Source organism: Malaya genurostris, chromosome 2, assembly GCF_030247185.1.
Source record: "Malaya genurostris strain Urasoe2022 chromosome 2, Malgen_1.1, whole genome shotgun sequence".
Lineage (NCBI taxonomy): Eukaryota > Metazoa > Arthropoda > Insecta > Diptera > Culicidae > Malaya > Malaya genurostris.
In genome coordinates this window covers 267,947,988-268,092,166 of record NC_080571.1, presented here as the reverse complement: position 1 = coordinate 268,092,166, position 144,179 = coordinate 267,947,988, and the positions used below count along the sequence as shown (strand labels likewise).

Sequence of the window (144,179 nt, the reverse complement as noted above, 5' to 3'; positions counted from 1 at the left end):
AAAAACAGTAAAAAGTTTTCTAAATCGACCTCAAATCTTCTCCAATTGATAGTTTTTATCGGTAGACGGTCAAACAAACCAATTGCGGTTATTCTTTTAGGAATCGAAGAAAATTATTTTGAAGAATACCACAGTATTATATATGATAGTATGATTGATATGAGAAAGGCTTCATTTCACCACTAGGTGGATTAAAACAGGTTTTTCCTTTCAATTTGTTTTTAAACCTTTTTTTTTGCTGCTTTTCATGTACCTACTATTTTTTACTTGTAGTCTCAGAATTATTGGTGTGATCATTTGAAGAAAAAAGTTGAAGAAAGTTTAAAACAATTATTATTTATTTTTTTCTTTTACTAAGCTTTTATTAAATATTTTATATCGTTCATTTATTGTCGCTGTTGTTGTTTCTTTTACTGTTAACGAGAGTATCGACATTGTGAAAGATTTTCGGATTTATTTTCGTTTCTTATCATAGTACTACCCGTCTTGCGATACATTGGGTGTTAGTTTAGCATAGGAGAAAAGTTGTTTTTACATTATTAGCACACATAAACAGACACTATGAGTAACATGTTCTAAAAATAAGTTTTCGTGGGCACTAGCTCTACACATTTTGAACGTCCCACGACCAAAGAGTCTAACTGCTGTTGAAGGCATTTGACAGTTATAAAATGGACATAAATTGAAATAAAAGTAGTTTAAAAAATTTCCTTGGAAATTAGTTTGAAAGGTTTTTTTTCTTAAAAGCAAACAAAAATGTAGCGTGAGTTGAAATAACGGCTTCATCTTATCTATATATCAAATATAAACCTTATCATAAGTTCATTCTGTTCAAACCAATTTTTCGAATGGATTGCCAAGAAATTGACAGGAACGCACTAGTAAAATATTTGTTATGTTGATCAAAATATTGATTGAAACAAACTAATCCTTGGAGCAAAATTAATAATCTTGTTTTGAAACTTTTCTTTTGACACTATTTCTCTAAACAAAATCGTTGTGTGAAACCCAAATTTGATTGGTAATTTGAAATTAAAGGAGAATTTTTTTCCTTTACCCCTAGATTTATGCTAGGTTCACATACCTATTTTGACTAATTTTACTTGTCTTTGACTCATCAGTGCATAGCAGTTTATGTTGATCTGCTACCGCGAACTGACGACTCGATTTTTTCCTTATCCTCCAAATTATCACAATCTGTAGGGCTAGCAAGTCAAAATTTGTTTCGTCCGAGACATCCGTTTAGACATTATGCAAGTGTTTTGCAAATAGCATTAACTTTACGTCTGACTAGCGGTTTATGTTGAGCGGTCAGGTTGTCGTAGAAGTTCAACATAAACTGCTACGCACTGATGAGTCAAACACGAAACGTTAAGTGGGCCAAATTTGGTTATTTTTACAATTTTTTTCTCTACCTAAAGGGTGCCAATGGGATGTATGAATTAAACCGAAACAGTAAACCGAGTTTTACTCTATTGTATCATTCGAAATTTGATACGAAAATAATTACAATGCCTAAATGGATTCCGATTCAGGTACAATAACCGGTTCCTAGTCATAGTCATATTCAGTTTTTGCAACTAGATTGGAATTCAGTTAGAAATCGTATGAGTTCCGTTTCAAATTTCGAACGATTTAGTTGACTACAATTACGTTTCGAATCTGGTTGATTAAAAACTGCCCGTAAAATTAAGTTATAACTCGTTTATGGCTACTATTGGGTATTATTTCAGTTCGAAAACTGGCACTTTCGATTTAGAAAACAAAATAGATGCTTGCACTGATTTCGGGAATTCAATCCAGTAGAAATTTATCCGTATCTGACTTACAGCTCCGAGAATACATGATGAAGAGTGTTGAAAATTTTAAACCGCTATTTGTAGTGGCGAAGCAAAAGTCGTACGAATTCTTCAAAACTCGGTTCTAAACTATTTTAAATTGTATGTCTTTTTACCTGAGTTCCAAATAATTTCTAACATTCATTTCACGACTCTAACATAGGTATAGAATTTTGAGGAATTCTACATATATGGATTTAAAGATGTATATTTGAATATTCCATTAGTGACGTTTCACTAAATATTAAAAAATAAAATTGCTATCGCCATTTACAAGCCAGTTGTCAACATTAGCCAAATCGAAAACAACAATATCGATAAACTATTTGAGAACCTTTGACAAACACTAGAAAAACAAGAAAACATCAGAAGCATTGCGCTGTGACCGACAGATCAATGTTCAGTGTTATCAAGCGTAACCTATCATTTCCATCGTAGACGTTGGAAAGATTAATATCACACGCACACACAAAGCAAAGAGTCAACAAACAAGAATGTGAAAGATAACAGTAACACCTATTCGAGATGATAAGCAAGTGCAAGTAAGTTGTTCACGTCATTGTAAACCACGTATGATTGCTTCGGAATTGACGATAAAATATTAAAGTGAGTTTAAAACAGGTTTACCATGTGTTGAAGCAGAAAAGTTTGTCAAGCTTCCCATAAAAAAACATTATTCTGCAAGTGATTTGCACATATGGCTTGAAAGACACAATTTTAGAGAAACCCGGTATCTATTTTCTAAAGAGGAAAAATGCAGGACGCTTGCGCAAGATAATTCACCGGCGCGAAAATTAAAAACATATGGGCACTTAAGGGTTCGTTGGGCAAGATTTGTTCGACTGCTTGTTTTGAAAAACACTCGTTTCATGCATTTTTGGTAAGGTGCTGTTTGCTCATTACGAGAAAATGGATCAGGAATGATTTAACTCCAACAAGATCCTAGTCGTACTCCAGCACAAAACCAGCTACGAAGCTAATAATCAAAAGATAAAAAATGACTGTCCCGGAATGTATTTACGCACCTAGCTTTCAGAGAAAGTAATACAAAAGTGTTGGATAATTAGCTTTTATTCTACTTAATATTGTATTTAATGTTAATATTACACTAGTACAAACAGATTATCATTATTAACATTTGCTATCCAACAATTGTAGACTAGCTGGTGCACGTTTCGACCATTTTTAATTATTTTTTCAAACTTTCAGAGAAGATGTTTGGATATATGGTACCGGTCATGAGACGGCTAGGATGTAGACCATGCTCGATGTACGCTTTACCATGCCTAGTCGCGTGTTAGAGCTGTGTCTATCACAAGACTTAGGATGGCGAAATGGTAGCACGTATGCACGGAATGCATAAGAACGCAGGTTCGAGTCCTGTATCTGAGCGTATCGTTTTCCAAAAAATCATCTTTTCTGTAAGTTTTTCATTCATTTGGCTTCTCCAATATATGTTTCCACTCAGTCAAATTTACGTCGCGAATTTACGTCAAATCAACTAAAAATTAATATATCGATGACCATACCGCAAATTGGCGATTAGAAGTATTACTTGATCGTTGTGAGACGTCTGCGAGAAGCAATTCGTCGAAAAAGACCAGATTTGTGGGCAAACATTTCGTGGATCTTGCACCACGACAACGCACCTTCACACAATGCCATCGTTATCCGTGAACATTTGGCTAAAAACGAAACGAATACCATTCAGTAACCACCGAGTTCACCTGATTTGGCTCCCTGTGACTTTTTCCTATTTGGTTGACTCAAAAAACCGCTCCGGGGAACGCGTTTCAGCACCCGAGATGAGATTATGGCAAAAATCGCAGATGGCTCTGATGGCCATACCGTAAACTGAGTATAAAAAAATGTTTCGAGGATTGGATCAAGCGCTGGCATAAATGTGTTGCAGTTGATGGGGAGTACTTGTATTTCTAATTTTCTGAATAAATTCCGGGAACTTTTTGATCAAGGTAGTATTGTGACCACGATAAGTATTCGTAATCGAGTTTCACGTAGGTTTCGTCGTCCTTGATTATACAATTCGAATTTCCAGAAATCGTACCATTTTTTAACCATGGGCCTGGTCGCTATGCTTCTTGTTTCGAAACGCTACTTTTTATAGGTTAGAAGATTCAATCGTTCTATAGCACTAACACTTGACTTGTTTGGTCACATCCCGCACTGGAAGAAATGAGACTGAGTGCTGCTTTCAAATCTAGGAAATCCTTAGCTTTTATAATTCTAAATCCAACAAATTTTATTGTTGAATTATGGTTGAAATAAATTTTATTCATCTCTTTGCTCATGCTTTATCACCTAAATCAAATCTGTATGTGAACCAGGATCAGTGAAAGACGTATTGGGAGTGTGGAGCTTTTCACACTCGGAAGATTCCGCATGTTAAAATCGACCACCCGATATTCGGGAGAGTAATTGGGACATATTGAGGTTTGTGATTGTTCCTTCTGTAATAATTGTACCTGTTAAAAATTAAAAAAAGAGTCTTACTTGATCTTACTCTTGTTCTTCACTCACTACTACTTTACTCTTCCTCACCGTCTATTTTCACTCACCACTCGGACGAAATCTGTTCAACCGGAAAACTAGAAAGGTACACACTAAGAAAATTTCGCAGAATTCGGTAATTTTTTAGCGAATTTTCAACAGCTGAACGTTCGTTAATTAAATTGATTACCGATCGTTCGGTAATTGCTGAACTGTCAAACAACTACTGAAAACTGTAAACCAAATGGATCTAACTGATTGTTCGGTAATTTTTTGTTTCTTTGTTTGTTTTCCTTTGGTTAAAATTCTGGATTTTTCATTCCACGAAAAAGGGGTAAAATGTTTTCCGGCTAACCGAAATTATGAGCGCCTTCCAAAAACTGCACAATCCGTCGAGTTCACCAGAAATTACCCTCGAACGATTTGTATAGGCAACAAGTGAAAAAGTGATTCATTATTTTCTGCCTATAAGTAAACAAAAAGTTTTTAGTGGTTCTAATGTTTTAAAAACTTTAGCACCTGTACCTCAATTCATTCGATGTACTCTTCAAGAATTTTTTTGTTTGGTTAATAAAAAGACACTTACTGAAAATTTTAATAACTGTTTGACAGTTAGTTTAACGACAATCAGTTTTGACAGAAGTTCGGTTATTGGAAGATAATTTTACCATGCGGACAGTATGGTTTTTACCGTACTCGGCGGCTATTCAGATTTACCGTATGAATTGTATATCTATTTACAAAATTCTGTAACGAAAATTTACGTCAAACTGATCGTCCGGTGAAAAATTGCATAATTATTGTAAAATTTAACTCATGTACCGAAATATTGGTAATTTCTATAGATTACCGAAATTTCTAGTCAAAAATATTACCGAACAAAGGAATTAATTCTTAGTGTGTACACACTTAAACTTTTTTACTTAATCTTGGCAAGAAAACGCCGAAATTTGCACAGCCGAATGCTCGGCAATCGTCTCGGTAAATGTATAATTACTAAGAAAACAATCCTAAATTTTTTAACTGTCAATTATTGCCGAACTTGTCAGCAGTAATTTTCAGTAAGCTCGGCAAAGGCGATCAGGATTGAATCAACAATTGCCGAATCATCAGTAATTGAACATACAAAGGATTTTTCTTTATTATAGTATGAAATGAATATCACAATAGCTAAAGTTGGAGAAAGCGTGTGTTTTATTGATGTTCATTTAAATTCAGCATACAAAACACATTGGCTAAAAGCAATTATTTCTAGTGCTTCTAAACACCTCACTATACCTGGAAATAAGCAGATATTTGTATCTTCCAAATCTACTCATTGGTTGTCAGAAATCGCTGTTCTGTGACGACACAAGTCTGTTAGCCACAGGTAGAAATCTAAGAGTGATCTGCAGTCGCCTACAAAGAAGTTTGAATATTTTCAGTGATTATCTGTCAAAATGGAAAATTAAACCAAATGCAGCAAAAACGCAATTAATTATTTTTCCTCATAAGCCAAGAGCTTCTTTTCTTAAACCAAACAATAATCACATTCTCAAATTGAATGGCTCGGAATTGACATGGTCTGATCAAGCTAAATACTTAGGTTTAACGTATGACAAAAAACTCACTTTCAAGGATCACATTGAAGGAATCCAGGCAAAGTGTAATAAATATATTAAATGTTTATATCCTCTTATAAACAGAACTTCTAAACTTTGTTAATTTATAAACAAATTTTCAGACCAGCCATGCTTTATGCAGTATGCAAATGATTTTGAAGCGTCCTGCCTGGTTTAGTACAAATGAGTTACACAGACTCACAAATATAGAACCATTAGATGTAATGTCATTTAATATTATAAGCAAATTTCCACAAAAATCGATGAAATCTTCAATTGAATCGATTCGCTCTCTGTATTAGTTAGTAAGTTAGTATATAAGTTCCTTTTCCCCATTACACAATACAGGTAGGTTTAGAATTTTCACTACACAAAAATCTCAGAATTGCGGAAGCAAATAATGTCCTCATGGTAATAACCAAATCATATATATATATATATATATATATATATATATATATATATATATATATATATATATATATATATATATATATATATATGTATATATATATATATATATATATATATATATATATATATATATATATATATATATATATATATATATATATATATATATATATATATATATATATATATATATATATATATATATACATATATATATATATATATATATATATATATATATATATATATATATATATATATATATATATATATATATATACATATATATATATATATATATATATATATATATATATATATATATATATATATATATATATATATATATATATATATAATAGGGTTGAAAAGTCACCACTTGTGGTCGAACACCCAATTTAAATCTTAACAATTTAATTTTAACTCATATTCCATTAAAATTTATTATTAAAAAAAAGCAGATATTTGTGAGTATATATGAAAAGAGATTTATTTTACTTATTTTTGCATGAAATAAAGAAATCTTTTTCCTTGATCCAATTTATATGTTCTCCACCTCCAAACTCGGCGACGTGGTGCTTTGCGAAACCGACAAGAGACATTAGATGACAAGTGTTTTACCGAGTTTCATTAAGAGCTAACACTTTGTTCGAAATCTCGGCAAACGGATGTGCTGATCTCGGTATATTTGTTGTTTGCTGACAAGTTCAGCATAATATTAAGCCAAATTTCGGAAAATTGCATGTAGAATAATGAAGAATCGGTAAAATGTCGTGTTGCCGATGCAATTCGGTATTTCAATATACCGAGCTCGAGAATCTGTTTTACACACTTAAATTTTATTGCTGAATCTTGGCAAAAAATTCTGCTATTGGCACAGTGCCTAGTGCTCGGCAATCGTTTCGGCGAAATGTGTAATTACTGAGAATCTCGGAAATCTTAAATTCATCGACTGTCAAGTATTGCCGAACTTGTCAGTAGAAATTTTGCGTTTTGTTCGAGAAAAGCGACCAGGATTGAATCATGAATTGCCGAGTCATCAGTAATCGAACATAGAAATAATATTTCTTTATTATTATATGAAGAAAATGCCAGAAAAGCTAAGATCGGAGAAAGAGGGTACTTTATTATGCTCATTTTAATCTAGCACACAAAAAAGAAATCATCACGACTAAAGCCAACTTTTTCTAGTGCTCCTCAACACCTCTACTTGGAAATAAACAGATATTAATAAGTAGATTTGCAGAGCAGATAGTTTTTGATTTCACTTATCTTATCTTATGCTTTGCACAATCGAAAAGAGTCATTAGATGACAAGTGCTGCACCGATTTTCAGCAAAAGCTAACTCACTGTTCGAAATCTCGGCAAACGGATTTGCTGATTTCGGTATATATTTGTTGTTTACAGACCAGTTCAGCATAATATTATTCCAAACTCCGGCGCGCTTTACCGAGATATCACTATTTTACTGAACAATCTGTAAAATGTCGTGTTGTCGATCTCATTCGGCATTTCATTATGCCGAGCTCGAGAATCAGTTTTAAAAGTGTAAGTGTGTAATAGAAATGTTGGAGAAACCAACTTTTAATCGAGATTCCGGAGAAATTATCAGCCCTAACTTATGGCATAAATTGCCCTTATGAAAAAAGTGTTATGAGATTGTTTGAAAGACAAGAGAGAGGTATCATACCACTAGGTTGATTAAAGGACTATTCACACATATCCGGTCCGGTTCAGTGCCGGCACGACACCGTGAACGGATACTGATATTATTTCATTTGTTTTCTATCCGCACATTCACACCTATCCGGCATCGTGCCGTTTTAGCGCAGCTCGCCGTCAGTGTCGCTTCCGTCCGGCAAACTCAAATTCGTCGTCGCCAATATTTTTTTATTTCCACTGAAATCGGTATGTCCCTGCATTTGCCATGCCGGAACGGAAGCGGCACGGATAGAAAACGCGCAAAGAAAACGAATGAAATAATATAAGCATCCGTACACGGAGTCGTGTCGGCACTGAACCGGACCGGATATGTGTGAATAGTCCTGTATTCGTTCAAACTGAAGGAAATGGGAAAATCGTTCAAAAATTTACCAAATACATGTGATATGTCAGAAGAATCATCATCGCGTTACCTCGTGGTGACCACGCTGATTGAAGTCTTCAATAAGAAATTTGCCGGAATCACTTTGAAATAAAGGACTATTCACACATTTCAGTTCCGTGACGGTTCAGTGAAAGTGCTTTCAGTGCGCCGTCAGTGTTCTTTTTTTATCGGAACCCTTCCGTTCCGTTTCCGTGCTGTTTCCGTTTCGGCACAGCCAATGGAATGACATACCGACTTCAGTGAAAATAAAAAAATATCGGTGACGACGAATTTGAGTTTGCCGGACGGACGCTACACTGACAGCGAGCTGCACTGAAACGGCACGGTGCCGGATAGGTGTGAATGCGCGCATAGAAAACGAATGAAATAATATCAGTATCCGTGCACGGTGTCGTGCCGGCACTGAACCGGACCGGATATATGTGAATAGTCCTTAAAGTTGTAACATTTCAAATTTTACAGACCATGTCAGCAGATGTTTCGTAATGTTTTATTGGATTTGCAGGAATACACTAGTTTGTTGACAGACGACTATAAAGTGGTTAAATTTTACAGATTGTTCAGAGAAAATAATCACCCCGATTCTGCAATCCGACGGATTTGTGATACGAACGAATCTACACTTTCGTTTGAGTTCGAATTTTGCATTCTTTATTCCGTTCGACTTGTATGATTCGATCGACTCTCGTTCGGAACACTTGAAATTTCGAACACTAACCATCAAAGCTGTCAACACTACTTACACGTTCTATATTATTTATAATATTCATTTCTTAGTAAACGAAACCGTCACACTTGTATAAACAAATTAGAACGATTCTAAACCGAACAGAAGTAATACGTACGCAAGTCGATCGAGTAATGTTCAAAAATTTAACAACTCGGACGAATGATATTCGAGTTCATACCCAACTCGAACGGAATGCAGAATGGAAATTGCACATTCGTTCGGAATATTTCGAATCGATCGACGTACAGAATAGGAGTAAATATTTTACAGATTGTAACCGTAAAAATTATTACTGAACACCAAAAAGCTAAATTTAGTGTGATGTAAATATTTGATAACAAATGCATTGATGTGGGGTGATAACAAACGCATCGATGAGATAAATGAAGGAACTAAGACGCACTTGTGATATATGTGAATTCGATTGATCGATTGATTAGCCTTACTGTATGGCATCTCGTCATCGTATTGAGAAATTTTCGATCCAATATATTAAATTGAGAAGAGATAGACGAATCGATTATTATATCAACAATGGTTCGTTTTTTCTTGAAGTGTGCTAACGGGAGTTTGTCCCAAGAGAAAAAAAAATAGCAAGATAATTTTCATCAGAAATTTAATTTCTCATCGTTGGAAGCCTATCATTCGAGTAACCTTTCTCACGGATAATAAACAGCTAGTTGTCCTTCGATCCAAGAGCTGAGAAAATGCGCCTTCTTCCCTTTCTTCCGCATGCACCACATCGAAGATGTCTGGCAGGTGCGCCTGCGCATTGTCCGGCGTTAACCACGTGCAATTCACGGATGTGCCTATTCGAGCACAGCAGCAGCACCAGCAGCCTCACCCACCGTCATGTCGCATGAGGAAGAAGGATGTTTGATCGTTTGCCACGGTCCTTGCGCAGACTGGTGATAGCCAGGCTGAGATAGAGCGGCAGTAACAGAGATGTGCGAGGGGTAGGTCTTACTTCGGAGTAACTTCTACCGACCCAAACCCGTTATCTATTGAGGCAGAAACAGAAGCTAATAGAAAGTGGGAAGTGGGTGAGAGTGTGTTTATGCTTCCGCGTCGTGCCTCAAGGATTTTTGTCTGTGGCGTCGGCAGCGCACAACGGGCGGTGCCTGTACCGGGAGACGGCTTTGATGAAATGTTTTGACCTCGCTCGTTCGGTGTTTCGCTCCTCGAATAATAAGAGAATGATGCTTTTGCTGGGAGCGGAACCTTTTTCAGGATGGTAACGTTCAGTGGAGCGAGTGAAGATGATGGCAAAGTTTTGCTCATATCAGTTGAATGTTATAATTTATCAAAAGCATGAAGCATGTTTATCGTTCAAATAATTAACGTTAAGCTAGAATTCTCATTTTTATTGCGATGAGATACTTGTCTTAATCATATCAAGTACAATTGCTTTGCTTTTATTTTGATAACAGAATGTAGTCAAAACCATGAATAAAACTAATCGATTATATAGTTCAAAATAAAAACTTTTTCGACAAATTATGTTCAAATACTATATAGGTGCTGTATAGCTAAAATTACCCTGAAAGTAGTTGGAATACCAAGAATAATAAAATCAGTTAAGTGGTACGCAAGCACTAAAAAACAAGCGTCACAAGTCTCTCGAATACAATTCATAAATTAGCTATCAGGAAGAACATTATGATGTATCTTCGCTTTTAAGCGTACACATTTGAACCGCGTCAACAAGTTCACTATTCTGCTGAAGAATTTTCTTGATTTCACGCTGATAGTTGAACAAAGTCTGCAATGAACATAAACAGCAATAAGTTAGCATTCGCAGTCATTTCGAATCAGGATCTTACCCTCAAATAACTCTGCATTTCCTTGGACTTTTTCATGCACTCCAGGTTCTGCTCGTTAACCGTAGTTTCGTTGGCAATCTTGGAAACCTCTCCGTCGTTTTTGATGTCCTCTTTTAGATCTTCTTTGATCTGAACCAGACGGTCCCGAATGTCATACAGCATTTCCTCGTGGGTAACGACGTCCTTGTGAAGGAACTGTGTCTGCAGAAATATCGTCTGGGCCTTTTTATACCAGTCGGCCAGGCATTCTGCTTCCAACTCGACCGCTGGTCTTACGTCCTCATTCAATAGTGACTTAATCCGCTTACCAGTTTCAGTAATCTTGATCTTTTCCAGTGCGTGAAACTGTTCATCGTTGTATGTTAACGAGCGGGTCGCACGGTCCCGCAACAGATGCTGCCAGGAATCACGTAAGCGATCCACTAAATACTTGGCCTTCTCGTTGACCCGATGCTTGTTGGGACTGCGAAGATCTCGATAGGCCAAATTCCAATCTCGACTGAGTGATTCCTCTACGACGAAGCGATTGTGGAGTTGCTGAACCGGGTCAGCGACACGCTGAAACGCTGCCTTCAGTTCGTTCAGTTTTGTGCTGATCGTAGTTGCTTTGTCTTGATAAGCGTCGTTCTAAAAAAAAGTGCTAACACATGATTTTACTGAACAATATAACCAAACATCTGACACCTACATTCAGCACGGCAATTTCCGCCAAATCGGCTATTTCCCAAACAGAATTGCCAATATCTTCCAGGTGTTGAACCCGTCTGTAATAAGAATAATAATTATGAATCTTTTTCAATTCCATGACTAACAGAAACCTTTCAGAGCATGACTTACTCGTGCAGTTTCACAAGAAGATTTTTCAGTAAACCGGCAAATTGCTCCACGGCTTTGCTCATCAACGAGTCCAAACTGGAAAAGGTTTCCACCCGTCTTTTGCACTCGTGGCCAACGCTGCAGGCACCTTTCGCTTGACTGGCGTCGTTTTCAACCGACACGCCGCTAGGAAATGACGGAAATTTAGGCAAATCCAGCTCGGTGGGAAGCGTTACATTGTTGTTTTCGATATTAAACAGCATCAGAGGTCGATCGGCCTCGGTAGCTGCATAGCCGCGTGCTATTGGCAAAAAGATTAAAATTTTATAGAAAGAATCAAAACTATTCAGCTTACCACTGCTATTGGTACCAACTTTCAGTTCAAACAGTTCCGAATCCATAAGTAACAGTTGCGAATTGTGCGGAACATCCGTTTGCACAAAAATATGCTCCTTCAAGTTGAAGCAAGTCTCCTCTGGATCCATGTAAACCTCGATAGCGGTTGCTCGGTTGGTGTAAAAGATGTGCAACCTCTTCTTGTTCAGAATATGCTGCACTTCGTAGAAGAACCTATCGAAAGACCACATTCGTTTTTGATTTTCCTCTAACAGACCGGCAAGCAGGGGTGTAACGAGATACTTGAGTCCCTCCTTGAGCTGACATTGTGCAGGCAAATGATTGCTCCAATCAATTGGACCATTTTCACTAGTCTGCGTGCCGGAAATTACACCCGGGGCCTTCTTTGTGGTGATATGATGCATGGTTTCCTTGTTTTTACGTCCACCGTAAGGACGGAATGGTAGATTTCCAGTGGCGACATGATACAGTGTTACACCGATTGACCACAGATCAACGTTTGCCGTAAAGCTCCTGTTGATAGATTTCCTCAGAACAGCTCTTTCATACATATCCGGATGAAGGTACTCTTCTGTACCGTAGAGTGAAACAAATTGCTGATTCTCTTCCAGCTCACGGGCCGCACCGAAATCAGTCAGCTTGTAAATTGTCTGGCCATCTTCGGAAATGTACTTCATTATGTTTCCTGGCTTCAAATCTCTGTGCACCAGATTATTATCTCGCAAGTGTTTCATTCCGGCCGACAGGTGCTCCAACACCAGCAAGAACTCTCTCTGTGGTAACCCGTACGTATTCTCCGGATCGTCCAGAATGTTGAAAAGACTTCCTCCAGTACACAGCTCCATAACGATGACTTTTCCACGGCCCTCCTGATCATCTTCGATGTCGAGCAGTTTCACGATATTGTTATGTTTCACCTTACGAAGCACTTCGAACTCTCGCATTTGGACATCGGGAGGTCTCATATGGCTTAACTGGTTGAATGTTTTGACGGCCACGGCTTCTCCGTTATGTTTATTGACTCCCTGAAACACAGCACCAGTGGCACCTTTTCCCAGGACACTGGTGGTGCACCAAACATAGTTACTGGAACCACGGAGAAAGGAGTTCATTATTGTTTTGTATCACGGAAATACAACTTTTTCACAAAAATAATCACAAACTGGGGAACTGTTTTATTATATTATATTTTGACACGTGACACTTAGAAAAACATAATTTTCAATCGACTGTGACGAAATTCCAATAAAATTGGCCGAATTCACAGGAAATTTGTTTTATCAGCTATCTTTCACATACCACCAGAGTCTCTGACATATAAGAGTCGCACAAAAGGAAAATTTATATCCAACTGGTGCTCCGGCTACAACACGATATTTTTGTTATTTGCTCTAGCATCCAAGATACTTTTGTGCACTTCAAATGGCTTTTTTATTGTTGTCATTTTATTGCGTTATCAGTGGATTCAAAGTGATGTATAGCCAACATTTGGCAGATGCTCAAGACTTCGGAATGTCATCCGAGTTGAAGCTTACTACCAGAATTGCCATTTTAAAATCTGTGTTTCAATTCGAAAAAACTGTAAAGAACTTTTTTTTGCATATATTTGATCATAATCTGTGAAAAACATTTTGAATATACACCATTTTTATGAAATATCATAAAAATCTGTATAAATTTGTGAATTTTGGTAAAATCTGTGTTCTGTCAATCTGTGTGAAAAATATCTGTGGTTTTACAGAATAATCTGTGAATATGGAAAGTCTGCTTACTACCATGAGATCGCTCCATGCATTATAATTATAAAAAACTATAAATATTGCTTGTAATAGATTAGATCAACATTCCACAAATCATACGGTTAATTAAATTCCTTTCCAATTTACACTTTTTATATCTTTGATGACAATACTCCTCATAAATTTCCAGAAAAAAATAATGTTTGGTTTGGTTCGTTTGTTGCCCCTATGACGGTTTGATTGGTACAATTTTATTTCACTCTTCGCGCAACTCTTATTGTAACAAAGACTCTGCTTGACACCATCCAAATAACAATGACCTAAGCAACGTTGCCAGGTATACCGATTGCTCGGTATTTATACAGATATTTCTCGGTTGATTTTCCAGAAGGCCGTAACAGCAAGTGACAGTTTCTCTTTGTTTACTTACTTATTTTTCAGGGGTAAAATATGAATGTGGCGTATACCGTTGATATTAGGAGTTGATGATGAAAGTTGCGTATACCCATATAATATTTTAAAATCTAAAGTTTTATTCCTTTAGTTTTAAATTTTTTTCATTAATTCGAGTCATGTTTATCAATGATGATTTGTATGGATCGAAGAGTAACGTTGAAAAAAATTACCTGCGCACAAACAAATAAAAAAATCACTTGTTGGATTAATTTAGCGCCGATTTTTATTTTTCAATGGAAATCAATGTCACAGTCAATTCTTTGGGATAAATTTGCTAGCTTTAAAATGACACAAATTGTTAGATCTTCTTGATGTTTCACAACGGATGGCATTCCTCTCGAATGAGAAAGATCCGTTAAATAATTTCTTGTATAGTTTTCCTTCACTTTACGATTATGGCATTTCACAGAGCTTTCAAATGCTACCTCCATTTTGGAAATTTTACCCACCGGTACTACGAATATCCACTATGATTAGCAGCAACTAATTATCCAAAAATATTGCCTTATTTAGTTCAACTCACAAGAAGAAAATTAAGAACGCAGTTTAATCTTTTTTACTCGTTCAGTTGAACGAGACTGATATGTCGCTTACTAAGTCACGGCCATCTAATTCTACTGAAAATGTTAGCATAGATTTTTTTATGTTACGTTATGTGCAACAGGAGATGTCTACATTCATAAACTTATCACTTTTCCAGAAAGCAATTTATCTTTGACTTTACGAATACCCCAATGATATTCCTTCAAATAATAATTATAACATAAATGAATTGATTTAATTGATAAATACTACCGTTCATTCTATGAATTCTTTAAACTATATAAACTAAGTTACTTATCATTTTGGTATTTAATTCTGACACAATATCAGTACGAATTTTATTAAAAAATTATCCTCTACGACCAATATTGGTAGGTTGTTTATATCAGTGGCTTGAAATTCACCTAACGGACAATATTTTATAAAGCCACTTCTCAAAAAATCAAATCACTACTGAAAGTGATAACTAAATTGCTATCACCTCCATTTTGACATGAAGGTGATTAAATCGCGGTGACTATCACCTTACGTAATGCCAATGTTTGATAGTGATGTTAGCCTCTCAGCAGTGGTGACAGAACTTGGTGATTATCACCTTACATGATTCCAAATTTTCAAAAGTGATAATCACTTGGTGATAATCACCTTACATGATTCCACCCCTGTATTCCTGTATCGAGTCCAAAAATCGGTATAAATACCGAGAAATCGGTATAGTCGGCAGCGCTGCTCCATACCGCAATACAGATATGTACTCCCAAAATACCGATAATTCACGGATCGTACAGATAAATACCGATTTTCGGTTTTAGCTTGGATAGACATGAGAAAAGGTTGCTGTGGGACCTTTTTTTTGCTCGCCAAAATGCGCTTCGGTGTCATTTTCCTGGTACTGATGTTACGAGATTTTGATACCGATATGGTACAGATAGATTTTTGCGCCAAATACAGATTTTTGGAAAAATGACCTGGCAACGCTGGACCTAAGACAAGACCTGACAACTGGCTTCTTATTCTTCCTTCTGAATCATCCTTCTCGTCATTTTCGCGCTGTGGAATAAATACCAACGTATCGGCTACAGTGTTTTTTTTAATAACGTTTTGCTAAGAAAAAAATATTTATTTAATTTAGATTTTTAGGCTCGATTTTTGATTTAAAACAAACATGAAATTTTTTTAATGCATTTTTTTATTATATATTAAAGCTTAAAAGCAATTAATTGAGCTTTTATGACAAAATACGAAATATCTTATGTTGAACGCAAAATCGAATCCATTGTTCACGTATTACCAGATCTTTTGGAAACAGGAAAAAATCAATTTCGGATAGAAATGCTTAGTGCGACCACAGTGTGGAACACAACAGTTCATTCTTATTGTAAAACTAAACACACTTTCGAGTTTACTATCACTATATACATTTATTACAAATGAGATTGAAAAAAGTTAAACATTCTTTGAAAATTTTCATTTTCATTGGTGAGCTAAAATTATACATTTTAATAAACTTGTTTTCTGATTTTCTTTATACTTGGCATCATTGCTCGCGTACCCTGCAAAAGGTTTTTCTTTTCACAATTAGGCTCTCTGACAGCTCACTTACAACCACAAATGCAAGTGTGATTGGTTTGTTTTCATCAGGAAACGCATGCATTAAACACGATTCAGACGATCAATCAATTTCCGTCGACGTCCTGATTATTTTTATTAATTTTTTTATCCGAATATTGCTCACGTATCCGACGTTAAAATTTTCCGTGAACTTGACGTAGTGTCCTTTCATATGAACTGCTTACAATTAATGTTGTTGTTTCGTAATCGTTCCATGCAGGCGATAGTCGCTTGATGCTGCGTGTGAATCGCTTTTACATATTGTTTTGTTTTCATCAGGAAACGTGTTGGCCACCCATTTTTCAGTAGGGCCGCCGTTCATTTTTCACCGGGTATAGAAACCTCAATTAGGCTCTCTGACAGCTCACTTACAACCACAAATGCAAATGAGATTGGTTTGTTTTCATCAGGAAACGAATGCATTAAACACAGTTCAGACGATCAATCAACTTCGGTCGACGTCCATATTGGTTTATTAATTTTATTTAGCCGAATATTGCTCACGTATCCGACGTTAAAAAGTTCCGTGAACTTGACGTAGTGTCCTTTCATATGAATTGCTTACAATTAATGTTGTTATTCCGTAATCGTTCCATTCAGGTGATAGCCGCTTTATGCTACGTGTGAATCGCTTTTACATATTGTTTTGTTTTCATCAGGAAACGTGTTGGCCACCCATTTTTCAGTAGGGCCACCGTTCATTTTTCACCGGGCATAGAAACCTCAATGTGCGGGTAGCAACATCAAACTCAGCCAATCAGAAACTGGTCCATTATGGAACAAAAACAGCCCCCCAGTTGTGAGGTCTTGTCTTAAACAATGACTACCAATTTAGCTGTTTTCGAAGGAAGGGCGAATCTTGCATTGACAGCAAATCTAATAAAACATCGATTAACACGGAAAATAAAACTACTTATTATTTGACTTCTTTTTACTAAATTTTGAGTTCTTTTGAATCTTCTCTTTCATTCACTCCTTCCCTTGTTGTCAAAATACAAATAACAAAACCACCCAACAGCGAGAGTTTCGTTCAATAAGCCAGAATTAAATAAACTGTATCAACCTGATATTGAATTAATACGGCTCAACCGACGACACGACCAGGCACTCCGAAGAAAACTCGAAATAAAAAGTGTCTGTGAGTGATTTTCCGTCAGTTACCACAAATATAGCGGCCCCTTGATAATGATAAAATTATTCTTTTTAGGCAACACTGTTCTGGTTGCTATGCGTTATTTGTCAAGGAACCGCAATTATAGGAATAAACAAACAAACTGGAAAACGTTCCATTGCCACGAAAATGCAAGAAAAAAAAGGATTAATTTCGGAATACAGGGAGCTATTCTCTTGTGTGCAGCCACATATTTCCAAATCTGTTGCAATAAAATGGACACAAGACGAAACTGAATTTATTATAATAATAATCAAGTAAAATTACTGTTTCTAAAACTCGAAAAAAAACGTGGAGCAGGATGTTTATTTCGTTTATTATGCATTCAATTAAGACCAAAAACATTATTTCGTAACACTAGAAGAACCCTTACAGAAGTTGAAATCAATGGGAAAAGAACGATAATGAAATTGCTGCGTTCTGTGATGTCGATTTGAAACACCAGTATTAAATTTAAGCTATTTTCAAAGATCCTTCATGCATTGAGTCAGCAACAATAAAATGCATTTATTTATGTTATTTCTCTGCTAAATCATGCTAAAAAGCTTTATTGTTTTCCATGAAGATCTTTATTGGAGATGCGTTTCAAGTCTTTTCAAGAGAATTTTCCAAGAATTATCCAGATGTCATACTAAAACTATTCTACGGTTACCAGAACTCATAAAACAAAAGTTTGTCTCAATGGCGCGAAAAAATAGTAATGCTGATGATACGATCTTAGAAGAAATTCTAAGTCGCACAATTTGAAGATTTTATGAAAACTATGCTATAGTTTCAATTCATGTTTGATTTTTTCTAATGGTGTGAGATGCTGATGTAGTTGATTGGTAACTGCTTTGGTATCAAATTTCCGGTGCATACAATTACTGGTGGTGCAAATAAAATAATATAACATATCGGTATCGCAAAAACATAGCGCTTCACTTAACTTTTAAGGGCCGATTCTTTTTTTAGGCACAGTAGTAAAATGCGCGACTGGTATATAATGATTCGGAGTTAGTTTTGTTTATCTACATAAACATGTTTTTGAATAACAGTATCCAAGGTATCTGTTATTCGAAATCAATAATTTATCAAATCGAGTTGCCAGTTTTAACAAATTTTCAAGTAATTTCGTTCTGACATTTCGAGTTACTGAAGGGTAGTCAGATTTGCGATACAGTTTTAATAGACGAGTGGCAGGTCGTGTCGTCGGCTCAACTGTACAGTAAATATAACCTAGAGCCACTTTACATAAAATTAGGTTGTTTTGCGGTTCCGTGAATGTTTCGACTTTGGTTTCAACTCTTATTTAGAAGTTATCGTATATTCTCAGATCAATTTTAGAATAATAGATAAACTGTTGGTTTATTTTCAAAAGATATGCAATGGAATGGCAGCTTCGTCCTATATAGTTCTTTGTATTACTAAGATTGTGATTTTCGCAGAATCCGTATTTTAATGAAAAATTGTAGGATTTTAAAGCATTTATTAGTAGGAGAGAGCAACTCGATTTGTTTACTTTTGTAAGATTCGCCCTTCTTTGAAAAACAGCTGAATTATCCACCGAAGGGCCAGCCAAATACAAATTATAATACGGAGTACTCCGACAAATTTTCAAGGACACATTTTGCATCGTGCGGTACATTGTCATGATACACTATCAGAGTGACAATGTACTTTAATGAATTTTCCATACAACTAGCAACGCTGAAGGGTAGAAATCAATTCGTCATAGTTACTGTTTATTATGATGAAAAATACGGAATCAGATTTAGTTTCGAAGCGAATCGATAATTTGATGCGCCAAAAAGTGGAACATTTCACTAAGTTGTACCCTGCAGGGAGTGCGATACAACAGTGTGACGGGCCACATTCTCAACGGTTCAATCTTAGCTCGTCATTTCGGATTAATAAAATCTCGTGATGTATCTATGGTGAGTATTTCTGAAATACAAGAGCATTTAACTTCGCTTATAATTTATTGGAAACTTTTTGTATGCAGTTTCAGTCACCTAGAAGGCTCTAATTAATTTAACGCAAGAATTGCGATCGTGCAAAGCGTGATTTGATGGAATCGTCTCTACCGGCGTCCGCAATGAAGGAGACTCGCACACTTCAGCCACTGGAGTCGTTTCCCGTTGAGATCATCTGCCAGCGTCAGCCAAATGCGGACCGCGTACCCAATATTATAATTTCTATTAGTGATAATACGAAGTGACTTACCAGGGCTGTTTTGTGTACTCTAAGCTCATCAATTTTGACGACCTAAGTGATATACTTCTTTTTAAATGCTACTTTTAAGACGAAATCAAAATATACGTTTTTTATAAAAACATGAAAATGGATTTATTTGCAATTGGGGTCGCCTTCGACGGGCAACAATCTTGAACTTTATCAGTGAATGGATTTCAGCCGGACCATTCTAGTTCTCGCGACCCATGCTGGTCAAGATAACGGTAAGATTCGAATTTTCTTCGGCCCTAGCTCACAAGCTAAGCTTTTAGTCATCGCATCCATTATTTGTATTTGCTTATAGTATGTTCACATTAACGCTGATATCAAGTGATATACCGATATACTTGATATCCGATGATATCATCACAGACTAACAGACATGACAGTATGAGTAAATGCTTATAAAAATATTTTTTCGTGATGCACTAGTTCCACCTATATTGTACTGCGCGAACTATTTACTATCGGTATACCACTTGTGTTATGTAAAAGTTTTTTCACTAGTTGCTTCCCCCTCGTTTGTCAACACCGATCAGCTGCTTGCAGGGATGCCTGATTTCATCATAATATTTGAAAATGAATCGTCACAATAAATTGTTGGATTACGTTGATAATACATTTAACTCTTTTAGCGATGCTGGAAGGAAACCATTTATTTTTCTCAACGTTGTTCATCTAGACTAGTTTAGATTGTGTTGGTAATTTTCACCCGAAATTAAGTGACGGCAGACCAGAAGTAAGTAAATATTGTAACAAAACGGGTTCGATATTGTATTGCGTTGAAGGATGAGAAGTAGGCACAATTCTGTATACAGTTTTGGCAATATGTATTAAATCTGTATCCTGCATGAAATTCGCATGGACGTATGCAAATCAATACATTACAGGTAATTCTGTATGAATGGAAACTCTGTTGGTAAATGAAAAAGGCGGGTGGGTAATGTCAGAGACATAACTGGATGTCGTGAATACGAAAACAACTGACATGCTCCTTAACACTTCCGAATATCAATTGTATGAATTATGCACGCATTCCCCTTTTTCACATTTTTCGCAAAAACAAAGAAAGCTTCACTTGATCTCGATTACTGTGAATTTCACACAGCGAAAAGTGCACAAATCTAAGCAAACTATTCTTGATTTGCAGTAAACTGAGGATATTTCCCTACGATTTGCAAACAACAAATCCTAATAGTTCTTTAGAAAACTTTTAGAGCCATTAGAACGGCTGATATTGTGCAATGCTCTCCACCGATGTTTTTTTCCCAATGCTAATGACTGGCAGCTGTGACGTAATCGCTCTTGTCGAAAGCGTGCAGACGACACAAAACACCTCTGCTCGCAGTGGCGATTGAATCCAAACTGATTGAATTTTTGTTAAGAGATTTCCTTTTATGTGATTTCGTTTGTAGCTTTTTCACTAATGGGTGGTCCTAACGGCTATAAAATTAGCCGCATACAGAATTTTATTGTCGATTATTTCATTTCGGATTTGCATAATTTATTGAAAGAAACTATCAATATGCTGTAGGGATTCGTTTCCAGCATACAGAAGAGTCAAATTGCGTAATTCTCTACGACATTAAACTCTGGAACATTTTTCGCAAAAAAAGGCTTCACTTGATCTCGATTACTGTGAATTTCACACAGCGAAAAGTGCACAAATCTAAGCAAACTGTTCTTGATTTGCAGTAAACTGAGGATATTTCCCTACGATTTGCGAACAACAAATCCTAATAGTTCTTTAGAAAACTTTTAGAGCCATTAGAACGGCTGATATTGTGCAATGCTCTCCACCGTTGTTTTTTTTCCCAATGCTAATGACTGGCAGCTGTGACGTAATCGCTCTTGTCGAAAGCGTGCAGACGACACAAAACACCTCTGCTCGCAGTGGCGATTGAATCCAAACTGATTGAATTTTTGTTAAGAGATTTCCTTTTATGTGATTTCGTTTGTAGCTTTTTCACTAATGGGTGGTCCTAACGGCTATAAAATTAGCCGCATACAGAATTTTATTGTCGATTATTTCATTTCGGATTTGCATAATTTATTGAAAGAAACTATCAATATGCTGTAGGGATTCGTTTCCAGCATACAGAAGAGTCAAATTGCGTAATTCTCTACGACATTAAACTCTGGAACATTTTTCGCAAAAAAAGGCTTCACTTGATCTCGATTACTATGAATTTCACACAGCGGAAAGTGCACAAATCTAAGCAAAATGTTCTTGATTTGCAGTAAACTGAGGATATTTCCCTACGATTTGCGAACAACAAATCCTAATAGTTCTTTAGAAAACTTTTAGAGCCATTAGAACGGCTGATATTGTGCAATGCTCTCCACCGTTGTTTTTTTTCCCAATGCTAATGACTGGCAGCTGTGACGTAATCGCTCTTGTCGAAAGCGTGCAGACGACACAAAACACCTCTGCTCGCAGTGGCGATTGAATCCAAACTGATTGAATTTTTGTTAAGAGATTTCCTTTTATGTGATTTCGTTTGTAGCTTTTTCACTAATGGGCGGTCCTAACGGCTATAAAATTAGCCGCATACAGAATTTTATTGTCGATTATTTCATTTCGGATTTGCATAATTTATTGAAAGAAACTATCAATATGCTGTAGGGATTCGTTTCCAGCATTCAGAAGAGTCAAATTGCGTAATTCTCTACGACATTAAACTCTAAAACATTTTTTGCAAAAAAAGGCTTCACTTGATCTCGATTACTGTGAATTTCACACAGCGAAAAGTGCACAAATCTAAGCAAACTGTTCTTGATTTGCAGTAAACTGAGGATATTTCCCTACGATTTGCGAACAACAAATCCTAATAGTTCTTTAGAAAACTTTTAGAGCCATTAGAACGGCTGATATTGTGCAATGCTCTCCACCGTTGTTTTTTTTCCCAATGCTAATGACTGGCAGCTGTGACGTAATCGCTCTTGTCGAAAGCGTGCAGACGACACAAAACACCTCTGCTCGCAGTGGCGATTGAATCCAAACTGATTGAATTTTTGTTAAGAGATTTCCTTTTATGTGATTTCGTTTGTAGCTTTTTCACTAATGGGCGGTCCTAACGGCTATAAAAATAGCCGCATACAGAATTTTAATGTCGATTATTTCATTTCGGATTTGCATATTTTATTGAAAGAAACTATCAATATGCTGTAGGGATTCGTTTCCAGCATTCAGAAGAGTCAAATTGCGTAATTCTCTACGACATTAAACTCTGGAACATTTTTCGCAAAAAAAGGCTTCACTTGATCTCGATTACTATGAATTTCACACAGCGGAAAGTGCACAAATCTAAGCAAAATGTTCTTGATTTGCAGTAAACTGAGGATATTTCCCTACGATTTGCGAACAACAAATCCTAATAGTTCTTTAGAAAACTTTTAGAGCCATTAGAACGGCTGATATTGTGCAATGCTCTCCACCGTTGTTTTTTTCCCACTGCTAATGACTGGCAACTGTGACGTAATCGCTGTTGTCGAAAGCGTGCAGACGACACAAAACACATCTGCTCGCAGTGGTGATTGAATCCAAACTGATTGAATTTTTGTTAAGAGATTTCCTTTTATGTGATTTCGTTTGTAGCTTTTTCACTAATGGGCGGTCCTAACGGCTATAAAAATAGCCACATACAGAATTTTATTGTCGATTATTTCATTTCGGATTTGCATATTTTATTGAAAGAAACTATCAATATGCTGTAGGGATTCGTTTCCAGCATTCAGAAGAGTCAAATTGCGTAATTCTCTACGACATTAAACTCTGGAACATTTTTCGCAAAAAAAGGCTTCACTTGATCTCGATTACTATGAATTTCACACAGCGGAAAGTGCACAAATCTAAGCAAAATGTTCTTGATTTGCAGTAAACTGAGGATATTTCCCTACGATTTGCGAACAACAAATCCTAATAGTTCTTTAGAAAACTTTTAGAGCCATTAGAACGGCTGATATTGTGCAATGCTCTCCACCGTTGTTTTTTTCCCAATGCTAATGACTGGCAGCTGTGACGTAATCGCTCTTGTCGAAAGCGTGCAGACGACACAAAACACCTCTGCTCGCAGTGGCGATTGAATCCAAACTGATTGAATTTTTGTTAAGAGATTTCCTTTTATGTGATTTCGTTTGTAGCTTTTTCACTAATGGGCGGTCCTAACGGCTATAAAAATAGCCACATACAGAATTTTATTGTCGATTATTTCATTTCGGATTTGCATATTTTATTGAAAGAAACTATCAATATGCTGTAGGGATTCGTTTCCAGCATTCAGAAGAGTCAAATTGCGTAATTCTCTACGACATTAAACTCTGGAACATTTTTCGCAAAAAAAGGCTTCACTTGATCTCGATTACTATGAATTTCACACAGCGGAAAGTGCACAAATCTAAGCAAAATGTTCTTGATTTGCAGTAAACTGAGGATATTTCCCTACGATTTGCGAACAACAAATCCTAATAGTTCTTTAGAAAACTTTTAGAGCCATTAGAACGGCTGATATTGTGCAATGCTCTCCACCGTTGTTTTTTTCCCAATGCTAATGACTGGCAGCTGTGACGTAATCGCTCTTGTCGAAAGCGTGCAGACGACACAAAACACCTCTGCTCGCAGTGGCGATTGAATCCAAACTGATTGAATTTTTGTTAAGAGATTTCCTTTTATGTGATTTCGTTTGTAGCTTTTTCACTAATGGGCGGTCCTAACGGCTATAAAAATAGCCGCATACAGAATTTTAATGTCGATTATTTCATTTCGGATTTGCATATTTTATTGAAAGAAACTATCAATATGCTGTAGGGATTCGTTTCCAGCATTCAGAAGAGTCAAATTGCGTAATTCTCTACGACATTAAACTCTGGAACATTTTTCGCAAAAAAAGGCTTCACTTGATCTCGATTACTATGAATTTCACACAGCGGAAAGTGCACAAATCTAAGCAAAATGTTCTTGATTTGCAGTAAACTGAGGATATTTCCCTACGATTTGCGAACAACAAATCCTAATAGTTCTTTAGAAAACTTTTAGAGCCATTAGAACGGCTGATATTGTGCAATGCTCTCCACCGTTGTTTTTTTCCCACTGCTAATGACTGGCAACTGTGACGTAATCGCTGTTGTCGAAAGCGTGCAGACGACACAAAACACATCTGCTCGCAGTGGCGATTGAATCCAAACTGATTGAATTTTTGTTAAGAGATTTCCTTTTATGTGATTTCGTTTGTAGCTTTTTCACTAATGGGCGGTCCTAACGGCTATAAAAATAGCCGCATACAGAATTTTAATGTCGATTATTTCATTTCGGATTTGCATATTTTATTGAAAGAAACTATCAATATGCTGTAGGGATTCGTTTCCAGCATTCAGAAGAGTCAAATTGCGTAATTCTCTACGACATTAAACTCTGGAACATTTTTCGCAAAAAAAGGCTTCACTTGATCTCGATTACTATGAATTTCACACAGCGGAAAGTGCACAAATCTAAGCAAAATGTTCTTGATTTGCAGTAAACTGAGGATATTTCCCTACGATTTGCGAACAACAAATCCTAATAGTTCTTTAGAAAACTTTTAGAGCCATTAGAACGGCTGATATTGTGCAATGCTCTCCACCGTTGTTTTTTTCCCAATGCTAATGACTGGCAGCTGTGACGTAATCGCTCTTGTCGAAAGCGTGCAGACGACACAAAACACCTCTGCTCGCAGTGGCGATTGAATCCAAACTGATTGAATTTTTGTTAAGAGATTTCCTTTTATGTGATTTCGTTTGTAGCTTTTTCACTAATGGGCGGTCCTAACGGCTATAAAATTAGCCGCATACAGAATTTTATTGTCGATTATTTCATTTCGGATTTGCATAATTTATTGAAAGAAACTATCAATATGCTGTAGGGATTCGTTTCCAGCATTCAGAAGAGTCAAATTGCGTAATTCTCTACGACATTAAACTCTAAAACATTTTTTTGCAAAAAAAGGCTTCACATGATCTCGATTACTGTGAATTTCACACAGCGAAAGCGCACAAATCTAAGCAAACTATTCTTGATTTGCAGTAAACTGAGGATATTTCCCTACGATTTGCGAACAACAAATCCTAATAGTTCTTTAGAAAACTTTTAGAGCCATTAGAACGGCTGATATTGTGCAATGCTCTCCACCGTTGTTTTTTTCCCACTGCTAATGACTGGCAACTGTGACGTAATCGCTGTTGTCGAAAGCGTGCAGACGACACAAAACACATCTGCTCGCAGTGGTGATTGAATCCAAACTGATTGAATTTTTGTTAAGAGATTTCCTTTTATGTGATTTCGTTTGTAGCTTTTTCACTAATGGGCGGTCCTAACGGCTATAAAAATAGCCACATACAGAATTTTATTGTCGATTATTTCATTTCGGATTTGCATAATTTATTGAAAGAAATTATCAATATGCTGTAGGGATTCTGTTCTAGCATTCACAAGGACCAAATTGAGGAACTCAATTTGGTCCGTCGCTGCTGGTTGATGATTCCACTCCCACGACGTCTGCTTCCATCGAACGCACGAAAAGAAATGATCGATTTTTGACCACGGTTCCCCTTTTATACGCATTCAGTTGAAGATATGTGCCTGACTACCTCAAAATCGTCGTCCTTGCGCGAAAAACCCAAGCGAAAGTAAGGTGTTTTCCGCGTTGTTTTCAAATTTTAAGAAAACTTAATTTTTGAGTTGTTTGTGGTTATCGCACACTGATCAAAATATTATCCTGAATTCCTGATCATATTTTTGATGAAATGGTGAAAGAATTATGTTGCTACCATTAATACAAGTCGAGATATTCACGATTAAGTTCTGCCCATTCTTCCATATGGCTAATTTCGAAAAGGCGCCCCATAGTAAAGTAAGTCGTATTCACGACAAAAATAAACACAGTCTAGATAACAGTCAGGATGTTTTTGATAGGGTAACGTGGCGCCATCATGCCATATGCGAGTACTGTCCAAACTAAAGGAATATTCGAAATGACCGTTAAAATGATTGAAGAATCTAATTTGAGTGTCCTGTCTGTTAGTCTGTGATATCATGTGCGATATCACTTGATATGCCATACAATTGTAAACGCAATAATAGAGTATAATAGAGCAACGATAAACAAACAAGTTTGTTTTGCACCGTAGTAACTAGCATAAAGCGTTGCCAGAAACGATCTCCTTTCACATTTTCACACTATCGCAACGAAAGGGAGATATTTGCTAGGCTTACTTGTTCATGGTGTGAACAAAGATAAATAATAAAGACATGTATGTGCTTATAAATATTTTTGAAAAATGTGGTTCGTTCCCGGTACCTTCTGAAATGACCGCACTCACCGCTTGGCGGAGCGCGAGATTAATTGCATTGTTATCGTTTCAACCAAAGTGTGCCATAAAATCTCAAATGAGCTACCGAATCGAAAGGGTTCTCACGGTTTGACATTTGCATTATGAATGTATGATGGGAACTCAGCAGTGCAACCAATTTATCACCATTGGTGCCAGTTTCACGGAGGACCGTAGATGTGCGCCAAAAAAAGATCGTGACTGTCATGTCTGGAAATTCGTTTGTGGTGTGAACCAAACATTGGCGATTCGTTTATATGGGACTTAGGGGTATTATTATTTGTATTTGGGCCAGCTATGCCAGTCGCACAGATAAATCATAGAGTGACTGTAACCAGAGTGACGACAACTGTTCGTTTGGAATGACAGCTATGTTCCAAGTTGGCAGTTTCTCTTTGTTTATTTTCTCTTTTAATAATTACCAAGAGGTTTCCATGTTTATCACACAACTTGTTGCATAAAATGATAACCGAAGCTTTCGACTTTCAAACAGAACTGTGAAATCCAAGATAATCACATCACAATAATCGAAAAAGAAAGTAAACAAAGAGAAACTATCACTTGCTCTTACGGCCTTCTGAAAAATCAACCGAGATTTGTGAGAATTTAAAGCTGATATTTTTGCACGAACATAATACTCTCATATACTTGTGAGTTGATCACAAGATCGAAATGATAGTTCATATTCGATGTTTCATATTTAGTATATTCAAAAAATCCTTCAATCAAAAATTTAAATAATGAACAAAGATCTCTTCACGTAAATATCTATTAATATTTTCCATTTTCACTTGTAGTTATGCTTGCTAAAACGTGCAGAAACATTTCCGACGTTGGTTTTGTACCTTTTTTGTTTTCCTGTTCACAATGGTCGTATGGAATTTTTCCATAGACTTTTTCCACCGACTCATTTCTGCAAACAAAGGTTTTTGAAAAATTGACTTGTTTGTTCTGTTGGCAGTCAGTTGAAAAAGACCACGGGCAATTTCTATACATTCAATTAGTTCTGTAGAATGTGGTGGAATGGTAGAATTGCTGAACCATTTTGAATGAAGCATCGAGCCTGGACTTGTTTTAAGGAAGAGTGAGAAGGTCTCAAGGGATGCTTCATTCTTATTTTTCTTTTTTTATATACATCGTTTATTTATACCCGACTTTAACCTAATTTTGTCTTATTTTTCTATATATTAGGGTACATACCTGCTGGCTGAATGTTCTTCGGATTGAATAAAATCGATATAATTTCTTTTCATTTTTAGACAACACACAGTTTTCACTTTAAATTTTCAGAAAAAAAACAATAACAAACCGTTTCAACAAATTGGAAAATTAGGAAATGTATTGTATTGTATTATTATAACAAAAAAAGCTTTCAACAGATTCCGGTGATGTTGCAGGAACCGCTTAAAAATGCAACACTTTGGTTTTATATATCATCGTTAATGTTCATGTTCATGTTCAGTCGTATCCGCCCAAGTTATTGGATTTTGTTTTCAAATATGTATAGGTATATTTTTTCGTTGGCAAACGCTCCAGAGTAAACAATTTCCTGATAGGTATTTTTTTCCGTTCTTTCGGTCTGAAATGGTGAATTTCTATACATTCAAGGGTAAACAAATCATTGATAGCTGTCAATGATGGGCTTACATCAAATACAAAGAATTTGTATTTGCTTATATCATCAGCAGGTAATTTGTATTTTCATCGTGTAAAACCCTAGGACAGGACTATATGTTTATTAATCAGCTTTGCAAACTAAATTTAAACTAGATATTTTTTAATAAATATGATTATTTTATTATTCAAAATACATTAGTTTGTCTTCGCTGTAGCATTTATTTAATCAAATGTGATAAGTAAATTTTCATTTTACTTGGTCCAAGATTTATTCATAACAGCACGCAGAGAAATTGAGCATGTTTAAAATAACAAAACAGTTAGTAGATTTTCAAATTTGATTTATATTCATTTCAAGCTGGAATATGATTGTTACAAGCCAATTTCTCTCTTCAGCAAAAACAATGATCTCTGTTTGATTTGAATAAAAATTTTAGTCTAACCAAACCAAAAACATATTTGTTCCGGCTGAGTTTATTGTTGAAATAAACTGACTATTTTTTACATATCAACCAAAGTTGAGTTAATGTTATCGGCAATGTCCTCGTTGACTCAATCCTGCTATACCTTTATATCAAGAAAAAACTTGGTTCAATTTATCTACGATGTTATTTGTGTGATGATATAACTAAGTTTACTGTTTATATGAACCATGTTAGTTACCATTTCATATAAACCAGAAAAAAAAGAACAATTTTTTCTCGCGCGTATAAACCATAGCATTTTTGTCTCCCGCGGAAAAAGTTTGTACGCGTTTCATGAGTAAAATTTGATCTGCTTCTTTCATTTTCTGAGGGGTTCCAACAATTCAAGTGTATGTATTGATAATTAAGTATATTTTAGAAATTTGCATAACATTATATAACACATTTTCTGTACAAAAAATATTTGATACAGGTTCTCTATTTTGACCGGACTGATGGAGCACCGAACCGTTTGGATACAATAAAAAAAAACAGGGCTTGACGGCGGTATGTGAATTACTCGATGGTGTAGCAACGGGAATGACGAAACGATCAAATGTCTCAAAAAATTCCAAAATTCAAGATAATCGTGTTTTAGAAAATTTTTAACCAATTTAAATCGAAATAAAAATAGTATAAAATATAACCTTGTAAATTAGTTTGAAAGAAATCATTTTATTCTTAAAAACAAACAAAAATGTATGATTTCAACAAACATTAGCGTTAGTTAAAATAGCTATATTTTAGGTCATTTATTTCAACTGGAATGTTTGTGATTTTGAAGCGCAAGAATTCTTAACTTTATCTGAAGTTCGTTCATTCATAACAAATTTTTCAAATTGAATTCACTGTGAAATTGTTTGTCAATAAATTGGAAGGAACGCACAAGTGAAATATTTGTTGTTTTTATCAAAATGTCGTTTGAAACAAACTAACACATTGAGTAAGATTGATTATCATGTTTTGTAGTTTCAAGCAGCAATGTTTTCTATATTAAACCAGATTTTCTTTTGTCACTATTTTAACAAAAAAAATCGTTGCGTAAAACCCAAATTTGGTTATATTTACAATTTTTTTCTTTGCGTGAGTAATCAAAATTGAAATGATAAAATAGTTTCATGTATTTTCTCTCCAAAAAGGTATCTGTAATGATCTTACAACACAAGATAAGCGAAAAGAAAAATCGTAGATCTGTCAACGAGGTAACAAAAGTTTTGGCACAGCTTGTAACCAAAAATGAAGTGTGTGTGTGTGTGTGTGTAACAAAAAATAAATCTGTTTTTCCCAAATTCAGTGAGAAAACAACATAGGGTAAGGGCTCCCTATTTCATCTCATTTGTAAGGACGTCGCCTTCAAACCCCGATTTAGCCACTAAAATCACTATAACTATTTCATATTACTGCTTCATTCGCCTTGCTCCACGTTGAGAATTGATTCACATTTCTTGAAAATTTAACTAATATTCATAAAACAACTAAAAACACTTATGATGCGTTCACTACTCTGCTCCTAATTCCATCTCAATGGATTTTCATCCATCCTATCGTTGGTCCTTTATTCATCCTACACTGAGAAAAGAACCATAGTAACCGCAAACTGTTTTTCATTGTCATTTCTACTATACGCTAAAATAGTAGCAAAGAGCATGATATATGACTATTCACCATCTGTATTGTATAAATTACTAGACAACAAAGACTACGACTTGACTAAACTATTTGTATTTATGCCTTTTCTGGCATGGTCATACTGACAATGGTAGTCATCTCAAATATAAGAACAAATAGTTAAACTCACAATTTCTAATAAGGTGAAATTGCTCTTGAGCCTTGATATATGAGAAGCGAAATAGTTATTGCTACCATGTGAATTTGTTCACAGTATAATAATGTTACCATAAATAGATACATGGTTTGATAGACGATTATGAAGTTTGAAAACACTATTCATGTAGTCCATATCAACAGAATTTATGTAGTAATCACATTATCGTGTATTTTTTGTTTTTTAACCGACTATGTATTTCATTTGTGCTGACTATACAAATTGTCAATAAACGAATGTTCTATGTTATTGTCACATAAAGTTACAATATAACAGAAAATTTCGTACGTGGGTAACACATCAGTGATTGATATGAAAAAAATATTTTATATGATGACTTTGTGTAATTTGGTAGGTCTTGCAGGTGAGTAAAGTTTGTAGCCTTAATAGTTTCCGTCATTGAAATTCAATTTTTCAACCATTTTTCCGGCAACGGCTACGTTTTCCAGTGAAATCAACGTCTCGTATACGATTTATTATTCATTATCGGTCGCTGTAGAAATAACATCCAACATATCGCAGGTGGGTAACGAGGTTTACATCTGGACTTGGCTATTAATTTCTTTCATGCTGCTCATTCCTGCTTCAGGAAAAAATCCACCGGACATCAGAGCCTTTGATCAACTGCTGCTACCAAACAATGCTCCTCAGTGTCCACGTTGCTATTCAACATTTCACTAGGCATGTCATCATTTAATATGATGTGAAAATAAAATAAAATTCCATGAAACTATTTTGTTGTTCTTGTTCTAGAATTCAAATTCATAAAACTTTTTAACATTAGCTCATGTTCTGCTGATCTTCAGCATTGTTGAATCAACCACTGCCTTTAGTTTCGAAATAACTACACTCAGAAAAATATTATGGTAACAGTTACTATATAGAGGGTCAACCTGACCATGCGAGTATAGTGGTTTTCAGCCGACTATTAAATCAGATGATTTCAACAATAGTCAAGTTCATGTTTACTATAAATGGTATCGGCTCTAGAATAGTAATATTGAACAGTATATTGTATGAATAACTAATACGATTGAGATGGTTATGCTAACCATGACCGAATCTTTATTTACATTGTAGTTTTCGCTATAACCAGAGCCATTGTATTTTTAACATTTCACTTCTAGTTATTTCGAAACTAAAGGCAGTGGTTGATTCAACAATGCTGAAGATCAGCAGAACATGAGCTAATGTTAAAAAGTTTTATGAATTTGAATTCTAGAACAAGAACAACAAAATAGTTTCATTGAATTCTATTTTATTTTTGCATCAAATCAAATGATGATGTGCCTGGTGAAATATTGATTATCAACGTAGACACGGAGCAGCATTGCTTGGTTGCAACTGTTGATCCCAGGCTCTGTTCGGTGAAGTTTTTCCTGAAGCAGAAATGGGCAGCATGGAAGAAATTATTAGCCAAATCCAGATGCAAACCTCAATACCCAACTGCCATATATTGTTATTTTTTCCGTCGGATTCGAGCGATTTGAATCCGGGAATCGGATGATGTTCGTCGTTTTCATCAATCGCTTGATGTTGTTTCTACAGAGACCGATAACGAATAATAAAAATTATAAAGGACGTCGATTTCACTAGAAAACAGCCGTTACCAGCAATTGTTGAAAAAAATAATTTGAACGACGGAAACTAGTAAGGCTACAAAATGTACTCACCTGCAAGACCTTCCAAATTGCACAATGTAAGTCACAATATACATTTTTTTTAAATCAATCACTGATGTGTTACGAAATTGTCTCCTGTATTGTAATTTTATGTGACAATAACAAAGTACATCCGTTTATTGACAATTTGTATAGTCAGCACAAATGAAAAACATAGTCGGTTAAAAAACACTATACGATAATGTGCTTACTACATAAATTCTGTTGATATGGACTACATGAATAGTGTTTTCAAACTTCATAATTTCTTTTAAACCATGTATCTATTTATGGTAACATTATTATACTGTGGACATTACATGGTAGCGATAACTATTTAGCTCTTCATATATATCAAGGCTCGTGAGCAATTTCACCTTACTAGAAATTGTGATTTTAACTATTTGTTCTTATATTTGAGATGACCACCATTGTCAGGATGACCATGCCAGAAAAGTCATAAATACAAATAGTTTAGTCAAGTCGTAGTCTTTGTTGTCTAGTAATTTATACAATACAGATGGTGAATAGTCATATATCATGATTGTTGCTACTATTTAAGCTTATAGTTGAAATGACAATAGAAAACAGGCTACGGTTACTATGGTATTTTGCTCAGTGTAGAAGTGAAATGTTAAAAATACCATGGCTCTGGTTATAGCGAAAACTACAATGTAAATAAAGATTCGGTCATGATTAGCCTAACCATCTCAATCGTATTAGTTATTCATACAATATACTGTTCAATATTACTATTCTAGAGCCGATACCGTTTATAGTAAACATGAACTTGACTATTGTTGAAATCATCTGATTTAATAGTCGGCTGAAAACCACTATACTCGCATGGTCAGGTTGGCCCTCTATATAGTAACTGTTACCATAATATTTTTCTGAGTGTATAAATTAGCAATGGCGACAGCAATCAAAACAAAATATTCCACTATTAGAGCAAATTCAGCAGCTGCAAGATTCATATGGGTGGTCTATAATGTAAATGAAACTGAAACAAACGTATCCCCAACAATCCGTTTTAGTTTTATTTATTTGACCAGTTCTACTGTCAAACTTAAAACTGGTCTACGATGTCGTTCTATTTTTTGTATATTTGAAACACGAGTAAAACACTGCTGGGGCTGCCAGTTTTTCTTGTTTTAAAATCCAGATTTAAATTTTGTAACTGGCATAAATTATGCATCTAGAACTAAAACACTACTGAATATGCCCTTACACTCTCAGGTTCAAAATGTCAGAGTTCTTCTTAAAAACGGCCTAATGGCAACTATGAGACAACATACGATATTATTAGAATCAGTTTGAAATCATTTCAACGTTTAAAAATTTTTCGGTCGTTTCCGTTACCTTTCGCTTTGTATTTAAAACTTTACTGTAAAGTTAATTTGGTGAACTTTAAATAAAAACCAAAATGTAATTGTTACTATTTATTCATTAGCCCTTCTTTAAACAAAGTGTAGAGCCAGAGATGCCATTTATACAGATTTATTTGTATTGTATAGATTTTTGCGTTCACATACTGATTTAAATCAAAGTGCAGATTTTATACAGATTTCCTAAATTTGATACAGATTTGTACAAGTTCATAGAAAGTGAGAAGTGAAAAATTAGACTTTTCTCTCTGAGTATCTATTAGTATTTGATTGCAGCGATTCTTTTGCCGTTTTTCATTGTATTATTATTAATCAACGGACAAATCACAAGTTAAAGTGGAAATCTTTTATGTAGATAATTGATTATGAACACTGACAAACATTTATATTAAAATTTTGAACCAATTTGAACTGATATATATATATATATATATATATATATATATATATATATATATATATATATATATATATATATATATATATATATATATATATATATATATATATATATATATATATATATACATAGATAAACGAAGAACTTAAAATCATTTCTTTCAATAGGAAAGTGTGACAATAGCTTTTATAATCATTTTAAAACATTTCACAGTTTGATTCAGGTAGGTTGTAAAATATTATTCATGTTCAAAGTAATGAGGTGAAGGGATGAGATGGAAATAGGAGCTCAGATGAAATAGGGAGCCGTTACCCTATTATTTAACGTTTCTATCAAATATCATTTTCTCACTATTTGCTATCTATACCCCATTGATGGTGAACAACGAACAACGAGGCAATTGTAAACAAGCAGAATGGGACCGCTTTGGGTAGTTCAATTCGAATCATTATAATGCGGTAAGAAGTTATGAAGCTAATTGGATTCACGATATTGACAAATAGCGACTGGTTTTAGTCTTGTAAAGATGTATAGAGCCGTCTTAAGCATGTTACAGATTTTATCACCATCTAACGAGAGGCACAAATAGGTAGAAACACTTACGAATTTAACTATGAAATGAAAATTATTTACAGCGCTGTGAGTCATGTGAGAAAATTATATCAGTTTTATTATATAAATTAACCTAGTTCGTTCACAAGAAGTAAAAAAAATCTACTCCGAAATAATATTTTTAATAAAAAAAACGATGATGTTTTTGAATGTAGAAATGCATTGAAATATGTGTTTTCCAGTGAATTTGAATTTAATCTGTTAGAATAATGGAAAAAAACGATTGATTTTTTCCATAACATTTATTCAAATATTCCGCTTGAGAAATATTCTATTTTCTACTCTCAGAATGGCCTTCTGATTGATGAAGTTGGTTTAACTTGTTGACACTGAACTGAAATAATTGGAACTGAAATTTTATTTCGATTACGAAAACTGATTAAATAACCTTTCCATGCAGAGTTTTACGAATGCAAAAGGTTTACCCATTCTGCAAAAAAATATTACCATGTCAGTAATTATTTCAGCAATTGATACTCGATTCGCATTGACATTTTGCTAACATCATTTTTTCATAAAGAAAACATGAAAGTCAATAATTCTCTTCAAGTAAATATCCATAACTTACAGTTTTCGATCGAAATGTTGCGTAGCAAGTTTCGCACATGTATGCAACATATTCCGATCACACTTTCATAGCAAATACAAATAATAATACCCCTAAGTCCCATACAAACGAACCGCCAATGTTTGGTTCACAGCCTGAACAAGCAAGTCTAGCAAATTACTCCCTTTTGTTGCGATAGTTTGAAAATGTGGAAGGAGATCGCTTCTGGCAACGCTTTATGCTAGTTGCTACGGCGCAAAACAAATTTGTTTGTTTATGTTTTCCGTTGCTGTATTGCAACAAATTCAAAGGTACACTCCAGCTAATCGATGGATGAAGAATTGCGATATATTTTGGCAGTGCGTGGAACATGGGTACGATTCGTATACGTACCACGGAAACAGCGATTAGCGCTCTACACGATAAAATAAAAGTTAAAAGAGAAACAAATGCAGGCTGTGTATGCGTTTTCCCAATAGTCACTCATCTATGCGTGACCCAGACAAATTGATTATAGCACGAACGGTGGCAGACACAGCAGTTTTTCTCTCACAATGGATAAACTTATTAATTGAATTATTTTCTATTAGTATTATGACGTAAAGGTTCCCCGCATTTAGCAGATGTTGGAAAAATTCCTACTCCTCTGACGGGAGTGATTTGCAATGAGAAGAACGGGTGGCTACCATCACGATTCGGTGAACAGTGCCGACATTCTAACATATAATACTGAGCAATTCCCGAAAAGCCAAGGAGCAAATTTCTGAAAAACCAAGGAGAACAAAAAACAAAATCCGATATGGAATAACCATATCTCATGCACAACAACATAGTTCAAGTTTATTTTTCACTACAATAAACAGTAACCATGGTGAATTTGTTCTTACCCTTCAGTGTTGCTAGTTTTATAGAAAACTCGTTAAAGTACATTGTCACTCTGACAGTGTATCATGACAGTGTACCGCACGATGCAAAATGTGTCCTTGAAAATTTGTCGAAGTATTCCGTATTATAATTTGTATTTGTTCATAGCATTTCTCCTATATTCGAATTTGACGGCAACACGGTTTCGCTTTTGTTTTGATTGCTCTACTAACGGTGTCTGTCATCGTTTGATGGAAAAAGTTGTCCATTTTTCTTCCGCAATGGTCTTCTAATTTTTGTTTGCTTCTATGATAAATTGGCACTGGTTTCATTATAACGAATTGATTAACATCGGTTGTTTACGTGAAAGAGTGGCGGTGGGAACAGCACGAAAACTCGAGTTGGAGTAGAGATATTTGCTACGTTGGAGTGCTCGGAGTGTTACGTCAATAACACGTAAACAGAATTTCTCTGATAGCGGGGGCGTAGTCTGATCGGCAAGGGAAACGCCAGACAAAATGGATCACCACAACTCGGACTTTCATCGCAGCTCTAACTCACTCGATTCTGATTCGAAGTCAAGCTCGTTAAACTCCAAACACGGAATGGATACGATTGTAAGTGGTTGTGTTATTTTATTCAAATTAGTTCTAATAGATGATTGGTTTGGGGAATGCAATTTTTTTTCGTAGGTTGCCAATGAATCGTCTTTCACCTACCTTTCCGGTGAAAATATGCAGGATATAAAAAATGACGTGTCCTACATCTGTCCGTACAGTGGACCAGTGGTAGGCACATTGAATATTACAAACTATAGACTGCACTTCCGCTCCCAGCCGTCAAGTGATAAGGATCCGGTTGTAATTGTTGATTGTCCACTTGGAGCAGTGAGCCGTATTGAGAAAGTCGGAGGAGCAAGTTCCAGGGGTGAAAATTCGTACGGTATCGATATTTTTTGCAAGGATATGCGTAATCTAAGATTCGCACATAAGCAAGAGAATCATTCAAGGCGAACAGTATTCGAGAAGCTACAATTGTATGCGTTTCCCCTGGCTAACAATGGACAACTGTTTGCTTTCAACTACAAGGAAAAATTTCCAGAAGACGGTTGGAGTGTTTACGAACCGGTCGCAGAACTTCGACGAATGGGAGTAAATAGTGCCAATAATGACACCTGGCGAATTACGAGGATCAACGAAAAGTACGAGATTTGCGACAGTTATCCTTCGGTTTGGGCTGTTCCGAAATCAGCCAAAGACGATTTGATCAAACAAGTGGCAAATTTCCGATCACGGAATCGTCTTCCGGTTCTTTGTTGGATCCACCCGAAATCACTGGCCACTATTACTCGTTGCTCGCAACCCCTGGTCGGAGTTAGTGGCAAACGAAACGATGCGGACGAGACCTACATCAACTACATTATGGAGGCAAATGCACAATCGGATAAGCTGTCGATTTTCGACGCTCGACCGAACGCGAACGCCATCGCTAACAAGGCCAAAGGAGGCGGCTATGAATCGGAGGATGCGTACAAAAACGTCGAGCTAACATTTCTCGACATTCATAATATTCATGTGATGCGTGAGAGCTTGCGAAAGTTGAAGGAAATTTGTTTCCCGGCTAGCGATGATCAAAAGTGGCTTTCGGCGGTCGACAGTACCTACTGGCTGAAGCATATCAAGTGCATTTTGGCCGGTGCGGTACGAATCGTCGATAGGGTAAGCTGTTGGCCAATATGTTTTCGGTCGATTTTATCAATTCATTCTGGTTCCTTTAGATCGAAAATATGCGCATGTCGGTTGTTGTTCACTGTTCGGATGGATGGGATCGTACCTCGCAGTTAACGGCTCTGGCTATGCTCTTACTTGATCCTTACTATCGTACATTGAAAGGCTTCGAAGTATTGATTGAAAAAGAGTGGCTTAGCTTTGGACACAAATTTGAACAAGTAAGCATGTGTGCAGGCATATTCGTTGTTCTATTAGTTTATCAATGTTTTACCCTTCGACAGCGCATTGGTCACGGCGACAATCATCATTCGGATGCCGATCGGTCCCCGGTATTTCTGCAGTTTATCGATTGTGTGTGGCAAATTTCCAAACAGTTTCCGCACGCTCTCGAGTTCAATGAGTACTTCCTGATAACCGTGCTCGACCATTTGTACTCGTGCCGATTCGGAACGTTTCTGTACAACACAGAACGGGAGCGTACACAAAATGGTAGGAATAGCAAACTTTCGGATTCCGGGAAAATAACTGTTTAAGTTTCTTCCGAATCTAGATCGTCCTTTGGAATCAATTCATTAATTTCGATTTCGAATCATTTTATTCGCAGATCTAAAGACCCGTACCGTCTCACTGTGGTCGTTTATCAATTCCTCGCACGAACAGTATCGCAATCCGTTGTACGGAGGCCGATATATAGCCACCCTTGCCGTACTGAAGCCGGTGGTCAGCATGCGACACATACGACTCTGGAAGGGTCTCTACTGTCGATGGAATCCAAGTATGCGACAGCAAGATCCCGTCCATCAGCGAACCCGGGAACTGCTGGCCCTTCAGGAGCAGTTGCTCAAGCAGGTGGAAGAAATTCGGCTGGAGAAAAACCAAAGGACGCATCAGCAGACGCGGCTCACTTCGCCACTGCATTAGTGGAGCGGTTTGCTGTTTTCTTATATTGATTCCCTGGAACATACGCAGTAAACGGACTATGGGAATAGTTGATTGGGTTTCGAATAGTGGTCATCATCTCTGTGAGAGAATGCGCTTGCTTAGAACATTATAAAACTTCCGTAAAAGTACTGTTTGTTGTTTCTCGATTTTGAACAAAGTGGTTTAGTAAGTATTCCTAGAAGAGTAAGTGCAGTATAAATAGTATGTACACGTGATCGAGCCTTCAAAGGGATCCACACTCGCTGTGTTCTAGTAAACAAACCAATAGGCGCGAATGCATGTGTGAATGCGTTGGAGTTTGGACTAAACAAACAGATTCAAATTAGTGATAAGGAGGAAAGTGCCGCAAACAAATTTGTCGTCTTATATTTATAGTTTTGCAACTCACATACCCCATAATATATAATATGTAAGCAAAGATTGTGCTTGCTGGATATACAAATAGTTACGTCAGCTGCAAATAGTTACGCAATATGAGTACAGTTATTATTCCTTGGCCAATGCTAGCTAGAATAAAGCGAAATGGATACGTATTCTGCAGATAAGCTCGATAAGTTTTGCATCCGAAGGATAAGGCTTGTCCACGAATGCTTGGGTGTCATTTGTTTTGACCAATAATCGACGCGCTAGGACCTATGGGATTAGTATTCTGGTTTGTAAGCCAAATTATCATATGTCATACTGCCCGCACTTTCTTCTCGGTTTATGTTCCGATGTTTATTTACGATATTTATTTTCGATATTTTCTCAACTACAACAATTGCTACAATTGAGTTTAAAAACTTTAGAATATAAAATCCTGTTTTGAATTCAGTTATTATTTTTCAAATTTTATTCAATATTTTTTCGATTACCGACAAAGTTATGTATTGTGGTATGAAGGTCCAAGGGATGTCAAAATAAATGTACATTCAATCCATCATGTATTACAACATGCCTGTAGTGAAAAATAAAAATATTTCGAGCGAATTGTTTTTAGTATATTGCTTCGAATTTTCATGGCTACCCACGACCTAGCTGAAGAAAACTGGACGGATGGAAGCTGGACACATGGAACTGCAAAAAGTTTTGTTGCTTCGCAGATTCGATTTCGCATTACGGACATACAAATACTTATTTGTCGGACATACAAATCATACTTATTTGCTCGGTGATCGGTAGAGCTGCACTTAACTTCGATCTGTCATAATTCTATTGACTTGTTCATTATTCAATACCGACGTTCGGCGAAATTTACAAAATAACAAAATTACAAGAATTGCTTTATAAAACTTTTCTTGTTCTGCCTCCAATATTAAAACGTTGTGATGTAATACCTGATGCTAGATACGTTCTTGAGTATCCATTACACCATATTATTTGCACTTTGTCAGGGGTGTACGTTCTTAACTAGGGATCTAATTACCGGAAGATCTACGATGCGTAGAAAATGCGCCTGATTTCGTATGAGCGGGCTTATTATTATAGACTAACAGACGGGGCACTCAAACATGCTTCTTTAATCATTTTAACGGTCATTTCGGATAGACCTTTAGTTGGGGCAGTACTCGCATATGTCACGATGGCTCCACGTTACCCTATCAAAAACATCCACTCTGTCATCTAGCATGCGAGTTTGTTTTTTTTCCTTTTTCCTATGAGTTGTTGTTTAGGGCGCGTACCACGTGTTCGTTTTACTCGGAATTAGAGTCGCCAGCGTGTAGGTTTAAATACGAAAACGGTATAAGTATACTACAGATTCTCACTTCAATTACTCACCAAAGTGCTCTAAAACAAGGTTTGCCAATATTTCCATTGAACTCCATTCTTAATCACTGATAAATCAATCTCATATTACCACCACAAAACGTATCGAAAAAAGAACAGAACTTACAACTTCAGTTAAAATAAACGCTTTTGTTTACATTCTGTAGCGGCCCTTACACGAACCAATATTATTGTCAATACAAGGAGTATTGACAATACTTCTGATCGTGGAACTTCTCTGGATTGACGAAAATATTGTCACAAAATCAAAACTGCTCATCAATCCGACAATACTTTCTCTCCAGAGAGAAACTGTTAAATATGTGCAATGACCTCTTCGCTCAATATTTTAATATTCATTTGCAATATTTAAAGCGCCAAACGCTTCAATTTTTCGAAAAACTCGAACTCAAGTTATCAAGCCAATTGGATTGATGGTATTGACAATAATATTGTCACGTGTAAGGGCCGGTTGTAATTAATTTTTTGCACAAGTTATCCGATGTTTGGCATGACTCTAGATGACATACTTACAATTATTGAATCGTCAAGCTCATCTGACGCTGTCATGCAACATACGGACAAAAATATTTTATAAAGTGAAGGAAACGCTCTGATGAATAATGATAAAATCATACGATCTTATTTTTCCTTCAACATTGCGAATCATCGAAGCTTCATTCAAGCTCTCACACTTCCCGAACAAATCATTGGCAACATCCTTTTTTGTGTGCATGGTGCCCTCAGGCGAGTCCGCACTGAATCTCGTACATAGAAGTAGGGGAGAGAAATGTCAAATTCGTGTGCGCCAAAACAGCAGCACTGCGCACTCATACAATTGACATGATATGTTGAATGCGATGGCGTTGAATTGAAGATTGAGATCGTTCCAAGCTGACAGGGTCTGATTCAACTTTAGGAAAAAAATTCTTCTGTGTTCGACTGTATGAAAACTGCCAAATGAAAATAAATGGAATGATTTTTGTAACGGAAATACCATAGAACACATTAATTTCAATTCAAGAAAACATACATACAATTGTAATACAATTTCATATTTTTATGTCATTCAAATAAACAGTGGAAGAGAATCCGAAGAAATGTGTATAAAACTAGTTCATTGAACAAAAAATTATTCGAACTGTTCATAATTTCTTTTTAGAAATAAATTCTTCTCAAGGATTAAAATGACAATTGGTAACAGATCGGCTGAAAAGTTCGTATCGTTTCTATGAGAAGGCGCCACTAGAATTAAATCCATACCATTTTCAGTTAGTATAAATTTGACAGCTGTCTGATTATTAGTTTGTGAGATATTGCATTTTGAGTGAAGCTCTTTTGTTATTGTGAAAAAAATGAAAAAAAAAGGAATTTCGTTTGTTGATGAAACACTACTTTTTGATGAAAAAAAGTGCCGCCGATACCAAAAAATGGCTTGATGAGTGTTATCCAGACTCCGGGCGAAGCAACAATTCGTAAGTGGTTTGCAAAATTTCGTACTGGTCATATGAGCACCGAAGACGATGAACGCAATGGACGTCCAAAAGAGGCTGTTACCGATGAAAACGTGAAAAAAATCCACAATATGATTTTCAATGACCGTAAAGTGAAGTTGATCGAGATAGCTGACACCCTAAAGATATCAAAGGAACGTGTTGGACATATTATTCACGAATATTTGGATATTAGAAAGCTTTGTGCAAAATGGGTGCCGCGAGAGCTCACAATCGATCAAAAACAACAACGAATTGATGATTCTGAGCAGTGTTTGGAGCTGTTATATCGAAATAAAACCGATTTTTTTCGTCGATATATAACAATGGCCGAAACATGGCTCCATCACTTCACTCCGGAGTCCAATCGACAGTCAGCTGAGTGGACTGCACGCGATGAACCGAACCCAAAGCGTGGAAAGACTCAACAATTGGCCGCTAAGGTTATGGCGTCTGTATTTTGGGATTCGCATGGTATAATTTTCATCGACTACCTTGAAAAGGGAAAAACCATCAACAGTGACTATTATATAGCGTTATTAGAGCGTTTGAAGGACGAGAATTCAAAAAAACGGCCTCATTTGAAGAAGAAAAAAGTTTTGTTTCATCAAGACAATGCACCGCGTCACAAGTCGATGAAAACCATGCTGAAATTGAACGAATTGGGCTTCGAATTGCTCCCTCATCCAGCGTATTCTTCAGATTTTCAGCCGAACTGTTAATATACATTCAGTCTGATTCATGACGATTCACACACAGTTCACTAACATTTCAAAAGTATCTGACAGCTATATAACATATGGATGGAAACCACACATAAACGAAGTGAAACTCACTGAATATTGATTCTATGATCATACAAATTGTTTTATCATTCAATAGTCGGAATCCTCAGTTATATATCGTATTGAATGAAGTTTCATCCAAAATGCGGCTGGCGTTTTCTTTTAGTGATAGACTGTGTTTTTTTTTTCACCAACAGAGTTGCCATTCATACTGGATTATCTGTAATGTACTGATCTGTATTAGGTTTTGCACGAACATGACATAACCTCACAAAAATGAACAGAATGAACTTTTTTTGACAGTCGACGTGTACTTGTTTACAGTTTAAAAGTTCATCAGAAGTTCATCGTTCGAATGTAAAAATTGCAAGTCGCCTCACACTCAACAGATTTATACATATATCGCTCCTTGATGCTGAAAACACAAGCAGGGCAATCATTTTAGTTATTTTCACTGTGGAATACGTTTTTAACAGGCACTTTTTCGTCATTTTTTAAATTGCAGTCGCAAAACAAAACAAGTACACGGCAACTTTCAAAGATGAACTTGATTCATCGTCAGTTCATTTGTGTCGTCATCGTTCAAAACCTAATTAGGGATGTCGTAATATCCATCGATTAATCGAGTAATCGAATAATAACCGAGATAATCGAGTAATATTTAATCGAATAGTTTAAAACTAATATTCGATTATTGAGCTAATCGAATATTTAAAAATATCCAATAGTAATAATCGAATGAATAATCGAGTAATCGATTGATAACCCAGATAATCGAATAGATTTCAATCGATTAGTTACAAAATTATACTCGATTATTAAATAATCGAGTAATTCGAAATTTCCGACATCCCTAAACCTAATACGTCCATGCGGATTTCATGCAGGATACAGATTCAATACATATTGCCAAATCTAAATACAGATTTGTGCCGTCTTCTCATCCTCCACGCAATACAAAATCAAACCGTTTTTTACGATATTTACTTGCTTCTGGCCTGTTGCCACTTATTTTCGGGTGAAAATTACCAACACAATCAAAAAGATCCTAGATGACCACAAGTTCATTTTACATTGGGCCCGACAATGAACTTTTTAAACATTCCGTGCGAAAAACTGACTAAAAGGAATAAATATTACAGCTATTAGATTTTTTATTGTGACGTCACAAATGAACAAGCATTCATCCTTGACAGTTCAGCGGTACTATTTACAAACAAGCTTAAACAAAAATCGAAGAACACGTCTTAAACAATCATCTTTAGACTTTGCAACTAGTCGCTTTTATTTCATAAATCTCAAAAACAAACCGTATCAAATCGTGAGCAAATGTTTTAATACTCTATGGACCGTAAATGGTCTCATGCAAACCGTAAATGGTCTCATGCAAATTGTTAACAGACAAACAAAAAAATATCTGTTTACAAACAGTACTGCTGGACTGTCAAAATGTGTTCATTCGATTGAGCTTAGCAGTGACGGTAAAAAACCTAATTCACAGTCTGTTACATAAGAGCGTGGTCACGGTTACTCACGATCGGTAAAGTGGAATGGTGTGATTTATATTTTTAACACAGAGGGCAGTTCATGCAATTAGGTGTTACACGTTTTTTTTTGTATAAATCTGTTTAGTGTGAGGCGACTTGCACCTCTGAACTTTTTAACTGTAAAAAATACACGGCGGCTGTCAACAAAAGTTCATTCTGTTCATTTTGTGCGGTTATACCATGTTCGTGTAAAACCTAATGCGAGAATAAATCAGCTGACTATTGCTTACAATTCAATCTCAGCATTTTTCCAAAATGAGTACCGCTTTTTTTGTGCTCGCACCCGATAGGCCTCAAAATGGATTGGCCCTCTCAGTCGCCCGATGCCAATCCAATTGAAAACGTTTCGGCTCAAATGAAGATGAAGCTTGGGAAGAGCCGATCACGCAATTTGAAGCAGCTTGTTCACCGAATCCACAAAATTTGAAGATCATTTTCAGAAAAATACGCGCAAAATCTCGCGCAGTTTTCAGAAAAACAGAAGAATTTTAGACAAAGATTTTCACTTTTCTTGTATTGCAATTCTAAGCACAATAAACTGATTTGTTTATGTTCAACCATATGGAAGAATTATTGACTGAAATCCGGGAAAAAGGCGCTGGAATTTGTTTTTTCGCACACATTGTTGACATTACTCATACGCTTGCAAAGTGTCTTGCTCCTTAATGATCTTGAATTGTCACGACCAACAGGATCTGGATTTAGACAGAACTGAAATCGTTCTTGAAGTGTACACTCGGTAAACTCGTCCGAAATTTCACTCGGAATTCATTGTGATTTCCAATTTGATTCAAAAGAAGATAAAACAATCCATTTCGGGCGGCATCCGTAGGTACATTTGGAACTCACTCAAATTCCGAACAACTTAACAGAGCAGCGCTCCCATGACAACTGACGAGTTCCACTGACAGGCTTTCGGTTTTACTGTATGCCAGGCTGCGACTGTTCTTCGGCACCATTCTACTGTTCGGCGCTCGCTTCATTCCGTGAAGTCGTCGATGTAGCTTTCCCGTACGTTTTGCTTCGACAATCGTTGCTCAGAAAAATTAATGAGATAAGGTGGAATGTTCATCTTTTATACCGATGTAGTTGTACATCAGCAGATAAATTGTTCTCTTCCTCAGAACGCGACTGATTGACTGGGTCAAATGGGTCAAATCAAATGACATTCGTCAAATCAGACAGATTTTTTAATAGTGTACTATTGAAAAACTTCAAAATATTTCGTAAGCCAAATTTGTTTCGATTTTTGATATTTTGTTTTGTCATGAAGAATGAAAAAACAGTTTTTAATCTATGAATTTCCAGGCCCCTGAAAATGTCTGGTTCCGAGGAGATTCCTACATTTCCTCCTCCCCTCTCCGCCGTCCTGCCCTTTGTAGAGTATATCTTATTTGAGACGAAAAGCAATTCCGATGCAGAATTTAATCTTCTGTTTCAACAGACTTCGCAGCCGACTCTTAGGTGCATGGATCAATTTCATGGCTAGTGCTTGAACGACGCTAGTCAGTAACCGATTGTATTATAATGAAAAGAAGCCAAAGTTCACTAAACTCTTCACTAGAAAAATCTAAACATGCTGACAGATTCCCTCGGGAGAAAGTTTGATGAAATGTTTACAACTTGCCGTAACATGAAATACCCATCAACGCACGAAACCGTATTGTGTTCTACCTTCTGCCACCCGGTTGGTGACGATGTCCCGAGCAGTCGGAAGGACACCGGAAATTATCCTACTTTAGTTTAGTGGTCAACCGAATGGCTTGGTCCGGCTGAGAAATAATTAGTTGTGGGAGTAGTTTTCGGCCCGAGGCATATTTAAACTTTCTTGCGTGCTAATTCTATTTTATAGCTACACCTAAAAGATATTCAAATTAACACGCAATGTCTTAAGCAGGGGTCACGCGATGTTCAGATAGGTGAAAGAGTGAAAACAAAATAAAAATCGAATTAGATATTAAAAGATCAGATTTTTTTTATTTCTCTATGGTTCTGATAGAAAATATGTGTGATTACTGCAAACTACTGCAGGCAAAATTCATCGGATTTTTTTGGTTCTCTATTTATGTACTACAGTTCGGTATGTTTGATTATGTTCGGTTTCTGGAAACTGCTACTGCCTTGCTGCTGATGACGGTTCAGCAGTAAGTTGCTGTTTGATTGGAGCTCATTATTCCTACAAAAGGGATTGACGGTTTCATGTTCACTTTGATGATGACGCTTGTCATTTTCCACCGATGACCTGGTCGTCTCCGGAAGTCGTTCCGCTGATCCCAAATGATTGCGGTTGTTCGACTGGGAAGCAACGGTCGCCGTATCGTGGGGTGAACGATTGTACTCCTGTTGTGTGCTATCATTGTCGTTGCTGATATGTTTCGATTGAAGTAGCGGTTTGCCATTCTTAAGTGGCTCGGAGTCATTATCCTCGAGTGGAGAGAGAGCAGCATATTTTCGTTGCAGATTGCCGCCCTGCTGATACCAAACTTCGTCATTCTGTCTGAACCACCTGTTGTAGACGTTGTAAGGATCGATTTGCCAGTGCTTGTGGAATGATATACTGCCGGTGTCAATAGTTTCTGGTGGATAGTCGGAGGGCCGTGCCTGGTGGAACAGCGAGGAGTGAATCGGTCGAGCACCGAGCCGGTAGAGACATGCCGCAATGATCATGTCATCCGGCGAGGAGGGCGAAGGACATTCACACGATTGTAGCAGTGCGTCAATTATTTCTACACTAATGACTATTCCGCCTCCGCCAGTGATGTAGTTGTAACCGTAGCTATCTTCTGCCGTTCCTTCGCCGTCTCTGGCCAATAGATGGTATCCGTACCGTTCACCGAGGTAGACGTGCTGAGTCGGGTTGAAACAGGACAAATGTCTCGCCAGTGCCGAGGGGCTGAAAACGTACAAAGAAACATATACAGAATCAGAACAGCACATGGTCTGTGGAAACGGAACAGAAATGATTGATGAAAGTGTGCAAATTTTCGTAATGGTTAGATAAGCTCACGAACGGGTACTCGAGCACTTCTGTTTCTTTGAACTTTGAAGAGAAAGAACACAATGTTCGGAATAAGGTAAATGGCCTCCACGGCTTTTATTCAACAGTCAAAAATTCACGCACAAGTGAGGGCGTTTCCATTTTATCAATACATTTAATAATTTTTTTATATGTATTAAAAAGGTACAAAAAGTAAAAGATTTATTTGTTTGAAATGAGCGTAAAACTTGCTGACATGATAACATTGTCATGAAAGATGCAAAATACAACATTAAATACACAATGAAACAAAACGCAATGTGGTTTCCATCTTGCCGAAAATCTGAACGATACGATATTTATTTATATGGGTTTGATATTTTGCGCGCCTTAGTTTGACACTGAATTTCACCTTAATGCTCGTTCGTACCTAACATTTTTGAGAACTTCAATATTGAGTTGTTTGTGGATATTTCATTCTATTGAAAATTTTATCAAAACTATTGAAAATTTTATCATAACATATTTCCGATGGTATGGAGAAAAAAATATGTTGCTGCGTTAAATACAACAAGAAATATGCTTGATTAAGTTCTGCCCATTTTTGAACAGAGTTATTTCTGTAAAGGCCCCTTATAGAAAAGTAAGACGTATTCACGTCAAAAATAAACGTAAAGCATTTCTTATTGCGAAGTTATTTCTGTAAAGGCGCCTCATAGCAAAGTAAGACGTATTCATGTCAAAAAGTGAAACGTAAAGCATTTCTTATTGCGAATACACCAAAACCTCCGTTTACGAACACTTTTTTTACATTATCTCTTTTTACGAACCAAATCCCAAATAACGTAATCTTTTTTTAAGAACCTACTTCATTAGAAGTCCTGGGTTGGCGGTTCAATGCAATAGGGCACTGGTCTTACAAACCAGTTGTCATATGTTCGAGCCCCTACCCCGAAGGATTCGTAGTGTCAGTAGGATCCGTAGTACTAGCCGTGCAATGATTCTGTACACTAAGAATCGGCTGCGAAGTCTGTTGAAACAGAAGATCAAATCCCACTATGGGAATGTAATACCAAGGCTTTGCTCTTCATAAGAAGAGGTTTTGGCATACAATGAGAATGTTTTCTGGCTCGTTTATATTACATGGAAACTTCTAAAATATGGGTATTTTTGGAACTGGGTTGAAGAGTAGATTCCGGAAATTGATGTTTGAGATATTATGGAAATCCAAGATGGCAACTTCCGGTTGATTGATATTCCTTGAAAACACTTACAATATGGGTATTTTCGGAAAGGTATTGATTAGTAGATGTCGGAAGACGATGTTTGAGATTGTTCTGAAATCGAAGCTGGAGACTTCCGGCTTATCGATATTTTTTGAAAACCCCTACAATATAAGTATTTTTGGAAAAGATTTAATAAACAGATGCCGGACAACAATGTTTGGTGTCGTCTCTAATTCCAAGATAACAACCTTCGGTTCATCGATATACCTTGAACATCCTTAATATAAAGACATTTTCGAAATAGATACCAATAACCGATGTTTGAGCTCGTTTCAAAATTCACTGTGCTGACTTCCAGTATAGTGTTTTCAGAGAATAGGGGAAAGTCTTATAAAGCGCCCCTGCTAGCCAAAATGCCCCCTTTCCTTTCTTAAGCATTGAAGACTTTTCTGAACCAAAGTTTTATCACTAACACTATCTTTTCGTAGGATCTTTCTGCTATGCAAGTTTTGTGGTTGTCGTTTGCAGGAAAGTATGAAAAAACTAAAAATTTCATTTGGCAGCTTTTCGATGTTAAGTTTTGCTTCGACTAAATAGATGTTTTATCCGCCATTTCTTTGACATACTGATTATCTCAAAACAGTAACTTTATGGACATTTCAAGAAGCATAATGCATCATTGTTGTGTGATAAAATGTCTTTTGTTGTGTGTCATGCCACTGATTTGTTGTGAGACATATTTTACGGCTGCTGGGGCATTATGTCTGAGGCGAGCGAAAAAAACTAATAATGTGGCCGTTTTGGAAAATGTGTTTATATCAATTAATTCTCATCTTTTCTATTGGAGTCATTAAAAATTATGTTCCTCGTCCGTATTGCAATGAAATACTTACATTCTCGAAGAAAATATATCAATAAACTTGGAAATATCTAAATGTTTTCTTAAGGGGGACATATTATAACACTTTACCCTACCTAGTTCAAGGAATACGGTAATAACTCTAAAGGAATACTTATAAACCGGAAGTCGCCATCTTGGATTTTCTAAACAGTACCAAAAATTGATTTCCAGCACGTATTTATCAAATTCTTTCCAAAAATACCCATATTGGAAGGGTTTTCAAGGAATATCAAGAAACCGGAAGTCGCAATCTTGCATTTCAGAACCACTTTGAACATCATCTTCCGACATCTAATCAAAGATAAACTCAAGATGGAGTAGTCTGCGATTTCTTACACGCTCTTTGAACATAACTCATGGTTTGAGTTGCGCTTACTCAAATTCATAAACTGTCAAAATTTAAGTATGGATTTGAGTAAAATAAACTCGTTGCCATGAGTTCACTCGCATTTATTCATACATTAGAGTAAGCGTTGAGTTTTTAAACATTTGAGTGAAAAAAATACTTCTTGCAGCTCAGTGCGTTTTCATTCTCGGAATATTCTTATCGAAATAAAAAATGCAAGAATACGTCGTTTTCCTTTGCCGTTTCTAGATCCGGTTTTAAAAACATAAATCAACGTCAATCATAGATGTTTTGTGGTTTCAATTATGCTTAGTGAAAGGTGCAACATAAGGATATCAAAACAATTCAATTTCTACTCCAAGCCGTTCAAAAGGAAACGGTTTTGAATCACTATTTTGCACATTCAAAAGCAAGAAGAATAACTTTGTATATGAAAAAAATTACCGAAGAAAAATTTCTTCATTTTGAGAGCAAGGAACTCAAATTTTGAGTTGAACTTACTCAAATTTTGAACAAAATATTTTTTTCTTATTTTGAGTAAAAATTACTCAAGTTTTGACAATTTCGTAGAAATGAGTGGATAGGTGGACCCTCAAGTTTAGAGTACGTGCACTTTTTATGAATTTGAGTGATGTGTCACTCAATTTGGAGTTATGTTCAATGAGAGTGTATGTATCATTTGAATAGGACTCCTCGATGAGCTCGGTTCACGATCAATTTCAGTCTTTTGAAGCAAAACAACAAGCGTCTGATCGCTAGATGCGGCGTTACTATGACAATGATTGTTTATGTTTGAAAAAATATTAAGTTACAGTATGAACGATATTGAGCAATTTTGCCCTATATCCAGTGATTCTAACAATAAGGAATGTTTATAACTTGTATTGTTTCCATGACATTTTTTTGGAACTAGTCGACGCTTATTAACGAAGGGTCAAAAATATTACATTATTACTGAACCAACTGGTTCACGATTACTGGCCCAACATTTTTTAATAAATCGTATGGGACATTGCAATCTTGAATTTATCTTTGATCTAATCATCAATCCCGTTCGGAAAATGTCCATATTGTAAGGGGACCCCAAACATCATTGTCTTGCACTTACTCTTCATATCCGTTTCGAAAATAGCCATTTGATGAGGGATCTCCACATTCATTACACGAAACTTTTTTAACGAACCAAATCCCAAATATCGTAAACTTATTTTACGAGCTACCTCATTTTACGAACCTCCGTTTAGTTCGTAAATGGAGGTTTCTGTGTATTGCAAATATTCACATATTCATGTATTCATGAAATTGTAGTACATAATTCGGAAATGTTGGTAAAATTCTGGAACTAACATAAAGATTAATTTGTTCAGTTCTGCGTGCACAGTTCACACATATTTATTTAAATTATTTTTATAATAACAAAATGTTCTCATCCGAGTTAATATCAGATTGCGATTCTAAGCCGTATTTACAGCTTATTTTTTCGTGCAGTGTATATCGAGAAATATTCCATATATTTGGAGTTGTTTGGTTCAGTGTATTGTGATAACAGTGATTGGGAAAACAATTATATCGATAGTCCCACGACAAAAGGGCCTAACTGCAAATGAGAGCCTCTCTTTGTTGAGAAGTTGATTATTACGGAGCCATTATTGCAAATTCTCTAAAGTTACCAATATAAATCGAAAGCTTGTAGTTTTACCTTGAAAGATTATCGAAGAGTAAAGCGTCAAATATAAAATCAGTTCGGTAAATTGTGAAAGAAAAAGTAAACAAAGAGAAACTGTCGTTTGCAGTTAGGCCCTTTTGTCGTGGGACGGTCGATATGTGCATTAAAAAAAATTGTAGTGTATTAGTACCCTTTTTTGCCATCGCACTTTACTGTGATGTCCCTCGTGAATCGCAAGAGTGATCCACATTGACATATAGTAGGGGAGAGTGGGGTTAGTTGAACCACGGAGATACATGAACCATTAGGGATATTTCTTCACTGACTAGAAACTTTTCTACGATCATAAGGTGTACTGGTAACCCTATCGGTAACCTAACCTCACACATATTTGTGCACGCTTCTGACGTTTGTTGTTACTGTTATTTATAATAAAAGTTTTTCTCTGCATGAAACTGCACGAATCGCGACCTCACTTTATTCTGGAAAATGTTTATTGTGTTCCACCTGTGGTACATAACTGCATAACATTAATTGTTATCGTGAATACATACAAATTCATTCATTTTCACAAAAAGTTTGAAAAGATAAAAAATTTCTTGCCATCTTGAATACACTTCCTATCTGTTAATGATTTGGGGAACCACTTTCGTCAATGCTGCTGGAGGTTTTCTACCACCTGCGATTGTATTTCCACGGGTTAACTTAATTCCTAAAATGTTGAAAAACAGTGTGCCGAAGACACTCGGCCTTGCAAATAAAACAGGATGCATGAATGCAGAATAGTTTTTAGAGGTGTTGAAGCATTTTATTAAATTTTCGAACGCGTTGAAAACCAATCTGAAATTATTAAATTTTGATAACCATGAAGGCCGCCCTGTACATTGGGATTTATGGATTTAGCAAAGAAAAAAGGCATTACAATTTTAACTTCACCACCACACACTTCTCATAAGATGGAACCATTAGACAGAACTTTATTTACAGTTCATTTAAAACAGCTTACGACCATTCTCTGTATGCAGATCTTTGCAGCAACCTTTTACAGTTTACGAGGTTGCAGAATGCGTGAATGCTGCGCATGACATTGAAATTACTCCAACGAATATAAAATCGGGATTTCAAAAGACAGAAATTTTTCTTTTTAATCCACAAACATTTTCTGTATCAGACTTTCTAGGAAGTAAATTTACCAACAGAAGCCGAGAACATCGTCGAAAATTCTAAATTGTTGCTACCATTGATTCAATTCATTCTGACATGTTCTCTAACATTGACAATATTCCGTTGGCATCCATAGTGCCAAAAAAGGCAATAGAATACTAAATAAGTGTGGATTTCTACAACGACAATCCCCAGAAATCATACCAGCGTTCCCGAAGGCTAAACCAAGAAAGTGTAAAACTCGAGGAAAAAAGTATTATCGCTACAGATTCGCAAACAAAGGCAGACAAAGTCATTTCATACGTTATACTAAATAAATCTGATATTTTTTTTTAATTTAAAAAAAAGAGACATGTTCAAAAATATAACAAAAATTTTTTTCATATAGTTCTACATATTTTTATTCTTTCCTTGAGGGTGGTTCAATTATCCCCATGGGGTGGTTCAAGTATCCCCATGACCATCTGACATAATATTGTAAAAAGCTGCTATTTATGTCAAAAAGCGAATTTACATTTATTGATTACATTGAATATCGAAAAGGAAGGTTTGTTTTGATTAATCGTAGGTGAAACATATTTTACCCCAAATAGTTTGAAAGATATATCAATTAACAAAAAGGTGGTTCAAGTAGCCCCACTCTCCCCTATATTTGATTCATGTTTACAGTGAAAATGATTACGGTTCCAGTGATACACAATATCAAAACAATTTAGTATATAAATAAACCTGGAATGGTTCGTCTGTTGAGCGAAATTCAACTACTTTTTAGAAAATAGCTATCGAAATTTATAATTTTGAGTAAAAGTTTAAACCATTCGCAAAACAGTTCACAACAAGGAGGAGATTGCTTAGTATAAGGAGTGTATCGAAAACAAGCTATCCACATACAAATCAATGTCAATACGTGATTTGGCAAAAAAAGCAGGAACGAGTTTCGGAATGATCCAGCGTATCAAGAGGCGAAATCATCTGAAGACCTACCAGAAGCAGAAAATCTCGAAACAAAATCTAGAACAGAAGAAGCGATCAGCAACAAGGGCCCGGAAAATGTATTCGCGTCTTTTGCAAATTTAGCGTCGGCTCACTATGCCAAAACCACTCTCAATTGGCTTACGAAAAAGGGTATAAATTTCGTTGAGAATAAAATCAATCCACCAAATTGCAATCAGCTTCGACCCATCGAACCTTAATCGACAATCGTGAAGAGGGTCTTCAAGAAGACTGGTAAGGCAGCTGGGAACATGCAGGAGTTCAAATAAATTTGGGCTCAAGCGTCCAAAAAATGCGATGCAACACTTGTCCGGAACTTGATGAAGAGCGTTCGATCAAATGTTCGAAAATTCGTGAAGGGATTACTTAAATTTCATCCAGATTTCATTATGCTCAAGTTTAACCTCGTACAATGAAGGATCAATTTTTAGATTGAATTAAATATCGTTTTTTATCATAATTTGAAAGAAAAATTTGTGGATAGCTTATTTTCGATACACTCCTTATGCACTTTTAATCCATAGACAATTTATAAAAATGACAATTTTTTTACATTCTATCTTACCCTGAGAGAAAAGATAATATGCAGTAACTTTACTTGTAACTTGTAATACACCGTTCATTTCATTTTAATTTTGTTGATATAAAGACTGTCCCAGAAAGTATAGACGCAACCAAAATCCGCTGCCATTTCGCAATGGTTCAGAATCTGTCATCTTTTATGGCTGCGTCCTGCTGTTTACATTCTTCTCTAACCACTTTCAGCAGAACAACGTCGAAAAATTGTGTACAAATGGTGCACAGAACGCGGACTGTCACTGAGAAAGATAGCAAAAATGGAAGGAGTAAGTGAAAAAGCCATGCGAAATGCAATCAGGAAGTTCGGTGAGGATAAACCGAAAACGGGTCGAAAAAAAGGTCCTGCTAACCCTCAGTTGGATAAACGTATACTGAAGGCGTTCGAGCAAAAGAAGGAGGTTTCAGTTCGGAATCTGGCCAAAAAAGTGGGTACTTCGAAGTCAAATGTTGTTCGTGCTAAAGAACGTTTGAATCTTCGAACCTATAAGAAGCAGAAACAACCAAAACGTAGTCCGAAACAAGAAGCATCGATCAGGCCGAGGGTTCGAAAGCTGTACAATACGTTTCTTGCTGGAAATTTGAACTGCATAATCATGGACGACGAAGATTTCGAAACACTTCATCACCACTACTTGAATGAACTGCGAAATATACATCAAGGAATGTTCACAAAAACGACTTCTACCCATGATTCGAAGCCACAAGGATCCTGTTGTCTTCTGACCAGATCTTGCTTCTTACCACTACTCGAAACCAACGGTAGAATGGTATACTACCAAAAATGTCACTTTCGTCCCAAAAGACATGAATCCACCACATTGTCCACAACTTCGACCAATTGAGGAATTTTCGGCATTAACGAAGGCACATCTTAGGAAACATGTCTCGGAAGCTGAAATCATTCAACAGTTCGAAAAAGATTGGAAAAAAGTGTCAAAACTTGTCGCCAAGAAGTTTGTACGGAATTTAATGAGGAACGTTCGCAAGAAGGTGCGCCAGCTAGTCTACAATGACTAAGTAGCAAATGTTGAGAATAATATTGTGTTGTTGTAGTCTAATATTATCAGTATATCGAATAAAATTTGAATATCTAACACTTGTGTATTATTTACAGCGAAATCAAAGTGCGTCGTTACTTTCGGGGACAGTCTTTAGTCTATATATCAGCAGTGATTTGCCAAAGATCGCCCTCGCAGCTATTCAACATTCATGAGCAAAGTTAAATACTACTTTATAAATCTTGAAAATGAAGACAATAGGTCTAAGAAGCGTAATTCTACATTATTTATGGGCGATATTTACTTGCGTCAGAAAAAAACACACTTAAATATAAAAATGTTCACACCTCTATGTGGCCATCATGCTCAATTATTTTTGACATTTCACTTCTGGGTGCACGCAAAACGCAAACTGTTAAACATTACTGAACTAATAGCCTTTTTCGTCATAAGATGGTGTTACTGTGATGTCTTTTTCGATTTGTATTGGATACGTATTGGATACGTTAAAGTGATCCATATTGATATATAATAGATTTGGAATTTCACAATTGTTTTGTGGGTCATTTTATTACTGCATTTGTAATGTGATCGATGCATGAATTTTCGCAGAAGTTGCACATTCATTCTAAATAAAGCAGATGCAATTACATGAGAATTTTTATTGGAATTAGAATAATCAAAAAAACCTAACATCAGATGAATCAAAAAGATGTCATCAAAAAATGTGAATGCTAGTACGTGTCAGTCTCCTCCATAGACTTAGACTCACCTCAAAATTGTATCGTCGTCCACTAGCATGATCCATCTCACATCGGTCAGGCTGGAATTGCGGGAAATTTCCTCACTTATCAGATGAAGTATTTCCAGTGTTTTGGCACAGTGTCCGCTGCTGGTGTTGGGAATGCTGGTTCCAATCGTCGGTATGGTGGAATCTAGTGGACCGCCCCGAGCGAGCAACAGGTTTCCCAACCGGCAATGCATGGAAAAATCGAGCAGGAAAGAAAAAACAGAAAAGTGTAACCAATCAAAGTTTTCCATCGATGCGTCGGAGTGTCTGATGTTGAGGGGGAAGATAGAAGCCAGAAAAAAATATCGCCCCGGATGTCTGGCGTGTGGTGTGCTTACCGCTGATGTCACTGAAGAGGCGCAGATGCTGCACATACTGTGCCCAGGTGTGGAGCAGCACCGGCACACGTTCTTCGTGAAACTTTTCGCACGTTTTTACGGCAAACAAAATGTGAGCGGCGTCCTTCGCAACAGGTAGCTGTCGTTTGTATGGGAAATGTGATAAAAATCGAATTATTTAAATAAACTTTTACGTTATTCGATTTCATTTAAGTGTGTGAAAATAAAAAATGGTGTAAGTGAATTCCTGTCTGTTTTTTTTTGTCTGTTAGTTTCCAACGCCTATGATGCTGATGTGTTGCTATTTCAATATTCAATTCTCTTTCAATCAAAATTCAAACGGTAACGAATTCTGCGATTCCACATATCTTCCTAGAAATCGCCGCATCATGCCCTCACTAGACTCACTGCACAATGTTCAGCCGTTCTGACTTTCGATAGCATGTGTGGGAATACCTACACATGTTTCCGCCGATCCTATCTCAATCGGACCAGCATAAATGGCACACTTTTCATCCGGTCGGGCACAAAAGTAGGACGTTGGCGTCAAAGGGCTGCCGGCTCCATGGTTCCACACCAGCAAGGCGAATTCGTGGCCCGCATCGATGAAAAACTCCGTCAGTGTCGAGCTGGCACTGGACAGCACCCGGATCAGACGGTCTACCAGCGGCACGGTCAGGGCTACTCCTGCCCTTAGGTACGGATAGAGAAAGCTTGATGGATTTTTGAAAAACGCGAAATGATGAATAATGGTTGCCTCGCGGTCGTACAATGGGTAACCGAGAAAGAGTTCCTGTGGATTAGATAGAGGAAAAACCATTCCATTAGTGCACCATGACTCCTGAAAGTGAGCAATATCGTGCTAACCATGAACATGTTTGCAGCGCAATAAAAAAACACAATTGTTGCTGAATATAAGAGTGATGTGCTAAAATTCTATGTGTATTGTTACTATTCAAAAATTACTGTACACATATTGAATCGTCACAAGAATTGAAGTGGCACTTTCAAGTGGAACAGATACCATACAAGGCCATGTGACCCGTTGCACTTCATTTAAATAGAAACATACAGCAACTCTCATAATTGCTAAATATTTCTATTAAAATTATGACATACAAGTGCCGCAGGATTATTCACAATACGAAAATCATTCCGGTGCATATATTAAAACCCACACCGCGACCCGAGCGATGTGTTCTACGTGCTACCATAGAAGAAAAAAGGATAGCGTAGTTTTGCTTACCTGCCGATAATCCTCTTGGCCTAAATGGTGTGATAATAAACTCACGTTCACGTGGCTGTTCTCCTCGCAGATGATCAGCCACCGGGTACCGGCAGCCGATGCTTTCAGGATACTCGAGCGGATGTGTTTCAATATCGGTGTGATTGCCCAGGATCCCTCGTGGTCGACGAAAATCTCATGCGATAGGTGCACGTTCCCACCGACGATGGCTATCCCGGCTTTGGCTAGCTGATCCTATCGAAATGGAAACCGTCGTTGAAAGCACGATTAGATTTCGGAATTTTCAAGGATGCTACGAGTGCCGCTAGTGAGCGGCACGTTTATTATGAACTTTTTGTGTTTATTCTTCCATATTCGATTAGCCAAAAGCGGAAATCATAAATAACTGACATTCACACGTTTCTAGCTTTTTCTGCTGTCACGCGAAATGTGATCGAATGAATTGTTGATTCGAATTATGAGTCGAAAAATTCAAAACACGCTTTAAACTACCATTTTCAATTCCAAAGTTTTACGCGAACATAACATAACCTCACAAAATTCGCTGAATGAACATCATTTGACAGCTATCGGTGGTTTGTTTACATGTTCATTCGAATTTGAATACGTGTTTTTAGAATGGTAAATAAATCTCCGGTACATGTCAAACATGATCTTTATTTATCACGAGTTCATTTGTGATGTCATCCTGTAACAACTGTTTATGTTTTCTATCACCACCTGATATTTCAGTAGATCTGCTTACATTATCGTAAATCAACTTTGTTCAACATTAGATAAAATTAAGGCAAAGTCCATCAACTCTTATTTATCCTTGACAGTTCAGTGGGACTGTTTACATGAAATTTGCGTTAACTAATGTTTAACCAAATTGCCTTACGAGGGTGTAAGCAGTCCTACTGAAATGTCACGAAACAGAAACTGAAACTGGCTATTTTGAATTGTTTGATACCCTGGAACATAATTAGTTTTGGTACGAAATTTTGTCTGTGTTTTCTGCTTTTCAAATTTTTTAATTTTTCAATGGGTTCCTACATTTCTGGTTCTCTAATTCATTATTTTTCTAGTGAACTGTTATACTTTTATTCAGCGTTGTTCTGTTCGTTGTTGGTGGGGTCAGGATGTCTCCCAAGCAGCAAATGTAACTTATCGAAATTTCAAGATGCTCTACAATTGTTTTAGAATTATTATTTATGTTATCTATGTTCAGAAAGATTTTTAAACATATTGATTGTGCAATTTATCATTGTAAAGTTTTACGATACTACCGAAAAAATCACTGTAGAACTACTTCTAGTACGTCTATATCAACTATGCAGCAGATCACCAATTTGTCCATATTGCACTAACAGTTGTAGAAGTTCTGTAAAAAATTTCACATCGTCATGTAAAATGGAAGTAACTACACTAATTGTGCAACTAATAAACAAATTTCCAAATGACTGTCATGATTGTATTGGACACAAAATATGTCGAAATGATTATTAATCTCTTGTGGAAGAAATATTAACAAAATGATGCTCTCTTCAAGATAAAAATTGATAAGCCGAATTAGAACCTTATTGTGAAAAAAAAAAGTTTCTGTTAAGTCTGCATAGTTTCGGCTGCCTCATAAAATTGTAGATCAGTGTGAGTAGTTTTCTTCATTTTTAGAAAAAACAATGATATGAAATCCAAAACTTACAAAAACGTTATGCAAGATATATCTATTTGAAATAAAAACAAAAACTTACAAAGATTAGAATATTATCATAAATGTTGCGGAAATACAACATTACATACGCAATGAAAACAAAACTTAATCAGAACAATTGCGTTTGGTTTTAATTTTGCTGAAATAATGAGCAGATCTGACATCACTTTTGAACGAAAAGTTAAGTTCATCAAAGTTACTCTCATGATACTGTTTGTGCAACTTGTTTGTACAACTCCAACACATGGGCTTGCCAAAATAATACCTACAGTGCGTATCACAAATGTCGGGCCCGTTCAGATTAATATTTATACTGTATTGTTACTTAATTCAACTAGTTTGTTCAAAATAAAAACAAAACGTATAATATTTCTCTCTGAAATATTCTCATGTTAATATATCCCGTTATTTAGATAATATAAATCATTACGTTGCGTGAACCATTTTCTATTCAACTCACTGTTACTATCGATGCCATATTGGAAAAGATTGAAGAAAAATTCATTTCGAGATTTTTCAGGTTCAATAAAACATTAGATTTATCAAAACCGTCTGGAAATTTTAAGTATGCTTGAATATAAGTATTTTAATCACCATTCCGATGATTCTCTTTAAAAATAATAGATTGTTATTTTCACAGAAGTTGGTGCACAATTATCAAAACACGTTAATTCAAAGGCGCTTGAAAATTTCATGCGTACGAATACATGTTTCACCATAAAAAAGCAGTTCGTTGTCGATTTTTCATTTACAAAAACACAAAAGATCAATTCTACAATATGTAGCATTATCATTTTTCATGTGCAGGTTATTTTACAAGATCCATGTTTGTGCTAAGAGCAGTTGTATTGAAAATCAAATGTGAAACTTATTAATTAGAACTTAGGTTTGTTATGTTTTTGTAAACGTCATTCCATTTCTTGTACATTTCACGAGTTTCACAATTGTTTTTTGCTGATTTTATTACTGCTTCTGTGATGGGATCGACGCATGAGTTTTGTATCAGTTGCACAATCATTGTGAATAAATGTTCGTAATAACAGAAGAACTTAAAAATATGTTGCACAACACAGAAAATAGCGCTTTTTCCATAACACAACAGTTACTAGCATAGTAATATAAACTTACTTGATAAATTGCACAATCAGTAGAAAAATACAGGACAGCAACTTAACATGCTACTTGGGCTGTCTGGGTGCTTATATTTTCGATTTTATTTCTCCCTTTTGTAAAATTTTCTGAAATTCTGTACACTCTTTCGTTCTAACGTTCTGTTATACGTTTTGTTCCTGTTAATTGGGGTCACCACACTTATGTTTTACTGTTTTCTGTAATATCTGTAGTTATGTTTTTCCTATGTTCTGTTTCTTAATTATTGTGTCTTTTCTATTTGCAAGTGTTTTTTCTACAGAATAATTTTGAGTTCACGAGATCCTGAGTTTTTATTCATTTGTGTTTCTTGCAATTATGTGTATTTGTGTTTTATTGTATCTGTATATTTCTATCACTTGGTATTTTTGTGTTTTTATATTTATATGTGTTTAAGTTCCTGTGTTTCGTATTCATGTTTATTAGAGTTTCAGTGTGTTGGTGTTTTATTTTTCGCGTTGACGAATTGTGTTTAAGTGCTTTATTGTTTTAGTGTTTTAGTGTTTTAGTGTTTAGTGTTTTAGTGTTTTAGTGTTTTAGTGTTTTAGTGTTTTAGTGTTTTAGTGTTTTAGTGTTTTAGTGTTTTAGTGTTTTAGTGTTTTAGTGTTTTAGTGTTTTAGTGTTTTAGTGTTTTAGTGTTTTAGTGTTTTAGTGTTTTAGTGTTTTAGTGTTTTAGTGTTTTAGTGTTTTAGTGTTTTAGTGTTTTAGTGTTTTAGTGTTTTAGTGTTTTAGTGTTTTAGTGTTTTAGTGTTTTAGTGTTTTAGTGTTTTAGTGTTTTAGTTTCTTGTTGCAATTTGCAATTAGTTTTTCTGTTCTTCTCTTTTCGTATGGTTGTGTTTATTGTGTAATAGTGGTGTATTTTTCAAATTTTCTGTTTTCTTAGGTTAAACTTTAAAAAAATTGAATTCTAGTTTACGGTTTTTCTGTGTTCCTTCAATTTGATTTCTTGTTTTTGAGTTTCCGTAGCCAGAGCTTTTGAATATTGTTTTATTCAGTTTATATCAGTTATTCAGTTATTCAGTTTTTCAGTTTCTCAGTTATTCAGTTATACAATTATTTAGTTTTTCAGTTTCTCAATTTATAAATATTTGAGGTTTTAGTTTCTTAGTTTTTCAATTTTTTTGGTTTTTAATTTTTAGGTTTTCGGTTTTCCAGTTTTTAAGGTTTTTAATTTATTAGTTTTTTAGGTTTTTAATTTATTATTTTTTAGTGTTTTAGTTTATTAGTTTCAGCTCTTCAGCTCTTCATTTCTCAGTTTTTTAGTTTTTCAGTTCTTCAGTTCTTCAGTTCTTCAGTTCTTCAGTTCTTCAGTTCTTCAGTTCTTCAGTTCTTCAGTTCTTCAGTTCTTCAGTTCTTCAGTTCTTCAGTTCTTCAGTTCTTCAGTTCTTCAGTTCTTCAGTTCTTCAGTTCTTCAGTTCTTCAGTTCTTCAGTTCTTCAGTTCTTCCGTTCTTCCGTTCTTCAGTTCTTCAGTTCTTCAGTTCTTCAGTTCTTCAGTTCTTCAGTTCTTCAGTTCTTCAGTTCTTCAGTTCTTCAGTTCTTCAGTTCTTCAGTTCTTCAGTTCTTCAGTTCTTCAGTTCTTCAGTTCTTCAGTTCTTCAGTTCTTCAGTTCTTCAGTTCTTCAGTTCTTCAGTTCTTCAGTTCTTCAGTTCTTCAGTTCTTCAGTTCTTCAGTTCTTCAGTTTTTCAATTGAACAATTGTCTAGTTTTTCAATTATTTAGTGTTTTAGTTTCTTTGTTTATTTTTTAGATTTTAGTTTTTCAGTTTTTAAGTTTTCTTGTTTTTTAGTTTCTTAATTTTTTAGTTTTGTAGTTTTATACTTTTTAAGTTATTTAGTTTTTTAGTTTTTTAGTTTTTTAGTTTTTTAGTTTTTTAGTTTTTTAGTTTTTTAGTTTTTTAGTTTTTTAGTTTTTTAGTTTTTTAGTTTTTTAGTTTTTTAGTTTTTTAGTTTTTTAGTTTTTTAGTTTTTTAGTTTTTTAGTTTATTAGTTTTCTAGTTTTTTAGTTTTTTAGTTTTTTATTTCTTTAAGTTTTTAGTTTTTTAGTTTTTTTAGTTTTTTAGTTTTTCAGTTTTTTAGTTTTTTAGATTTTTGGTTTTTCAGTTTTTTAGTTTTTTAGTTTTTTAGTTTTTTAGTTTTTTAGTTTTTTAGTTTTTTAGTTTTTTAGTTTTTTAGTTTTTTAGTTTTTTAGTTTTTTAGTTTTTTAGTTTTTTAGTTTTTTAGTTTTTTAGTTTTTTAGTTTTTTAGTTTTTTAGTTTTTTAGTTTTTTAGTTTTTTAGTTTTTTAGTTTTTTAGTTTTTTAGTTTTTTAGTTTTTTAGTTTTTTAGTTTTTTAGTTTTTTAGTTTTTTAGTTTTTTAGTTTTTTAGTTTTTTAGTTTTTTAGTTTTTTAGTGTTTTAGTTTTTTAGTTTTTTAGTTTTTTAGTTTTTTAGTTTTTTAGTTTTTTTGTTTTTTTGTTTTTTAGTTTTTTAGTTTTTTAGTTTTTTAGTTTTTTAGTTTTTTAGTTTTTTAGTTTTTTAGTTTTTTAGTTTTTTAGTTTTTTAGTTTTTTAGTTTTTTAGTTTTTTAGTTTTTTAGTTTTTTAGTTTTTTAGTTTTTTAGTTTTTTAGTTTTTCAGTTTATTAGTTTTTTAGTTTTTTAGTTTTTTAAGATTTTCAGCTTTTTAGTTTTTTTAGTTTTTTAGTTGTTCAGCTTTCATTTTGAATGTCTGGAAACCGTTGTTCTGCTAACTCTTTCCTTTCTTCTTCTTTTTGGTTCTTGATTCATAATGTTATGGGTTTTCTGTCTATTCCAACACATCAAATCAAACAAACGATATTTAAAATTGTCCTATGTTTCGTAAGTTCCCAATTCATTGCTCTTTTTGCGCTATTTTACTTTTTTTTGGATAAGTCTTCAATTTATTACTATTTTATGTTTAAGAGTAGTTTTATACTCGCCAAGATAACAACATTGAACACAAAATTTTTCCATGATTTTCAAAAATATTTGAAAAAAGTTGGAAAATGAGGAACAAAAAATTTATATTGTGATTGACTGAGAAAATTAATCTTGTAAATTCAATCGCTGGATTTAGTGTCAGAATATTAATGCGCAATGTTTTCTTTTTTTTAGAATGCAGACGGTGATTTCTAAATTTTTTGTAATGAGTCTATTTCCGAATAAGCTATACGTTATTCAAACATGATTTGAGCTAATTGTCGATGAAAAAATGTTGAGTCTTACGAACATTTTAAAGCAAATATTTTGAAAGTTTAAATATTTTCCATCCTCGCCGGTAGCGAATTCCAGTGCATTTACTTACATTGAACTTGGCCAACTTGGACTGCTGTTCCAGGATGCTTTGTTTCACTGCTTCAGCCCGCCGGGCGTGGAAGGCGGGTGACTGACTGAGCACCAGATAGGAGATCTCATGCGGAGCTGAAACGGAGAATAAAGTTTGAACATGAATGCAAACCACGGTACTTGATGTTCGTAGATAGTTGAGAATGTGGTAAAAATATTGGGAGCTGGAACTATAGGACCACAAAAGCACAAAATTGCACATCTTTCAGGTTTTTTTCTTCTTCTTTTGTCCTTTCCTGCAGCTGAAAGCCGTTTGAGTTCAGGTGCAAGTGCATATATTTTGTTTCCCTAATTCTTCCACCGATGTTCCACTTCATTTGAGTGGCTTACTGGTCTACCATAGCTAGGGAGATTTGTGCCAGAGGTGTTTAAATCCTTAACCGGTTAAATTTTACTGCTACGGATGTTGGTTAGGTATCCGGCTTGGCTCCGTAGTCGAGAGTGCACTGGTAGCATAAAGTCAAAATGTGAAAAGTTTTATTCGTTGGAAAATTTTCTCGCTGCTGCAGCCTGGGGGGAAACATTGTAAATCTCGTTTGTTGCATCCCACTAGCTTTGCCCATACGGAGAGAATCGGATGCATTTGAGGATCATCAGGGCGACGAGGGGCTTCACTATGACAGTGAAACCCATTCAAGTTTCATTCCACACCTCAGTAGAATCTAGATAATTTATACTTCAAACTACCAGGAAGACAGTGTCATCTGGCATTTTGAGCATGAACCGTACAAGTTTTTTTTTGTTTGATAGACCCCTTTTCGAGCAAAATGTGTAAACTGTTGTTTGCAAAATACTATTAAAGTTTGCAACTTCGCTGCAAATAAAACGGATACAACATTAAATTAGTTAGCGAAACAATAGTCGTTGTTGAAAAAGTTTAACCAATTAAAGTCTATGTACATTTTGTGCGCCTCTTCACAGACACTTGAAACACAGACACTTGACGGAATCGGGGTGGAGCACACGCGGGAATTCGCTATAACATGATGGGACCATCGGTTCTTCAGGGGGTGCAGTTGTTACAGTTTGTTGTTAGACAAATTCTATTGCTACTGAGTTGTTGTACCGCAATCGCAGGCTAGAGATTTAGTTGGGCAAATGTTTACTGAAATCTGTTCGCGGCGGACGAGTTCCGTGCGCATCGGCATCTCGCCATCATGGGTTTGGTTATTGGGTTGCACCGAAACATGTGATGCCGGCAGATTGTACGGTACTGCTGGCAGCTGTTTTTCAGTTATTCCCTATTGCCAAAAGGCGTTCACTGGTGAAGTTTTTCTTCGGATATGACCGGCACCATACGAGAGATTGGTGTCTTATTTGGAAAACTTCAATGCCACCAAGTTTCGGAACAGCAAAACGGCATGCAAAAAAAAAACGTACACAGGATGACACACATATCAAAAAGTTTTTGAATTTTTATTCGGAAATTTCAAACTGTCTTGGCCAACAGTATCATGTCTGAGTCATGTGTGACATAACGCCAATATTGTTGATCATTTCACTATCGCACAGCATTTCCCATCCCGTCATCCTCATTTATGATTCCAATCGTGCTTTGCGCATCCATAATAATGACTTCTCGCTCGTTCCGTTAGCTCTTAAGCTCATTTAATGTACACTTTCGGTTCGGATGCTGCTGCGTACCACTCCGCAGGGACAAAATAAAGTCCTCCACGATCGGCTAAAAACAGCATTGATATCCCCAAACCCAGACACTATAGAGCTACCGTGGCCAACAGGAGAAAGGGCAAGCGATATGATAATTTTATCTACTTAGGAAAACCACTCGCACCATCGCGTAAGTTTGCATATTATTTGCATCGAAAGCGGAGAGCGGATCCTTGTGCTGTTCTTACCGTGCAGCTTGACTTGGAGTATCGAAAACGTTCCTTTTTCGGTTGGGCGAGATTTGTAGAGAATCATAATTATAGTCAATCGATAGCAATTTGTTACCGTTTGCACTAGACGAAGCAGAGTAAGTGAGGTTATCAACTGCAAATTTATTTATTATCATTATTACCATCATCGTTGAATATTTTATCAGCTGTGTTGACCTTTTACTGTGCTTCTAAGACCGAATCTGGGGAAGTGATGGAGTGATCCAAACGAAACATTTCAAACTTAAAATTTACTGTATCTTTGCATGAACTAAACTGTTAAAATTTTTCATTTAACTCATTTCTGAGTTATGGAATTGAAAGTAGATTACTTCCATGTATTGCGTTGAGACTATTGTCTTGGGGAATTGCTTTTAAATTATACTTCCCTCATTACCCCGCCGTAGGGTTACCATCTCAGATTTTTTCCTTGCCCGGTAATAATTAGAAAAAAAAAGATCATGAGATTAAAGGGAGTTGCTTTTTTCACTTTTCTTGTTCTGCTGCAAATATCATAAAATCGTGTGTAATACCGGATGTTGGAGAAGTATTTGAGCATTGTTTATTGACGGTAGAATGCATAGGGCCCCGGTCTTACAGGCCAGTTGTCATATGTTCTAGCCCCAACCTGGAAGGATTCATTCATTGTACGCTATGAATCTGTTGAAACAGAAAGGCCAAATCCCACAAAAGGAATGTAATGCCAAGTATTTGATTTTTTAGGAGATTCGAATTGCTTTGTCCTGTGGCTTTGTCCTGTGGCTAATTCGAGTCTTAGCAACAAATTTTCATCCGGTGCGTTATGTGCTAGTTAGTTAAGACGTTTAGCTCTTGGATTGTGCGGTCTTATTTCGCATTAAATTGAAACTTACATAACTTGTTACTTGTTGAATTTTAGACAAAATTCTTCATTCTATTCTAGATGAGATTGTTATGTACAGTGTAGTTTAGTACAATCGAAAAGTTGTTAATGAACACTTTAAAATTAGCGTATATAAGATCGATGAAAATATTAACTAACTGGCAACTGGGTTGAGCTCGGTCGTGCAGTTCTTTTGAGCAATCGCTAAGTCTCAGTCGTGCCTTTTTTAAGCTAACTAAACAATCCGAAATCCACAGTTCGGTTTTACATCTCATCCAAGTCAGTCGATAAAACAAAACCGCTTACGTTGGGGACAGAAGAAACCAAGTACAGTATTGTGTAGTGAACAACAGACCTCGAAAATGAGTCAACCAAACGAACACAAGCTACCGCCGACACGAAAGAATACAATTGTTCAGTCGGTGTTGAACAGTCGTTCGCACCGCACGCGTATAGCTCTTGGCTCCTGGAATTTTTTTCTGGCTACCTAGAGTTTCATTGATTCAAGGCTTCAGTCTTTTTCAAGGCTACCTGAATCACTGACTAAGTGATATTAGAGTGACTAAGTGATACAAAGAGTGATATTAGAGTGACTAAGAAATTAATCAGCCTTTTTTAAGGCTAGCTAGGAGTCTAATCGAAGACTAATTTAGCCTAGTTAATTTAATTAAAAATTTCATTAATTTCAAAAATGCCTGCGTCCAACCGGAAAGGCAACAAGCCTAAGGCTAAAAATAATTCAATACGGAATAAATCACAATCCGTTATTCAACATTTTTCTAATAACATTCACGATCTTATAGAATCTGAATGTAAAAATAAAAGACAACGGACGGATTTCCCTTCCATTGATCCTATGCCGTCTAACAATATTTACGAGATTCTTCCTGAATCCGATTGTAGCGACATAGAAGAAAATTCTTCAAAAATTCCCAAAATGGACGCTTGTCGTTCTGGGAAGAAACATCAATCTATGCCACCAGTGACGGTGATGATTTCCGACTTCAAAGCATTCCGTACTGAGCTTTCTACTTTTCTCCCGGAAGTAAAAGTCTCATTTCAAATCGGACGAAGAGGAGAATGTCGAGTCTTGGTGGATGGATTGGAAGATTACGAACGTCTTATTCGATATTTGTCCGAGAAACTTCATAAATTTTATTCATATGATATAAAATCAGACAGACCCTTCAAGGCTGTCTTGAAAGGATTATCAAATGATCAAAGTATTGATGAAATTAAAAATGAACTAAAAGAATTGCTTGGTTTTGCCCCTTCCCAAATAATACTTATGAAAAAAGAGAGAATGGTACTTCTAACCACGCTCTGAAATTTCCCATGAACTTTACCTAATACACTTCAATCGAAGTGATGTAAACAATTTGAAAACTTTAGAAAAAGTACGTTTCATTTCCCACATTAAAATTCATTGGGAACATTATAAACGGCATAATCGTATTGCAAACTTAACGCAATGTCGTCGTTGCCAAGGCTTCGGTCATGGAACCAAAAATTGTCATATGGATATACGGTGTTTGAATTGTGGTAAATCGCATTCGAAAGACGTTTGTCCAATGAATGAAACCACTGATAAATTTTCATGTTCAAATTGCAATGGAAATCATAAATCCAATTATTTGAAATGTCCTGTCAGGGAAAAAATTTTAAACGCTCGTTCGCTTCGACAACAAGTCAAATCAACGACCTTAAATTTACAGAACATACCTGAAAAAACAGGTACGCCTGCCAATTCATCTTCTAACGAAAACAATTTATTGACAGGTAGATCGACCTCGTCATCATCTTCTTCTAATGTCAGTTATGCTGGTATATTAGGTAGAAATCTATCACCTATTTCTTCTAATGTAAATAATCAAAACACAGGACCGCCTTGCAGTTCTTCTTCTAACGAAAACAATTTATTAATAGGTAGACCGGCCAAATCATCTTCTTCTAATGGCAGTCTACCTACAAATATTCCTTCAATGCCATTCGCTTCTTTAAATGAAGTCGATTTAGGCGATATAACTGAAAATAAAATGATCTACCTACAAGATCAACTTTTTCAAATGATCATCCAAATGAATTCGACTTCATCACTTTTTGAAGCATTTCAAATCGGATGGAAATTTGCAAATAATATTATAATGAATTTAAAATTTAACAGTGATGTTAAATAATTATTTGAATATTTTAAATTGGAATGCTCGATCTTTGAAATCGAGTGAAGATGAATTTTATAATTTTCTCAAAGTTCACAAAATTCATATTGCCATTGTGACAGAAACTTTTCTTAAACCAAATGTCAAATTGAAAAGTAATCCACATTATGTGGTTCATCGATTTGACAGGTTTACTGGAATGGGTGGTGGAGTTGCCATTTTTGTCCAACGGCAAATTAAACATCGAATTTTACCTTCTTTCAATACTAAAGTTATTGAAAGCTTGGGAATCGAAGTTGAAACCATTCATGGAATTTATTTCATCGCTGGAGCATATTTGCCATTCCAATGCACCGGCGAACAATTAAATTTCTTTAAAGGCGATTTGCAAAAACTTACAAGATATCGACCGAAATTTTTCGTAATAGGGGACTTAAATGCTAATGGAATTGTAGGCAAAATAACAGTAATGGTAAAATACTTCATAATCAACTCTCAGCTGGTTACTTCACAGTTCTTCATCCCAGTAATCCTACTTGTTTCTCTTCCGTGAAAAACCCGTCTACAATTGATCTGGTTCTAACAGATCAAAGTCACATTTGTAGTGAACCGATTACTCATGCTGACTTTGACTCAGATCATCTTCCAGTAACATTCAGACTTTCCAACGAAGCTATAATTAATCCAATTAGTTCTATTTTCAACTATCATAGAGCTAATTGGTTGGATTACAGATCTTACATTGAAAATCATGTGGATCATGAAACTATTTTAGAAAATTCTGCGGACATTGACACAGCAATTGATAATTTGAATCATTATATTATCGAAGCTAGAAATCTTTCAGTTCCCAAAGCTCAAACTAAATTAAATTCTCCTATCATCGATGACAATCTTCAACTGCTCATTCGGTTGAAGAATGTTCGTCGACGACAATATCAACGTTCTCGTGATCCTGCTATGAAAAACATAGTTAAGGATTTACAAAAAGAAATTAAACATAGATTTACTCTTTTGCGAAATGAAAATTTCGCTAAAGAAGTTGAACAAATTAAACCATATTCTAAACCTTTCTGGAAACTTTCTAAGGTTCTTAAGAAACCTCAGAAACCAATTCCTGCTCTCAAGGAAGGAAATCAAATACTTCTTACAAATGGTGAAAAAGCTCAAAAACTTGCTCAGCAGTTCGAGAGTGTCCACAATTTTAATTTAAACGTTGTGAGTCCTATTGAAAATGAAGTCTCACTGAAATATGATCATATTTCAACCCAAGTGTTATCACACGATGACATTATTGAGACGAATTTTGATGAAACTAAATCAATTATTAGGAAACTCAAAAACATGAAGGCTCCTGGTAATGATGGAATTTTTAATATTCTTATTAAAAATCTTCCCGATGTTGCCTTGAGACTCCTGGTTAAAATTTTCAACAAGTGTTTTTCATTAGCTTACTTCCCAAAAAGATGGAAAAACGCTAAAGTAATTCCTATCCTAAAACCTGATAAAAACCCAGCAGAAACATCAAGTTATCGCCCAATTAGCTTACTTTCTTCTATCAGTAAACTTTTTGAAAAAATTATCTTGTTGAGAATGATGACTCATATAAATGAGAATTCAATTTTTTTACCAGAGCAGTTTGGATTTCGTCATGAACATTCAACTACTCATCAACTTGTCAGAGTAACGAACATGATAAAATCAAATAAATCTTCTGGGTTATCCACTGGAGTTGCTCTTCTAGACATAGAAAAAGCATTCGACAGTGTTTGGCACAAAGGTTTAATAGCAAAAATGTCTGATTTCCAGTTTCCTATTTATTTGATCAAAATGATTCAAAATTATTTAACTGATCGTACTCTTCAGGTTAGCTATCAGAATTGTAAATCTGAATTGCTACCCGTACGAGCCGGTGTTCCGCAGGGTTCGAGTGTAGCTCCAATCTTGTATAATATTTTCACTTCTGATCTTCCAAATCTACCCGTTGGTTGTCAGAAATCGCTATTCTGTGACGACACAAGTCTGTTAGCCACAGGTAGAAATCTAAGAGTGATCTGCAGTCGCCTACAAAGAAGTTTAAATATTTTCAGTGATTATCTGTCAAAATGGAAAATTAAACCAAATGCAGCAAAAACGCAATTAATTATCTTTCCTCACAAGCCAAGAGCTTCTTTTCTTAAACCAAACAATAGTCACATTCTCAAATTGAATGGCTTGGAATTGACATGGTCTGATCAAGCAGAATACTTAGGTTTAACGTATGACAAAAAACTCACTTTCAAGGATCACATTGAAGGAATCCAGGCAAAGTGTAATAAATATATTAAATGTTTATATCCTCTTATAAACAGAAATTCTAAGCTCTGTCTAAAAAACAAATTGTTAATTTATAAACAAATTTTCAGACCAGCCATGCTTTATGCAGTACCATTTTGGTCAAGTTGTTGTTCCACCAGGAAGAAAACGCTTCAAATAATTCAGAATAAAATTCTGAAAATGATTTTGAAGCGTCCTCCCTGGTTTAGTACAAATGAGTTACACAGTCTCACAAATATAGAACCATTAGATGTAATGTGACATAATATTGTAAGCAAATTCCGACAAAAATCGACGCAATCTTCATTTGAATCAATTCGCTCTCTGTATTAGTTAGTAAGTTAGTATATAAGTTCCTTTTCCCCATTACACAATACAAGTAGGTTTAGAATTTTCCCTACACAAAAATCTCAGAATTGCGGAAGCAAATAATGTCCTCATGGTAATAACCAAATCATATATATAATAGGGCTGAAAAGTCACCACTTGTGGCTGAACACCCAATTTAAATCTTAATAATTTAATTTTAACTCATATTCCCAATGTTGCTCGAATATCAAAAATACAACGAATGTCAATGATCATCGCTCGCTTTCGTTCTCCTTTGTTCGATAATCGTTCTGGTATTCGGACTTGTCCGTATATTCGGGCGTGAACGAAGCCGACGCTGCTTCGTTACTCGCACGAATATCTATTCCTTGCAGTTGTTATTCGCATTGGACATACCCCCGAATGACTTAACGCGAATATCGAACAAATATTCATACAGCGATCATCGCCAAACCTAATTCGCGATGATCGTTCATGCTGTCTTTGAAACATGCAAATTAAGATGTTTCCCCCCGCACTATTCCCATAGTCTTATGTGTATGAAATGAACCATATTCCAGCATTCTCCCATTGCTGCTACCCAACGAGATATGATGAATTTATTAGATGAAGAATGCTTCGCGAAGAATGGAAACCAACGATCTTCACCGTGACGCTATTCGATCCAACTCGAAGAATAAAATAAATGAACGAATGACAAACGAATGTATAAAACGAACATGTACGATGTATACCACCAGCGAAGAATGTATTAGTATATTCGGGTTCTCTACGATTATTGCTTATTCCTTTTGCACCCTTCTCTCTTTCGAGCAGTGAATAGTTCAACGTTGTTCGAGACTGGCATATTCGAAAGTAGTATAATCACAGCGAGGAAGCGTGAATGAATTAGTTACACGAAGAATATTTGCAACATTGCATATTCCAATAAATAGTTATTAAAAAAAAAAAAAAAAAATACAATTGTTGTTGACTTCAGGCAGTGCAAAATTCGACCTTCGATACGAGAACTTGAAGGTTTGCTTAAGGAGCAAATGCATCTTGACATTAAACGTGTGCATTTACTTCAATGCAATAAGACGAATAATGTTGTTTACATCCAGTTTTATAAAGAGTTGGATGCAATTCAATTCGCAAAAGACAATAACAATGTGCACTTTGTGGAGCACGAGAATATTAGGTACAACATTCCAGTATATATGGATGATAGTGCTATAGAAGTGAGTGTGCACGATCTTCACTCAAGCGTCACCGATTCTTATATTCGCAAAACTATATCCCAATACGGAGAGATTCTCTTTATCGAAAAAGAAAAGTGGAAGAATTTTTTCCCCGATATTCTAAATGACGTACGTTTATTACGCATAGACTTAAAAGGCCTATACCTTCTTATGTGATGTTCGGTCAAGATACAAGAATTCCGTGCAAATCACTTGTTACCTATGACAATCAGATGGCCATGTGATAAACTGGACAAGGAGACAACATACAACAAAGGACAACGGTGCTTCCTTCACACCAACCCTAAGCAACCCCAGTACACCTGTAACAGTCACCAACAACAGTGAAGCATCCCTTCAACGAAACCATCCAACGTATCCCCTATAGAACAAAGTACATTGCCTGCAGTTAACAACTTACCATCCAACCAACCAGCAACTGCAAACAATGTACAACAAGGCGCATCTCCAGCAACTAGCAATAAAACCAACAACAATGCCATCGATGCGGCAATGGATGACGAGACGAACCACGAACGAAGTGCCTCTCAATCCTCGCAGGAGGGAAATGGAAGCTCCTCTCCCCCTAGAAAAAGGGTGACAACGAGATCCAACTAAAAAAAAAATTATTTAACACTCCAAATACCAAGCCTCAAAAAAAGTTGGAACGGTAACTTTGAGCTGTCATAGCTCAGCTGTTTTTCAACGAATCTCAACAAATTTTACACACTCGAATTTTGTGAAGTTCGTAGATTGATTCCAAAACTTTGTAGCAGACGATTGGTAAAGGAAAACCAATGAAAATTTGATTTTTCCCGTTCCAAGTTTTTTTCACGCGCCCAATATGCCCTATCTGTTTCCTATTTTCTTTCCTTTGGCATAAACGTCGCATAGAAAATATTGAATATTTCAACTTTACCGAGTCATAACTTTGTTGTTAGTGAACCGATTTTAAAAATTTGTTCACCATTGGAAAGGTACTACTTCAACAAATAAAATGCACTGAAAAAAACTAACAATAGGGTTGTCTACCCAAAGTTATAATGAAAACTGTAGATAGATGATCCAAGAAAAGATGAGACTTTTCACAATGATCGTAAATATCTTGAAATTCAAAGCGATGACCTATATATTTTTATACATCATTCGATTACTAGTGATACCAGCTACAATTTTCGCTCAACTACCATTCCTGCACAATCAAAAGAAAACATTAAACAATCGATGAATTTATAAATATATATGAACTTTTCATTTTTTTTCACATGTTTGTATATAACTCAAAAATTAAAGCGATGACATGTACACATTTTTGATTCAAAATATTGGAATCATTACCAGAAACAATGTATTGATGATCAAAATTATATTTCCGTTCAAAGAATCTCAAGAAATTTGGTACAAATACAGAAAATTTCTATTATTGGGAAAATTTTGCCAAAAAAAATCAAATCAAAACTTTGACATTTTATGACATATATTTTTTTATTTTTTTTGTTGAAAATTTATTATGAACAAAATTTACAAAAAAAAACTGAAACTTGGAATTCACTGAAAATCTTAAAAATTTGGGTAAATATACCTAAGCTCTGAAAATAATTATGTTTTTGTATTGGACAAAAGATCTAAACAATTTTTATGCACAACCCAAACGGAATTGATAGCTACTAAAATTAGGTTTTTTGTTTTATGTTTTCCGTAAAATCTCAAAAAATCGGTAGAAGATCGGAAATTTCAAAATTTCTGATATATATTGCGTTCCAACGTTTCTGCAAATCAAAGTGAAAATATTGGAATCCGTTTTGATTTCATCTGTTTCAAAGAGACGTAGAATTTGTTTCAATTAATAAAATAAATTTTGTGACAACACGAAAATTTTAAATTATTTCAATGACTTTGTACAATAAGAAATAGAACGTAAAATTATATGAATTTCATATTATAACCCATGGCAAAAGAAACCAACTACAATTTTAGAATAAATTATTGCTTGATTTTTGTTTTACAATCTCTTAAGAACAAAAACATATATCTTAAATTTTCCGTTATACTAAACAACATCGTTATCCTTATAATCGACAGAATATTAAAACTTAAATATCACAAACTTAGAATTATTTCGAAATGTACAGAACTCGAAATTCCCATATAAAAAATGTATTCTTCAAACAGTTTTGTTTGATTTTTGAAAAACATGAAAGCTAGTGCATGAACTAGTGTAACCTACAAAATGAAACAGTTCTCAAATCGGTTAGGCCATCTTTCTCAGTGAAGTGAGTTCCACTATTTCAGGTACTTATGAAACTGGAATCGCCCCGAATATTGGCTTTGCAGCAGCCTTTGCGATTAGCACCAACCAACCAATCTATTTGCAGCTTACAGTTGTCTTCGTCTCGAAAAACAACCTCTTCTTTTGAATGCTTTTTACTGAATGAAACCCTGCACCTATGTTATCAGAACTAATTGGCTCAAGTGGCATGTTCCCCTAGCTATTTGGAGATTTGTGGCTTGCCGTAGCTTCTGATCAACTTCCTGCTGGGAAGGAAAGGATAAAAGGAACATGGAAAAGAATTGGGATTTGGGTGAGATGGGAAAACAGCACAAAACATAAAGAAATAAATAGTCCTGCATCCCCGAAAGGATGCTGAACGATCTGCAGGTACCAAAATGCACGGCTGATAAAACCTCCAACCAACGAGAGGCCTTAGAGATTTTACAAAAGCGACACCATTGTGCATTCCCAGAAGAAAGCAGAACGATATCTTCCCGAATATGCACTTGAATTAATTTAACACTTTAGAAGACAAAAATACCTTATTTTCATATATAGCTAATAAATGACTTACATGATACGAGTATTTTTCCATGAAAAAACCCAATGTTTGAACATAATTTAAAAAAAATTAAAAAAATATCTCCTCCGCTTTTTTTATAAACATGCTCGAAAATATTTTCTGTCAAATACAAGAAACAACCTTTTTTTTGTTTGCCTCAATGTTAGATATAGCAGTTTAAAAATAACCTGTTTTTGAACTAGTTTTGCTCATAACTTCGGTTCAGAAAACGCTACCTGAATACGCCAGTCATTAAAAAATTGATTTTAACAAACTCTAAAAGATGTTCAAAGATACCTATACGAAAGTAGAAAAATATAAATGCTAGAGAAAAAAAGCTGATTTTTTTAGGAACACCCCAAGTTGCTCTTTAAAAATAGCTGTAACACTAAAACCGTTGCAGATACTACTATGGTGTGCTCAGCAAAGCTGCTCGATATAAGTTTATCTACAATTTTGCCGAAGAATGCTGTCCTCTACCTCAATACATCCGGAAAATAAGTTTTGGATCACCTTAATAATAAGAGCCACCCTAATACCATGTACATCGACATATGGCTTATCTTCACTGATCATTTGTTTTGAAGACATCATAGCTCTTTAGTATAAGGTTAAGCCACAAATGTTTTTGTCCCCCTAAATTGTGTATCCGGACCACTGTGCAGTGCAATTTAACTCGGAAATTTTAAAATTTCTGATCTTTTACCTATTTTTTGAGATTCTACGGCAAACCTACAACAAAATCAGAGTTTTAGTAGTTGTCAATTGCATTTGGGTTGTGCATAAATATTGTTTAGATTTTGCGTCCAATACAAAAATATAACTATTTTTAAAGTTTTAGGTTATTTTCTAAATTTTTTAAAATTTTCAGTGAAATCCAAGTTTCAGTTTTTTTTTGTAAATTTTGTTCATAATAAACTTCCATCTAAAATAAAAAAAAATATATGTCATAAAATTTAAAAGTTTTGATTTCATGTTGTTTGGCAAAATTTTCCCAATAATCCAAATTCTCTGTATTTGTACCAAATTTATTGAAATTCTTCGAACGGATATATAATTTTGGTCATCAATACATTGTTTCTGGTAATGATTCCAATATTTTGAATCAAAAAACTGTACATGTCACCGCTTTAATTTTTGAGTTATATACAAACATGTGAAAAAAAATGAAAAACTCATATATATTTATAAATTTATCGATTTTTTAAAGTTTTCTTTTGATTGTGCAGGAATGGTAGTTGAGCGAAAATTGTAGCTGGTATCACTAGCAATCGAATGATGTGTAAAAATACATAAGTCATCGCTTTGAATTTCGAGATATTTACGATCATTGTAAAAAGTCTCACCTTTTCTTATGTCATCTATCTACAGTTTTCATTATAACTTTGGGTAGACAACCCTATTTTTCGTTTTTTTCAGTGCATTTTATTTCTGGAAGTATTACCTTTCCAATGGTGAACAAATTTTGAAGATCGGTTGACTAACAACAAAGTTATGACTCGGTAAAGTTGAAGTTCTCAATATCCGATTCGCGATGCAGGTGCCGCATGAATGCAGATAGGGCACATTTTGAGCTTGAAAAAAAACTTCACAAAATTCGAGGGTGAAAAATTTATCTAAATTGGTCAAGTAACAACTGAGCTATGATAGCTCAAAGTTACCGTTCCAACTTTTTTTGAGGCTTGGTGCTTCGCGTAACTTTTTTAGGCTTGGTATTAGGAGTGTTAAAGAATCGGCTCAATAAGCCACGTAAAGCTTGTACGCAAATAGGCCTGAATAAAAAATATCTTTTAAATACAAAAAAATCCGAAATCCAGCTATAACCGGCTCTCCGCTTGATAGGGATTCTCCGGACGATTCATACAACGTTTCCTTATCAGTATATGATAACTGGCGACGAGGACAACCGGTAGCGTGCACCGGTCATTGCAGTAAGCAATTATACAAATTATAGGATTTTCTTTTCAATGGCTACGCTGGTTTGGAAGTCTCTGTAAGTAGCATAGTTTTTGCCTTTCTCATATAGAAAGGTTATGCAATCACTGTGAAAACCGACTTTTGAACCGAGGCCCGGAGGGCCGAGTGTCATATACCATTCGACTCAGTTCGTCGAGTACGCAAAATGTCTGTGTGTGTGTATGTGTGTGTGTGTGTGTGTGTATGTGTGTGTGTGTATGTGCGTATGTGTGTATGTAACGTTTTTTTGCACTAACTTTTCTCGGAGATGGCTGAACCGATTTTCACAAACTTAGATTCAAATGAAAGGTCTTGTGGTCCCATACAAAATTCCTGAATATTATTTGGATCCGACTTCCGGTTCCGGAATTATGGGGTAAAATGTGCAAAAAATTGTGAAAATAAGTGCACTAACTTTTCTCAGAGATGGCTGAATCGATTTTCACAAACTTAGATTCAAATGAAAGGTATTGAGGTCCCATACAAAATTCCTGAATATTATTTGGATCCGACTTCCGGTTCAAGAGTTATGGGGTAAAATGTGCAAAAAAAAGAAAATATGTGTTTTAATTTTTCTCATAGATGGCGCGACCGATTTTCACAAACTTAGATTTAAATGAAAGGTACTGTGGTCCGATGCGTTATTCCTGAATTTCATGCGGATCCGACTTCCGGATCCGGAAATATAGGGTAAAGTGTGTTTAAAATTGTACACCATCTCTGAAAATGGGGAAAAACCTTAAAAAATTTTCTAAATCGACCTCAAATCTTTTCCAATTTGATGGTTTTTATCAGTAGACGGTCAAACAAACCGATTTCGGTTATTCTTTTAAGAATCGAAGAGAATTTTTTTTCGCCTTTTTTTTGGTTATGCAATCACTGTGAAAACCGACGTTTGAACCGAGGCCCGGAGGGCCGAGTGTCATATAATATTCGACTCAGTTCGTCGAGTACGCAAAATGGCTGTGTGTGTTTGTGTGTGTGTGTGTGTGTGTGTGTGTGTGTGTGTGTGTGTGTGTGTGTGTGTGTGTGTGTGTGTGTGTGTGTGTGTGTGTGTGTGTGTGTGTGTGTGTGTGTGTGTGTGTGTGTGTGTGTGTGTGCGTATGTGTGTATGTAACGTTTTTTGCACTAACTTTATGGGGTAAAATGTGCAAAAAAATGAAAATATGTGTTCTAACTTTTCTCATAGATGGCGCGACCGATTTTCACAAACTTAGGTTCAAATGAAAGTTCCTGTGGTCCCATACGTAATTCCTGAATTTTATCCGGATCCGACTTCCGGATCCGGAAATATAGGGTAAAGTGTGTTAAAAATTTTATACCATCACTGAAAAGAGCGTAAAACCGTAAAAAGTTTTCTAAATCGACCTCAAATCTTTTCCAATTGATAGTTTTTATCAGTAGACGGTCAAACAAATCTATTTCGATTATTCTTTTAAGAATCGAAGAAAAATAATTTTGAAGAATACCACAGTATTATATAGGTATGATAGTATGATTGATATGAGAAAGGCATCATTACACCACTAGGTGGATTAAAACAGGTTTTTTACATGGTGGCTACTAAGTAGAACAAAAAGAAAAGTTAATTATATATATTGAGAAAGTAAGCGACATATATGTGTTCTATTTTATTTTCTTTGAATAAAAAAACCCACGCTAACACTTTTATTATACAGGGAAGCCATTTTGTTTTCCTAGTATTAATATCTTTTTCTTTCTTTTTGGAGAGTAGGACGGCAGTGTGACCAGTACGACAAATTTTTGCTGAGCCTGGCGAATGGATAAAAGTGGTAAAAGTTTTGGAAAATAATTCCAGCCTTCTGGTGGGCTCGTATACCGATAGTGTTTCGGTTAGCCGGTAGGAATATTTTCAGCGGTGAGTCAGTTTTTTTTCTTATTTTGGAAAATTTTAATATTAAAACTAACTAGTTTTAATAATATTGTTATAAAATTATACAACATGGCGAACTATTTCGTTAATATTGAGCCGTATCGCACAGGTACTTGCTTCAAAAGTTGGGCCGAAAGGTTGAAATATTTTTTAATTGCTAACAAAATAGAAAATGGCAAGGATAAAATAGCTTACCTCATTACAATTGGAGGCTCAGCATTTTTTTTGCAATTGAAATTATTGTATCCTGTAGACAGTTTTGACAATGTTCCCTATGATGAACTAATTTCAAATATGATTTCTAGTTTTGATGAATGTAAATCAGATATGACTCAGCGTCTAAGATTCAACACTCGTAACCAACAACCAAATGAATCTTTAGAATATTATGTGTTATCCTTGCGGCATCAGGCAGAGCTTTGTGGATTCGGCGTTCGCAAAGACCAAGCCATATTAGACCGCATTGTGGCAGGAGTGCTGGATGACGATTTAAGGAAAAGATTGCTAAGTGAGGATAAATTGACGCTCGTTTTAGCAGAGAAGATTCTTGTGTCACGGGAAATCACTAATTTTAACTTTAAATCGTTTTCTGTTAAAAGCGACGAAATTTTCTCCTGGAACTTTATTCCTGTTTGCGATAAGGGAAATATATCTGACCCCAAGCACATTAAATCAGAAGACTTAAATTTAAAATTGGACGGCGTTTTGGAGGTAGATGAATGATTAGGTATGCATGTTTCTTCTTTGAGTAATTGTGGTAGTTCTCCTTTGATAAATGTCAAAATTGATGGTATACAAAAGCAAAAAAAAATACACTGTGGAATTTCTGTAATGAAAATGAATAAAAATCTATACTTTCCGCATTTATATGAAACTTCACACAAACCTGGGAAACAATTTGTTGCAGTGAATGATTCTCAGCTCCAATTATTAGGGGAGTTTTTAATTATAGAGAACTTTTATGAAAAAGCAAAATTAAAAATGTTTGTGATAAACAGTGAATTCAATTTTTATCTCATTGGTAGAACAAGGTATTATGCTTTAATTTTCAACTGGAGAATTTTATTTAGAGAACATGGTCAAGTAAACATTTTTAAAAATAATGCACTTATGAAAAAAAATTACAAAATGTTGTGGGATACTATTACCATAGAATATGGGAATATACACAGTTTAAATTTTAACAGTGATTTTCAGTTGGAATTCAAGGTTATAGTAATAAAGCACTTTTTTTTTTGTTTATTGATACGGGACAGATGCAGGGAAAGAGTTCTTGTTTGGTAACTGTAATATCTGTAATTATGTGCGAAATTCAACTGGACAAAAAATTACTTCTGAATGGAAGCAAAGTGCTAGGCTTTTTATCTGTGTAAACTTAGGATTTGTTTGCTTAAAGTGTTACATCTTTTATTATTGGCGAATAGTTTCTCTAAGTGGATGATGATTGAATGGAGGAATAGATATTGTAATAAAGTTCTGAGATATTTTTTTTTGTTTCAGTTATAGAGGCTTTAACATCTTAGGTCATTCACCTCTTCGGACCAGAAAATCTTTCTGACCCTATGTGCGGGGTTGGGAATCGAACCCAGGCGGGCTGCGTGTAAGGCATCGACTATCCCATCACGCTATACCCGTCCCCTATTCTGAGATATTTATATGATCCTCTTCACGAGTCACTTCCTCTAATTAATTTTGTGGAGGAACAAAATATGAAATTATTTGAATGCACTCCATATAATCCTGCTGTTAGTGGCTGGGTGGAGAGGCTAATTGATAGGGTATTAGCAACACTCATATTAAGTCCAGGAATTGCTGAATTATGTGGGAAGGATCAAATACTATTAATTTTATTTTACTATGAAATATGTTTTATAAATTATGGCAAATTGACTTATAATAAAATATATTTACGCAAAATCAAATTGTTAATCCATATGATTAATTATAAAAACAGGCAAAATATTGATTTAATCTGTCAAATCCTTCATTATGCATACCAAAAACCATTTCCGGTTGATTCTGGAGCAGTTTTGGGCAATTTAACTACGAGAGACGAACTATGGTACAAAAACCACAAACCTCACACTAGATGGAAAAACATAACTTTTCTAAAAAGATTTTTTGTACATATTTTCCAGATAGGAACTGAAAATGTTTCCTCTATCACGCTTCGCACTCAACTCAGAATCTTAAAATATCTGGACTTAATGGTTCGGCCTAGTATATCAATAGTAGAAGTGGAAATTCGACACCTGTTGAGAAGATGAGGCGACATGTAACGCAAACCATAGGTGATAAATTGGTTGATGACGATATGCTACGAAGAAAGGAAATTACGAATAAAAGAATGCGCGGCGTGATGGAAAATTATGTTATGATTATCCCAGAGAACAGAAGAATGCTGACTGAAAGAAAAGTTGATATGGTAGTTCTCAAGCTGAAATGAATATTGTTCTTTCGAAATTACAAAGAATGACATGAATTTATTCTGAATTTTATATATTTTCCTCTTAAGTGGAAGGAACTGTTATGTACAGTGTAGTTTATACAATCGAAAAGTTGTTAATGAACACCTTAAAATTAGCGTATATAAGATCGATGAAAATAATAAACTAACTGGCAACTGGGTTGAGCTCGGTCGTGCAGTTCTTTTGAGTAATCTCTAAGTTTCAGTCGTGCCTTTTTTTAAGCTAACTAAACAATCCGGAATCAAGCTATAACCGGCTCTCCGCTTGATAGGGATTCTCCGGATGGTATCCTTCGGACGATTCATACAACGTTTCCTTATCAGTATATGATAGAGATACTATATAGTATATGAAGCAATTGTATTTCGATAAAAATATTTAAAACTAAAAATTTTTGCTTAGGCTGGTCTAGAATAATCATAATACCTTGAAAAAGACAGAGACATGTTCAAAATAAATCATTTTGACATAAATCGTTATAAAATTTTTACTAAACGATAACACTCTCTCATACATGCTCGTAAACTAGTAACTCACAAAATGTGGTCACCCAGGATAGTTGAAATGGTAGAACAATTTTAGTGATCTTTCATTGGGTATCGATTCAAAATCTGAAGAGATTGCAATCTTTTATGTGATGTAACCGACAAATTCTAGTGTTTTTTGGGCGCTAAGTATTTTCGTATATGCCCTAACCGATTTCGAAAGCTTTGGATTCGTTTGCTAGCTACTATTAGGCTATTTGATAACCTCACAATACTAATGGCTGAGGAAACAAATTTATAAATGTTTTTATGAGACTATTTAAATGGCAAGAGAAGCTTTTTTTAAGTGTAGACTCGATGAGGATTTTTTTCAAACGTTTTATTTGAAAATTCAGCTGGCGTTGTTAAAATCAGCGATGCAACACTTCTTAGATGGTCTTATTGAAATCTGAGGAAGAGTTGCCAACATTTATTTTCTTCCCTGATTCTGCCTCAGAACTGAACAAGAAAATGAAAATGTTCTGAAATATTAGTTTAATGATATAAACATTTTCCAAAAGGAACACTTGATTTATTAATCAAATACTTTCACGAATTAGGTTTCATTTAACTCTGACATGGTTATCACATATAGTTTAGTTTTCAATTAAAAGACACTGAAAAATAAATTCAGTTTGAACAAGAAAGGTTTTTGTTTTAATAGTTCTTGCAATGTACACACGTTTGGTACCAGTCCCGAATAAAAAGCGTTAGCAAACTAATATCATAGTAATGGCTCATTTTGCTATCATTACTTTTTGAGGCAAAATAATGCTTCAATTTGGTAGAATAGCTCGATTTGCTATTATTTTGCAATTTAGAGGTAATATGCCTTCTTTAAAACATTTTTTTTTTTTCGAAAAATTTTTTCAATATTTTTTTTGAAAATTGAAAATTTCGGAGATTTCACTAATTTTGACTAATGACTAGTACAACACTTTCTCTAGAATTTGTCATTTATCGACCATAGCACAACTATTGGTAAATAAATAAAGACAGTCGAGATTGCTCGGCATCTTAGAGCTCAAACAGTGTGCCTTAGAGCAAATTCAGCAGCTAGAAGTTTTATATGGAAGATCTATAATAGAACTGAAACTGGAACAAACGTATCCCCAGCAAGCCGTTCTAGTTTTATTTATTCGAACAGTTCTTCGGTCAAATTTATTCAGCAATTATGACAGTACAGAAACATCAAGACAAGATCGGATGGTAAAATTTGTTATTATTTTGATCTATGTTTGCTATTCATATCTACCCGGTGTATATATTTGTTTACATCTATACTCTGAAACTCATAAAATTGCGTATTTTCTGAGCGGATTTAATGAGTAAGTGCTGAAAAATGATGTTTGTGGTTGTTTGAAGATCCGAGATGCATGACGGCTTTCAGTTTCCGGCATCAACTTATCAAACCCGTTCCGCACACACGCATATTGTAGGTGGTTTTTTGAAATATCAATAAACCGACGAATGACGCCATCTTGGATTTTGAAACCATCTCAAACATCGTTTTCGGCATTCACTCATAAAATTGCACGAACAAATTATGGTTACAATGATCCATTTTCCAGTATGTGCAGTACATTCAATAGATGCTCCAATGTTTTTGAAATTCATCTATCTAGAAATATGATTAAACTAGCTGACCAGTCGAACTTCGTCTCGCCTAATATTTTTTTTTATTAACATTTTCGGACGGCAGAGTGATCAAACGTCTAATGTTGTTAACGCTTCTCTCCATTTTTTATGATTAACCTACAATCAACGTAATACGACACACATTCGCTTTAGTCCAAAAAAATATCACCAAAAATTAATGTGAAAATGTGAAATACTTGTGTTAAGCAAAAATTGAGCAAAGGTACAGATTATCATCTCATCCTTTGAATCAAAGCACTGAACAGAGATCTCTCTCTAATGGCTTCGACATAAAGGATATAAAGTGCCACGTTTTCTCTTCCAGATGTAATTCTCGCTTTCGGTAATCGACAAAAAAGCTCACCAAGCAGAATTTTGTATTGATGAATCTAAAACAAAGTTGAAGATTTTCTCTTCTAGAGTTGTTCATTCGGTAGAGTAGGATATGTTAACAGTTTGTATTTAGTCCAAGTAACTAAAAGTTCGTAAAAAATGATTTGGCTGAAGGAATTACTCATACTCGAATGTTCACCCGACGCAACAGAACAAACTTTGAAGCTTTTACAGCTTTTAAGCAGTGAGAAATTTTTTCAGAACCTGTTCTGTACGTTCAAGTTGCCAAAAAGTGCCACGCGTACTTTAGAGCTCAAATAAAGTGGATATTTCTCAGGTACTGCGGAGCTTTTGAATGCTTGGAGAGACGACGATTGCATTTTAATTTGATATTCATCCTACTAATTTGATCATTCTTCACAGAATATGAATTATAAAATGAGAGTCTCTTTCCATTATGGTAATCATCTTGAACATTGATCTAATTACCACTTATGATGTGCGCTTAGTGTAATCTAAATTATTAGAAAACAAAATGCAAAGAAAGTCTCTTAGTTTGACCTTAGCGCTTATACAGCACAATCTTTTCATTGATTCATTCAAAAATATTCTTAATAGTGAAACTCGCGCCCGCGATGACCAATTATATTCATCTGCCTCCAAGTCATTAACTGGTAAATGATACCAGAACTTTTTATTCCGGCCTACAGGGGTTTGCTAGAACATATACAACAATAATTAGGTGTGTACAGTTTTTAAGCAGCGAGAAAGTTTTTTCAGAATCTGTTCTGTACGTTCAAGTTATCAAAAAGCGTACCATGCGTACTTTAGAGCTCTAATATTTAGTGGATATTTTCAGGTACTGCGGAACTTTTGATTGCTTGCAAACGACGCTTAAATTTTATTTATTAATCTTACCAGTTCGATCATTCTTCACAGAATATTCAATATTCTTTATGGTAATCATCTTGAACATTGATATCTAATAGTCACTTACCGTGTGCGCTTAGTCTAAGTCGCTTAGTCTAAATCATTAGAAAGAAAAAAAGGCTAGGAAAATCTCTTAGTTCGACCTTAGAGCTTCTACAGTACAATCTTTTCATTTATTCATTGAAAAAATGTCTGATTTGGTAATCTTGCCCCCATGATCAGTGTTGCGAAAATATCAAATAATCAAATCTCACCGCTGCAGAAAATCATGCGCGATTTTCGACAGCGATTATCACTATCTACAATATCAATGATAATTGTGATCACTCGAAGTGAGTATGGAAAATATCACACCCCGTCCAATATCACCATAGTGATGTTTCGTAAACTCACACGTGATTATAAATTATCATCATTGAAAATCATTCTCACAATTATCAGCCATGCAAAGATTTTCACTATCACATGGTGATATTCAATGAGGTGAGTGAAGTTTTGAAAATCAATTTCAACCAAATCTTATCATGCAGTATGATTATTTTTGGAATGGGTGGTGTCGAATCTCGATGTCTGAAGTAATTTGAAATTGTTGATAGTGAAATTCGGTTCGTAAAAATTCATCTAAACCCATGGCAATATGGATATTTTTGAAACGGGTATGATGAGTAGATGTTAAATATCGATGTCTGGAGTCATTTTGAAATCCAAGATGGCGGCTCTCGGATCATGAAAATTCATCTGAAACCATGCAATATGGGTATTTTTGGAACGGGTACGATGAGTAGATGTTGAATATTGGTGTCTGAAGTGATTTTGAATTCCAAGATGGCGGCTTTCGGTTCATGAAAATTCATCTGAAACCATACAATATGGGTATTTTTGGAACGGGTACGATGAGTAGATGTTGAATATTGGTGTCTGAAGTGATTTTGAAATCCAAGATGGCGGCTTTCGGTTCATGAAAATTTATCTGAAACCATACAATATGGGTATTTTTGGAACGGGTACGATGAGTAGATGTTGAATATTGGTGTCTGAAGTGATTTTGAAATCCAAGATGGCGGCTTTCGGTTCATGAAAATTCATCTGAAACCATACAATATGGGTATTTTTGGAACGGGTACGATGAGTAGATGTTGAATATTGGTGTCTGAAGTGATTTTGAAATCCAAGATGGCGGCTTTCGGTTCATGAAAATTCATCTGAAACCATGCAATATGGGTATTTTTGGAACGGGTACGATGAGTAGATGTTGAATATGGGTGTCTGGAGTCATTTTGAAATCCAACATGGTGGCTCTCGGTTCATGAAAATTCAACTAAACCCATGCAATATGGGTATTTTTGGAACGGGTATGATGAGTAGATGTTGAATATTGATGTCTGGAGTCATTTTGAAATCCAAGATGGCGGCTTTCGGTTCATGAAAATTCATCTAAACCCATGCAATATGGGTATTTTTGGAACGGGTATGATGAGTAGATGTTGAATATTGGTGTCTGAAGTGATTTTGAAATCCAAGATGGCGGCTTTCGGTTCATGAAAATTCATCTGAAACCATGCAATATGGGTATTTTTGGAACGGGTACGATGAGTAGATGTTGAATATGGGTGTCTGGAGTCTTTTGAAATCCAACATGGTGGCTCTCGGTTCATGAAAATTCAACTAAACCCATGCAATATGGGTATTTTTGGAACGGGTATGATGAGTAGATGTTGAATATGGGTGTCTGGAGTCATTTTGAAATCCAACATGGTGGCTCTCGGTTCATGAAAATTCAACTAAACCCATGCAATATGGGTATTTTTGGAACGGGTATGATGAGTAGATGTTGAATATTGATGTCTGGAGTCATTTTGAAATCCAAGATGGCGGCTTTCGGTTCATGAAAATTCATCTAAACCCATGCAATATGGGTATTTTTGGAACGGGTATGATGAGTAGATGTTGAATATTGATGTCTGGAGTCATTTTGAAATCCAAGATGGCGGCTTTCGGTTCATGAAAATTCATCTAAACCCATGCAATATGGGTATTTTTGGAACGGGTATGATGAGTAGATGTTGAATATTGGTGTCTGAAGTGATTTTGAAATCCAAGATGGCGGCTTTCGGTTCATGAAAATTCATCTGAAACCATGCAATATGGGTATTTTTGGAACGGGTATGATGAGTAGATGTTGAATATTGATGTCTGGAGTCATTTTGAAATCCAAGATGGCGGCTTTCGGTTCATGAAAATTCATCTAAACCCATGCAATATGGGTATTTTTGGAACGGGTATGATGAGTAGATGTTGAATATTGGTGTCTGAAGTGATTTTGAAATCCAAGATGGCGGCTTTCGGTTCATGAAAATTCATCTGAAACCATGCAATATGGGTATTTTTGGAACGGGTACGATGAGTAGATGTTGAATATTGGTGTCTGAAGTGATTTTGAAATCCAAGATGGCGGCTTTCGGTTCATGAAAATTCATCTGAAACCATGCAATATGGGTATTTTTGGAACGGGTACGATGAGTAGATGTTGAATATGGGTGTCTGGAGTCTTTTGAAATCCAACATGGTGGCTCTCGGTTCATGAAAATTCAACTAAACCCATGCAATATGGGTATTTTTGGAACGGGTATGATGAGTAGATGTTGAATATGGGTGTCTGGAGTCATTTTGAAATCCAACATGGTGGCTCTCGGTTCATGAAAATTCAACTAAACCCATGCAATATGGGTATTTTTGGAACGGGTATGATGAGTAGATGTTGAATATTGATGTCTGGAGTCATTTTGAAATCCAAGATGGCGGCTTTCGGTTCATGAAAATTCATCTAAACCCATGCAATATGGGTATTTTTGGAACGGGTATGATGAGTAGATGTTAAATATCGATGTCTGGAGTCATTTTGAAATCCAAGATGGCGGCTCTCGGATCATAAAAATTCATCTGAAACCATGCAATATGGGTATTTTTGGAACGGGTACGATGAGTAGATGTTGAATATTGGTGTCTGAAGTGATTTTGAAATCCAAGATGGCGGCTTTCGGTTCATGAAAATTCATCTAAACCCATGCAATATGGGTATTTTTGGAACGGGTATGATGAGTAGATGTTGAATATTGATGTCTGGAGTCATTTTGAAATCCAAGATCAGCAATAAAAATATACTACGAAAGTAAGAAAATTGTTTGAAGTGATAGATTAAACATAGCAAATCTTCGAAAATATGTATAATTGGATTGTGTTAGTTTTCAATCGCCAATCATTTGGTTGACAGCAACCAATTTGATGTCAACAATTCGACTACCAGAATGCTCAACAAACGAGTTCCTTACTTTTCCCAAGCTTTAGAACAGTAGTATTGGTTCAAGTGCAATATTTGCAGAACTGTCGATGATAAATTTTTGATAGTGATTCTTAAATAAATGTCTGCTTTCGCACAATGAATTCAAATCTACAATACCGTCTCGAAGTGTTGCACTAATTTTTCAAAGAAAATTGTCCGTTTTTATCCGAAATTTGAAAAAAATTACCTCTATAAACAAACGGTAAGTAATGTCGGAAACATTACTGCAAAATCGACGTTAATGCGCAATAGCCTGCACAGTTGTCTTCTAGTAGACCTACAAGCTTATGAAATTAGAATTTAGAGATGCAGATTATAGCGACAAAATTACAAGGTTGTGTAGCAGATACTACCAATCACGGTGACGTTTAATATTTTCAATTCACACTTAATGCCATTTAATATATAGTAAATGGTTAATTGATGAGTGTTACTTGCCGCTAGATGACACTCAACTCCCGAAAAAGTTAAAACTCCGTGGTTTTCACTTCAGTTTTGGTGGGTAAAACACGGTGATAGATTGCATTCACGAGAATAAAATACCAACACCAAAAAAGAACTTCCATGCACTGTCCACCCTTCTGGCATCAGTTGTAGTTTCTTTCCTCTTTCAAATTCATCATTTCTCCGTTTTTAACAACAAAAATATTGAATGCAACACTGGAACCTGCAGAAAAATCCGACCGAAACACAGCGAAACAACGCAGAGCAACAAAGAAATACAATCGCACGCGACGAGCGTTCTACACAAACTAAGTTCAAATTTTTCGAAAAATTTTCATAAACTAGAAGTTCACATTTTGGATATCAAAATGACTCCAGACATCGATAATCGACACCTACTCATCATACCCGTTCCAAAAATACCCATATTGCATGGGTTTAGTTGAATTTTCATGAACCGAGAACCACCATGTTGGATTTCAAAATCACTTCAGACACCAATATTCAACATCTACTCATCATACCCGTTCCAAAAATACCCATATTGCATGGTTTCAGATGAATTTTCATGAACCAAGAGCCGCCATCTTCTATTTCAAAATGACTTCAGACACCAATATTCAACATCTACTCATCATATCCGTTCCAAAAATACCCATATTGCATGGGTTTAGTTGAATTTTCATGGACCGAGAGCCACCATGTTGGATTTCAAAATGACTCCAGACATCAATATTCAACACCTACTCATCATACCCGTTCCAAAAATACCCATATTGCAAGGGTTTAGTTGAATTTTCATGAACCGAGAGCCGCCATCTTGGATTTCAAAATGACTCCAGACATCAATATTCAACATCTACTCATCATACCCGTTCCAAAAATACCCATATTGCATGGGTTTAGTTGAATTTTCATGAACCGAGAGCCGCCATGTTGGATTTCAAAATGACTCCAGACATCAATATTCAACATCTACTCATCATACCCGTTCCAAAAATACCCATATTGCATGGGTTTAGTTGAATTTTCATGAACCAAGAGCCGCCATGTTGGATTTCAAAATGACTCCAGACATCAATATTCAACACCTACTCATCATACCCGTTCCAAAAATACCCATATTGCATGGGTTTAGATGAATTTTCATGAACCGAAAGCCGCCATCTTGGATTTCAAAATGACTCCAGACATCAATATTCAACATCTACTCATCATACCCGTTCCAAAAATACCCATATTGCATGGGTTTAGTTGAATTTTCATGAACCGAGAGCCGCCATGTTGGATTTCAAAATGACTCCAGACATCAATATTCAACATCTACTCATCATACCCGTTCCAAAAATACCCATATTGCATGGGTTTAGATGAATTTTCATGAACCGAAAGCCGCCATCTTGGATTTCAAAATGACTCCAGACATCAATATTCAACATCTACTCATCATACCCGTTCCAAAAATACCCATATTGCATGGGTTTAGTTGAATTTTCATGAACCGAGAGCCGCCATGTTGGATTTCAAAATGACTCCAGACATCAATATTCAACACCTACTCATCATACCCGTTCTAAAAACACCCATATTGCATGGGTTTCGTTGAATTTTCATGAACCGAGAGCCGCCATCTTGGATTTCAAAATGACTCCAGACACCAATATTCAACACCTACTCATCATACCCGTTCCAAAAATACCCATATTGCATGGGTTTAGTTGAATTTTCATGAACCGAGAGCCGCCATGTTGGATTTCAAAATAACTCCAGACATCGATAATCAACATCTACTCATCATACCCATTCCAAAAATACCAATATTGCATGGGTTTTGATAAAATTTTACGAACCGAAATTCACTATCATCAATTTCAAATAACTTCAGACAATGATTTTCGACACCACCCGTTCCAAAAATAATCATACTGCATGTTAAGATTTGGTTGAAATTGATTTTCAATACCATACTCACCTCACGGAATATCACCATGTGGTAGTGAAAATCGCGCATGGGTGATAATCGTGATAATGCTTTTGAATGATAATCATGTGTGAGTTTACGAAACATCGCTAAAGTGAGATTGAACGGGTGATGATTTCCCCCATACTCAGCGGTGATATTTGATGTTTTGAAAATTTCGCACACCGATATTAAGTGATAATCGTTTTCTAATATCATTCTCAGAATATCAAATGATTTTCTTCATGATGTTCGGCGATGATTTTGTAAGTGATAATCACCAACAATTATTATCGGCGATAATAACTGATTTTTGATATTTTGAGAATGATAATGCCAACACTGCCCATGATGACCAATACTATTTATCTGACTCCATTGAACACAATTCATCAACTGGTAAATGATATCAGAACTTTTTCTCAAGCAACAATTTTGATACCCAATTAAGCACGTGGTTCGACGTAATGACGAATCACATCACATCAAGTATGCATGTGAAATCTTCACACAAAACTCGTAGCGCGCCAAACGATTTTTTCAATGATCTAGTATTCTTTTCTTCGACGGCCAAACACTCGGAACTCGTTGCGCGCCAAACATCAATCGTAGATCTAGCAATCATTGGCGACTTTTTCAGTGGAAAATTCAATTGTCCATACAAAATAACTTTATTGGTTTTTCCCACTTTTCCGGTAAGTTTTCCTAATTTTTTTGATGTACGAACCCGGTGGGGGTAAAAACTGATCAAACAAAAAAAAATCATCTCAATCCGTCCATCCGTTCTTACGTGATGCGATTACAAAGAATGATCTCTGCATTTTTATATATATAGATAATTGTTTCATAGTCACTTGTCACTTGTTTTGTAATCGTTAATGTTGTGCTTTCGTTCAACCACCACTCCGTCTCTCCGCCATCATTGTTTGATATTAATTGGATTCGCTCGCCGAAATCTCGAAGTTCACAAGTGATTTTTTTTGTCAATGAAACTTGATAACGAATTTTCACCCACAGAGATAATCAAAAGAGAGAAAATTCCCTGATGATATGTCGATGCTGAATTTCCACTACGCTTCAGTTCGACACCGAAGTGATTCGTGAAGATTCAATTATTATATTTTCAGCAATAATAAAATCTCTACTAAATAAATTTGCAACTGAATTGTAACTGAGAAATAATGATAGTGGTCAATATGAACAACAATATTTTTTCCATATTCCAAATAGTGATTCTAGCGACGAAAAGTTGTTTTAATTCCAGCAAGTAACAGGAGCGCAGCATTATCAGCGTATCTGAAACACTCAAACGTTGTACCTACGCCTGGCGCGTTTGAATTGGCGAAGCGATAACTTGTGCTCCTGTTACTTCTGCGTGCGATATTCAAGTTAAATTAGATAATCGCCCTTATACTGAATAACGACGTATGGGTTTTTCGATCGAATATGGTTCGGTCGAATCCAAGCTACCTTTGATTTTGCTAGCGTTTGTAAAATATAGGAATTTCTTCCCTTTAGGCGACGGAAAGCCAACTAGCCCAAATAAAATTCATATTGTGTATCGTTTCATATTGTTTATATTGACCGAGCATGCACTCTCATCTCTTCCGTCTCCTGCCTTTCCTCCACAAAACTTGAAATACTTCCTCTAACTACACAGCTTCATGTTCCTCACTATCTTGCCTCAAATCTTTTCCTATGTCCTCACTAATAAATAATCAAGACGCTTACCGAAATCATCCTTCCATCTTATCTATCCTGATCACACCACATGCATCTTCACTCACGATGCAGAGCATTTGACGTTCAGCTCACATGAAGTTTCCATATGACGGCGTCAGCGCGACGATGTCGCTTACAGGGTGCGATGATATGGCGACACTAAGACACTGCAAGACACGGAGGAAGCACGATGTCCGAGTGGTCAGGTTTAAACACTGAGTTCGTGCAGGATATTGACCCCACGATGAATTCCGGCGCTAGCACGTCTCCGTAATGTCTCGGTGCAGTATCAGCACAACATCCGGCGCGGTGTCAAGAGAGCTTCAACCTCTGACCCAGAATGGAGTCCCTTCGCAGCTGCTGATGATTGTCTCCAGCTATCAGTGCGGTCTCCAGTGCGGTGTTCGAGCCAAGAGAGCTCCAGTCCCAGAAGAATAATCCAAAAGAAAAATCCAATTTACAGAAAAATCCAACAGAAAGATCCAGAAGAAAAATCCAACAAAAGGACCTACAACGGAGAACCGGTTATCTTCGATTTGATAGCCATTTCATGCGGTTTTGTGTTACCCTTTCCGGGTTCTTTATGGATGAGCTGGACGTTCTTTGTGTGCTCGATCCCTCGTGCTCAGTGAACGGTGACGTCATGAATCCATGTGCCGCGATTTACTTTGCTCGAGCTGCAATATTTTAAGTCAATATTGTGCTTTTTGGGTCCGTTCGGTCGGCACCTACCTTGATTCTATTTTTGCTTTTTTGCAACCAGTTTTCTTTTCGGTAACGAACTATGGCCGAGCCATATCTCTTCTGGTTGATGTCTCCGAGCGAAATGACGTCCGTCTTCGTTGGACAAGGAAGTTGACTGTGCTTTTCTTTTCAGTTTCTTCTTTGTGCTAGTGACGTGTAAGCGGAAACCACTATACGCTAGTTGCCTTGTGCGTTTGATGATAAAACGATCAGTGCTTGTGCCGTGCTGCCAGTACCGCAAGTTTGTGCTTCATCCAACGTATACCACATATGTTTAACTTTCCGAATTTTCGTTCAGTGCATACTTGATATAACATAACAAAATTAGTCTAACGTTACACAACTTTACCAAAACGGATGAATTTTTCATGCACCGTTGCAAATGATGCATGAAAAATTCTAAAACTAAAACTTTTCTATACAAAAAGTCGGTCAGAGACTGTGGATCGCTCAGACGGAAATTTGTTCTAATAAACATTAGACAAATGACCAAAATATACTAATCATAATACGCAAGCTTATGCTCACCAAAACACCAAATTTCTTGACATAACTAAACTAAACTGCAAAATCATATACCAGCGAGTTCTGGCAAAATCAGCAATCACAAACACTACGAAATTCCTTCACATAACTAAACTAAACTTCAAAATCATATACCAGCAAATTCTGGAAAATTTGGCGATCACAAACACCACAAAATTTGTGCAAAACGTCTCCGACTGAGTTTTTATCCTCACTTCTCTGTACCCTTCCACTTTAGCTCAACAGGCACAAATCAATACTAATTTATTATAAAACTAAACTAGTAAGATTGTTCTTAATTTACGAGAAGTTACAAAATTAGGTGATAGATATGTACAAATTTTAGGTACACAATTGCATAGGTAAAGGGGTATTTAGTCCCTAGAACGTCATGAGTCCATAGCAAGGGTTTTACCGCGCCCAGAATCGCGTTACTTCTGACGATTTGTCATGACGACCCCTGATGCGACTGTTTCCCTTACGATCTTATGGATTATATGGACACTGGATCTGAGAAAATTTTTTGACACCAATCCAGGAATTGTGATGGTGATTCCGCAAAACGTATTTTTACTGAGTGGCTTTTATCGTGACACTGAATGGTAACTGGTGTTGCTCATAGCTTGTTCAACGACTGTCAGTTTTTCCCGCTCTGACTGAACGTCTAGCCTGCGAAGGCTTCGATATTCTCACGGTATCTTTTTTGTACGGTCATACATTAGTATTTTGAACCAAGGTTCGCGGTTTACGAAAGTGGTAGGCGCGTTGCTCCGTCCATTTGCAATTCTCGCTGTGCACGATTTTGGTCCCGGTGCGATTCCACTCTGTGCCATTTAGCTGCGCTATTGCTATTGCTTCTACTATTATCTGGTTCTTGAGTTGTCATTTTCCGTAATCGACGTATCCTCCTGATGGTTCCCTCAAAGCTGCATTAACTTGGGTGCGTTTTCTCTCGGTACGCTAACGGACTGCCTGAAGAAGGCTATTATCTTCGTACTTGGGTGCGTTCTCTCACGACACGCTAACGGTAAGCCTGCAGAAGGCTTGTTTCCTGCAAATCGTCTTACCAAGGTGGGAAGGTAGTCTAAAAGTTGTTGCTTGCCGCACCCTGATAATGTGTAAATCATCCCGATCATTTGCGGTATTTCTGGAGCTTCAAAACTCTTTGTTAACAGATTTGGTCTGCGTACATAGCTGTATAAAAGTTCTTTAATCGGCTTTGATGTCCTTCGCATGATATCGTCCCCTTTTTCCAGTGGTAACGTCCTCTAAGAGATACAGATTTGTTCCAAGCGTTTCTTTAACAATAGCTGGTACAAATTTTGGATCTAATTTCTGGCTGATGTGATTCAATTTCGATGATAGCCCGAATGTTCTGCGCCATACCAAATCGCCAATCTTGAATGAAATTACACGTTTTCTGAAATCATATCTTTGTTTTGATTTGTCGTGAATGCTTTGAATACGCTTCACGATGAACTTTTGAATTCGCTGGATTTTTGATAATCGCATGTCCTGCGCTACCTTTGGGTCGTCCTCAGCATTCAGGTTCTGTTGTTTGTACAGGTCCGTGTGAAGAATAAGATCTCTGCCGAAGTTCGCTGAGTGTGGACTGACTCCGGTTACTTCGTGTTTGGCACTGTTGATGGCCGCCGTTATTGCCGGAAGCTGTTCATCCCATTCACGATGATCCCCTTCTAACAGTGAACGTATACATGTCACGAGAACTCGGTTGACCCTCTCCGTGTTGTTAACCATTGGACAGTAGAACGCCGTTTTCATGTGAACGATGTTGTGCCGTGCTAGCAAAGATTTGAATGCCATGGATTCAAATTGCTTTCCGTTGTCGCTCAGTACTATTCTTGGACGAGAGAATTTCAGTAACACTTCCTTCTCTAAGAATTCTACCATTTTTGTCGCATCCGCTGATCGCATGGGATGCACGATGACATACTTCGTAATCCAATCAACAATTACCAGCATGACGGTGTTTCCTCGCTTTGATCTTGTCAACGGGCCCACAAAATCCATCGAAATCAGTTCCCACGGCAGTCTAGCCGGTTTCAGCTTGCCCATTGTAGGAAGCATTCGAGTGTTCGGAGCTTTGCTCGCCTTGCACGTACTACACTCCCTCACGTACTTGCCAATTTCTAGCTGCATTTTTGGCCAGTAGAAATGAGACTGAATTTTCTGCCATGTTTTGAAGAAACCTAGATGTGCGGCTGTTGGTGAATCATGATATCGTCTGATGATATCGATTCGCTCTTCTTTTGGAACGACCTTCTTTCATTTGTGACTTGTGTTTCCAAGCTCATCCTTGCAGAGACAATTTTTGTACAGCTCATCTCCTATCAATCGAAAGTCTGGAAAGCTGTCCCCGTTGTTCATTATCCGCTTTCTCAGGCTCTTGTACCAATCGTCTTTAACCTCATCAATCACGAACACCATGCTAGAAACAATTCTCGATAATGCGTCCGGAACGACGTTGATGCTGCCTTTCCGATACTTGATGTCGAAATTATATGCGTTAAGCCTCAACAACCATCGACTCATGAGCGCTGTTGGGTTCTTCATGGATCTCAGATAACTCAATGCTGCATGATCACAGTATACTGTAAATCTGGTGCCTTCGACGTATCCTCGAAACTTCTCAATAGCACGAATTACGGCCAAACATTCTCGCTCTGTCACTGAGTACTTCCTTTCCGAAGATGCGAGTTTTTGCGAAAAATAGCAAATAGGATGTTCTTCTCCCTCTATGTTCTGTGATAGCACTGCTCCTATTGCCACATCACTAGCGTCGCATGCAATATCAAATGGCTTTGTGTAATCTGGCATTGCCAATACTGGTGCTGATACCAACGCTGCTTTCAGCTTCAGGAACGCCTGCTCTGCTTGTGGATTCCATTGAAATTTCGCTTTTGTCTTCGTGAGTTCTGTGATTGGCGCGGCCAGTTTTGAAAAATCTCCGATGAACCGACGATACCAATTACAGAGACCGAGGAATCGTTGAACTTCCTTTCTGCTTGATGGAATCGGAAACTTAACGATGCTTGCTATCTTGTCCTCATCAACTTTCCATCCACTCTCGTTGAGAATGTACCCGAGATATTTGATTTCGCGACGACAAAACTTGGACTTTTCTGTTGATATTGTCAATCCCGCATGCTCCAATCGCCTTGCTACCTCCTCCAAGGTTTTCAAGTGTTCCTCAAACGTCTTAGAACAGATAACTATGTCGTCCAAATAATGGAATACTTGCGGCTCCATGTCTGCAAACAGTTGCGTCATTACTCGTGCCAATGCTTGACTCGCCGTGCATAATCCGAATGGAACCACTTTGAATTGGAAGTGTCCTCTGGACGGGACTGTGAAAGCTGTTAGAGGTCTCGAATCTGGATGCAACGGTAGTTGCCAAAATGCGTCCTTCAGATCAAGCGACGATATGTACGCGCATCCACCGAGGTTGTTCAAGATCGATGATATCTGCGGTATTGGATATCCTTCGTTGACCATGACGGAGTTTAGGTGTCTAGCATCTAAACAGACGCGGTATTGGCCTGTTTTCTTTTTTACCGCTACCAAAGGGTTGTTCCAAGGTGAATAAAGTGCGTCTTCAATCACGTCTGATGCTATCATTCTGTCTATTTCACGGTTTACCTCTTCTAGAACGTATGGAGACATTGGATAGTAGCGCTGCTTACGCGGAACTGCCTGTCCGACGTCGATCCGATGCTCATACATGGAGGTTCTTCCTAACTTGTCACCGGTTGCTTTCGGGAAGTGTTTTATCACTTGCTGAAGTCTATGATACTGCTCATCTGTTAGGACTTTCATCGACTCTTCTTCTCTTGAGTCCGTTCTCTGGCAATCGGCTTCAAGTGTACAGCAAATCGCCTTTACTCCAAATTTCTCCCAAAAGTTCATTCCTAAAATTACACAATCTGGAATGGTGGGAACCAAGAGTACCGGTAACGTTTCATTCCGATTGTTGTATACGATAGGCAGCCGAGTGAAGCTGTTTATCTTGTGCTGAGTTCCATCAGCTGTTTGGATGCCACCGTTTACAATGCCTTCTCGTAACTGGAGTTCTTCTACCAACTTCACGTAGCTTCCTCCTAACAACGAACAGTTAGCGCCGCTGTCTAATAAGGCTGTTATGTTTCTGCCTAGCACGCTGATGACTGCATGCGGCCGGTTGTCTTGTCCGAAATTGATGATGATCGAGCTAATGTTTTTAAATTCAGGAACTGCTGAGGGATTCTCGAACTGCTGCGGAAAATCGTCTCCCTCTACTGTCGGTTCTCCGCTTCTTCGTTTCCCGTGTCTGTTCTGCAAGTAAAGCAGCTGCGTAAGGAGTATCCTTTTCTTCCACATCTGTAACAAAATAGGATTGCTTGTGGTTTTGGACAATCCATAAAACGATGTCCTTCTTCATCACAATTCCAGCAAATCAATACTAATCGTCGATAATCCGAAATGTCTTCCTGTTGTATCAGTGATGGATGCTGTTCCTGTCTAGCTTCCGTCATGCTTTCTTGCTTTACGGCTATTGGAAATCGCCGTTGATTTTGCAGCATTTTCGTTTGAACGGTTGTTGGCGGTCGTACCAGTTGCCGCGCGTCTTGTAGTTGCTGCATTGGTTGTCCCGTCTTCTGGGAATTTGACGATCTGGGGAGTCTTGTTGACCATTGCAGTTTTAATTCACACACTTGCTCCATCAGTTGATCCAGTTTCAACGACCAATGACTGTTTTCATCCTGTGATTGAACTGTCTCGGGGATTGGTGCTAAGCCCTCAACGGAACCATATTCTTCTGCAGCATTCTCTTCTGATTGTACCGCGTGAACTCTAGCAAAACGTTGATGATACTGCGTTGTCTGCGGTGATTTTACTGTAGCCGTTGGAGTTGCGAAACTAGGTTCCAACAATGCGCTGTGTGGTACTGGAAGTCGTCTCTGTCTACTCAAAAGCAATCTGGTTTCATCATAGCTCGTGCAAATCTCGACCATCTCCTGCAGAGAACGAGGCCTTGCTGCGGTGACGATCGCTGCGTAGTCTGCGTTCATGTTTTTCTTGACGATAAAGAACTGTTCTTCTTGCTCCATTGGTGGTGTCACAAATCGGAAAAGAGCTGCGATGTCTCGGTAGTATTTCGCAAAAGTTTCATTTTGTCCTTGAAAGCGAAAGCAAGCTTCCAAACGTAGTATCTGTGCATATCCTGCTGGTAGAAATTCCTTGCGTATCTCCTGCTTGAATGCTTCCCAGGAGCTTAATCTGTTCTGCGCCATGGCTCGAGCGTACCAATCAAGCGCATCTTCTTGCAGTAAATGCTTAATTGATGACAACAAAGTGTCGTCATTCATGCCTTCCGATCTGGCAAATGTCTCAACCCGATCCAGAAATATGTTCAACGATGTTGTATCCTTTTCTCCTCGAAATTTGAAAGGCCAGTTATGTACTGCCTTTAGCATGCGTCTGTCTTCGCCTCTTTCTTGCGTTGGTCTTGATTCTCGTCGTAGCAGATGTCGAAGCAAATCATCTCGTAATTCGTTGTATTCTTCCCATGCATTGCGACAAACATTGTTTCGATTCCAATTGCCAGTTGGGTTCTCTTCTTGCTGTCTTCTCGGTGGTGGGGGCCAATATTCATTCGAAGCTCCCGTTTGATTCAGATGCGAGTTATCTTGGAGCACGCTATCCATCCCTCTCGTATTGGTATTGCTCACCAAGTTTCTTTGATTTCCTAATGGAAGTGGAGAGTAATGTGAACTTCCATCAAATCTCCTACCGGTAACGTTCGACCATGCTGAACTGCTTGCTTGTCCTGCAGCTTGAGGGGAGGTGGAGGGTGGTTCCAATCTATGCTGCCCATCTGCGGTTACCGTTGTCGCATTGCTATCGACTGCTGTGTTATTCTGTTGTGCTGGTGCTATGCTGCTGCCTTGCACCACACGAGTCACTGCTTTATTTAATACACTTCTAACATCACTTCCCATCACTTTGACTAGAGCACACAATGAGCTGTGCATCTCTAAACGATCACTCGGCGGATTTATTAGTGATAAACGAGACCGATAATGTGCGATACGCGACCGTAATTGAACAAGCATTTCAATATTTACATTTCTAAGAGCAACTTCAACCAGTTTTTGAAGTTCATAAATCTGAAATCGACATGACTCTAAATTTTCCGAAGGTGTTATAGCGTGATCAACGCTTCTTCGAACTATATTTCGCGATTCATCTTCGCGGATTGCTTTAAGTAAAAGCTGCACTCTAGTGCGGTGAGTCTTTGCGGTTATATTGACTACATGTCTCAACGCCAACTCATAATCAATTTCTTCATCGATTAAGTGTGTATAATCCATACTTAAAAGATCGAACTGAATTCACAAATCAAAATATGCTTTAAACAAACTATCACCCAAATCACAAAACTCAAACTCTAACATTAATTTTTCAAATAGGTGGGGTTTTCAGTTGGGCGCCAATGTAAAATATAGGAATTTCTTCCCTTTAGGCGACGGAAAGCCAACTAGCCCAAATAAAATTCATATTGTGTATCGTTTCATATTGTTTATATTGACCGAGCATGCACTCTCATCTCTTCCGTCTCCTGCCTTTCCTCCACAAAACTTGAAATACTTCCTCTAACTACACAGCTTCATGTTCCTCACTATCTTGCCTCAAATCTTTTCCTATGTCCTCACTAATAAATAATCAAGACGCTTACCGAAATCATCCTTCCATCTTATCTATCCTGATCACACCACATGCATCTTCACTCACGATGCAGAGCATTTGACGTTCAGCTCACATGAAGTTTCCATATGACGGCGTCAGCGCGACGATGTCGCTTACAGGGTGCGATGATATGGCGACACTAAGACACTGCAAGACACGGAGGAAGCACGATGTCCGAGTGGTCAGGTTTAAACACTGAGTTCGTGCAGGATATTGACCCCACGATGAATTCCGGCGCTAGCACGTCTCCGTAATGTCTCGGTGCAGTATCAGCACAACATCCGGCGCGGTGTCAAGAGAGCTTCAACCTCTGACCCAGAATGGAGTCCCTTCGCAGCTGCTGATGATTGTCTCCAGCTATCAGTGCGGTCTCCAGTGCGGTGTTCGAGCCAAGAGAGCTCCAGTCCCAGAAGAATAATCCAAAAGAAAAATCCAATTTACAGAAAAATCCAACAGAAAGATCCAGAAGAAAAATCCAACAAAAGGACCTACAACGGAGAACCGGTTATCTTCGATTTGATAGCCATTTCATGCGGTTTTGTGTTACCCTTTCCGGGTTCTTTATGGATGAGCTGGACGTTCTTTGTGTGCTCGATCCCTCGTGCTCAGTGAACGGTGACGTCATGAATCCATGTGCCGCGATTTACTTTGCTCGAGCTGCAATATTTTAAGTCAATATTGTGCTTTTTGGGTCCGTTCGGTCGGCACCTACCTTGATTCTATTTTTGCTTTTTTGCAATCAGTTTTCTTTTCGGTAACGAACTATGGCCGAGCCATATCTCTTCTGGTTGATGTCTCCGAGCGAAATGACGTCCGTCTTCGTTGGACAAGGAAGTTGACTGTGCTTTTCTTTTCAGTTTCTTCTTTGTGCTAGTGACGTGTAAGCGGAAACCACTATACGCTAGCTGCCTTGTGCGTTTGATGATAAAACGATCAGTGCTTGTGCCGTGCTGCCAGTACCGCAAGTTTGTGCTTCATCCAACGTATACCACATATGTTTAACTTTCCGAATTTTCGTTCAGTGCATACTTGATATAACATAACAAAATTAGTCTAACGTTACACGTTATTAGGAATACGAATGAAATACGATCAATAAAACGATACGTCGTTATTTAGAATAAGGCCGAATATTATGAGCAGCATAACATGCTTTTATTACTCCACCACCGGTATTGCTGCGTAAATCTCAAATACATCACCACTATTGATCCACTTATCAACCACCTTACGCGCACTGAACATTTTCAGAAAGGTTCAGTTTTCGTACATCGGTCAATTTATTCATTATGTATTCTGCAAAGGGTTGAGATATAACGGCTATGTAAATTCAGTTCCCAAAAATCTTCTGTTCGAGAATCATATCAGATATATTCAATGTACGAACTTTTTTCTTAAACATCTTTGAGCAAAATGTTTGCTAGTGAACTTTTCACAACTGATATTTTGCCATGTGAAATCGGTTTCATTGAGAATCGCGTTTGCAAAAATTCAGTACTGCGCCTTCAAGTTTTCTGATCGATGATTTTTTCGTCTGAAAATCACTTCTGAAAAATTTTAGTCACGATTTTAGAAATTTTGATGTTTACCCAACACCGCTTGCAGATTCAAACCCCGTCTTTCTCGACGTCTTCCACTATCATTTCCATCACTAATTAGATCTACATGCCGATTCTAGCTCCGTCGTTCCCCCACGCTTACTTATCTACTATGTATAGGGTTATAAGTTTAGTTTAAATTGTTAGTGTTTAGCCTAATTATATCTGTTGGATCATTGTATTCTGTTGATACAAAAAATGATGTTTTTGTTTTATTATGGTTTGTAAACATACCGTTTCTGTCAGTGATGACATAGTGACACAAGAAATATTGCCCCGTTTGTGTTTTTTCAGTATCACACTACTCCACTTCTAACTTCATTTGCTCACATTTCTGCCCAAAATCTATTGGAGGCGTCACATTTTATAGAACATTAGAAACTTATTTTTAGGCTCAATAAGTAGGAATTGGTCATAGATGAAGATGAAGATGAGGATAAAGCGAAATCTAACAAATCAATCGATTTGATTCCAAGCTCTTTCGAGAATTTTCTCTTGTTCCATCTAATGGAAACGCGTGGTGCATTGTGCTTGAAACACTAATTATTAAAAAAGATATAATCAGAAATGAATTGATGATGAGATTATTATGGAAAGTACATGTTGTCAGTATTTGCTTTTTCCGGTATCGACATGGACTAGCGCTCAAAGTTCAAAGAGCCGTATTTGGTAACGCAGACAACCGCCATCCTGTATTGTTGTCATGAAATAAAGAATGACACTGCTGACGTTCGGTGAATGTGGAATTGAGGTAGAACAGGTATAATTCTGTTGCTAGCGGATCATTAATACGAACAGCGCAGAAATTTATATTTTATAATAGACTTTGTGAGCCGTGTTGTGAGCTATTGTTCCTGTTCATTATTGTCTACATGGCTTAAGTGCCGGGGGGTATTTCGCTTCTATGATGCCTTGAGTATAGAGTCAGAACAAAGGATGCAAAGGACACCAGTTGCTTGCTACCTGATAATAGCATCTTCAATAGAATTAATTTATCATTCCAGTTTCTCCTCATTATGGATTGATTCTCAGTCATACGAGACAGAATCGGCGGAAAGCAATAAAGACTTACTCGGGCGTGTGCTTTCTGGTATGAAGAATTTAGAAGCTGAAATCTGCTGAAACAATAATCCTGTACTTTCGGTTCCCATCGCAATCCTTGATGAATCAAAGGATTATGGGAATTGCTCTAGAGATACGAGAACACTCGCTATCGAATTATTTCAGATAATGCCATTTCACTGCTCCGAGACATATCGTTTTCCGATATCCTGCTGTACTATGGCGAACAACCGAAGCGTAAAAAAGTAATCCATTAGGTACAAATGTTAGCGGTTGCAACTTGCACATGAAAATTCCTATCGTAATCCAATCTGCGTGATTCTCGGTGTTTCAAACATTGCAGAAATTTTTGCTGCTCCTACATCGGTTACCGGTTGTCAGTCTATTTCCGAATGGATATCATACTTCCACCGTCGACTGCGGTGAGATTGGTAATTTTGCTGATGTGCACTGCGATCTCGTATGAAAGTTTTTCGCTTATCCACCCACAAAAAAATAACCACCGGATGGATAATCATCATCAGAGACATGATTTTTTTCCGTTCCCAGAAAAGCTTTCATCTGGTTGATTATATCGTTTCACGCAAAGAGAAGAGCACGTAGTTTCGTTCTGCTGAGCTTTGCTTCGCAAATTTTCGATTGGCGGATTGGTTGATGTTTTCGACGACGCCAGTACAGTTGTACTGTGGGGTACAACCCGAGCTAGCAATGCAATTGCAACGAAAAAGTTTGCAGACGGCACGAAGGTTGTAAATAGTGTCAGTTTGCTGTTTATGTGACACCGAAACTGGTCTTCAGTATTGTTTGTTTTCAGAACAGCTCGAATGATTGCGACTGAAGGATTTGTTTTATTTGTGAGTTTTAATATGAATCGCATTTTCTCCCTATATTTTCATACATATTTTTTCAAGGATAGTCGATTAGGAATTACCAGCCAACAATTTAAACTGTTTTGAGTTTGGAAGCTTGGAAAAAGTCCACTGGGTACACCATGACTCATGGTCCACGAGGCTGTTGAAAATAATGCAAATAAGAAACGAGACGTCAAAAGACATCTCGACCTGACGTTCACACTTACATTATAAACAATAGGTAATGAAGAAGGAAATTAAGTTGGTTGGGAAAACTGGAGACAATTTTGCATTGTTTGTTTGGTCAGTATACAAAATATCTCTCTGAATATTGCGCATTTTATACTTGATTAGACTCTTGCGGGAAAATTATTTGCACACTTCCCTCAGTACACATACATAAATGAAAAAAGCAAATCCTTGGTATTACATTCTTGTAGTGGAATTTGACCTTCTGTTTCAACAGACTTCGCAGCCGATTCAGAGTGTACAGAACCAGAGCATGGCTGGTGCTACGATTCTACTGACACTACGAGTACTTCCAGGTCGGGGCTCGAACATACGACAACTGGTTTGTAAGACCAGCGCCCTATGCATTGAACCGCAAACCCGAGACATACACAAAAGAGCAGTGATTGGCCGATTCATCTCTAAATTTGCAGATGTCTCATGAACGTTGCAGATATTTATTGACCCTCTGTATCACTTATTCCTAAGCGCTAAGTGCACATTTTTTAAAATTTCGTGCATTTGGCTTTCCCACTGCCATTGAAGCAGTTTGATTGCAAAAACTTTTTAAAATCTGCTTGAAATTTTAGAAAGGCAGTGAACAATTCCAGGAATGTGTAGCAAGTCATCAGACTTCACATACTTCGATTTAAATAAAACTTTACCTACGTCTTTAATGTGACAAGCCATTTATTTTCACGGACGGAGAGATTAATTTGACTTAAGAGTACCTGCTTAAACAGGCGAATTATTTTTGTATATCTCTGAAGCTCGGGAACTGTTTTGTAAAAAAAATGGTTTCGAAAAAGAAGTTGTAGGAAATCGATGGAGCTCTCTATAAAAAATTACCACATTTGATATTAGTTTGATTAGTGTCAATTAAAACCGGCCCTCTGTCACAGGGCCAAAAAACTAAAAAAAATGTCTAAAAAATATTTTAATTGTAACATCTTTTTCTTATTTGACACTAATTTCAAACATAAACTTCAAATGTGGACTTATGTTTAAAATAAAATCATTAAAAAAAAATTAATGAGACGTATTCTTGAAAAAGCATTCCATTTTTTAAGTCTAATTATCTCGTGAGCGGCTTTTTCTACGATGAAGGTAGCTAACAGTTAATTTATTGCTTTTCAACAGTAGAAAGTAATCACCCTAATTTTTCAAAATGCAAGAAAAACATTAACGTCAATGTGTTGGTTGAACAGGTTCAAAATAGAAACATCGAAAAAAAAATCGGATGAGTTTTTCTTTTTCATAATTTTTTTCACAACATTTTTTCGGTCAATTTTTGAAAAGTGCAAAATTCGACCTTCGATACGAGAGCTTGAAGGTTAAGGAGCAAACGTATCGTGACATTAAACGTGTGCATTTATTTCAATGCAATAAGACAAGTAATGTTGTTTACATCCAGTTTTATAAAGAGTTGGATGCAATTCAATTCGCGAAAGGCAATAACAATGTGCACTATGTGGAACACGAAAACATTAAGTACAACATTCCAGTATATATATGGAAGATAGTGCTATAGAAGTGCGTGTGCATGATCTTCCCTCAAGCGTCATCGATCCTTATATTCGCAAAACTATGTCCTAATGCGGAGAGATTCTCTCTATCGAAAAAGAAAAGTGGAAGAACTTTTTCCTCGGTATTCTAAATGGCGTACGTTTGTTACGCATGCGCTTGAAGAAGGCTATACCTTCTTATGTGACTTTCGGTAAGGATACAAGAATCCCGTGCAAATCACTTGTTACCTATGACAATCAGATGGCCACATGTCAATATTGCCAAAAAGCTGTTCACTACGGTAAGACATGTGATAAACTTGACAAAAAGGCAACTACACCAAAGGAACAACGGTGTTTCCTTCACACCAACCCCAAGCAACCCCAGTACACCTGTGACAGCCACCATCCTCTTCAACGAATCCATCAGTATCCCCTATAGAACAAAGTACACCAGCTGCAGTGAACAACTTACCCAACGCCTGTCAAATAAATAACGATTGTTCCACCAATAACAGTGATACCGAACCAATGGACGGGAGCGTGAATAGCGAACCACTGCTCTACCTTTATTAGCGAGATAACAGGGATTGTCGGTTCAATGCATAGGACGCTGGTCTTACAAGGCAGCTGTCGCATGTTCGAGCCCCGATTCTGTACACTAAGAATCGGCTGCGAAGTCTGTTGAAACAGAAAGGCCAAATTCCACGAAAGGAATGTAATGCCAAGACTTTGCTTTGCACGATTACGATATCATATCACGTTACTATTTTAATACGCTGAGGTCTCTTTTTACGCGCGTATGCGTATCGCGTAAAAAACAGAAATTCGCGTAAAAAAACCGCAAAAATATCGAATTTTCTTTTGATGCCAAATATCGTAGAAATGCGTGAAACGTCCAGATCTGGTGTAATCTTAAAAATATTTTTTTTTGAAATCATCGACTTTGGGACTTGGAGAATTAAAGACCGCGTAACTTTGAAATTGAAAAATAAAATTTAGATGCTAAAGGTTCTAGAAATGTATGAAACGTCCAGATCTAAAAAAAAACATTGAAAAAAATTTGACTTTGGAGCTTAGAAATTTTTGATGTGGATCCCATCTTTATTTTCTTTATAGGGGTGCAAATTAGAAACTCAAGGAAAACTACACGTAGAAATGTGGTCAGGTGTTGAACACTTACAGCTCAGTCTATTTTGTATCAATTATTATTATTATTTCATCATTTGATTAGAAATATTTCTAAGTTTTGATTTGAATGTATCAAACCATGTATTTTTAATTATATTTGAAATTTTGATTAGTAACGAGCAGTGTCCTATTCTGTCTGCTAAAAATAAAATTTTGTCTGCTAAATAAATAAATAGAAGCGAAATTATAGCTAACGTTTCAGTCCTACGCGTAGCATGCTAGAGGTAGGTTGTTGCTAAACAGCAAGACAAAAAGTGCCATAAAACGATTTGAAGCTTTAATTGGTATGCTCTGATCTTCTGTCATGCAAGTTCGGATGAAATTCCATGTTATGTCGTTTCGCCTGAGAAGTGTGCGTGTGAGTGCTTAAGATTAATTTCTAATTTATATGAGATGAAATCGATTGATTATGAGAAAAAGTTTATCGCTTCAACCGCAATCGCAGAATGGTAGAGAAACTTAACGCTATAAAAATAACTGCTTGCATACAAAACTTGAACATAAGCTTGGCGAAGAGAAGTTTAAATATCGAAATTGCAATATGTACAAAGATATAATTGCATACATTTGGGATATTGGTGTAATTTCGTCGGCTATAAAACAAATACAAATCAAGACAAACTATGTTCGGTGTTGGTTCCTAATCAAGATCAATCTAAGCAGACTCTCGTGCAATTGCGGATTCAAAAGTGTGACGATTGATTGTAGATCATTAGAAATTTTGGGTTGTCTTGTTCCACATTAATGGTTCGAACAACCCCATGGGGCGGATTTTTTAAATGTCCGAAATCGAAAAAAAAATTTATGCCAAATGTCTTAGAAAAGCATGAAAAGTCGAGATCTGGTGTAATCTATAAATTTTTTTTCAACAATATCGAAAATTCTAAGTGTCAGAGAGTTGACTTACAAAATCATTTGGCTACATTTTTTTTTGGGTTTAAAAGAAGAATTTTCGGAATTGAAAATTGACCAGTTTATTTTTAAAATTATTTTGCCTCGTTCATAAAGAAAGGTTATAAAATCACTTGAGAACTCGGCTAGTAAAAATAGGTGTTCAACGATATAAATCAATAGGTGTCATACACCATCCGACTCAGTTCGTTGTTTCAGGAATGTACGTACATGTCAAACAATCACAATGTTGTTTCAGATGACCGGACCGGTTTTCACAAATTTAGATTTATATGCATGTTATTATTGTCCCTACCATTATTCTGAGTTTATCTAGACCCATCTTATGATTCCGGTATTAGTCATATATAGTGACAATACTAAACTGTAAAAAAAATCTGAAAACAAAAACAAAAACTATGATTTATGATCAACATAGCCAATTTCTGATGTAATGATTTTAGGTTCACGGCTTTGAAAGGGAAATAAATATCCGAAACTTGGAAATAAAGCTCGCATCAATTTCTCCTGCAAATGTTTATCGAAAAAGGCATATTTAAATTACTAGATGAATTGAAACAATTTTTTGCGAGTTTTGCTGTTTTTGCTTTTGATTCTGACAATGTCTTACGTCTACTTTCGGATTCAACTATTTTTACAATTGTTGCTATTTCTTCCATATTTTTTCATAATTTTCGCAAGTTCTGCCATTTTTTGTTTGTTGTAACTATCTTCTTATGGTTGTAATTCAAGCTATTTAGCTGATATAATTTTTTTCTTAATTTGTCCAAATATTTGGCTAATTTCGCCATATTTGCCAGCTTCAAAGTTTTCATTTATTATCTCTGATATTCTTGCTATTTTAAAATTTCCGTTTTTCCTAATTTGGTTGTTTGTGTTTTAATACTGTTTTTTAGTTTCAGAACTTTTTCTCTGTTTTGCCTTTCTCATATAGAAAGGTTATGCAATCACTGTGAAAACCGACTTTTGAACCGAGACCCAGAGGGCCGAGTGTCATATACCATTCGACTCAGTTCGTCGAGTACGCAAAATGACTATATATATGTATATATATATATATATATATATATATATATATATATATATATATATATATATATATATATATATATAAAATATATATATATATATATAAAATATACTTTTCTCTGAGATGGCTGAATCGATTTTCACAAACTTAGATTCAAATGAAAGGTCTTGTAATCCCATACAAAATTCCTGAATATTTTTTGGATCCAACTTCCGGTTCTGGAATTATGGGGTAAAATGTGCAAAACATTGTGAAAATAAGTGCACTAACTTTTCTTAGAGATGGCTGAACCGATTTTCACAAACTTAGATTCAAATGAAAGGTCTTGAGGTCCCATAATAAATTCCTGAATATTATTTGGATCCGACTTCCGGTTCTGGAGTTATGGGGTAAAATGTCCAAAAAAAAGAAAATATGTGTTCTAACTTTTCTCATAGATGGCGCGACCGATTTTCACAAACTTAGGTTCAAATGAAAAGTCCTGTGGTCCCATGCGTAATTTCTGAATTTCATGCGGATCCGACTTCCGGATCCGGAAATATAGGGTAAAGTGTGTTGAAAATTGTATACCATCACATAAAATGGGGAAAAACCTTAAAAAAATTCTAAATCGACCTCAAATCTTTTCCAATTGATAGTTTTTATTAGTAGACGGTCAAACAAACCGAGTTCGGTTATTCTTTTAAGAATCGAAGGAAATTATTTTGAAGAATACCACAGCATTATATATGATAGTATGATAATTATGAGAAAGGCATCATTACACCACTAGGTGGATTAAAACAGGTTTTTTGTTATTTCTTTTATATTACTATTTGTGCTTATGTTGTAGTTTTTGCCAATTTCACTGTTTTTGGGATATTTATACGGTGATAAAGAGGTGGCTTCCTATTCAGTTGTCATATATATATGAGCTTCAACCTGGAAATATACTTACACACTTAAAAAACTCTGTGATTTTACATCTTATTAGATGCACATAAATGGAGCGTCGAAGCTCACGCAAATTTATGTGGAAGAACATTCAATATTGTGTTTAAGACTCCATACATAAATATCATTGAAATAAAAAAAAGAATACTGAGAGCAGCCGTCGCGACTTGAACCGAGAATCATAGGATCGCAAGTACGTCTGTTAAGCGACTGAACCACAGAAGCATGCATCTGCTTGGCTGGTAAAAGGTGCATTTAAATTCATACAGTCGCACCTGCCAGCAGTCTTCATTAATTACATCGTATGAGGGATTAAGTCACCAGTAAAATTCAAATTTTTTTGGTGTGTAGTGACAGTACAATCATGGCACTAACTTAAAAATCATATTCGAAGTCTGTTAAAAATAGAATCGTGTTATTTTTTCTATGCTGGATATTTGTACTGGTTGTACCTGTACAACATATTTCAGTATTGCTGGTATTCATATATTTTTATTTTATATTTATTAATATTATCTCTCGTTTCCGAAAAGTACTCCAAAAATTAAGGAAATCCCATCAAAAGTTGATTTGTTGCAAACTTTTATTATGTGTTGTAAGCGTACTGATGTAATAATCCAGCAATGCCTTGGAAGTTCTTTGAGAAATGATAGATCAGGACGTATAGACAACTGGTAGCAGACACAGGTTATCAATAGAGACGTTACACGTACACAAATACATAATGAAATAGATGTTAAAATAAACTCTGAGCTTCTGAAATATCATCGGGTAAATCCAGCTTCGGAAGTAATTGTGAAACGTTTTTATTGAAATAATATCGGTTTATTGGATTAAGGGCATCCATCCGGGTCACTAAGTAAACGAATTTTTAAATTGAGACGAAATAATTTAACATGAATCGCTCTATTCGGGAGGTTTAGGATCATTCAGCGTATGCTACGTTTTGTTCAACCGAAGTGGCAATTCATCTCTTTGTTTGGCTTCTCGGAAATTATCTCATCGATTTTCGGCCAAACGACAATTTAATCGGATCTAATGAAATAGAGATTATATCAAATGAATGCCACAGCATCAGTGTTCGGAATTGCAATTTAGCCAAATATCTCTCAATTTAACCGATACCATCTAAAGTGCAAACGCAATAAACCGATAACTGATCCTGGTTGAAACCAGCGTGAACATCGTTTCTGTGCTATGAATTTAGCAGAATTACAACCGCACGCAAATAATATCCAAAGGAAGGGCCTCTTGTTAGGAGCTGCATTTCCCAACAGTTAACAATGTAAAATTTCGGTCGGTTATTGGTTCCAATACCTTTGCAGGTATGTTTCGCATAAGCTCGGGTGGAATGTAAAATAGACCTAAATGGAAACCTACCGATGCATGCTGGTATGGCCGTTCATCGTTCTTACCGTAAACCGAGTGAGGTACCGCCGATCAACGCCGCTGCATTTTCGACTAAATACGGGTGAGGCTGAAATATGCCAGGTCCTGATTTAAAGCTTTGCGCGAATATAAACACCATGCGACGACATGTCGAATTTCCGGTGGCCGGTGGTGCAGGTGGTATCCGATGTCAGGAAATCTATGCTCGTTAAGTTGTGTAATCCGTGACGGAAACATGTTTTTATCGTTCGGAATCTAATTGAAGGTGGAATTTATGGCCGTTATCTATTGCAGCCGAATAGAGTTATTAAAATTTGACTTGTCATGCTGCGGTTGCTATGTGCAGAGCTATGGTAGAGTCCTGGACATTCTTGGAAATGCAACACAAAAGGAGACTCATAGCGGGCGTCTTTCCACCGCTACCAGATCCCATGCGGTAAATCATTTCATCTCTACATGACATGACAGCACGCTATCTCGTGCACAGCAATATGCAGTTTTCCACGGTTTCCGCGGTAATGAATCAAACTAAAGCTCCTGCGGTTGCATAGACATTTATGATGTTAATTATAGTTGGTAATAAAACACGTAATTAAAAGCTGAAAAGTATAATTAGCTATTACATTTTGCCTACTTTCTGGTGCGTCTATGTTTTCATTCACAGGTTGTGGTGAATAGACTATGCAATATAGAGCGGAAGGCAATAGATGTCGGGTAGAATTATTTCCCACATATAGGGGTTCAGTTCTGCGGTAGTTCTGCTATTTAGTGCTGCGATTTCTAAAGCTTTCTGGGAAAATTGATGTTGATAGCAAAATTTGCATAACAGGTGGTACAGCTGGTGTTTGCCAGCGAATGAAATGTCCCGGCATTCACACAACAATATCTAAACTCGTTATATTTTATCTTTTGTAGTTTATGAGTGTATGACAAAATGAAGTTATAGGAATAATTTCTAAAACAAATGATAAACTATAGAGAAGGGTGGTTAGATGTGCATCTATGCGAAAAAAAGCGACTAGACATTCATCAATCTCACATTGTTAACGATAATAGTAGTTTATTATAAAAATCGCCACACGAAAAATTTTCAACTTCTTTGTATAGATGCCAAACAAAAGCTAATCCTACGATATGCGTCGAAATTTGACAGAATGTGTATAAAAGTGTTGCCAACGTTGAGAGAATAAAAGTTTACCGATTGGACAAGCGCGGGAATTTTAAAATTAAAATTCCGGTTCTTTTTTGATAATAAGGTAGTCTAGATTGGGTCTAGATCATTTTTGGAAAAACGAAGTATGCAAAGTGATGGTTTTGTGACATAGTCTTCATGTACAAAGCAAAGCCTTGGTATTACATTCCTGTAGTGGAATTTGACCTTCTGTTTCAACAGACTTCGCAGCCGATTCAGAGTGTACAGAACCAGCGCACGGCTAGTTCTACTGACACTACAAATCCTTCGCCCTATGCATTGAACCGCCAACCCGGGGTCTTCATGTACAGTGAATATAATTAAATCTGAGAGGGTGCTGCAAACTGTGAATACGATTTAGCGCGAAATTTGTCATTTGCAGTAGTGCCAGTTACTAAGTTTTATGAGATAGTTCTCGGTTAATTTTGTTTACTTTCTCTTCTATTAATTACCAAGCGGTTTCCACGTTTATCACTCAACTCTTTGCATGAAATGATACCCGAAACTTTCGAATTTCAAACAGAATAGTGATATCAAAGAAAATCTTTTTAATCACATCACAATAATCGAAAGAGAGAGTGATTGAAGAAAAACTTTCACTTGCTTATACGTCCTTTTGAAAAATTAACCGAGAGTTAAGACACTAAGTGAGTCTTGCTTTAAGAATAATTCATTTTTCCGATGAATGATGATGAAGACTTAAAACATGTCTTTCATTATTTTTTTATGTGTATATAAGGCATTTTATCGATAGCGGCGTGTGAAGTATAAAATTGAAATGAGGTTGCTAAATTCTAAAGTGAACCTTGACCTTTTGGTTCAACAGACTGCGCAGCCGATTCATAAATGTAAAGAACAATTGCATGGCAATTGCAACGATGCTATTGACACTAACAGTCTTTCCCGTTCTCTGAGATACGATATCTGACCTACGAGATCAGCGTCTTATATTCGGAGCCGCCTACCCGTGTGTGAAAATACTATGATAAAATATGCAATTATACTCGATCCACATGCTAAGCACAACAAAACACCGTCATGTCAAATTATAAAATTCACTGAAAAATCAATAATATCTGCAAAAAAAACAATGCTTGCAAGAATCGTTTTGTTTGAGTTACCAAGATAATTACTAGCCAGTAATAGTAATCTTGTTCTAGCTTCATTATCTCATAAAGATAAACTTTGATTCTTCCTGCTGTATATTCAATTACAAAGCATTTTCCATGGAAAAAGGGTAAGTTGATATAAAGGAAAGAAAAAAAGAGTTAAAGGAATGGGAACGAAATTAAGTCAGAGTGCTTTTGTCCTAATTCGCACTCTACACGGAGAGACAAGACAGAAAAAAGTGCTTACCTAGCGGAGTTGTTGTTGTGGTGTGGGAGTCCGTCGAAACCGTCGGCTGTATGCTCGTGAGCAGTAGTAGCTGCAAGACAGCGAAGATCAACATTGACGAATGCATAATTAATCTCATTAATTCGGCAATTCATTTTCGTTGCCAGGGTTCACTCGGGCACGCCCAACCATTTCTTCGCCTATTTTATGCATAAGGACTGTCCGTCAGCAACCCAATGGGATCATGAATTATTTACACATGTTTTGTTTTTATTTTTTGATTTTTTTTCTTGCTAACTGTGCACTACTGCGTCGCTGCTAGTTTCCACAACGAACTGCACTGACACTTTGGTAGAAAGCCATCAACACACTGTATGTTCTTTTTTTTTGGGGAATAGTTCAAACAAGCTGGACTTCGATCGGAAACTGTTTTATTGGCTCGTCGATGAATGTATGGCGTTTGTTATCTATGGCGAAATAGTATTTATTTATTTCGGTGCACTGTTATCTCTGTGATTGCATGGAGTTGTGATACGTGTGTGTTAACTACGGCATTCACGTTGTTACTAGTTTTTAGCCGCAATATGGATCATTCTTGTGTTTGAAATTATAAAAGAATACAATAAAATTATGGCAAAATTATGTATCTAATATACAAATTTCCTCTCAGTTCATTGCAATCATTCGCGGGTCGTATATTTTTATTTGTCATCCTACGAATAGCTCAAGAGTAGTCAAACCATTGAAGGAAAAGGAATTTTTTCAAGACGTTTCGATTTTAAAATGGTTCGTTTTTAGCCACATAATCGTTCGAACATGACACATGTATTAGAAAGATGGCAGTATTTTCAAATTCAAAACAATTTCATATTTATATTGATTTACACTGCTTGTAGCAATAATTGCTGGAAGAACACAACTTTTTACACTCTTATACCATTCGAAGAAGTTCGTCGAAATAAGCAAATTTGTGTGTGAAAAATAATTTCATTAATTTGGCTTCACCAATTTCTATAAACTTAGACTCATACGAACAGTCCTATGCTCACATATAAGATTTTTGAATTTCATTTGGATCCGACTTTTGGTTCCGGAACAACAGAATATTATATGTAATGAAATTAACACAATGTCATTCATTATGCTAGTATATGGATGACACGTTTCCGTCCATCAAACATTCAAATAAGAGGTCTTAAGGTCCCATGAAAACTGCTTGTTTTTTAATCAGATCCGACTTCCGGTTCAAGAGATACAGGGTGATTAGTGTAAAAAATTCACATAAATTTATCGGGTTTATCGGGTTCAAAGATTTCGAGAGTGGACTCAAAACTATTTCAATTCATTCATTCGTCATACTAAATCACGGCCATATGTGTCTGTGAGAAAATAAAGTGTTTTTGAGCACTATTTCTGGTACTACCGGAATCAAGATAATCGAATTTTCATTTTTGGCATTGTCACGCTGAATGACGGATTTCAATTTATAACACACTTCACTCTGTAACTCCGGAACCAGTAATACCTTTCATTTGAATTTATGTTCTTGAAAATCGATTCAGTCGTTTCTGGAAAATTGGAGTGATCTCCGGTTTTGATTATACGATTCATTTTTTCGGGTCTTTCGAAACCGAGAACTTCAATCCGGTATAACCTAAGTCGATATGTTTGGTTATCAACTAACCTGACCTGACCAACTAAAAAAATACAGGGCTTTTCAAGTTTTTTACTCGATTTATCAGTGTCATGCATAGAAACATGCTCTTGAAATTTAAATTTTTTTACAGGCTAATTCTAGACTCGAAAGTCATATCCGGATAAATATCAATAGGGTTTTGAGGGATTTAATTTGAACTTAAGTGTGTGAGATTTGGTTGAGCAGTCTCAAAGAAAATTAAGTGCACTTCAAATACATATTTTGTTCCACATTCTACCCCATTACTTCGAAACCGGAGATCGAGTCCGGATAAAATTCAACACTATGCACTATTTTCATGTTTTAAGCAAATTTTACCCCGCTACTCTCGAACTGAAAGATCGAACCGGATAAAACTCAATAGCAGAATATAGGGATCATGGCACCTTTCATTATAACCTAAGTTTATGAAAATCGATCCTGGTATCTCCGAGAGAATCGAGTGCATATTTTTGATACATACACCCAGACATTTTCTGATCTCGACAAACTGATTCTGATGGTATACTATCAGGTGTATAACTTTGCTTCCGCCGTTTTCCGATGGGTTGCTGTACCGGCTGAGGCTGGTTAAAATACATAGATGATAATGCCTTTAAAGTGAGTGTGTACAGTGCCTAACGAATTGTCATCGCCATTTCAGTGACAGTTGTTCTTGTTTTCGTATTATTTACGCTCGAAAATGTCTGTTTATGTGTCCAATTCTCGCCATTTGCGGGAAGTTTTACTTTTCTGTTACAATTCGAAAAAAAAAAATGCAACTGAAGCGCATCGAATGCTTTCAAAAACTTACGGTGATGCTGCTCTGAGTAAAAGAACGTGTCGGGAGTGGTTTCAACGTTTTAAAAATGGTGATTTCGATGTCGAAGACAAACATGATGGAGGAAGAGAAAAAACCTTCAAAGATGAATAACAATTTACTACGAGCTCTTAAAATCGGGTGAAACCATCACAGGAGATCGCTACCGAACGCAACTGATGCGCTTTAGTCCCGCGCTAAAAGAAAAGCAGCCACAGTATCAAGAGCGACATGACAAAGTCATCTTCCAACACGACAATGCTCGGCCTCACGTCGCAAAAGTGGTCAAAAAGTACCTGGAAATGCTGAAATGGGAAGTCTTGCCCCACCCGCCGTATTCCCCAGATGTCGCCCCTTCTGAATTCCACCTATTCCGTTCGATGGCACACGGCCTGGCAGATCAACATTTTCAATCCTTCGAAGAGTTGGAAAAATGGATTGCTTCATGGATAGCGTCAAAAAAGGACTCCTGGGAGAATACTTTGAATTATACATCTGTAAGCACTTTTTCGCAATAAAGCTTTAAATTTTGGAAAAAAACGGCGGAAGCAAAGTTGTACACCTAATACTGTGAGCAGAAAGTAATAAGACTTTTGAATTATATTTTGCGCGGAATCCTTATTCATCAAAATATTATTTTTCTAGGTTGGTATGACTGTTAATGACATCTAAGCCAAGTGTCACGTCACAATACTCATTAGTGTTTAGTGTAAGTCTGTCTTTCTGAAGTATTGAAAGTGCAATCGACAATTTTTACAATGAGTGGAATTATTCAACAACAATTATTCATTAAATTTTATGTGTGGAATCAAATTTCTGATGCCGAAACATTCAGAATGTTGCAAAAGGCCTTCGGTGATAAATGTGTGTCGCGAGCAAGTGTTTTCGATTGGTACAAGTTGTTCAAAGAGGGTCGAGACGAATCGAGAGTGCGTCTCGTCGAAGCGAGTAAAAACCAAGATAATGTTGACAGTTTTCTTTGATTATCGAGGTGTGGTGCACTCCGAATTCCTTCTGACCAGCTAAACTGTCAACAAGGAATACTATTTCAGTGTTATGTGTCATTTACGCGAAGCTATTCGTAAAAAGAGGACGGAAATGTGGACCGACAACTTAGCAAATTAGTTTAGCAAACTAACCATTATTGATTTGCTAAATTTAAACGTTGAAACACTTTTGAGGCAGCTGGTTCTGGTCTTTCAAAAGAGTTTGTAGGTCTAGAAATCGTCTCAAAAGATCATTTCATCGTTATGACAAATGAAGTTTCTTCAGCAACTTCATTCATTTTTAGCTTATATCGAAGAGATATCAAATATTTTCACAATTTTGCATATACACTTAAATATGTAAAAATTGTTTGAAAAGTAAGTGCCGTTTTTTATCACAGTTGATCAAAAACAACTTATCGCTACGATGACCAAATTTCTTGAATTGGAATTTGAATCGCTACCGCATCTACCATATTCGCCTTAGTTAGCCCCCAGCGACTGACAGAGATATGCATAGATCCCTATCTATCATATCAAAACACGCGTTTCTTTTTGTTTGTGCTTCTGAGGTTAATTATGTAGCTTCAACGTCTTAAGAGAAATTTCAGCTTGGAACAGGCTTCTTTCGATATGATCAAAGTTTTTATGAATCAACCTAGAAGTGAATTAAAGTAAATTGAAAGTTGTTTTGCATGTATTGTGAGACAGAGAATTCCCGTCTTGAGCAATGTTTTATACCATGTTATTAAAAATAAATAAATACATGTCGAAGGCGTAAGCTTTTTAAAATGCATGGTGTCGAGATATGAAACATTGTTTATTGAAAAAAACACCAAAATATTGTTTTTCCATCGTGACATGTTTCAATGATTCTGTTACACTTTTCAAATTTTCTACAACTATTTATATTAGTTGTCAAAATACATATATTTGTCGATGGTTGCCCTTTTATTGTATACAAACTAAAAAGTTTTTGAACAAGTTAGATAAAAAATACTGCATATTCCAGTATCATTATCACGAAAATGTGGAAAATATAGAACAAATTTCAACGGTGTTCGGAAGCATGATTGAAACAGTATTAGGAAAATAAGAGGTCACAACTCAAATACAGTAAAATATATACAAAAATACACTTTTAGAAACGAGTGTCTTTACATTTCGCAATGTACTTAGCATATAGTAATATACATTACTCATTCAAACTAGTTATTTTTAAATTTTCCATGCCAGTTGTATCTTTATTTATTGTTTCACTATGATATTTTCTATGATGAGGCAACCTGAAGAGATTAACATCCGTGTTTCAGGATTCAAGCGCTTTTTCAAATAACTGATCAATCGACAGCAGTAAGACATTTATGAAGAATAAATTTATAATTAAAATCGAAACTTAGAATAAAAATGTTTTGCCTTTCTTATATAGAAAGGCTATACAATCACTGCAAAAACCGACTTTTGAACCGAGGCCCGGAAGTCCGAATGTCATATACCATTCGACTCAGCTCGACGAACTGAACAAATGGATTTATGTGTGTGTGTGTGTGTGTGTGTGTGTGTGTGTGTGTGTGTGTGTGTGTGTGTGTGTGTGTGTGTGTGTGTGTGTGTGTGTGTGTGTGTGTGTGTGTGTGTGTTGTATGTGTATGTGTGTGTATGTGTGTGTGATAAATATTGTCACTCACTTTTCTCGGAGATGGCTTAACCGATTTTCACAAACTTAGATTCAAATGAAAGGTCTCATAGCCCCATACAAAGTTCCTGAATTTCATTTGGATCCGACTACCGGTTCCGGAATTACAGGGTGATATGCACCAAAAAGGGGGAAATAATGCATTAAAAATGTGAAAAAATGTCACTCACTTTTCTCGGAGATGGCTTAACCGATTTTCACAAGCTTACATTCAAATCAAAGTTCTCATAGCCCCATACAAATTTCCTGAATTTCATTTGGATCCGACTTCCGGTTCCGGAGCTACAGGGTGATATGTACCAAAAATGTGAAAATAATGTCACTCACTTTTCTCAGAGATTACTAAACCGATTTTCACAATCTTAGATTTAAATGAAAAGTCTCATAATCGCATACAAAATTCCTGAATATGATTTGGATCCGACTTTCGCTTCCGGAATTGCAGGGTGATATGCACCAAAAATGGGAAAATAATGCATTAAAAATGTGAAAATAACGTCACTCACTTTTCTGTGAGATGGCTAAACCGATTTTCTCAAACTCAGATTTAAATGAAAGGTCTCACGGTCCTATACGAAGTTCCTGAATATCATTTAGATCCAAATTCTGATTCCGGAAATTTAGAGTGATATGCATAAAAAATGTGGAAGTAATACATCAAAAATGTGATAATAATGTCACTCACATTACTCTGGGATGGTTAATCCGATTTTAACAAACTTAGATTCAAATGAAAGGTCTTATAGTCCCATACAAAGTTCCGAAATATCATGCGGATCCGGCTTCCGGTTCAGTAATTACAGGGTGATATATACCAGAAATGTGAAAATAATGTCACTCGTTTTTCTCGGAGATGGCTTAACCGATTTTCACAATTTTAAATTCATATGAAAGGTCTTATAGTCTCATACTATGTTCCGGTATTTCATTTGTATCCAACTTTCGGTTCCGGAATTACAGGGTGATATGCATAAAAAATGTGAAAATAAAACACCAAAAATGTGAAAATAATGTCACTCGCATTACTCTGAGATGGTTGAACCGATTTTACAAGGTTAGATTCAAATTTTTTAGCCTTTTCATAAAGAAAAGCTATATGCAGTTACCAGGAAAATCGACCTATGATCCTAGGCCTGTAGGGACAAATGGCATATACCAATCGAATCAATTTGTTTCATGTGTGGGGTTACATATATTGTCATTTTTGTTGCTTTAAGATTGCCAACCTAATTTTCACAAACTCAGATTTAAATAAAAGATGTGATGGTCCCATATGATTTGCTTATGATGCTGATCAAGACGAATAGTTGACAAGGTCTTATCAATCATAAACAATTTCTCTTAGTCTTATGAACTTATTCCCGATCAAGCTTTCAATTCCGGAATTATAGCGGATATGTGTAGAAATGATAATATAAAGAGCGTGTTTCTATACAAGACGATGTAAAAATAAACGAAATCTCTTGAATGAACCATGTAATTCTTCTTCTTCTTCTTGAAAGGCATCATTACACCACTAGGTGGATTAAAACAGGTTTTTGTCTCTTTGAAACCGGAGAATTTTTGGAGGGTTGGGTCACCCAAATTTTTGGAGGCATGGTTAGGAAGACGTTAGACCAAGTGACTATTCTATTAAAACTTTCTAACTGACGAGTAGTGACTTCGTGACATTAGTTACATCGTCCATTACATCATCCGAAACTGAGTACCATTTTTGAAGTAATATCAAACCTTCAGAGACAATTAAAATCATCAGATGATTCTTTATTGCATTACTTTCTCAATAACTAGAATCATGTTAGGGCATTTTTTACCTCAAATTTATGCTAACTGAATATTTTTTTTTACTACGATTTTACGTTTCGTCTCAGACTTATCAGTCAGAGACGTCAGTTTAGACATTACACTTTGGTGTAACAAAAAAAATTGTTCTGCAAATATGTTGAACCGTCGGGTCACGATTGCAGTTCAACATAAACAGCTACTCATTGATGAGTCTAAGACGATACGTAAATTCATATGTTAATGTTACATTCAATTTATGGAATTTAACCATTACGTTTTGAAGAACTTTGCAGCTGTTAATTAAGCGTACAGGACTATTGCACTATTGAGTTCAAACATGCGATAAATGGCTTGCAGGATGCCCCATGCATTGAATCGTCAACCAGGGAAGCACTGAATACAAACAGACCATAAAGTAATACATGCAAAAATATAATGTCAAAAATTAAACATCCACAATCGCACGCTTCCCGCTTTTAAAAATGCTCCCCATAAACACAATTTAATGTGCCAAAATATTCAATTGATCCAATTTACGTCAACAGCCTAATTGAGTTTATTTGTCGATTCATGTCGATTTGTTCTTATGGCAATGCCCACGACCAGGGACTGTTTGTGTGGGGATTTGCAATCAGCAGTTTCGAATTATTTAACACTCATTCACAATCATCCGTTTGTGCGTTCCGTTCACTGCACTGGGGTCCCTCCAGGTATTAATAATAAATCAGCCAATATTCGCGTCCTCTTGTTGACTTGACGAGCGGCTCTGTTATTGCCCGTGGTCCAGCCAGCAACCACAAATAATCCCATTTCTGGTTGTCCTACGCACATTGGCCACACCGCACAAACGCCACCTCCCACGGTACGGTTTCACCACAAACAATCATTTTTAATTAATATACATTTTAATTTCACCGCCAACACAAAACAACATACAGTTACCGATAAAACCCGTGCGGTTTTATTTCGCGAACCATGACTCGGTGTCCGTTTCCACTTCCCGTGAAAACCGTTCGAAATTGGCTTTTCGCATTTTACCGCGAATCCCAGTTAATAACAACTGCATACTGTTTGCTCCAAAATATTAATTATCCAGCCACGGAAGCAAGGACATTTGCGAATGAGCACATTTTCCCCCGTGAATATCGAGAATGTAAACAGCACGTGGCACCGTTGGAAGTCACGTTTCTTTTTTTTTTTTGGTGTGGAACTGACGCCAATGAGAGAGGAAAACTGTACTCGCTTGCAAAATAAACACATCCGAACCGGTCCAGCCTTTTTCACCAACTGTTCAAAGAGGAAAACTCGGTGGAAAATCAGCTGCTCGATAGCCGTCTGCTCGGAGCTGTGGCATTCGGGAAAACTTGCTTCGGTTGTAAACAAATAGGTTCATTTGAATCCGATGGCGACGCGATTCCGGTTGGGACGTCGTAGCGCAGGCGTCGGTTCAATGGATACGGGAATACGACGAATGCCGGATTCCAGTCTAGGATGAATGAACCAAAACAAATCAACGTGACTTGTTGAAATGATTTGTAGGTATCGTAGGATGAATTGATCCAATGAAGGGAATGGTTTTCTTTTATTGCGAATATAGAAATGGGAGAAGTGATTAGTAGGTACTTAATTCATTGGATCAATCAGTAGGTGTTAGGGATGGAATAATATTGGTATTGATCGGAAACGGGCAAAGCGAAATGTGACAACAGTCTTTCACTCAGATTATTTGGGTTCGATCACAACTTCGCAAATATGGTCAGAAAGTAATAACAGTTTGGCTGAAAAGTTCGTATCGTTTCATAGAAACACACATTTTTTTGCCAAAATTCGTTTTTATTATTCAACATAATTGTCATCAGAGGCGATACAGCGATTATAGCGATCTTCCAACTTTTCGATACCATTTTTGTAATACGATTTGTCCTTTGCCTCAAAATAGGCCTCAGTTTCAGCGATTACCTCTTCATTGCTTCTAAAATTTTTTCCAGCGATCATTCTCTTGAGGTCTGAGAACAGGAAAAAGTCACTGGGGGCCAAATCTGGAGAATACGGTGGATGAGGGAGCAATTCGAAGCCCAGTTCGTTCAATTTCAGCATGGTTTTTCGTTGTTGTTTTCGATCGATTGTGAGCTCACGCGGCACCAATTTTGCACAAAGCTTTCTCATATCTAAATATTCGTGAATAATATGTCCAACACGTTCCTTTGATATCTTTAAGGTGTCAGCTATCTCGATCAACTTCACTTTACGGTCATTGAAAATCATTTTGTGGATTTTTTTCACGTTTTCATCGGTAACAGCCTCTTTTGGACGTCAACTGCGTTCATCGTCTTCGGTGCTCATATGACCAGTACGAAATTTTGCAAACCACTTACGAATTGTTGCTTCGCCCGGTGCAGAGTCTGGATAACACTCATCAAGCCATTTTTTGGTATCGGCGGCAACTTTTTTCATCAAAAAGTAGTTTTTCATCAACACACGAAATTCCTTTTTTTACATATTTTTCACAATAACAAAAGTAGCTTCACTCAAAATGCAATATCTCACAAACTAATAATCAGACAGCTGTCAAATTTATACACGTATCTTTTGAAGGTTGGTACTAACTGAAACTGGTATGCATTTAATTCTAGTGGCGCCCTCTCATAGAAACGATACGAACTTTTCAGCCGATCTGTTAGCTTCATTTTCTTTTTTCAATTTTTTCCTTATTTCAAACCCTCATTCGAAGAGACGAATGACGATTTAAAATGAGAAAAACTTCCTCTGAATTCGGTTTAAAACTATTTCAATTTGTAGGTTATGCTAGTTTATGCTCGAACAAACATTCTTGGTTTTATTGAAGATTCAATGGAAAAACCCTTTTTAATTCCTCTAGTGGTGTAATGATGCCTTTCTCATATTAATTATAGTTTCAAAAATATCACTAGAAGATTCTGTCAAGAATTTTTCTCATTCGAACTTGAATAAAATTAGAAACTTTCATTAGGTATAAACTATTACAACCTTTTCAATTTGTAAACAGTTATGTCAAGTTAACAAGAATTTTTCTTTATTCTGCATCGTCGTACTAAATTACGGTTTGAAATTTTAAACACACTTTACCCTATATTTCCTGAACCTTAATTCAACAGCAACCTATGGGACTATGATACCGCTTATTTGAGTTTAAATTTGTGAAAATCGTTCGAACCTAGAAAAATGAGTGATATTATTTGACACATACTCAGACACAAACATACATACACACAGAGACATTGCCGAGCTCGATGAACTGTATCGAATGGTATAGGACACTACTAATTTACTAGTCAATTACCCAATGTAATCATTACATAACCTTTCGATATGAGAAAGTCAAAAAGTATACTTTTCTTTTATTACTTTTGTGTGTGTATGTCACAAAAACTCACTGTAACTGTAACACTTTATTCAGAGAAGGCTGAACCGATTTTCACAAACTGTCGTTTTCGCTTGAGAAAACTGAAACTGACCCAGGGTAGTTTCATCAAACAAACACTTTTCGCGAAACTGTGTTGATTTCGCACTTAGCAACGGGGGTTTGAGCAAACCTGATATAACAACCAGGCTCGAAACTGACTCGATTTTCAGTTCAACAACGTTAAAATTACGTTCGAAACTAGCTTCAAACAAACGGTTTGACAGCAATTAGGGTGGAAACTTTGGCATCAAGCGAAAACGAAATAAGATTCAAATGAAAGGTCTCATGGTCCCATAGCCTGCTATTGAATTTCATCTCAAACCGACTTCAGGTTCCGAAGATATAGGAAAAAAATATGCTCTCACTGAACTGACTGAATCGATTTTCACAAACTAAGATTCAAATAAAAGGTCTAATAGTCCCATAGCCAGCTGTTGAATTTCATTTGGATCCAACTTCCGGTTCCGGAGTTTCATGGTAATATTTGAAAATTTGAGAAAAAGTGTACACTCAATTTTCTCTGAAATTGTATGTAACTTTGGTATTTTTTCACGAACAAAACAGATACAAATCCCATAAAACTATCGGATAAATTCTTCAAGTTTGCAGAGCTTTGTTCTATTTCGTACACGCTATAAAGAAAACGAAACGGTTACGGATGCCTGCTACTAGTGTGTGATATTGATAAAAGACGGTGCTACTGTTGATAAAAAATTTAGTTAATTTTATGATTAGTGCGACCGAAAGAATAAAAGAATGTCAATGAATTGAAGTTTATTTGAAAAAATTATTCAGTTATACCGTGCCGGTGGTGTAGTGTGTCAATAATAATAATAATAAAAGTAATCATCCTACTACATGTTTTATGCTGCTGATTCATGCTATTTAGCTTGACTTACATATGCAGAAGTAACAGAAACGCAAGATCGCTCCGTTCGTTTGATTTCGTTTAATTGGTTTAATCGTAATAGAGCATGAGATAGTCAGTTTAGGTTTAATAGGTTCAAAACTGTTCGAGTTTTGAGATCATATTTGTTGGTGGAAAACGAAAAAACTTCGGCTGTTTTGGTCATCTCAATCCGGTTTCGGAAGCAATGGAAATTGTGATTAAAAACTGCCGAAAGTATATTTTCTTCAAGATGGTCAAATCAATTTTCACAAACTTATAGGTACAAAGGAAAAGTCTTACAGTTCCGGAACTACAGGGTAAACAAGATTTATAAATTTTGTTAGATTAAGTCCGACCAAACTTTCCTATTTCTATTCAATAAAAAGTTGTTTTTGCGATTTCCACAGTAATATTTATGATGTTATGAGTAATATAAGAAAGGCATTGTTACACCACTAGGTGGATTAAAACAGGTTTTTTCTTCAAAAGTTTTCTAAAATTATTTCCGATCATATGGAAAGAAGGTGGAGTTGCTCATAATGTAATAAAAAGAAATAATTACCAATTACATTTCAATAAACGCTATTTCTAAACAAAAAGTAGGTTTGTTTTTCAGATTCAATTTAGTGACTTTTTCATTTTGTTGCACTTACATTTTTTATAATTTTCTAATTTTTTATCTCCCGATTCAGATTTGCAGATTTTTGTCCTCAACAATATAGACTTAAACAATATAGACTCAAACAATATTGACTTAAATTTTGCAACCCTTTACGCTATTCGAAATTGAACAAAACACGCTGCGAACGGAGCAAAGTCGATGGCGTTTTCTTCTTCCGTACCGGTTTTGTATCGTCATTTTGTATGACGGTTTGAAGGTTTTGTCACTCATCGCCACATAATTTCAAAACCGGAAGTCAGATCTGAATTAAATTGCACAGTATCTTTTAAAACAATGAGAGATTCAATTTGAAACAAGATTTGTGAAAATCGGTTTGACCGTTGCTGAGAAATCGAAGTGAGTTCCGTTTAAGGAGTGTATCGATAAGTAGCTAGCAACATTCAAACAGTTATTACTCTGAAATGGCTTAATTTTTTGCAGCGTGTTTTGAGGTGACATGTTTGTTCACATGTCAATAACAGCTGCGCAATCGATTGGTTTCGGTACGGTTTATCGTTTCAATGATGAGTCGAATTGATCCGGAAACGCAAAAGAAAATTCTGCACACTTGGTGCTCAGAAAGTGGTGTCACGTAAAACGGAATTGCAAAACGGGTGAAAGTGCACAACACCAGTGTCAAAAATATTATCGAGAAGTTCGGTAAGATCTTTTCCATGAAGGATTAGCCCCGATCCGGTAGGAAAACGGGTCTCAGCCAGGCCGGCCGGGACTTAAAGGTGGTTGAGTACATCAGGAAAAACCCATCGGCGACGACGCGGGATTTGGCCAAGCAGTTCAACACCAGTATCGGGATAATTCAACGGATCAAAGTTCGGAACTCCCTGAAAACGTACAAGAAATAGAAGGGGCCGAAAAAGTCCCTGGTACAGCAAGTTCAGGCCAAAACAAGAGCGCGAAAACGGTATAACCGGATTCTATAAAATAAAAACAGATGCATCCTGTGCGACGAGGAAACCTACGCCAAGGAAGACTCTCGAGCGCAATATTATACGAAATCGGTGTACCAGGACCTGGACGATGCTGACACCACCGTGGCGATGGAAAAGTTTGGGCAGAAGGTGTTGGTCTGGCAAGCAATTTGTACCTGTGGTTTGCGGTCATCGATTTTCTTTATGAAGGGCACAATTAACGCCAAGGTGTACGACAAAGAATGTTTGAAGAAAAGAAGGCTGCCATTGTACAGAAAGCATAAGGCTCCTCCTCTCTTCTGGCCGGGTTTGCCCTTCAGCCCACTACGCCAACTCCGTTCTTCAGTGGTTGTCAAAAAATAATGTACAATTCGTGGGAAAGAACATCAACCCACCGAACTGCCCGGATCTTCGGTTAATTGAAAGGTATTGGACAATTGTCAAGCGGCACTTTCGGAAGGAAGGTACAGTGTCCCAAAACATGCAGGAGTTAAAAAAAACTGGACAGCTGCCACCAGGAAAGTCACAAAAGTAACTGTGCAGAATTCAATGAAGAATGTCAAGTCCAAAGTGCGAGCGTTTCACAGAAACTAGAATTTTCTTCAATATAATCAGTGAAATGCATAAAAATGTAATTATTCTACAATATATCGAAAACTGATGTCAAAATATTTTGTTTTTCTCTTTTTTATTCAATAATCAATGTTGCTAACTATTTTTCGATACACTTCTTATTATAGCTTTTCTTAACTATCATCCTTTCTTCAGGAATCAGAACTAATTGGCACGTTCCCCTATCGAGTACTAGTAGTCCCCTAATGGAGGAATAGTAGTCCCAAACTAGTCCCAAACTGCAAACCAGATGAATTTACCAGTAAGTTTCATAAAAATTTCATCCTCGTTTCGCCATTACTTGTGAAAAAATATCCATGAAATTGAACATTTTTCACTAATCGCGCTGTTATACTGAAAGCGGAAGTCGAATATGAATCAACTTTCCGGGAACTTTTTAAAGAATATCAAGACCTTTTATTTGCATCTAGTTGGTGAAAATCGGTTGAAAAATTTCCGAGAAAATTGAGCTCACATTTTCTCATAGATTTGTACATATTACTTTGTAATTCCGGAAATGGAAGTCAGATAAAGATGAAATTCAATTACAAGCTTTAGGACCATATGATTTTTTGTTTGTGAAAATCGGTTCTACCATCTTCGAGAAAAGTGAGTGACATTTTTTTCCATTTTTCTGGTGCATCCTGTAATTCCGGAACCGGAAGTCAAATCGGGATAAAAATCAATAGCAGTCTATGGGACCATAAGACCTCTCATTTGAATCTGAGTTTGTAATAATTGCCTAAAACAATGTCAAAGACAGCAAATCAAAAGACCAACCGGAATGACGGGGAAAATATTTCTAAAATCCTTGGTTGATAAAAAATCATGTAAATTATACGGATTTGCATTCCTTTTTCGGTATGAACACCTCGAACTTTAAACATATCTTAACTTGTGTTAGTTGAAACTGTACAATCAATAAAATTAAAACGGTTATATAATAATATAAGAATTCTGAAACATAGCATACAATATTGCATATGTACATTTTTATGATGATAAATAGATATTAAAATGTCACGGTCCTATTTGAATGGGACCTATTCAAATATGTTCTGCTGCAGGCTATCTCCGTTTCATGTTATTTTTTCCTGAATCACCGTACCACTCTCGCAGATTTATGAACACGATCATACTGTACTTTCTTCACCTGCTGCTATTCTAACGGTCCAACAATAACAACAGATTCATCTTGGAAAATGTACCGGCATCTTTGATGGTATTCAGATTGTTCAACTAGCAAAAAGTTTCACCGTGATGGAACTTACGGGATGAAAGCATACTTGAAGTATTCCCACAAAATGAACTCACAGCATCAATTATATCATCCGTTTCCACATTCAGTGTGCTCCAATTAATTATTCACAAAGTATTTGCTAGTAAAGTTTATCGACTTTCTCAATTATTTATGTCCCACTTACTGCCAGCGTGACAACATTTCCTTAATCCAGTGCAGTTAGTAGTGCTGGAAATTTCGATAGCTCTTCATGCTTTCTGGTTTTGAGCAGCAACGTCGATGAACCGGCGGAGGAGGTGCAAACTTTCCCGGAACAATAAATCACCCCGCAAGTTTTATTGCTCAATAATGTTTCGATGACAACGCCGTCAAAGACGTTAGTTCAACGAGATGAATTCAAACTTCTCCCTGTGGTGCTTGACATTTTCGTTAGTACTTGCTACTTGCTGAGTAGCATTTCTTGCGTATGGAATTAGGATGCTGGTGACGGTTTCGGACGTTTTTCACCACACAAATCCATCAATTGCAGTGCAGTGATGGAACGAACCAGCGGCCAGCCGTAGTTACAAACGCTGAAAGCTTTTCCCTTCATCTGAAAGCTGTAAACCGAGATGAAACCCCGACCAGTGTTCTTGGCTCTGTAGACAAGGTAAATATGGAGAATATGAAGCATAAAGCAAACATTTACTTTTGCTTATTCATATTTACATCGAGACGCGGTTGAATGTAGGAATGTTTTCAGCGAGGTACCGTGCAATGAATGACACGGTCAATAATGAAGGGTGAAAATTTTCCACATTTTCATTGCTGGTTGTTTTGATAGAAAGTAGTTTTCTAGAATGTTTTCATGGCGTAGTTTTCATTTGAAAAGACTGATATCAAATGGGAACTGCGTCCTAAAGTTTAACTCATAGCCGCCGCTGTAGTGCACTTCATGCAGTCTATTTACTTGAGGGGAAAGCATTTTGAAGCGTCACAAATTAGACATGGATGTGTAGGATTACATATTCTTGTTATTCTCTTTCAAACATGTAAAGAAACTAATGCATACAATAGTGTTCGATTTCTGTTTTTCATTTCATTTTTAAGGTACCTGCTGGGTAGGTATAAAAGGTCTAAACTCGATATATTTAATTCTAGCCTGCGCCGTTGATTGAGTAGTAAGTAAAGCATCAGCCCACTTCCAGTATTACGAATTCAGTTCAATATTAATTCAATCCGCACAGGAAGTAGTTCGGCTGCGGGAAAAAGGCGAGTTTCGCTTCAAACAAGAGCGATTGCGTTGTTATTTGAGTACCCAAGGTAGACTATCCAATGTTCCACGCGACATTTTGCTTGTCGTCTATTTTCTTTATTATTTATTATTATTTTTTCCTATGTATTCTTTCTCTTTTATGAGTTCAACCAATAGTCAACTATCTTGCTTTGAATAAAAGTGATGTACTGTTACAAACAATAACTATTTCATAGTTATAACATCATGTACAGTATACACAAAAATAAATGTTTCTTTTAAGCAGCTAATCGTTTGATAAAAACATTGTTTTTTTGTAGATTAACTAATGAATAACAACAATGGGGAACATTCCACAAAATCAGCTCTTTCCAGGGCTCTAAATGTTATCTAAAGAACTATAAAGACTACATCTCTGCAAATCGGAGTTTTTTTTATTAGTTTTGTACACTTTTCGTAGTGTGAACTGCGCACCAAATGAGTGCAAATAAAGCCAGCATTTGACTGCATCGCGTTCGAAAAAAATGCTCCGCACAATGTTTCATATCTTAGAGCATTCCAAGATTCGGCACTTCTGAAAGCCAGATATAAATACCGTACTGCATTTTGTTAGTTAATCAGCATCAAAATTCAGTATGTTATCATTTGTGAGCTGTCTGTGGAAAAGCTGAAAGTAAAACCACGTAAAAAAACATCCCTTCACAAAAAAAATGCCTCAGTATTGATTCAATTCGCACAGATAGCAGCTCTGCTGCGGAATTCCGTTTCAGTGCGAGTTTCGCTTCAAACAAAAATGATTGCGTCATTCAGCTGCTGGTCGTTTGCATGCAAACTGCTCCAGGAATCTGCTTCAACAACGACTGTGAAAACTAGAATTTGAATTGGAAAATTTATTTGCTCGGCTTGTTTTGATTGGATTTTTTTGTGTGTATTGGTTCGTATGCGTTTTGTTGACTTCAGATGTGTCAGATATTTTATGTTCATTCTGCATTAAATTAAAGGTAATTTGAATGAAGAAAATTTTTGACGTGTATATCTTCCTTTCTTCTTTCCGAACATTTTTATAAGATGGTAGACAGTATCGATTGAAAATTATCGGCTTTGTTCGCAGCAAAATCGAAAAAGTTAAGCTTTTTATATTGCAAAATTAATTCGCAGTAGCTGAGTAGTTTTTTTTATCTAAATAAGAAATATATAGTGCCAAAGTAGCAATTCCTCATTCTGGATAGAGCTTTCATTGAATGTGTTTTTTTAAAGATTTGCCTATTTGCGTACAAGCTTTACGTGGCCGATTGAACTGATGTTTGAAAAAAAAATTTTTGTTGTATTTTATCTCGTTGTCACCCTTTTTCTAGGGAGAGAGGAGCTTCCATTTTTCTCCCGTGAGGATTGAGGGGCACTTTGTTCGTGGCTCGTCTCGTCATCCATTACCGCATCGGTGGTATTGTTCGCAGTCTTGAGTTCGTTGCTAGTTGCTGTACATTCGCCTTGTTGTACATTGGATGAGGTTGCTGGTTAGTTGGAGGGTAAGTTGTTAACTGCAGCAGGTGTACTTTGTTCTATAGGGGATACTGATGGTTTCGTTGAAGAAGATGCTTCATTGTTGTTGGTGGCTGTCACAGGTGTACTGGGGTTGCTTGGGGTTGGTGTGAAGGAAGCACCGTTGTCCTTTGGTGTAGTTGTCTCCTTGTCCAGTTTATCACATGGCCTACCGAGGTGAACAGCTTTTTGGTAATATTGACATGTGGCCATTTGATTGTCATAGGTAACAAGTGATTTGCACGGGATTCTTGTACCCTGACCGGAAGTCACATTAGAAGATTTCGGCTTCTTCAAGCGCATGCGTAACAAACGTACGCCATTGAGAATATCGGGGAAAAAGTTCTTCCACTTTTCTTTTTCGATAGAGAGAATCTCTCCGTATTGGGACATAGTTTTGCGAATATACGGATCGATGACGCTTGAGGGAAGATCATGCATACGCACTTCTATGGCACTATCTTCCATATACACTGGAATATTGTACTTAATGTTTTCGTGCTTCACATAGCGCACATTGGTATTGTCTTTTGCGAATTGAATTGCATCCAATTCTTTATAAAACTGGATGAAAACAACATTATTCGCCTTATTGCATTGAAGTAAATGCACACGTTTAACCTTCAAGTTCTCGTATTGAAGATCGAATTTTCCACTGCCTGAAATCAACAATAATTGTATTCTTTCGTACCGGCGGTAACTTTTGTTCGTTTGGTTCACTCATTTCGAGGTCGTTCTATTGTTCACTACACAATACTGTACTTGGTTTCTTCCGTCCCGAACGTAAGCGGTATTGTTTTATCGACTGACTTGGATGATATGAGAAAGCGAACTGATTAAATGTGTTTGCTAAGGCGCGATCACAGTACCTTCAGGCAAAATACCTTATTAACAAGGAAGAGACAGGTGCCTTCAACGGAACCTACAGAATACGAGCCGAGTTGTTTTTTGAGACCCGTACGTAAAAATGGAGCAGTGTCCTGCGAAGTGGGAACACCAAACGAATCGTTGAGTGTTGTAGTGAGCGGGATTTAAAATCCGTTCTTGATTGGAAACCGACATGGTATGTTTATGCTACATTTTTCTCATATTCTGACAAATTTCTGTAATATAGTTATTGATTATAATAGTTTATTTGCTTATCTTGAATATCAGCGGCACCCTTGGAAAATCGATTCCAAATCGTCACCTCCAGCATCATCGATAACATTAAAGATTCTTTTCAGAACCAACAGTTTTGTAAAGAATTATTTCTATTATTCCCTATACTTTCGTTGTGTTTAATCATAGTAGATGTTGAACTTCTTATTATTATGTCTTTTATTTAACCCCAATTTTAACCCGTATTTGTCGTTCTACAGAGTTAATATCATGTTTTATAAAAGCACAGTTTCAGTTTCAGGGAGCCAATGTTATTCGTATTCACGTCAATCCGGTTATGTCTCTGATATTGTCCACCCGCTTCGATTGAGAATAGATCACTTACAAGAATTTAATCATTGCACTAGCATTATCTAACTTCCAAATAATGAGTTTGAAATTTTCATCCTAATCTACACCTAGGCTACCTTCCATTTGAATGCATCCTCTCTTTCGCTGCTGGATATTCTCCCTTCAACGATTCTTTTGACAAGGCAGTGGTATTGAAGCGTACTCTATTCTATTTTATTTTAGGGAGTTACTGAAACTTCGAGGTATCGAACGATAAGAATCCCTTTTAAGTAGTTTAGAGCCTTCTCAATGAGTCTCACATTTTCCACATAAAACATCGAAAATTTAAAATGTCTAATCCGAATCATGGAATCGATAGTCGGATCCGGATAAAATTCATTAGCAGTGACTGAGATTGTAAAATTTTCTCTTAGAATCTATGCATATGTAAATCGGTTTAACCATTCCTAGTAATCGTTCGTTCCATTTCGGCATAATCTTTTGGGTCTCTGTTGGTCCACTTCTGCGATAATATTTTGACTCTATGCTCAACAAAATTAACAAAAACAATAATGTTTGCCCCGTACCACTCCATCCCCGGTTTTGCGTAATGGCACGAAGCCAGATCCACCCAAAACGAAGTGTCATCTTCGTGGGACTGTACGTAGAGTGGCAGACGTTTCTAGCGACATTCTTATTTATGTATTTGGGAGTTTATGATGACCGCCGTTATGTTGCGGCTTGCTGAGTTTGCCGTACCCACAGATCTCCTGCCACATCTGACAAATTTGTCGAAGATCTTCTTCCGGAACATTCAGATTGGTTATTGGCTCATTTGGGAAAAATACAGTAGCTTCATTGTCAGTGTACAGTTTTCCAGAAATATTTTTGATTACTGTTTTGAAATTTGCACTAGGTTTTCGATCAAAAATGGCTCAAGCCGCAAACGACAGAAAGTTTAAGTAATCAATGCAAAACAACTGCATTAAAAGTAAGCTTTTTACATACAGTATTCAGAGTCACAGTTAAATTTCATTGCAGTTCATTTAAAAGAGAACTAAAAAAATTTCCGTTTCGACAAATTCGCGCTCAAAAATATTACAACCGTCTACATACTTTGAGAATGAATTGTGAGTTTAGAAAAGGATATAATAATACCTATCAGAATCCTTTTACATTTGCTAGTTTGTTTGTGTTGCATACCCGACTATTGAATGAGAATGTAAAGCAGATATTAGATTAGCGACCACATCAGAGGCTTTTAAAAAAACAACAAAGTCTTGACTTTTCAATGATTTGAAATCCATTTTTCAAACTCGCTTCAATCCAAATCCGTATCGATGCGGTGGTAAGGAAGTAATGAATACATTACCGGAAAAAAATGAAGGAATTTTTCCTGACTCTAGCCGGAATGCTATTCATACCCAAGCTCATTATAAATTGAAATAAATGATGATCATCTTCTGCATTTGCTGCGCTCAATTGAATGCTTCCAAAAGGCTATTGAGAAGCTGGGCCGAGCTAGAGTGAGATGAAAAGTGCTTGCTTCTTTCAACTGTTCCAAGCGAGATGAATGTTTAAGATGGTGGGCTGTAGCTTTTTGCAAGCTCAGGTTGCGGATGAAAATGAAGCACATTGCTTGTTGAACTCGGATTCATAAAGTAAAAACAGCTTGCACTTGTTCATGATGGGATATCCGGAAAACTTGACTACGTTGATCATGAAATAATACCTTAATACTCTAAATGTGCAAAAGATTCACTCAATTTAAAATCGACAATGAAACAATAAAAATATTTTGTGAGGATACAGAAATAATCGCTTGATCCCTGATTGATACCAGAATTTTGTAGGGAACATTTTACTAATAAACCATTTTCATCCGACGATGAACTAGCAATGGCGTTCCGGCATCTTGATTTTCAATTTATTCGCCTTCAATATTGAATTTGTCTGGATTTTTGTTCAATTGATTCTTAACCCTCCACCATTGTGACCTAGCGGGAAAAATCGCTGCGGCTCATTTTTTTCATCTCTCCTATCGCACAGTCGTTTTTAAGAACCGCATTCTCCCTCGGTGGTTGAAAGGAACCGAACACATAAAAATCAATCAGTATTCAAATTTTCAAAGCATTTTCATGAGATACGCCGTCGATTCGACATAGATTGAATGAAATAAATTTTCACTTTGGAACTCCTTTCCGCGAAACGCCATACCAAGATAAAGCTGCACTGGGAAAAGAAAACTTTAAATTTCAAACATTCATAATAAATGAGGTAAAGTGTTTCAATTTTGATTTTTCTCCGCCTGCTTCCTGCTGAAGGTGACAGTTACTTTATTTTTTATCGCTGCCTGATGGATCATGGCTGACTCGAATCATGCTCTTTGTGTGTGGTGACGTTTTAAGGCGAAAGCGAAAAGTTCGGTTTTCTTCTGAATGGGAAAGGACGGGAAACTCTTTCGGGCTGAATTTCCTATCATCTTGGCAGGAAGTCAACCGGAATCGTGAAATCACAGGCAACGAGTTTGCCGCTTTATCTTCATCCAATAACACCAGGTTTTTATTTTGTGAAGTACCGAATCTTTGCATTTCCCAGGTCGATTGCGGTGGGTGGAAGAATTCCCGGAAGGATTTTCGCTTGTGAAGGAATGCATTTTCGCGAAGCTAATATCGTTCAGTCACAAGAGCAAAAGTTGTGCGCTTTTCGCTAAGAAATGGTTTATTTTCGAGCCGAGCTCGACTTGACTGCGAACGCTGTGATAGAATGGTTGGCATCTGATTTCAGCCTGTCTTGGAATGTATTGTTTTCCGCGGAAATCATGAAACGTCTGAGTGATGCTTAGAATGGGACCGCTTGATTCCGACAGTTGCTAGCGATGTGATAAACGATTGTTTGTAAATGGGGAAGCAGTTTGAAAGTCTCAATTTGTTGAAAATCTTCCATGCATAATGGATATTTTTCGACAGGAACAATTGGTTGGAAACTGAGAACAAAATTAAGTCTATTGAAGAGCCAAATAAAAGAGTTTTTCACGAGGCTATGTAACATGTACTCGTAGCAAGAAACGTTTGAATGGCAGTAAAGTTTAGGGTTCAATTTAGCAATAAATTTTCGGTAAGAGCGTTCGACATTGATTAAAACATGTGATAGTCGGATGGCACCAAATCTGAAATATAAGGCAAATGAGGTTTCAATGTTTTATAACCTCTATTTTCGGTACTTCCGAAACCGAAGTAAAGTCTTGATACTGAATTCATTTTGTGAAGTTCTGCCATTCTGTTTGAACGGACTTTGTATCCCATTCTTAGAGTACAGAACCATTGCATGACTAGTGCTAAGATCCAACTGACACTGGTCCTTATTACAGGTATCACTACACGGTGAAAACCAAGTGAAGTGAATCTAGGTCTTTATCACGAAAGTCACTTCAAAGAAAAAAGTAATTACTTAGATGAGCTTGTTATTATTACGAACATCAGATCACCAAAATTTTGTTGGAAAAAAACATTTTTTTCACTACAGTGATTGCTTCACTGAGCGTGATACTGGTAATAGGTAAAATCAAGTTAAGTGATATGTGAGTGAAGTGAGAGTGGAAGTGAAATTGAACGGTAATAAGGGCCACTATGAATCCGTTTCTTAGCTGGACATACGGAACATATGCATTAAACTCCCAACCCGTAGATCGAGGACCGAATAGAAATAATTTTTAATACCGGCTTTGAAAAGTTTGTTTAATTATTTATGGGCATTTATTTGACGATATTAAATTGTCATATCATTCACCGAATAAATCCACAACCGGAAATTTATAAACTTATTTGAAGTGTATGTGATTGATATACAACATTCCGTTCACTCTAGTTTTAGATAAAGTATGACCAAAATAAGTTCAGCGAGAACTGATAGACAAAAGAATACCATAATTGTCGATATATGTTCAAAGTTGTTAAAAAGCTTTTGAACACAATTGACCCAACAAATGTAACAGATTACTTGGAAAAGGTCCAATGAGGACCGAAACGTCGGAAGAAGAGAAAATAAAAGGAGTTCTGGATTTTATTTCAAGACTGAAAAATCGTTACATATCCTCATAACTTATTTAAGCGATTCGTTGTGAGATCCATACCAGTGACCATTAAATACACTTCCGGTTGATCGGTAGAATCAGAGAGAGTTGGTGTGGAATAATAGGAACAAAAACTATAAATTGGAATAATTAAGAGATCAGTACCTCTTTTGCGTTGTTACTTTTTATGACGGATATTTGTTTTCAACACTCATTATTTTTGAATTTCAGAACCGGAAGTCGAACATCGGTAAAGTTCAGATGGATGGATTCAGATGAGTAGATATGGAATATCAATATTTTTCAATCTAAATTGAAACTAAATCCGATCTGCCTGGTGTCTTTTGACTACTTCTTTTTAATTCATTAACCTGTTTGGAACAGGTGAAATCTAACAGATCTTTGATTTGAATTAAAGTTTGTGAAAATCGGTTCAGCAATCTTTGAGTGCAGATTTTTTTTCATATTTTTATATATTTTATCTTATATTTCAAAATCTGAAAAAAATTCACACGCTGGCTAAGGTCTTCCATTTAAACCAAAGCTAGTGAGAATTGATCGGATCGGAGAATCAATAGAGCAATTTCAGAAATTAACAACAGAAATGGTGGGAGAATCTAGATCGACTTGCTCCAAACTGGATGAAACTTTGCACACTTATATCCGTAGTTCAGCAGTGAAAAACATTTGGATACTAATTTGAGAAAATCGAAATCTATAAAAATTCGATGCAGTTTCTGTTTCCGAGTTTGGAGTCACTATTTCTAGGGTGCTCGGAACGGGAACCAGTGCAGCAGCCAAAGTGAGTCAGTAAACAGAAAAAAATGGAAGACCTACACCTACAAATTGGAAGAATTATGCCAGTTTCACAGATCATTGTTACTCGTAGTCAGTGCTGTAAAACTTTATTCAATTCATTTGAAATCGAATGTGTGCAGACACTGACGAGAGCTCTTCTGCAGTAAACTTCACATTCTAACACAAACCTTTCGCAGTTGCACCGAATGGGCATCATCCCGTCATTCATTCGTTTCTCTTTCTACCGAAGCTATGTTCAACCAGCGTCAGTTTTTCTCTTGAAGTAACAAAATATCTCTTACAATTGAATGAGAGAGCATCCTTCAAGTGAGGTTCATGTAAACATTCGAATTGGTTCAAGATAATGGATGAAAGGTAAATGGTTGGGTAATCAATTTCTTAAACCCAATTTCTTAAATCCAATTTAAAAATAGAAAATGAACTACTTTTACCCATACCCTAGAATAATTTTCTTCCAATCCCGAACCCGTCCTGTATCCGATAAAAAATAAGACTCTGTACCCGAAATTAGGTTCGAATACCTGAAATCCGAAAATTTTGACCCCGAACCCGACCCCGTTTAAAATGAACAACAATGTCACTCGTACCCGATCCTAACACGGCAAACATATTTTTTCCAAGCAAATACCCTATAAATACCCGACACCCGACCATCTCTAATACACACATGGATACACATGCAAATTTCATTGTCATTACCTACAGTTTTTGCAAAACCTAGTTTTTGGCCTCTTCGTTAATGCTCGTTTTTAAAGAAAATGTATGAAATGTAAACTATTCACGATTGTGATTATATGCTAAGTAGAAGTGAATTTTAGTTTTTTGGCATTAAAAATGCCTTACTCTTCACTATACGAGGCCGGGTGTCAATCAAAAGTTTCAAAGTTATCTCGTAACCTGCCATATTTTTGAACGATAATAACTCAGTCATTCGGCGATGGTTTTATATAGTTTAACAACCAATCGATTCGGAAAAATTTAACATAAACATGTACGGCAACGTCGTTTCAATATTTCAATAGCATACAATCCCAGTTGACTAAAATGATGTCATTCTATTGGTTTTTCGTGCATGGTCGACAGTTTCGATCGTTGCCTTCTGCATCGCATGAACGTTCGCACAAAAGGGATTTATTATTTTTAAAGCCTGATATTATACCCGTCAACATTTTTTGAAAGGGTTAAAATGTTGGGAAAATCATCTCCAATACAAACACTTTGCAACGTCCATACTCGTTTTCAAAAAAATCGATCTTTCGGTGAGATCCTTTTTCTCAACTTGAAAATCTCTAAATTTACGTCGCCCCACAAGTTACCTGGACTAAATAATAATCCTTGGTTGCACTTTTGTTCATATTAAAGAATGGAAGTAATATTTTCTTATAAATACACATCACTACACGGAACGACCGAAATTAGCTCTGCGCCTAATTCGTATTACTGTTTTTGAATTAGTTGATTTTAACAACAAAATTTCCAAAATAACTATAAAATTAGTTAAAATTTAGAATTTACTGTGCTGAAAAAACTCTTATTTTTAGAGAATGTGTTTAGTTGGCGAATATTCTGGACACAAACCAGCAATATTTCAATCCAACACGAAATTCTCATTGACAACTAATTTCGTTATTAAAATCAGAAACTTTGATTCTATTTATCTATCACCGTCATTACTGAAGGACAGTAGTGTCAAAGCAAAACAATCCATTAAAAAGCTAAAAGGGACAGTCTTGTTGAAACTGCTCGCAAATTGTTTAGATGTTTTTCGCATGTGTTACGATATATCCATATATCAATTTCTAAACTGATATGTAAAAATGACGTAAACTGTTAGTGGAAAGTGTATTTATTCAGAATTTGTGCGCAGTTGAAGCGATTGTGGGTAATAATGTTTTTACGGGAAACAGTGAAGTGAGTTTCGAATGTTGCACTCTAATTGTATACGTCAAATGATGTTTTTTTTGTATCTTCTCATTCCGGGCTACGCCGTCCGAAGTACTACTTGTATTCGGTTTTTGTTTTCCGAGTGCTCAAAGTTTTCAGCGAGAGAGTCGATTTCGCGAAGTCGAATGAAGAAAACAGCGATTTAGAAGTAAAATTTTTCAAAAAGAAGTTTATGTTTCGCTTATGTCTTTTTCTCCAATACAACATCGTATTTATACCTGCAACATAACCGCGACTGAAATTTTTTTCGGTAGTAGTGTGCCATCTAGTGGCTAGTAGTCATTACGGTGTTAACGAGCGCCATATAGCTGCTAATTGCAAAAACCAATTCAACCATTTATGTTGGTTGAAAACAACGTTTTATTTCTCTAATTCAACTAAAAAATTAGTTGAATGGATATGAAGCGTGCCTTAGCTAAGAAATGACAGCACGTTTAATTGGTGAATTCAACTAAAAAAGGCGGGTGGGTAATGTCAGAGACATAACTGGTTGTCTTGAATACGAAAACAACTGACATGTTCCTTAACACTTCCGAATATCAATTAGTTGATCAATTGTATGAATTATGCAAGCATTGCCCTTTTCCACATTTTTCGCAAAAACAAAGAAGGCTTCACTTGATCTCGATTACTGTGAATTTCACACAGCGAAAAGTGCAAAAATCTAGATCTAGTTCTAGATTTGCACTAAACTGAGGATATTTCCTTTCGATTTGCGAACAACAAATCCTAATAGTTCTTCAGAAAACTTTTAGAGCCATTAGAACGGCTGATTTTTTATAATGCTCTCCAACGTTGCTTTTTCATCCATCGAAATTACTGGCAGCTGTGACGTAATCGCTCTTGTAGGAAGCGAAACTAGCTGTGCAGGCGATACAAAACACATCTGCTCGCAGTGACGATAGAATCCAAACTGATTCAATTTTTGTTAAGAGATTTCCTTTTATGTGATTTCGTTTGTAGCTTTTTCACTAATGGGCTGTCCTAACGGCTATAAAAATAGCGACATATAAAATTTTAATGTCGATTATTTCATTTCGGATTTGCATAATTTTTTGAAAAAAACTATCAATATGCTGTAGGGATTCATTTCCAGCATTCAGAAGGGTCAAATTGCGTAATTCTCTACGATATTAAACTCGGAACATTTTTCGCAAAAAAAGGCTTCACTTGATCTCGATTACTGTGAATTTCACACAGCGAAAAGTGCACAAATATAACCAAATTGTTCTTGATTTGCACTAAACTGAGGATAATTACCTGCGATTTGCGAAAAACAAATCCTAATAGCTCTTTAGAAAAATTTTAGAGCCATTAGAACGGCTGATATTGTGTAATGCTCACCACCGTTGTTTTTTTTTTCAATGCTAATGACTCGCAGCTGTGATGTAATCGCTCTTGTCGAAAGCGAAGCTAGCTGTGCAGACGACACAAAACACATCTGCTCGCAGTGGCGATAGAATCCAAACTGATTCAATTTTTGTTAAGAGATTTCCTTTTATGTGATTTCGTTTGTAGCTTTTTCACTAATGGGCGGTCCTAACGGCTATAAAAATAGCCGCGTATAGAATTTTAATGTTGATTATTTCATTTCAGATTTGCATAATTTATTGAAAGAAACTATCAATATGCTGTAGGGATTCGTTTCTAGCATTCAGAAGGACCAAATTGAGGAACTCACTACGATATTCACCACTTTTCGGAACATTTTTCTTGAACGATTTGTTGTACAGCAGCAGCTATTTTCTTCTCTTCCTCAGAACGCGTTCTGATTGGCTGGTGTTGACATGGGTCAAATGAGATAGGTTTTTCAATAGTGTACTATTGAAATACTTCAATGCTTTTGCTATACACGTTTAAGTTGAAAAATTTCGATTATATTGGTATTTAGATTATATAAATCCTTCCACAGATCACTGAGCTATGGGCTTTCAAAATACGAGAAAGGCAAACGCGCCATATGAATTATCCTCTTTGATACTCGTTTATACCAAACATTTCAGAAAAGTTTAATTTTGAACTATTTGAGATTATGTCACACAACTGAAAATTTTATCATAAAATTGTGATCATATTTCCGATGGCATGTAGCAAAAATTATGTTGATTCGTTAGATACAACAAGAGATATTCACGATCAAAAACTTATCACTCTCTCAGAGGGTAAATTTTGAAAAGGCACCCCATAGTAAAGTAAGTCGTATTCACGACAAAACGTGATTAATCCACCTAGCAGTGAGATGATACCTTTTTTTTTATCAATCCGCATGTGTTTTTTGCATGAATATTCTTCGGTGTTTAAGTTTTCATTATATTATTTTAATGACCGTCGTTTTAAGCGACAATTTGAGATTGTAATCACTCATTACTCTGTAATGTCGAAACTGCAAATACAATCGAATTTAAATCTAGAAGTGTGATAATCGATTAAACATGCCATGATATGTAAGTTCCACTTTAGAGTTTACGGTAATTTAAGGTACTTCCAGAGCCGGTATTCAGGAACCAGCATAATCCAAACCGATTCGTATGGCCATATGACGAACAAATTACAGTTTTGAGTACAACTTTGAAGCTTAATTGGATAAAATTCATTAATTTTTGTATGTATGTATAAAATTAATTAATTTTGTATATATGTTTAATTCAATTTGAATTTTTGTTTCTGAAATTTGATTAGGCTTTTTTGAGAAAACGATTGAGCTTTGAGAAACGATTTTATACTGGAACCGGAATTCTAAAATCGGTATGGCCGAACTCAGATAAATGCACCTGAGAAGCTGTATAGTTTACATTTGTTTCAAAATATTTGAAAATCAGTGAAGACATCTTTGAGAAATCATAGCACGAATTAAATTTTTAGGTGCCTTCTGAATCGACAACTGAATACCACTAAAACTGAAAAAAGTTAATTTTTTTATCGACTATCCAAATCTGCTAACCCGATAAACCTGATTAATTTATGTGGAATAGATATTTTTATACTAATCACCCTGTATCCCCGAAACCGGAAGTTGGATCTGACTGAAGAGCAAGATGTTTCAAAGAATCTTGAAACTTTTGATTTGCATCTTAGATAATTCTTAGATTTCATTTGAATCTTAGATCGTGTCAGCCATCTACGAGAAGAATGAGTTACACAATTTTGATTTCGTTTCATATATCATCCTGTAGTTCCGAAACCAGAGGTCGGAACCAAACATAATTCAGCAACTTTGTTTGGGAGCATACGAATTTTCGTATGAATCTGAATTTATAGAAAAGAAATTTTCAGAGAAAATTGAGTGAAATTATTTGTCACACACGCATTTGCTGATCTCGACGAACTGATTCGAATGGTATATGGATGTTATGTTCTTCCAGCATTTATTGCTGTAAGTAGTTTAAAACAATATAATTAAAAAAAAATCTGCCATCATCTGGTTTATATATGTCATATTCGAACGATTATGTTGCCAAAAACGAGCCGTGCTAAAATCGGTCCGAGGCAAATTGTCATGAAAAAGGATGCTGTACACAGTCTTTTTGGTACTTAGACACAATTGTATGTAACAGAATGAAAAATCGTGTTTTCCGTTGCTCCCAAGCATTGCTTTGTCATACAGCGCTCAAAATTCCTACTGCTGGAATAGGGGGAAAAGTCGTTTACACAAAAATTTCGATATCTCCGTTAAAAATAGACGGATTTTAACAATCTATGGCTGGTTGAATAGGTATTATCGTGCGGAATCTAAGTCTGAAAACATATTCTGTTTTCAAGGTCAATTGTGACAGATACTGTCAAAAAACTGAAAATTTTGACATAAAACTTCGAATAACTCAAAAAGTAAACATCCGATCTCAAAACCATTCAATAGCGTTTTGGGTGACGGGGAGACCTTTCATTTGCGACTAGTTTGATCAAAATTGGTCCAGCCATCTCTGAGATCTCGACCTCTTAGTTGACAACACACATACAGACACACACACATACACACACACAGACATTTGCTCAGTTCGTCGAGCTGAATCGATTGGTAGATGTCATTCGGCCCTCCGGGCCT

At 36.3% G+C, this 144,179-nt stretch overlaps 3 protein-coding genes across 7 annotated transcripts; 1 reads left to right on the top strand and 2 right to left on the bottom strand.

Moving 5' to 3' along the window:
- Positions 1–10,520: 10,520 nt before the first annotated feature.
- LOC131429913 (serine/threonine-protein kinase TBK1) lies at positions 10,521–13,680 on the bottom strand. Its single transcript, XM_058594366.1, has 5 exons — positions 12,194–13,680; positions 11,860–12,139; positions 11,711–11,786; positions 11,023–11,649; positions 10,521–10,961 (listed from the first exon to the last, which is right to left on the bottom strand). The coding sequence occupies exons 1-5, from the start codon at positions 13,305–13,307 to the stop codon at positions 10,857–10,859; spliced, it is 2,202 nt and encodes a 733-aa protein (XP_058450349.1). The 5' UTR covers positions 13,308–13,680; the 3' UTR covers positions 10,521–10,856.
- Positions 13,681–36,886: 23,206 nt separating this feature from the next.
- On the top strand, positions 36,887–40,303 carry LOC131429912 (myotubularin-related protein 2). Its single transcript, XM_058594365.1, has 5 exons — positions 36,887–37,286; positions 37,362–38,387; positions 38,447–38,617; positions 38,681–38,888; positions 39,004–40,303. The coding sequence occupies exons 1-5, from the start codon at positions 37,188–37,190 to the stop codon at positions 39,318–39,320; spliced, it is 1,821 nt and encodes a 606-aa protein (XP_058450348.1). The 5' UTR covers positions 36,887–37,187; the 3' UTR covers positions 39,321–40,303.
- A 6,554-nt stretch (positions 40,304–46,857) lies between these two features.
- On the bottom strand, positions 46,858–122,599 carry LOC131429910 (beta-1,3-glucosyltransferase). Of its 5 annotated transcripts, none has more exons than XM_058594362.1 (8): positions 122,155–122,599; positions 114,388–114,833; positions 64,277–64,392; positions 58,137–58,370; positions 57,351–57,683; positions 56,891–57,029; positions 56,535–56,697; positions 46,858–47,805 (listed from the first exon to the last, which is right to left on the bottom strand). In XM_058594362.1, exons 2-8 carry the CDS (start codon positions 114,503–114,505, stop codon positions 46,983–46,985), a joined length of 1,926 nt encoding a protein of 641 aa, XP_058450345.1. In that variant the 5' UTR covers positions 114,506–114,833; positions 122,155–122,599; the 3' UTR covers positions 46,858–46,982. The 5 variants fall into 5 exon arrangements, with proteins under 5 accessions (XP_058450345.1, XP_058450344.1, XP_058450343.1 ...); XM_058594361.1 differs by having other exon boundaries at positions 122,228–122,599; XM_058594360.1 differs by having other exon boundaries at positions 122,262–122,599.
- Positions 122,600–144,179: the final 21,580 nt, after the last annotated feature.

Coding starts and splice junctions, on each gene's coding strand:
- LOC131429913 (XM_058594366.1), bottom strand. CDS start 13,307: ATGAACTCCTTTCTCCGTGGTTCCAGTAACTATGTTTGGTGCACCACC. Junction 11,650..11,710: donor CGGAAATTGCCGTGCTGAAT/GTAGGTGTCAGA, acceptor ACTTTTTTTTAG/AACGACGCTTATCAAGACAA. Junction 10,962..11,022: donor AAATGCAGAGTTATTTGAGG/GTAAGATCCTGA, acceptor TGTTCATTGCAG/ACTTTGTTCAACTATCAGCG.
- LOC131429912 (XM_058594365.1), top strand. CDS start 37,188: ATGGATCACCACAACTCGGACTTTCATCGCAGCTCTAACTCACTCGAT. Junction 38,618..38,680: donor TTGGACACAAATTTGAACAA/GTAAGCATGTGT, acceptor ACCCTTCGACAG/CGCATTGGTCACGGCGACAA. Junction 38,889..39,003: donor ACGGGAGCGTACACAAAATG/GTAGGAATAGCA, acceptor TTTTATTCGCAG/ATCTAAAGACCCGTACCGTC.
- LOC131429910 (XM_058594362.1), bottom strand. CDS start 114,505: ATGAGATTAATTATGCATTCGTCAATGTTGATCTTCGCTGTCTTGCAG. Junction 64,393..114,387: donor CACAACAACAACTCCGCTAG/GTAAGCACTTTT, acceptor TCTCCGTTTCAG/CTCCGCATGAGATCTCCTAT. Junction 56,698..56,890: donor CCTCTTCAGTGACATCAGCG/GTAAGCACACCA, acceptor GCGGTCCACTAG/ATTCCACCATACCGACGATT.